This window comes from Somniosus microcephalus, chromosome 1 (assembly GCF_052327205.1).
Source record: "Somniosus microcephalus isolate GS21.2 chromosome 1, FLI_Smic_1.0, whole genome shotgun sequence".
NCBI classification, from domain to species: Eukaryota; Metazoa; Chordata; class Chondrichthyes; order Squaliformes; family Somniosidae; genus Somniosus; species Somniosus microcephalus.
This window is the reverse complement of record NC_140987.1, coordinates 100,364,085-100,508,263: the sequence shown is the minus strand read 5'-3', so window position 1 is coordinate 100,508,263 and position 144,179 is coordinate 100,364,085. Positions and strand designations below refer to the sequence as shown.

At 44.5% G+C, this 144,179-nt stretch overlaps 2 protein-coding genes across 3 annotated transcripts; one reads left to right on the top strand and one right to left on the bottom strand.

Moving 5' to 3' along the window:
- Positions 1–23,925: 23,925 nt before the first annotated feature.
- Positions 23,926–24,975, top strand: foxd5 (forkhead box D5). Its single transcript, XM_085985953.1, has one exon. It carries the CDS (start codon positions 23,926–23,928, stop codon positions 24,973–24,975), a length of 1,050 nt encoding a protein of 349 aa, XP_085842079.1.
- Positions 24,976–32,043: 7,068 nt separating this feature from the next.
- On the bottom strand, positions 32,044–136,563 carry zng1a (Zn regulated GTPase metalloprotein activator 1A). Of its 2 annotated transcripts, none has more exons than XM_085984365.1 (16): positions 136,155–136,563; positions 124,908–125,030; positions 118,693–118,779; positions 118,126–118,222; positions 109,734–109,825; positions 91,743–91,802; positions 87,485–87,522; positions 81,092–81,138; positions 79,275–79,361; positions 68,305–68,349; positions 58,553–58,609; positions 47,548–47,599; positions 46,053–46,121; positions 44,616–44,681; positions 42,262–42,391; positions 32,044–33,740 (listed from the first exon to the last, which is right to left on the bottom strand). In XM_085984365.1, the coding sequence occupies exons 2-16, from the start codon at positions 125,023–125,025 to the stop codon at positions 33,649–33,651; spliced, it is 1,137 nt and encodes a 378-aa protein (XP_085840491.1). In that variant the 5' UTR covers positions 125,026–125,030; positions 136,155–136,563; the 3' UTR covers positions 32,044–33,648. The 2 variants fall into 2 exon arrangements, with proteins under 2 accessions (XP_085840491.1, XP_085840496.1); XM_085984370.1 differs by lacking the exon at positions 32,044–33,740 and adding an exon at positions 40,047–40,534 and having other exon boundaries at positions 136,155–136,561.
- Positions 136,564–144,179: the final 7,616 nt, after the last annotated feature.

Sequence of the window (144,179 nt, the reverse complement as noted above, 5' to 3'; positions counted from 1 at the left end):
AGAATTAGCACGAGTACTTTATTAACAACTGTGTAGCAAACAAAACAGACCTGCATCCTGCATCCTGGCATTCCACCTTTGCTGACCTTGACAGGAAGCAACCCCCTGACCTTAACTAGTGGCAGCACTGGCTACAGCACCACCTGGTGGAAAACCTTAATCATAACATCCCAGATTACTATAATCATCCTCTTCCTTGTCATAATCGACCAGGAAGAAATGTCTTTCCTGCTGCTTATCCTTCTCTAGAACAAAGGGACATAGATATAAGATTAAATGTACCAGGTTCAGGACAGAGAGCAGTAGAAGCTTTGTTTATACAAAGGCTTCTGAGACTGTGGAATGCACAACCAGAGTTATGGTGTGAAGCAGAGACCATGTCAACATTTAAGAATAAGATAGATAGGTAGTTGAAGTAAAGGGGAATAAAGGGATATGGGAACAGAGCAGGCACAGGGGATTAGGATTACTGCTCTTTAGGAGGATGAACACCAACGTGGACTGATTCAGCCCAACAGCCAGTTTTCATGTTGCAATTTCTATGTCATTCTATGACTTTGAACACCTCATGGTCGTATCTGCCTCTTTACTAGTATTTTCTTGTACCTCCATTATATTCACTTCCTGTACCCCACTGACTGTCATGACCATATTTATTTTGTTTTTGAACATGTCCTCTGGTTGCATTTCTTCTGCAGCTAGTTTGGCGGCTAGATCTGCATACCTATTCCCTGTAGGGGCCTGGTCCTGGGGTTCCTGTGAGTCCATATCCTCTATCTTTGTGTGGGCTTTTATTTTAATTACCATTGTCTCTAAAGGTGCTTGTGCAGCCTTATCTAACCTTTCTATTAGTTTCCCATGTTTTACTACCTCTCCCGTAGAGGTCATGTACCCCCTTCTGGCCCATAGTGTCATATAATTATGCACCACTCCGAAGGCATAACGGCTGTCGGTATAAACATTTATCCATTTGTTTTTTGCTATTTCCAACACTTTTATTAAAGCCACTAGTTCCACTACCTGTGCTGACTTATCCCCATAAAGGGCTCCTTTTAACAGGGTCTTTCCTTCTTGATTTACTACTGCCCACCCTGTTCTGGGTTCTCCGTTGATATACTTTCGGGATCCATCTACATAGATTATCATATCGGGATTTTCTAGTGGGTCTTCCTTTATTCCTTCTTCTTCTTAGGCAGTCCCTCAGAACTGAGGATGACTTGCTTCCACATTAAAAATGAGTTCTCAGGTGACTGATGAGTCCAATGCGGGACCTACAGTCTCTTTGTCCATAAGGGTCCTGACGTTCCAGGTCCCGACCTTCATTTTAAAGGGTGGAAGATGCCTGTGCGTGAATTCTTTGAACGTGGGGTGGCTGTTGCACACCAGCTACCACACGGGCTTGACAGAGCAAGGTCTTGGTCCAATGGCAAGGGGATCCAAGACAATTGGAGACCAGGCTCTGCTACAACGGCCTAGCACACACACACACACAAACATACTCCTACTGTCCTCCTCCCTCCTTCCCGCAGGTCCTCTCTGCCTGGGTTTCGTAGGATGCATTGTGGTCCTCCCGACCTTGCTGTTGGCCCGTGCCGCACCTTCCCTGGGCACCGACCCCGCTGCTGGTCCATGCTGCACCGCTCCTGGGCCTTGACCTCGCTGTTGGGCTTGTCCTCGCTCCTAGGTCCCAGCCTCAGACATGAATGATGTTGTCTCTCACAGGATCAAATTAGCACTGATATTCTCGTGATCCCTGGCCCCGAACTCCACTCGCGATCCACTAGTCACTAGATCACTAGTCTAGTGGAGAAGCGTAGTCTTCACGGCAGAAAGGTCTGGGAAATTGGGAGCTAAGTTTAAGTGAAGAGCCAGTGCTCACGGAGAACAAAGAACAAAGAGTGAAGCCAGAAACTGAAGAACATGAGGTACCAACCTGGCTCTATATCTCACTTTCCTTTTGATGTCCAAACTGGTACAAAGCCATCCTTGGCCATCCGTTGCCATCCTTTCCTCTTTTTCCCCCCAGTCTCCTCTCTTCTGCTGTTTAAGTTCCCCTGGCTCTAAGAGTGGGTGCATTTTATCCCTAACTGCAAGTTCAAGCTGCAAGGTTAAAGTTACCTGAGACTACTGCCCATCCTTTATTCCACTACCTATTTCTTCCTCCATTTTCATCTGACAACTGCGCTCTTCTCCTTCCATTACTATGCCCGTGGCTGGATTAACCCCGGTATGTTTTTGTATTATCACAGTTCCATCCCGGGGGAGTAAAATAGCTTCCCATTTAGCCTTCCTGCTATCCGATATAGTCCGCAATTTTCCTGTGCTGAGTAGTTCCACTAATGTGTGTTGAGTATGCAAAATTACCTTTCCCATCATCACTATTGGTTCGCTTACTCGCACCGCCCAGGTGGCGCAATCTAGTGCAGCCACACATCGTGGCATCGTCTTTGCTACTGGGTCTTTTTTTTGCGGAGTAATACGCAACGGGTCTCTGTTTCCCTCTGTGATCTTGCATTACCACGGCTGAATAACTCTCATGATCTAAATCACAATAAAGGTGGAAGGGTCAAGTGGGATCTGATAATCCTAGGGCAGGGGCTGTTATTAATTCCTGTTTAAGGGCCCTATATGCTTCCTCCTGCTCCGTCTCTCATTCTATCTTATCAGTGGCGGGTCTCCCCCCTTTAACTAACCATTGAATCGGCTCCGCTTTCTCTGCAAAGTCTGATATAAAATTCCTGCAGTAATTAAATAGTCCCAACACTTTCCTCACTCCCCAGACGGTCACTGGCCTTGGCTTGTCTTTAATGGCTGCCTTTCGTTCCTGCGGGGGTGCCTTATACCCCTGGCTAATTTCGTGCCCTAGATACTTTACTTTGGACAGTCCAACCTGTGCCTTTTTGGGTTCAATTTAAAGCCAGCTTTCTTAATGTCTGGAGGGTGGCTAGTAATGCTCCCATGTGTCCTTTGGCATCCTCTGATGCAATCATTATGTCATCGACATATTGAAGTATGGCGCGCTGGTACTTTGATAGGTCTAACTCGTCTAAGGCTTGACTCAGTACACGGTGGAATATATTTGGACTATTGTGGAACCCCTGTGGGAACCTGGTCCATGTATACTGTCTATTCCTGACAGTAAAGGCGAATTTCCCTTGTGATTCCTCTGCCAATGATATGGACCAGAACCTGTTCACTATATCCAAGACTGTAAATATTTTAAAGTCTGGTTTCAGACCATTAAATATTTTATTCAATACGGTCTACACAAATTTACACCAACCAGAATTTCACCGTGGCCACAATGAAAGTCTGGTTTTAATAGGTTAATTAACCTCATAACTCCAATCCAATCCAGATCAAAAAAAATTTTAACTAACCAGTATCACTTGGAAAAGAAAGAAACCATAGCCACATTAACAGAGAAACAATTACCCATGCCTTGTAAACATTCAAATTCATTTTCTTCCAGGCACATTGGCAACTGTGACTTCAAGGCTGAAGCTTATCTTTTGTAAAACAATTAACAAACTTAAAACAACACACGCTTGTCCATCCTTCAAGACAAGTCTTCAAAGGGTTAAACAGCTTTTAGCTCTCTGTACAAAAGAGTGGGTGGAGCTAAAACACACAACAGACACATTTTTTTTTAAGAACAGACTTTCAGACAAAAGGAATACTGTAACTTCTTAAGCATCCATAGTCAGGAAAACTTTCACACTTTAACACACACTTTCACACAAACTGAGATTCCAGCATTTTTTTAAGGTTCCTTTCACTCAGCAATCGTGTTTTATTTGTTTCAGCACAGACGTTAATAACTTCCGTGTCGGTAAAACTTTAGGTTTCTCTTTCTGAACCAGCCCAATCAATCTCCTCACTGTCATTCCTTCCACTATGCACTGACCTTGTCTTCATTACAGCGGCACACTTGGCACCTACCTTTTTTAACTGTTCCACTAACTCCTCTTTTTCCCTCTCCTGTGTGGCCCCAATCTTACAAATTTTTCAGGTGGCCCTGACAAAGAACCACTACAGTTTTCTCCTCCTTATTCTTGCTCTCTTTACTCCATCATTCTTTCTGTCGGTCGGGAACCCATTCAGGATCCCACCTTCCTTTCCCATTCTTTTTATTACCTTGTCATCATATCCCTTTTTTTTACCATCTTTTCCTTAACTTTCTCATACTTATCGCGCACAAATTCATACAGCAAGTTACGTTATGCTGTCCTATTTGTCCGTCGCTTTCTTTCCCAGCCATTTTCTAGCTGCTCGGGAATTTCCGTGAGGTTTTCTCACTTCCCCGGGGTCTTTTTACCCCGTCCCTTTTGGAATTTCCATTATCCGATACTATCGCGTACAAACTAGTACAGGCGTTTAGATCTTTTGGCGTCCTTTTTTTTTGCCATCCTTTTAGGGTGGATTTGCTAGTTCCCCCCTCGTTTGCTACCTCCGGGACTCCCCCAGACCTTCAGGGACCTTTCCCTGCTTACGCGGCTTTAACTGTGCCTAGATTGGGTTTTCCCTATATCCAATCCTATATAACCCAAACTCCTCAACTTATTCAGACATTTTCATTTCTACAATGTCCTAGCATGCACCTAAGTTGCTTTCTCACATATCCAGACTCCGCCTCAGATTCGTTGGATCTCCGGCCCTGGGCTTCGATGCGAGGAGACAATGCCTCTACTTAGCCCATCCAATAGATCCTGCTGACTATGCCAAGTTGTAAGGGTAAACTGGGAGAGCTTCTTCTCCCCGAGACGGCCCCTCTGATATAAAGGGTCGACGTCCGCCTTATTCCCAATCAATCACTCGGAGTCCGGAGGTTCGTTCAGTAAAGCAACTTTATTTACAAGTCAACAGGGAAGACACCCATCCTGGGATGAATGCTCCCCAATCGCTGAAATTCTCCTGCCTTATATACAGGTTTTGTTCTGAGTCGTGGCTACTGTTTGCAATTAGGTGCATTACACATATACATTTCTTTCATCATACAGTTGGCTTCAGGTGCAAATTCTTGTGACCTGTGTGCATTGGGCTTGTGACCCCATACGTTATCTCTCAATACATTCCTCAGTTAGTGATTCACGGTTTGTGCACTTTGGCCACATTACACCAGACATCCCCTCTGTTCACAACCATTCCTTATATGGTTGGAGATATGCTCTGTTCCTTAATCCCCTCATCTTAGCCCTTTTTTAGCCCTTTCAGGGGGAAAGCAAGAGGTGCATATTTACACCATCTGCAGCTTGTAAGTCAGAGGGATTGTGAGATGAGGGGGAAGTGGGATGTGACAAGGATTAGGTATGAGCATACTGTCATCTTCACTGGCTTCAACACTGTCGCTGGCCACGGCCTCAGTCACAGCCACTCCAATTATGGTGAGTACCGTCTCCTCGAGTGGGGTCGGGATATGGAGGCGTGCCTGTCCCCCTCTAGTTAGCTGCAGCTGCCTACGATTGTGCGCCATCTTGTCCTGCAAGAGAGAGGGAAGTGTGTCAGTGAGTGTGGTTCACTGTGTTTGGCTGATGTGGCTATCATGATTGAATAGCTGGCATTGTGTGCAAGCTGTGAGATGTGGGTGTGAGGCTTGCAGCAGTGGTAAGTGTGTGAGGGTGAGATGGAGCACATGAATGAGATATGAGTCCTGATTGATAGAGATTATTGGTAGGTGAGTAATGGGGGTTTAGTGAATTGAGCAGTGTGTGAGGCTAGTGGTGCAGTTTGTGGGATATGGCATTTGAAGATAAATTCACTGACTTTGACCACTCATGTAAGGTCCTTAAACTTCTTCCTGCATTGCATCCAGGTCCTTGGGGCTATATTGCTTGCATTGACAGTGACGGCTATCTGCTCCCATTCCCTTCTCAGTCTCTGTCTGGAGTGCCTCCTGCCCCCCTGTGGATACAGGATATCTCTCCTCCTGCGCCAGGGCCTTAAGTGCTGCATCCGAAAATCTGGAAGTCCTCTCTCTGCCATGTTGCACCATCTTCACCCTTCCTGTGGGTCAGACACTCCTCGACAATGACTTCCTGTACCTGCAGCAGCCAGAATGCACCTCCCCTTTAAGAGATGCAGGCTGGCTTTAAGAAGTGCAGGCTAACTTTAATTGGTGCTAGCCTTGCATGAACTTGGACCTGTTGCTAAGCGTGCAGCCACTCAGCAGCGCTGGGCTGCATGCCACTATCATTATAATTAGCAGGCAGCACGAAGTTTGCGTGCTGCCGGCATTCCATTGAATGGGCACGGGTTAATCACGCATCATGACCTTTGCACCTGTTTTCGGGCATTATCCATTTGTAGCCCCTAATTCTTCAAATTTTATTGATTAACGCGGCTACAAATTGGCACGAGACCTGTCCAATATTTATTACTGCAGTCACCTCCTGAACATTTGTCGGTTGCCAGAATTATCTACAGAAGACTATTGTGGGGTTGGACGGAGCAGTCTGTGCAGAGGTACAGAGCTGGATCAGTGGTGGGAAATATCGAACTCTCTAAAATGTACACATTATGCAACAAAGGAATTAAAACAGAAAAATGGTTTCTCCAGGGGAATTCAAAATTCAGGAAAGACAGGCATAAAGGAAAAGGAGGTGGGGTAGTATTGCTGGTTAAAGAAGAGATTAACACAATTGTAAGGAAGGATATTAGCTCTGACGATGTGGAATCTGTACGGGTAGAGCTGAGAAATACCAAGGGGCAGAAAACATTAGTGGGAGTTGTATACAGACCCCCAAACAGTAATGCGGAGGTTGGGGATGGCATTAAATGGGAAATTAGAGACGTGTGCAATAAGGGCACTGTAGTTATCATGGGTGACTTTAATCTACATATAGATTGGGCTAACCAAATTAGTAACAATACTGTGGAGGAGGAATTCCTGGAGTGTATACGGGATGGTTTACTGGACCAATATGTCAAGGAACAAACTAGAGATCAGGCCATCTTAGACTGGGTATTATGTAATGAGAAAGGAATAATTAGCAATCTTGTTGTGCGAGGCCCCTTGGGGCAGAGCGGTCATAATATGATAGAATTCTTCATTAAGATGGACAGTGAAGTAGTTGACTCAGAGACTAGAATCCTGAATTTAAATAAAGGAAACTACAATGGTAGTTGGGTAGGATTGATTGGGGAATGTTACTCAAAGGGTTGACGGTGGATAGGCAATGGCAAACATTTAAAGATCGCATGGATGAACTACAGAATTTGTTCATCCCTGTTTGGCATAAAAATAAAACAATAAAGGTGACTCAACCGTGGCTAATGAGGGAAATTAGGGATAGCATAAGATCCAAGGAGAGGACATATAAATTGGCCAGAAAAAGCAGTAAACCTGAGGATTGGTAGCAGTTTCGAATTCAGCAAAGGAGGACAAAGGGATTAATTAAGAGGGGGAAAATAGAGTATGAGAGTAAGCTTGCTGGGAACATAAAAACTGACTGTAAAAGCTTCTATAGATATGTGAAGAGAAAAAGATTGGTGAAGTCAAGCATAGGTCCCTTGCAGTCAGAATCAGGGGAATTTATAATGCGGAACAAAGAAATGGCAGACCAATTAAATACATGTTCTGTCTTCACAAAGGAGAACACAAATAACCTCCCAGAGATGTTGGGGAATATAGGCCTAGAAATTCAGTTGGTTGCGCCAGCCGGTAGCGCCTTAGGAGGAGTAGATGTCGGGCGCTAGGCGGCTAGCGGCTGGGTGCAGCGCGATCTGCGCCTCGCCCCAACTTCACTCAAGATTTAGCGGCGGCGCAAAGTCTTTGCGCGCGCTCAGCTGCGCGCGCAGATCATGACGTCATTTCCTCGTGCAACGCCCTTTGTGCGCCCCCAACCGGAAATTCAGTCGCGACGCCCCATTGTGCGCCTGGCGCCCCTAGCGACTGCTAGAGTGGAACGGTGCTCAGTCGATGCGGGGCGCGGGGGGCGCAAATTAAAGGGCACTCCTCCTGCACTATAAAAGGCTGCCATTTCGCAGCACTCCTTCTTGAGAGACGGATCTTTGCAGAGAGACCAAGGTAGAGAGCTTTCTGCTTTGGCCCAACACTCGGACAGGTACTTGTGGCTTCAGGCCACAGCTTTCCACTTGTCTTTGCCTTCATTGACATCTCATTGTTTGCCAGCATATTATGGGGGCTGCAATGGGTGTAAACGCTGGTTTTCTCAATTACATCCAAAGGGCTCACAGACGCCGTGAGAGAGTGGCAGCCCTGGCTAGACGGAGAGGGGGCAACAGGCGTCGGGAAAGGAGGCCTTACCCACCCAGGGTATACCGCCAGCAGTTCTCCTATCTCAACATGTCTGAGGAGCAGTGTGTTCGGAGGCTGCGATTCAGAAGGGAGGTGGTCACAGAGATCTGCCACCTGCTTGGCGGTGATCTGCAGCCACAACTGAGGAGCAGGACGTCTCTTTCGGTGGCAGTGAAGGTGACGGTGGCTCTCAACTTCTATGCCACCGGCTCCTTCTAATCCACTGCTGGGGACATTGCCAACATCTCCCAGTTCGCCATGCATTGCTGCATCCGCCAGGTGACCAATGCCCTTTTCACAAGGAGACGTCAGTTCATCTCCTTCTCCATGGCCCTTGCCAAGCAGCAACAGCGTGCAATGGGCTTTGCAGCATTCGCGGGCTTCCCCATGGTGCAGGGCGCCATTGACTGCACGCATGTGGCTTTGTGGGCACCTCTGGAGAATGCCGAGGATTACCGCAACCGGAAGGGCTACCATTCGCTCAACGTCCAGCTGGTGTGTGACCACAGCCAGCTCATCCTAGCTGTCAATGCCCGCTTTCCAGGCAGCAGCCATGATGCCTTCATCCTGCGACAGACTTCTGTGGCAGACATGTTCCAGGCCCAGCCTCACCCACGAGGATGGCTTATCGGGGACAAAGGCTATCCTTTGTGTACCTGGCTGATGACCCCGCTCCGTGCGCCCAGCACCCCTGCTGAAGAGGGATACAACAATAGCCATCAAGTGACCAGGAACATCATCTAACAAACAATCGGCGTCCTGAAGCAACAGTTCCGCTGTCTGGATCGTTCCGGTGGAGCCCTACAATATTCGCCGGAGCGAGTCTCCCATTTCGTGGTCGTTTGCTGCATGCTGCACAACCTGGCTATCCGCAGGACTCAGCCACTGCCACCAGAGATTGGAGGACCACCTGAGGAGGAGGAGGAGGAGGAGGAGGACCAGCACAGGAGGGAGGCAGAAAGTGCAAGGGCCGCCCGTCGCCGGCTTATTGAACGTCGGTTCTAGGCCCCCTCTCAGGGAATGGCTTGTGCCAATGTCAGCAGATGAATCTAGCCGCTCCACAAGCCCTCAGCCGAGCAGGGCAACCAGGACTTAACCAAAAAACCATGCACAGTGCAATTTAACAACAATAATTTATTGAAAACCTCTGCCCTTCCCACATTACATCCTCATGTGGAGAAGTCCCCTCCAAAAACACAAAACTACCAGTCTCGGCCTTACAAAAAGAAAGAAAGACACCAGTCTTGGCCTTACAAAAACGCAACTACACCAGTCTCGGCCTTACAAAAAGCACCAGGCATTTGTGCATACCTTCTACTTTTTGCCCTGCGAGGGCGATGCCTTTCGCATCCTTGCCTGGCCCCTGCCCGCCCTGCAGCTCCTCCTCAATGGGAGCCCAGTGGCTGCAGCAAGGCTGGGGGAAGGCTGCTGAGGGGCAGATGGCGAGACGGCAGATGCCCTTGGGGGTCGGCCTGCACCAGCTCTGGCCTTGGAGTGGCCGGCTGCTGACTGCTCCAACTCTGGCTGGGCGGCAGCAGTCTGTCCAGCGGCTCGTGGCAGCTGCAATGGCGGAGTGGCAGTGTCGGCTGCAGGAATGGTGCCAACCTGGCAGATCGCAGGTGCTCGCTGGTCGCCTGAGACATTGGCACTCGCACGGGCCAGCACTGCAGCATGCGCAGCAAACAGCTGAAGAACAGACTGCTGGGCTGCTGCTGCGCGGCGAGTGCCCTGGCGATGCCTGGCTGATCCAGCGAGGGTGGCAGCAGTTAGTGCCCGTGTGGCCCTGGTCTGTGTCCGCATGACAACAGCCAGTGAATGGACGGCACGACTGAGCACTTGGCTCGACGCCGCCTGTGCTGCCGCGAAGTCCTGTAGACTCCTGGCCTGTGCTGCACTGAATTGATCCAGACTCCTGGCCTGTGCTGCTCCAAATTGCTGCACACTCCTTGACAAAGACTCAATGGAGTCAGGCATCCTTGCCACTGCAGCCATGAGCTCATTGTGCCTGCGCTCAGCCTGGACAGCCATTTCCTCCAGGAGCCGCACCTCCTCTGCGCTGACCGTCGCAGGACTGGAGGCCACACTCACCCTCTGGGGAGAAGTCCGCCGAGCTTCCCCACCCCTCCCACATTGCTGCAGGCCGCTGGGCCCCGGAGCTTCACTCTCCTCCGACCCTTCCCCCCGGCTCCCCTCCAGGGAAGACGTGTCCCCTACATCGCCATGGGCTGGCGCGGCTGAGGGTGGCACTGATGGGCCGGCTTCCTCTTCCTCCTCCTCGTATTCCGAAGCGCTGACAGTGGCAGCTTGAGGGCCCGCCTCCTCGCCTGGCGATTCACCATCTGAAAGCAGGAAGGCACAAGAGTAGCTTTAGAGTGAGGACAGGGCGGCAGCGAGGGAGGCATGAGTGGTGCCATTCACTGCATTGGTCGGACAGTGGCAAAGGATGCAGATCTGAGGCGCAAGTGTAACGAGAGAGAGGTCAAAAAGGTGATGCCCTTACCATTGGTGCCCAGAACAGGGTCGGCATCTCCACTGGCGACGGGGCCAATCAGCCGGCCTGCCATAATGCGCTCCACACGCTGGTTGAGGTCGGCGAGCTTTTTGACGTCAGGACAGCCTCCCCCGGTCTCAGTTCGTTTCCGCCGGTTGTACGCCACCTTGGCCTGCAAGAGAAAGGACGGCCTCTAAGTACAGTGTGAAGCCCTGATCTTGTCTGCAATGCCTCCCATGGTGGACTGGCCCTGACAGTGTGAAGCCCTGATCTTGTCTGCAATGCCTCCCATGGTCGAATAGCTTGTACAGTGTGTAAAGTGCTGAATGTGCAAGTGATTTTCATGACAGTCCCATAGCTGCTGGATGAGGGCTGGCCATTAGGGCTTTCAGGTCCCTTTGCCCATAAAGTGAGGTACACATGCAGGGATGAGGAGGACACTGGAAAGGGTACTCACCCTGACAACCCGAGTGAGGTCGTTGAACTTCTTCCGGCATTGCACAGGAGTCCTGGCAACCACGCTGTTGGAAGACACCCTGTTTGAGACCTCCCTCCAGGCTTTCCGGTAGGCGCTGGGCAGCGGCCTCTTGCCACCTTCTGGGAACAGAACATGGCGCCTGCACTCCACTCCGCCAACCAGCAGCCTCAGGTCACCGTCGCTGAAGCACTGCGCTCTCTCCCTGGCCTTCTCCATAGCCCTGGGCGTTGTGCAGGTGAAGCTGAAGTGGTCAGGCCTAGGTTGAGGGCTGCAGTGTGCAGGGCGTGGCAGGCAAACAAATCCACCCTCCCCCTTTAAGAGCTGACCGGCGCCAGAGTGTCTGCCGTCAATCAGCAACTCGCCGCACCGGCGCTGCGCCCGGCCTCGGGGGTATCGCTCAGCACCGCCGGCTTAGCGCCTAAAGATAGTCGTGCATCGCCTGTTTTAGCGCAGCAGCAACCTCTTGGGGCGATGCGACTGAATATCGGTGAAGGGGGCGCGACTTTGCGCCGGGCGCAAACTTTAGCGGCCGCCCGACTTTAACGCCCCAAAAGTGGCTATACTGAATTTCTAGGCCATAAGGTCTAATGAGAGGGAGGAACTGAATGAAATCAGCATTTGTAGAGAAATGGTGTTAGGGAAATTGACGGGCTTGAAGGCCGATAAATCCCCAGGGCCTGATAATCTACATCCTAGGGTACTTAAGGAAGTGGCCCTAGAAATAGTAGATGCATTGCTGGTCATCTTCCAAAATCTATAGACTCTGGAACAGTTCCCATGGATTGGAGGGTAGCTAATGTTACCCCACTATTCAAAAAAGGTGGTAGATAGAAAACAGGGAATTATAGATCGGTAAGCCTGACATCGTTAGTGGGGAAAATGCTAGAGTCCATTATAAAAGATGTAATAGCAGAGCACTTGGAAAACAGTGACAGGATCGGACAAAGTCAACATGGATTTACAAAAGGTAAATTGTGCTTGACTAATCTACTGGAATTTTTTGTGGATGTAACTGGTAGAGTAGATAAGGGAGAACCAGTGGATGTGGTGTATTTGGACTTTCAGAAGGCTTTCAATAAGGTCCCGCATAAGAGATTAGCATGTCAAGTTAAGGCACATGGGGGCAAGGTACTGACTTGGATAGAGAACTGGTTGGCAGACAGGAAGCAAAGAGTTGGAATAAACAGGTCTTTTTCCAAGTGGCAGGCAGTGACTAGTGGGGTACCGCAGGGATCGGTCCTATGAACCCAGCTATTCACAATATATCTTAATGATCTAGACGAGGGAACTAGATGTAATATCTCCAAGTTTGCAGATGACACAAAGCTGGGTGGGCGTGTGTGCTGTGAGGGGGATGCCGAGAAACTCCAGTATGATTTGGACAGGTTGGGTGATTGGGCAGATGCATGGCAGATGCAGTATAATGTGGATAAATGCGAGGTTATCCAGTTTGGAGGCAAAAACAGGAAGGCAGATTATTATCTGAACGGCAATAGATTGGGGGAAGGGGAAGTGCAACGAGACCTGGGTGTCCTTGTGCACCAGTCGCTGAAGGTAAGCATGCAGGTGCAGCAGGCAAATGGTATGTTGGCCTTCATAACAAGAGGGTTCGAGTACAGGAACAAGGGTGTCTTGCTGCAGTTGTACAGGGCCTTGGTGAGGCCACACCTTGAGTATTGTGTGCAGTTTTGGTTGCCTTATCTGAGGAAGGATGTTCTTGCCATGGAGGAAGTGCAGCAAAGATTCACCAGACTGATACCTGGGATGGCAGGAATGATGTATGAGGAGAGATTGGGTCGATTGGGTTTACACTCGCTGGAGTTTAGAAGAATGAGTGGGGATCTCATTGAAACTTATAAAATTCTAACAGGACTAGACAGACTAGATGCAGGAAGGCTGTTCCCAATGGCGGGGGAGTCCAGAATCAGGGGTCACAGTCTAAGGATAAGGGGTAGGCCATTTAGGACAGAGATGAGGAGGAATTTCTTCACCCAGAGAGTGGTGAACCTGTGGAATTCTCTACCACAGAAGGCAGTTGAGGCCAATTCATTAAATATAGTCAAGAAGGAGTTAGATATATTTCTTAAGGCTAAAGGGATCAAGGGATATGGGGAGAAGGCAGGGACAGGGTACTGAGTTTGGATGATCAACCATGATCTCATTGAATGGTGGAGCAGGCTCGAGGGGCCGAATGGCCTACTCCTGCTCCTATCTTCTATGTTTCTATATTTCCCCCGTCAAAGCGGATTGTTTATTTGCAGCATTTTTTGTTTCTATTTTAGATTTCCAGTATTTGCTATCGTTGTTTCTTTTTGTCTCTTTTAATTTATTAAAAATGAATTCAAATCGACAAGTAAAGCTATTGAAATGATACGGTCTATTTAAGTGGCACATGTTGAAATATCCACAAGTCAATCGCCACCTCTGCAGCGGTGCACTCGGCCTGATCTTGACCATTAGCGCAATACAATGTTGCAGTTATATTTGTGCAGCTGGAGCCAAGAGCTCTCGTCTTCTGCATAGAAGTTTGAAAGCAATGTGAAAATAAAACACTTTTTTTTAATTTTTCAATTCATTTATTACACGGTCACATGCCTCAACATTCAGCTGACACGATACGTGAAACCAGTAAAAACTAAAACTTCTGACTGCCATTTGTAATGATTCAGACAAATGGGGGAAGTTCTTGAGGTTCTTGAGGCCAAACTTTATTGCAAACCTTTACAAAAAAAAACTATTAACAAAGTTCTGTCGATGTCTCTATTCGTTTCAAATACTCTTCATTCCATGGGATTAGTTCCATAGGACCCAAAGCGGATTACTTCTAATAAAAGAATCACTGGTGATGCATCCTCCTTAATTATTGGATGACCCATTGTTGTAACATGTATCTTGTGATTGGGGAACAGTGTATTCTGACCCATCTTTTACTAGGAATATTGAACTTGGAAACTAGCGGGATGAAAACACTGGGATATAACATAAGAAGTAGGAGCAGGAGTAGGCCATACGGCCCCTCGGGCCTGCTCCGCCATTCAATAGGATCATGTTAACTTACACCCCCTCCTGTTTTGCTTTTTCAAGTAGTGTGAGTTTAGGTGTCCCTTTGTCTTGAATTTAATTTTCAACAAAATCTTGGTTGTAATTAATTGTGACTCTATAATATCCATAACTGATTACATAGAATCTAGAGCACAGAAACAGGCCATTCGGCCCAACTGGTCCATGCCGGAGTTAATGTTCCACAGAGCCTCCTCCCACCTTACTTCATCAACCTCCTAACTTTGCACTCTACTAACACTCATCAATTAATATTAAATATAATACCTTATTTTGTGTAACATGAATTAAAAATAAAACTGCTGGAAATACACCAAAAGTTTTTAAAATGTGTCAACTCCCCAAAAGTTGGCTTGTTTCCACCCCCCCCCCCCCTTTACTTATGCTGCCGGACCTGCTGTGCATTGAGCTCTGATTTCAGATTTCCAACATTTATATTTTTATAACTTGAATTTCAATCTTTCTGTCACTTGTACAAGAAAACGATCTGTGCTAACACCTGGCAGATGTTATTCCATTGTGAAATCGTTTCGTTGCAGGCTGTTACACCAACATTATACAAGAGGGAGTTAATTAGTGAACTTTCATATAGTATATTTAAATATTAAACATTTCAAAGGGTCCAGTCACCGGCTGTGGCCTGGCCATTGGTTTTAAAATCCCAACCATCTGATAACCCGATTTATGATTTATCATCCAGACCCCTGTAAACACACGCACCATTTGGCAGAATTAAGTCGAAAAATAAAACGACGTAGTGTGTCGTAAATGATCAGATTGCTACCTGATTTTGACAGACGGCTGAAAATCTTGAGCTTGGAGCAGGGTTTTAAATTCTATCATCAAATCGTATCAAGTCGTGATGAAGAAAGGTATTATTAAAGTTTGTCTGTTCAGTTCAACACACTTTAAAATCCAACGTTTGAAAAAGAAAACCTTTATAATTATGGTGTTTTTTTGCACACCCTGAAATAAAGTTGCATTAATTGACTCGAAAGGATGAAGCATTAGGACAAGATTAGGATAGTTGAGTCTATCCTAATACTCAGTATTAATCCTAATACTGTTGTGTATACCGACTCCCTATTAAACTATATCTAGTTTTAAAATCCATGCAATCGTGACATTTGGTCGATGTATTTGCCTGGTTTGGAACTGCAGTTTTAAAACGTTTATATTATGACCATTTAGAGCAGTGTTGTGTCCTGTCACGTCCAGGCCGGCAAGTTGCCCCAAGTTTATTCTGTTATAACATCAGGCATTAAAATGCAACACGCTACCATTTTGTTGATGTTAAAACAAGCAGATGGATTTGAATGGCTTTGCATTCTTATTCAGGAAGTCCTGGAAGTGCTTAAGTTTTAAGTTTAGCATTAAGGTAATTGTTGATGGAGATGTTAATGGCTGCCCCGGGACGGGTGAATGGTTGATAACACCTTTAAAGTTAAATGAAGAAAGGTGAATAGATATGTAGATCACTTTTGTTGGAAAAAGTCATTATTGTTAGAAAAAAGAGTGCAAGGAAGTTAGATTTTTTTTAAACCAGCAAATAGCTTTGAATGGACAACCACGATGAGTAAATATTTGTGAGCTGGATGTTCCGAACAGTAATGACTAAACTATTTGAATTTAAATGATTCCGATCGTTATTTCATGCATTTTACTGTGTGTTGTTTTGAATAAAATAAACTATTTGTTCATTTTCTGAAGGAATTATACGTTTAAGAAAACCTAGAATCACAACAATTTATAATGTTAACGACGATGTAATTTACAACCCATCGTGTTTATTGCATTGGCACGTTCACAGCAATGCACTGTTCCGGCAAATTACAGAGGAGAAAGTCCATTCAGACCACCTTAATTCAGAGATCCAGAAAGATCATAAGACCACGCCCCGCCCCGCACCCCCCAAACTGTCCCTTCTCAACTGCAGCATCTATTGTTTCTTAAATGATTGCAAAGTGTTTGCCTCCACTACTTTATGTAGAAGCATTTTCAAGATACTGAGCACACTATGTCTGAAGAATTCCCTGATGCAGTCTCAACATTACATTTTATTGGTTTGAACCTGCGTCCCCGAGCTCTACTCCGGCAGTTTAAAGCAATATTCCGCGTGAACTTTGTCAATACCATTAACAATTTAAAATACCTCCATAAGATCACCTCTCAGATATCTCCTTTACAGGCTGACGAACCCAAGTCCTGCCAGTCTTGGTTCATAACTTAAGACCTTTAACACTGAGAGATTGTACATCTGTAATATTACTGCAGGCTCTAATTAAAGGAGTGTAGTTCTTAAATTATATTGTTAGCAGTAACATTTCGAATACCTAGATTCTATAATCTGTAAAATAAATGCTGCTTTTACACGAAGGTAGAATGAATATTACATTTCCTTCATTTCTCTCCTATCTCCCCTGATGCCTTCTCTGAGGTCATCTTGTCCATGAGACCCACTTCCTGCTCTCTCTAACGGAATGCTGCATGGTCGGATGAGATGTTAAACTCTCAAGTGGACACAAAAGATCCCATGGCACTATTTAAAGAAGTGTAGGGGAGTTGCCCCAGTGTCCTGGCCAATATTTATCCCTCAACCAACCTCACTAAAGCAGATTATCTGGTTATTACCTCATTGCTGCCTTGTGTGGCCTTGCTGTGCGCAAATTGGCTTCTGCATTACTCTTTGTGACTACACTGTGAAGTGCTTTGGGAGGTCCTGAAGTCATAAAGGCACTACATAAATGCAAGATCTGACTTAAAATCCACCCCTTTGACTGAGCTTTTAGTCACCCCTATTAATATCTCTTTTGTTGAATTGGCAGATTATGTCTCTGTGAAGCACCATGGGATATTTTGCTATGTTAAAGTTGCGGTATAAATGAATGTTAATGGCTCATAATTTGCAGTCAGCATCGACGCTAAGGCGTTTGCCGCTGGCCCCGAGAAAAGCTTTCCACAAAGACCTTGCGATCTCTGTGGCGAGAAGTTCAGCTTTTCCGACGTTCAATTGAGATCAGTGCAGTTTAGTGGGAATTCCATAGTATGAGCTGCTGTGATGTCAACAAGCTGTCTAAGCAGCCAATCACAGTGCAGAATTCTCAGACAGGGAACCAGGAAGTGAAAAGCTGCTTTTATTCTGATTTTTTTTAAATGCTACAGAGAGCAAAATAAAGATTGGAGCTCTCACATGGGGAGAAGGTCAACCTGAAATAAGTATGAACAAATTTTTAAAAAGTAAGTTTTTTAAAGTTTCTTAAAAATTGTAATTTTTATTAAAATGGAGAAATTTGACACTTCAGAAAATTTTAATTAGTTTATTAGGGCCATAACATTTGTTTAACAGTCAAAACCTCAGGTACACCTAATCCAACAAGGTCTCATTTTTAATGGGGCATTTAACAGCAATATTACTGGTGGCATAGTGGTTAGCACTGTTGCCTCACAGCACCAGGGACCTGGGTTCAAATCCGGCCTCGGGTGACTGTCTGTGTGGAGTTTGCACATTCTCCCTGTGTTTGCGTGGGTTTTCTCCGGGTGCTCTGGTTTCCTCCCACAGTCCAAAGATGTGTGGGTTAGGTTGATTGGCTATGATAAATTGACCCTTAGTGTTAGGGGGATTAAATACATGGGGTTACAGGGATAGGGTGGGATATGTGTTGGTGTAGGGGTTACGGGAATCGGGTGGGATATGTGTCGGTGCAGACTCGATGGGCCGAAATGGCCTCTATCTGCACTGTGGGGTTTCTGTGATTACCATAGGAAAGTCAACGTTTTCTTCAGTTTCACTGAATTCCCTGATTACACTGATTGCCGGCTATTGAGGGGGGTGGGCGACATGGGCCACAACACAGCCAGTGTCGGAGCAGTGAATGACTGACCACAACTTCAGTATTTCCACGTTACGATGCACATGCGCTATATCCTGAATTTGCAGTAAGTTTCAAAGGGGTAATAACAGCGAACGCTGTTCGTTCACTGTTTTTACCCACCGCAAATTCCAGGCCATTATTTTTGATGATGATGATGTTAAAATAGTGCAGTAGTCCTCTCTCACTAGAGTTAGTATTTGATTGTGAGACTGCTGTTTCTGCCCACCTATGGCCTAATGTCATTACCCATGCAGAATGTGCTTGTGGAAGACAAAGATAGGGCCATTATTGCATCTATCATGACCAAAAGACGGATTGACTAATCAAGCATGTGAGAGAAAAAAGATAAACCTGTATTTTTAAAAGTGCACAATGATATTTTATTATACAATCCATGCCAATATGTATTCTCAGATTGCTGGTGGCAAGAATTGCAAATTTAATGATGCCACTAACAACAATTCCATTTAAGGGTCATAGTGCCTTTAAATATTTGGTTCTGTTCCATTTTATTATTTGGTGAATGAGAACTCCTGAAAGTTATTCCACCAGATGGCCCAGCTGAGCATAGTTTTTTCCAGTTCTTTTTAATAAATCTTGCAATGCCTAGATATTTTGTAGATACATGTTAAAGGGGAGGAACAACAGCAACTTGAAGATCACAATTAGCTTTCAGATGATCTTATCTTCTTTAATGGTACCTGTAAAAATATGGTAATAAAGCATTTTTGTAAGACTATGTAAGGTGCAAAACCTGAACTTTATATTTCAAGGTGTTTGACAAAGTACCACATCATAGACTTGTTACCAAAATGAAAGCCCCTGGGATTAAAGAGACAGCGGCAGTGTGGATATGAAATTGGATAAGGGACAGAACGCAGAGAGTAGTGGTGAATGGTTGTTTTTCAGACTGGAAAGAAGGATACAGTGGTATTTGCCAGGGGTCATTATTGGGATCACTGCTCTTTTTGATACATATTAATGGGTATACAGGGCATAATTTCAAAGTCTGCACATGACACAAAACTCAGAAATGTAGTAAATAATGAGGAGGATAGTAATAAACTTCAGGAGGACATAGACAGACTGGTGAAATGGGCAGACACATGGCAGATGAAATTTAAAGCAGAGAAGTGTGAAGTCACACATTTTGGTAAGAAGAATGAGGAGAGGCAATATAAACTAAATGGTACAATTTTAAAGGGGGGTTCAGGAATATAGAGACCTGGGGTGTATGTACACAAATCTTTGAAGGTGGCAGGACAAGTTGAGAAGGCTGTTAAAAAAAATGGGATCCTTGACTTTATTAATAGAGGCATAGAGTACAATAACAAGGAAGTTATTCTAAACCTTTATGAAGCACTGGTTAGGCTGGAGTATTGTGTTCAATTCTGGGCATCACATTTTAGGAAGGATGTCGAGGACTTAGAGAGGGTGCAGAAGACATTTACTAGAATGGTACCAGGGATGAGGGACTTCAGTTATGTGGAGAGACCCGAGAAGCTGGGGTTGGTCTCCTTAGAGAAAAATGGTTAAGAGGAGATTTGATAGAGGTGATAAACATCATTAAGGATTTTGATAGAGTAAATAAAGAGAAACTGTTTTCAGTGGCATAAGGGTCAGTAACGAGAGGACCCAGATTTAAGGTGATTGGCAAAAGAACCAGAGGCGGCATGAGGAAAGATTTTTTTACACATCAAGTTGTTGTGCTCTGGAATGCAGTGCCTGAAAGGGTGGTGGATGCAGATTCAATTGTAACTTTCAAAAGGGAGTTGGATAAATACTTGAAGGGAAAACATTTGTAGGGCTATGGGGAAAGAGCGGGGGAGTGGGACTAATTGGATATCTACCAAAGAGCCAGCAGAGGCACGATGGACTGAATGGTGTGCTGTAGCATTCTATGATTCGACTTGTTAAGATAGGCAGGAGAGGCATATTGTGAGCAAGTTATGCTGATGCTTCTCATCCATGAAATAAAAAATAAATATTGCAGAAATACACATACCCTATACCATATGATGTGAAACATTTCAGCTGTGCTGTTTTGGTATTGCAAGTACTGGAGAAAGTGGGATGTTCTTAAAGTTACTGTGAGACTATAAAGACAAGGTGGGCAGTGAAAAGGTCAGTTTATATTTCACTGGTAAACTTGTTTCACAATCATTAGAGTTAAAACATTCATAAAACCTACAGATTATGGACATCTGAAAGAAAGAATGCTGGAAACACGCCGCAAGTCAGCTACCATCTGCAAAGAGAACAGATAAGTTAATATTTCTGGGTGGACCCTTCATCAGAACTAGAAGATTTAACAGGTGGTCAGCATCTTAAAAGGAACAGAAAATAAAAGGGAAGGGAAGCACAATACACGCACCAATGCACCATATATATACACGTACACACATACATGCACACCAGAAGGAATAGAATGAATTGTAAAGTGCTTGAGTGGAAAATAGGAGATGGTTAAATGGCAGAAGTGATATTAGCATGAAACAATAGGAGGCATAATGAGATAAATCAAATAAATGAAAGACATATCTGATAATGTATGAATAATTCAGAAGGTGGGACATACGGCAGGTAGATATGGAAACACAAAAAACTGTCAAAGGATCAGGCTCCAGCAGCCCAGCAGCCCAGTATAAGAAACAAGCAGGTGGACACAAAGGGTGCAGACTGGCCCACCAGGATGGTGTTCCAACGGAGGATCGCCACCTTCAAACACCAACCCCTCTTGCACGCCCCTAAAAAGCCGTCCCACATTACAACAGTGAGGACTCTTCAAAAAAGGACTGTAAAGCGCTTTGGGGCGTCCCGAGGTCCTGAAAGGCACAATATAAATGCAAGTTATTTCTCTCTGTCACACCATTAACACTTCCTACCAAAAAGTGGGAGCTATAGTTAAGGTCTGTAGTTATTAAAGTCAAATACTAAAAGCAGAGAGCTGCCGAGTGCCTAATAGAAAGACAAGCTGCTGTTCCTCGAGCTTGTGTTGAATTTCATTGGATAATTCGAGTTAAGGTTGCTAAACTCCCCATCAAAAGATTAAGTCCTTGTAAACGTTTGCCTTAAGATAACATTCTGGGCCCGTTACAATTACTCTGTGGATAATAATAAATACCCGCGCTTATGTTTGCCTGATATTCCTCTATTATTTTAGCGAAGAAGCTAACGCGTTTAAAATAAACGAATTGAGATGCTTCCATTACAAACATCAAACTGTCACGGTGTCATTTCAGTGCCCTTATCTTCTGATAGGTTTAGTCAATAGGCATGCAATTTTAACCGCTCTCAGTGTCAATTTATCGCCGTTTCCCTAACTGTGGGTATCAATAAATTACAAGAATGTGTGAAGGCACATTTTAAATGAAGTGAAATTTAATTACATCGAATTATTGGGAATTATCCGGTTGCATTTGATTATATTTCGAAAAATTCCAGAAGTGTCTCAAACTGAACGTGTGCTTATCGTTAATTCTATATACGCAGAAAACATGTATTTTTGTCACATTATAAAAGTAATCCAGAGTTTCATCTGCACGGGAAATTGCGAGATAGTTCTGTTTCACGTATTGTGTTGCAATTATAAGATGTTCAACACCAATCATTCATCTGTATCCTTTTTCCGTTTAAATACTGTCAACCAAGGGAGCCAAAAATGACATTAAAATAACCCAAGGTTAACAGCCTAAGACAATTCAACAATGGTTATTTTCGAGGTATCTGAATCAATAACTGGACTGTAAAATGTGGTAGTACAATTCTACCGCTTCCCTGAGAAGTGGAATTTATGTACAAAGTCACCAGTTCCTTTATTCTGGAATCCTGTGTTTTTTTTAGATCACTGTGGATCATACATCGATACCATTAAAGAGGGAACACAAGTCAGGGTACAGATTTGCAAACAGCGCTTATATTCAAATACATCAAGACAAGTCATTCTGACACAACTAAATATTTAGTACCCCTACATTTCGACGTTTTTATTCTAAATATTTGGTATCTGAGCTCCCATCACTATAGGTTCGTTTCTCCTGGAGATCGCAGTATAACGGTGTTTAAATAAAGCTGGTTAAAGACTTTCTTTATCTTCTCCTTTTCCAAATGATTGCAGGCACATCCTCTGAGGCGTTTGCTACTGTGTCATTTCCTATATGCGATTCATATGCGGAATGGTGGGATTAGGATCTGGTTTAACACCTCTGCTCGCCCAGGCGGGGAGTCTCCGAGAGGCAGTCGCCAGACTAAACTCCCAGCAACTGAGGGCGGTTCGGGGGAACACCTTTTAACAATGAATTTAACATCGACTGGACGAAGTTCCCCCAAATATGTATGCACACTGCAAAATAGTTTGGTTTCGGTAAGTGTGCCGCGCTGAGTTCTTTCAGAGTCCCCACAATAAGTTACAACCCGTGGTCTTATCTCCCTGTGTTTATTTACGTCCGCACAGGCCAAAACACCGACAACCACCAATGTCAGATTGTCCTATAGCTAAACAGAATTGAGTTCTACATTTCAGTGTTTATACCAACTGGGGCCGAATTTCTAAGAAGAATAGAGCTAGATTAATTCCAGTACTTTACATTCACTAATTTACGACTGTTGAACGTAATTGTTAGGCTGTAGATATTAATCTTTGATACAAAATGCACCCGGTTAGAATGCACGGCCAGCTCACACTGGCCCGCGTTGGCTGCAGTGTTATCTCGGTGTTAGAATTTATTGCTCAGATATCCCGCACCCGTTTATGCCGAAGAAATGTTGTCATTTAAAAAAAAAATCGGTTCCCTTTCCCGCTAAACAATCCATGAACAAAAAGTTTCCAGTTCTGTCCGCGTGTTTACTATCATTGCTGCTCGGATTCGCTGGGGTCCATTTGTTTTACAGGATTCGAGGCGTCACCAGTCGGGGACTCGTTCTACAGACAGAAAAAGATGCCGATTTTAATCGGTTTGTCCTTCACCGGTAGAACGTAAAACATTCGGGAAAGTGTTTCAAAGGCACGACAAAGAATGGCGAACGGGAGCAGATCCTGGGATTTACTTCTACCACAGTCTGTCCATCATTGGTGAGCGGCACTGTTCAAAATACATCATTTAAAATGTTTTGTGTTAACAGCAATGGGTGAACATCTGTCAGCATTATTTAAATTATTTTAAGCTAAACAAATGATTTATAAAACACTCCAATTGCATTTAGTCGGAAAGTTAGATTATTATTATTCATCATGTATTGCCTGGACACTTTTCAGTTGGTTTTCTAACGATCTCCCTCTTGCTCCATAAAAATTCTCATTCCCCAGCTCCTTCTCCTTACCCCATTCTCCCAAGCTCCTAAATTCCTTATTCCACGTTCCTCCCAATCCCTTCTTCACATCGAATTCCTTATCCCACGGCGCATGCGCCAAGTCATCCTATAAATCTTCGCCCAAACTCTCCTCTTTGCCAGAAAGAACCAAGAGTCCGCAGATGCACCTCAGTTAAAAGGAGAAAGAGTACCTTCATCTCAGCCGGAAAACGCCCCGGAGCAAATCGCAGCTCAGGACCAAGTGAAGTGTTGCTGCTCTCAGTGAATCATCAGGAGCAGATAGCAGAAGATCAGTCTGCAAAGAGCGAGCCTTTTCTCTTCGCCTCGACCCCGAAGGATCAGGCGAGGCTGGGGAGACAAGTGCCTGTGGATTTTAACTTCTGGAGGCTGAAGCATCCCGCAAGAACTTGTGCTCATGACACTGTGTGGAGACCCGAGCGTTAGGGGCCACCAGAAGATGGTGGGGCCCGAGGAAGCAGAGATCGACATTGTTGGGGATGAAGATGGGGAGGAGGATGAGGAGGAGGAGACCACCCAAAGGCGGGGGCTGTACTTTCTCAGTGCGAGAGGGGACGGAGAAACGCTGACAACAGGAGAAGCGGAGCAATCCGAGACAGACTGCTCTATCGACTCGGAGAGCAGCGAAGTGTGTCCCGACATCAGCGGGAAGCCCAAGGTGAGCCTGGTTAAACCTCCCTATTCCTACATCGCTCTGATCACCATGGCTATCCTCCAGAGCCCTCAGAAGAAACTGACCCTCAGCGCCATCTGCGAGTTCATCAGCAGCCGCTTCCCTTACTACAGGGAGAAATTCCCGGCCTGGCAGAACTCCATCAGGCACAACCTGTCCCTCAATGACTGCTTCATCAAGATCCCCCGGGAGCCTGGGAACCCGGGCAAGGGCAACTACTGGACCTTAGATCCGGCATCGGAGGACATGTTCGACAACGGCAGCTTCCTCCGCAGGAGAAAGCGATTCAAGAGGCACCACCACCATGAGGGCGACTTGGCGAAAGACCGCGGCGGCCTCATGCTCTACCACAACTTCACCTGTTACGGCCGGCCCTACCTCCTCCAGCCGCAGGCATTCGTTCAGCAGGCGCCCTTCAGGTACATGCCCCTCCCCGATGGTGCTGTCATCCCCAGCCCTGCTCACAGCCTCCCCTACCAGCGCCTCGGCAGAAAGCTTGCCCACTCGCAGCCCAGCAGCGCAGCTCTGCAGATACACCTTCAAGCCGTCGCTTCAAAGCCCGGCGCCGCTGGCTCCAGCCGGGCTTCGTTCAGCATCGAAAATATCATTGGAAGTTCAAATGCTCCATCGGGGACGCTGCCGCCCTGTTCAAACTCTCAGATCCAGTCTGATTATTGCAGCCTTCTCCACTCGGCCCCTTGCTTGCTGTCTACGGTTTTAAACATGTCCACAAGAACTGTCTATAGCCCCGGGAACACTCCTCTGCTCGGGACACTCTCAACCAGGCAACAGCTCCCTCTGTGCTACCCACCATAAAAGAAGTCGCATTGCCCTGGTGCCCGCCTCCCTCCTTCCCTCTCTCTCTCCCTTGGAGCTCCCCGTTCTCCCGCGGGACATTGTTCAGCCTCAGCCCGCTTCTCACCCGAGCCCAGGACTGTCCACAAAGTTCACTGAAAGCCGCGCTGGCGTCAATGCAGGACTGGCGGTGCAATTCGTTTTACGATTCAATCTATAATTTCCAGAGTTGTAAATTTTCTTTTACAATAACAACGAATTTGTTGGTTCTTTGACATTTGTGCTGAACGGTGTACATATTAGCGGCTGACCTGTCACACTGAGCTTGAGAGGATCCATAATTCATTAGTAAAATACTGCGGATGCTGGAAATTTGAAATAAAAACAGAAAATGCTGGAAATACTCAACAGGTCAGGCAGCATCTGTGGAGAGAAAAACAAGAGTTAATGTTTCTAACGAAAGGTCATCGACCTGAAACCTTAACTCTGTTTCTGCTTGACCTGCTGAGTACTTCCAGCATTTTCTGTTTTTATTTGATATAAGTCACTGATTGATAGTGGGGGGGGGGGGGGGGGGGACGCGATGGTGTGCATTTACAGTAAATGATTGTTATAATTAACATAGGCATAGACTCGTATTTATATATTTCAAATATAAAACAGACGTGCACGATTCGGCAATTATGCACACGTCCCTCGCAATGGCTCCTCGGGGTTTGGCTTTTGCTTTCTATATTTAGGTGCTGAAAGTTCTTTTCAACACTATTTTATTTGAAGTTACGGACTACCAAACGGGTTACAGTTTCAAGCGAAGATCTCGAACAGGTCATCTCGCCGTCCTATTTATAGATACAAGGTCACCTTTGTGGTGCAACATCCTTTCTTCAGTGTGAAAGGCTAACTCTTGAGATACGAAGTGGTAACTGTGCGTGCGTTAGAATATTGCGAATCTACATGTAAATAAAGTGTGCTTTATGGAGAACTATTTATTCTAAAAAAATCACAAATCTTGTATTTGACAAACTTCTGGTTGTTACCAATCGACCGCAGAAGCAACTTATTCCTGTGCGATAGGTGAAAAGAATTGTGTTCCAGTTTCCTGTAATACTGAGTCTCTTAAGTTGGCGTTTTTTGGCATCCTTTATGAAATCGCTTGGGTTTTTATTGCAACTTTAACCTTGAAAAAAATCCAATAAAATACGTTTGATGTTGCAGTATCAGTTGATTTTACCTTCATAGCATTTTTGTAAAAAAAAGCCCAATTTCAAACGTTCCTTCTATATTTTATCTTTGTTTCTTAAGGTTTGAAGTAAATAAAGGAATATATTATTTCTGTATGAAGGTGTCAGCTGTGGCTCAGTCTGTTGCACTTTTGCCTTTGAATGAGAAAGTCGTGGGTTCCTGGTCCCACTCCAGAGACTTGAGGCTGACATTCCAGTACAGTACTGAGGGAGTGCTGCACTGTCGGAGGTGCCGTCTTTGGGATCCGAAGTTAAACCAGAGGCCCAGCTCCCCTGTCATATGGAGGTACAGGATCCCATGGCACTATTCGAAGATCAGGTGAGTTCTCCCCGTGGCCAATATTTACTCCTCAACTAAAAACAAATGTTATCAAATTGTTGTTGTGGGATTTTATGCGCAAATTGACTGCCGCGTTTCCTACATTAAAACGGAGACTACACGTCAAAAAGTACTTCATTGGCTTTGTAAAGCGCGTGGGGAGGTCCTGAGGTCTATAGTGAATATAAGTACGTGATAGCAAAATTAATTTTGCATACAAGCACTTGATTTAATTCAAGTGTTGCAGCGAAAATATTATTCAAAGTATGCTGCATGATGTAAAACATCGAAAGATTCTAGGAACCTGGTAAATACTTATCGAGAAAGGGAGGTAATCTGCCGAACACAATGATATACATGTAAAGAATAACACAATTATATTTAACGAGGTTTACTGTTCTGCAACTTAAAAAATAAATGACATTAAAGGCCTGCTCACCATAGTTACCATCGGAACTTTTCCTTGACGAAACGAGCGAAAATGGTCTTTAATGAGTAATTACTGTAACTAGAGAGGATCAGGACAACCTAATGAAATTACATTGTCACAAATAAACAGGTCCCACCTCTAAGAGATTGAAGTTAGACAACAAAAAACCTGCGCACACATACAGATCTATGTATTCAAAACAGATTACTTTAGAAAGGAAACGCACTCAATTTGGATCTAAGTCACAATGACAGACAGGTGAAGTGAGAGCGTCAAATAATTAGCTTCAGCTCCGACCTTCCAAGTGTTTATGCTGCAACAGAAAGATCTGTAAAGAAATCGGAGAACACCGCCGCCTTTACACTTCAGAAAGTCAGTATTCCTTTACTGATGTTTGTTTTTAATATCGGAGGCATTCTCTCTCTGAGATGCACCGCTAGTCAATCCGTACCATAGAGAATGCCCATTATTCACAGCAATGTAACGCTGCCTGAGGACGGAAGGATTTGTGTGCGGAAAACATGGGCAGAAGTCTATGATGCGACATCAAGTTTTATAGCCATCTTAAATTGGATAAGATAATAGTGAACATTACTGTTCGAACACCGCCTAGATTCTTATTTGTTAATCTTATTACTTAATCCAATTACCTAGAGAGTGGAGAAAGGAGATATTTGTATATTACAACAACGCCGCGATTAAAATACTTTTCTACCGGTGTCTAGTCAGGTACTCTGAAAACCTTCATTATTTTGAGCAGGGTACAGTAATTGGTTATTTCTTGCAATTTTTATAATGGGATTAAGTAACGCTCTGGAGATCATTGCACACTCGACTCGATAAATGCTTATGGGGCGTATTGTTCCGATTTGTATGTATTGTGAATGATGTACGATTGGTGATCTTCACGGTGGGTGAGACTGTGTGTGGCTGGTAAATAAAAACACAGGCAAGGCCACGGAGCACGGACAAAACTTGCACTTATACAACACCTTTAACATAGAAAACGTCCCAAAGCACTTCACAGACAGGTAATAAGGCAAAAGGAGGATGTGGGCCAGAGATTGAAGTGTTAGGAGTGGTGACCAATAGCTTGGTCTAAGATGTGGGTTTTGAGGTTCTTAAAAACGAGGGGGGAATTCCAGAGGATGGGACCGAGAAGCTGAAAGTAAGGCTACAATAGGTGGGGCAAAGTAGGTGGTCGTTGGGCGGAGGGGGAATGAAATTATGGAGGTGGAAGTAGGTGGTCTTGGTGACGGAGAGGGTCTGGGGTTGCAAGCTTAACTTGTGGTCCTATAGCGCTCCAATGTAGCAAACAGTCTGAACAATTACTGTAATTAGCTATTTGGTTGCAAACTAGCCTGACATAAAAATGTTAAGAGGTAACAAGTACAATCCAACCGATCATCTAAGCATGTCTTGTACATGTTAACGTTGCAAGCTTAGTCAAAACATTCTCATTCATACTGCACTATTACTCAAAATTAAGATAAACTAAGGCTAGCAAACCCCATTAAAGCAATTAGCTGCTGTTTATTATGGTCAGCAGACTTCAACCCAGTTGGTGTTACCGGGACTGTATAGTACCTTCACTGGTATTTGGAAGTCATAGGACATGAGGAATTCAGACTACTCATATTTCCAGAATAGGATGGTAATACTGATAATTTTGCCCTGAATTTTCCCCCTAATTTTTGTCATAAACTCTATTAGCGAATGCCCTGTGGGAACTAATCAAGGTATCATCCTTGATTCGTTCCCACAGGGCATTCGCCAACACTGGTAAGACACTGATCTAATACTGAGCTTTCAATAACAGGTCATCAACTGGAATGTACCTAGTTTGGTAGTGAGCCATTGTCCTATTGTCAGCTACTGAGGGAACCACAAGTCTAGTATTTATATATTGGCCCGTAATTTGCGTAAAAACAGAAGTGCTGGTCCCAGACCCCCAAAAAAGCTGCTCATAGAGATCTTGTGATCTCTGTGGTTAGAAGTTTGCCTTTTTTGACTTCAATTGATTGAATGATAGTGCGATGCTGCAGTGACAGCAACAAGCTGTCTAAGTAGCCAATCACACTGCAGAATTCTCAGACAGGAAACGAGAAGCTGCTTTTATCCGGACTTTTTAAAAATGTTAGAGAGCAAAATAAAGATTGGGACTCTCACATGGGGATAAGGTAGAAGCTGAAATATCATAAACAAACTAAAAAACATTTAAAAATAAGTATAACTTGTCATAATGGAGAAATTTGACACTTCACAAATATAAAAATTAGTTTTTTTCAGGGCCAGAACATTTACCAACCAGTCAACACCAATGTTCCCTTTAAGATGCACAGCTGTGCAGCTGCCTAAAGCTCCCACACAGCCGGCTCACCAGCTTTTAAATGCAAAAACTGCGCATGTGTGGAATTTCGAATGGGCCGCATGGGCTCCCCCCCAAAAAAAAATTAGAGGGAACCTTGGTCAATATGCTGTTAAAACCCCAGTTACACCTATTCAAACAAGGCTAAACATTTAACGGGGTATTTAACAGCAAATATTACCATGGAAAAGCCCAAGTTTTCATCAGTTTCACTGATTACACTGAGTGCCGGCTATTGGAGGGGGAAGGGGTCCAAAGCGCAGCCAGTGCCAGAGCAGTGAATGACTGCTCTAAATCAGGAAATCCTGAAGTTGTGGTCAATGTTCCCTGTAATTTCAATTTTTGGTGCGCGGTCCCGTTATATTTGCTGCATGGCATCTTTTCCAGTGGAAGAGCTGGTGAGCGGCCGGCGTGGGACCTCCTGGTCGATCCACGGCCACATAGCTTAGGGGGAATTTTGGTTTAGATGCATATGCGCTAAATCCTGAATTTGCGGTCACTTTCAGAAGAGTAATAACAGCGAACGCATATTTCAGGCACCAACGCTCTTCTCGATCTTCCTCGGTGCAATGCTCCATCTCACCCTCAGTACGCTCCCCACTGGAGTGGAGCTAATTTACAGAACAAAGGGAAATTGTTCAATCTCCATCGCCTCCAGTCCAGATCCAAGGTCATTCCATCCTCTGTCGTCGAATTACAGTATGCAGATGACGCTTGCGTCTGTGCTCACTCGGAGGTCGAACTCCAAACCATTGTCAGCACCTTCACCAAAGCATACGAGAGCATGGGCCTTACACTAAACATCCGTAAGACAAAGGCCCTCTACCAACCTGCCCCCACCACACAGACTATCAAAATCCATGACAAGGCCTTGGACAACATGGACCACTTTCCATACCTCAGGAGCCTACTATCAACAAGGGCAGATGCCGATGACAAAGTTCAACACCGCCTTCAGTGTGCCAGTGCAGCATTCGGTCACCTGAGGAAGAGTGCGTTTGAAAACCAGGACCTCAAACCCAGCACCAAGCTCATGGTCTACAGAGCAGTAGTAATACCCGCCCTCCTGTAGGCCTCAGAGACATGGACCATGTACAGCAGGCACCTCAAAGCACTGGAGAGGTACCACCAACGCTGAGGCGCACCAACATCAGTGTTCTCACTCAGGCCAACATCCCCAGCTTTGAAGCTTTGACCACACTCGATCAGCTCCGCTGGATGGTCACATTGTCCACATGCCCAATACGAGACTCCCAAAACAAGTGCTCTACTTGGAGATCCGACACGGCAAGAGAGCCCCAGGTGGGCAGGGGAAACGCTTCAAGGACATCCTCAAAGCCTCCTTGAAAAAGTGCAACATCCCCACCGACATCTGGGAATTCCTGGCCCAAGACCGCACAAAATGAAGGAGAAGCATCCGGGAAGGCGCCGAACATCGAGTCTCTTCGCCTGGAGCAAGCGGAAGCCAAGCGGAAGCAGCGCACGTCTACCCAAGCACCCCACCCACCCGCCCCTTCAACCACCATCTGCCGCACCTGTGACAGAGACTGTAGGTCCTGCATTGGACTCAGTCACCTGAGAACTCATGTTTAATTTGGAAGCAAGTCATCCTCAGTTCCGAGGGACTGCCTAAGAGAGAGAAAGATTCCCGGCTCTCATGGCCTAAACTTTCCTGATCAATACCCAGGGGGGAGGGGCAAGGGAGAAGATGGGTAGTACAAGATTAGAAACTTAGAAGATAGGAGCAGGCCATTCGGCCCCTCGAGCCTGTTCTGCCATTTAATGAGATCATGGCTGATCATCCACATTCAGTACCCTGTCCCTGCTTTCTCCCCGTATCCCTTTAGCCTTAAGAAATATATCTAACTCCTTCTTGAATATATTTAATGAATTGGCCTCAACTGCCTTCTGTGGTAGAGAATTCCACAGGTTCACCACTCTCTCGATGAAGAAATCCCTCCTCATCTCTGTCCTAAATGGCTTACCCCTTATCCTTAGACTGTGACTCCTGGTTCTGGACTCCCCCGCCATCGGGAACATCCTTCCTGCATCTAGTCTGTCTAGTCCTGTTAAAATTTTAAAAGTTTCAATGCGATCCCCTCTCATTCTTCTAGACGCTAGCGAGTATAAGCCCAATTGACCCAATCTCTCCTCATGCGTCATTCCTGCCATCCCAGGTATCAGTCTGGTGAATCTTTGCTGCACTCCCTCCATGGCAAGAACATCCTTCCTCAGATAAGGTGACCAAAACTGCACACAATATTCAAGGTGTGGTCTCACCAAGGCCCTGTACACCTGCAGCAAGACATCCTTGCTCCTGTACTCGAATCCTCTCGCTATGAAGGCCAACATACCATTTGCCTTCTTAACCGCCTGCTGCACCTGCATGCTTACCTTCAGCGACTGGTACACAGGGACACCCAGGTCTCGTTGCACTTCCCCTTTTCCCAATCTATTGCCTTTCAGATAATAATCTGTCTTCCTGTTTTTGCCACCAAAGTGGATAACCTCGCATTTATCCACATTATACTGCATCTGCCATGCATCTGCCCAAATAATACTAGATAGAAGCCCTAATTGCAAAATTGGGAACTAGCTGGCATTTTCCATCCACCAAAAGGATAGAAAATAATGAACAGGTTGTGCCCAATTTTGCATTAACAGCTTCTATCCCTCCAAGTTCTTACAGTGTAGAAAATCTAGCATAATAAATGATCTGTGTGCATGAAAGGAAAATCACAATTTGTTTTTATTAAAGAGAACAAATTATATGTGCTTTTATTACAATCAAAAGCATGAGTTAACTCAGATCACCCCCCACAGCCATGTTAGAAACCAATTATACCAACATTTCATATTAAGTACAATGTCAGTTTTACATTACAAAATGTAATTCAGCTTTAAACTTAGCTCAAAGGTTTGTTACTGAAGGTGTGATTTTATTGTCGAGTGGAGGATTAAAAAAAAAACCACATTAAAGTTACTTCAAAATTCTCAGCTATTTTCAGGGGAATAAAACATGTAATACATCTCTATTACCCATAAACTTGGATTCACAACCGAAGCTTGTTACGTACTCCCTGACACTGGTCCTCAATTGCCGGAGGCAGCTCTTCATTCCTTTTAAAGTCACCAATAATTTGCTACTTCCACTAAAGTTCTATTAATAAACAAATTCAAGAGAACTGAAGCTCATTTTCGAAGTAACGTACAAACTGTTTGACAGCATTATTTAAACCTTTTGATTGCATGATGGTATATTTCCTTGCAATTCTTTTCTAACCTTTCTACCAAAGGAAACATTCCGCATGATGTACTTCCTGCTGTGAAGCTAAGGGATTATAGATTAGCTTCATGTCCTAAGACTGACTTCAATGTTTTGGCTTTTGCCATCATGTATTTGCATTTGGTAGGTAGTAGCAGAAAATGGTATGGAGAACAAGGATTAAACAGCACAAAGAAGGTATTGCAGAATATTCTCTCAAAATATGTCAACCAACAATTCGACCTAGCAGCTTCTGGTGGAGACAAGTGTGACACCAGTGTGTTTACCCATTATGTTATTGGGGAGCTTGGTATGTACACTCTTCTGTATAGATCTGTAACTAGAAAATCTACATCCAACCAGAAGCATCTACAGTGCCAGTCTTTCCCTTTCACCTCCCCCATCTTTACAAGGCAGACACCATTCAATGTTAACATTAAAGATTTATAGTTCATAAGAAACCTATTGATGTCATGCTTATGAGCTTAAACCTATGAAAATGTCCAAGAGTATTCTTTTAGCTTGAGCTGCTAAGAGATTGTTATGTGTTTTACAAGAGTTATGCAATCAGTGGTTAATTGCAACATCACAAGCAGATTGCAGCTTCAATACAAGCTAATTTGCAGAGAGACTTTGTTGGGCAAAATGATTGTGCAAGGAGTAGAAAGGTGAAAGGCCATTACTTCAGTTGAAATGCTGCATTAATTACTATATTACATTCAGTAAAGACATAAAATCTCAATTCTAATTTTAATAAGCATTTTTGTGAACACTTAACACAAAGGGCATGAATAAATGACATCAGTTGCTACCATCTATGTTGAAAAATCCTTCAATTTAATTTGAAACAATTTCATTCTAGTCTCTGTTCATCATCTCTTTCTACAAGCCACTATCCAGGTGGCATTTTTTTTCCAGCCAAAAGGGCAAGATAATCGAAGGTCTTCCTATAGCAGACTTCCAGGCACAAAAATGCCCCAAGCGTTGAGCTTGTAATTTTGCCGATGTTTCAGGAGCATAAGTCACATGCTTCTTCCCAGAGAGAATCACAGACCATGACTCCTGGCTGCTTCAATGTAATTCATATAACTGGTTACCGAGACGCATTGATAGAGCCCTGAGAGCACATAGTTTGTTGGAAGAATGGGTCATCGAGTGGAAACCTGAAAATGGAATTTGAGAAAATAAATAACCTTAAATCACCTCTATTCTCAAGCACCCTCCCAAAAAAGGCTTGCTTTCATTTTGCATTCATAGCTAGCAATGATGGATTCCCAAGAAAAAGAAATCTAAGTGACAGGCAGTATACCATACTCTTCGTCTCAACTTAATGGTTGGAAGTCAAGTACTCAACCTGTCTGAAGTACCAGCACAGTTGGAAACTAAGGGGAGATTTCCATCTTGGCACTCCCAGCACATGCCAGAAACACATACTGGGAGCGCCAAAGCAGAACATCTCCCCTTTAAGCTTTTTTAATTAACTATTTTCCCTTCAAGATTTAGTTTAGCAGTCCAATTTCAACATGGATATATTATGTACACCAAAGCTGAGGACTTTTTTGTGGTTTTAAAACCACAAAATCATTAAAATAAAATCCCTAATAAAAGACAGTTATTCAGTACAAAAGACAACATCTTGGATAACTGCACACATTCTCACCTGTACTGTAGGCAAACTGTGCAGAAAACATCTCATTAAACTGCTCGATACATCAGTGATTCTCAAAACACCCCATATGTCTGATGATCAAGAGTGCACTGTGAACAGAATCGATCACTTGAACAGTAAGACAAATTTCATCCAGTCCTGCAGAACTACACTGAACAGCTGCTTGCCAAACACAGCAAATCAGTTGTGCAGATGTGAAGCACTGCATAAATATCCAAGAAGGTGCATCTTGTGCTCAGTTTCTATAGGAAGTTCAATACTTGGATCAGCAGTTTGGAGCAGCAAACTACTAAAGTCTCTAACACTTCAGCAGTTCCCACACCTGTTTTTAAACACGTATCATATAATAAACACACTGTGTTAATTCATTAACATTTAGCCAAGGATCCTGATAAAGCAAAGAATATGTCTCTCATCACTTATGACTGGATATAATGGGTTAGACACCAGCCTTTCAACTCTGGAATTGGAGTATAAATGCAGCTCCCAGGACTGCCTGTTGGGGGTGCGATGATTGGCCTCAGGAACTTGTTGAACTCTTGCTCCTGATCTTTGTTTAGTAACCTGTCAGAACTGAATGGGTTGAAGATGTTGGATGAAGACAGGGCAAAGCTGTAATGCTTACTGTGGTCAAATAGCCCGCTAACACAGTCTCAGGGCTTGTACATGAATAATGACCACCAATGGGAGGTAGAAAAGGTCATCAGCGTCCATGGAACTGTACTTCAGCAAGTATCAGAGATGTTTCATCTTTCAGAGATGTGGGAGGGGAAAAAGTTGGCAAGAAAAATAAACAGGCTAGCCCAGACTGATGGCATGAAAATCTCTTCTGTCTGCTGACTATAATAGCCTTAGGTGAAATAAGTTCAAATAGTCTCAGTACAATTCCTAGTGGGCAAAATAAAACCTGTTCAGATTCAACACTACATTTGCAGTCAGTATCAGTCAATGACCACAGGATGGCTGATGTCAGAAATGGAAAAAAATGTCACAATAGTGCAGTATAGGGCTTTTTTTCCCCCCACAGGCCATTGTTGGGAGCGGTGAGAGCAGAGGTTCGGTGAGTATTTAAACTCACTTTCGCGGGCTTTTCTTAAGAGGCTTACCAATCTTGCAGACCAGCGGTGGCGTTCCAGAGCCACGTCACGATTCAAAACGTGACACGGGCAGGAGGAAGCACCTGATTGGGTGAGTACTTACACTGCTCTGTAGTTTGACAGTTAAGGTTCTTAGTTTATAAAGTTTAGGTCTTAATTTTGTGGTTATAGTTTCTAAGGTCTCTGTTGTGTAACGGTGAGTGCTAGGAAACAAGGGCCCTTGAGTATATCATTTAATTGTAGTATAATTGGTGGTATGGATTTAATTTAAATTAATTAATTAAAGGGTAAGTCAATGCAGCAAAGCTCGGCCCCGTGGCATGCTCCTCCTGCACTATGTGGGAAATCAGGGACACTTCATGTGTCCCTGACGACCATGTGTGCGGGAAGTGTATCCAGCTGTAGCTACTGGCAGACTGCATTCCGGCGCTGGAGCTGCGAAAGGATACATACTGGAGCATTTGCAACGCTGAGGACATCACGTTTAATCAGTTGGTCACACCACAGCTAAAGGCTGTGCAGGCAGGAAGGGAATGGGTGACTGCCAGGCAGAGTAGTAGGCGCAGGCAGGTAGTGCAGGGGTCCCCTGTGGCCATCCCCCTCTCAAACATTTATATCGCTTTGGATATTGTTGGGGAAGATGGCTTATCAGGGGAAGGCAGCAGCAACCAACTTCCTGGCACCATGGGTGGTTCTGCTGCACAGGACAGGAGGATAAAGAGTGGGAGAGCTATAGTGATGGGAGATTCTGTTATAAGGGGGATAGGCGTTTCTGCAGCCGCAAACGAGACTCCAGGATGGTATGTTGCCTCCCTGGTGCAAGGGTCAAGGATGTCTCAGAGTGGCTGCAGGGCATTCTGGAGGGGGAGGGTGAACAGCCAGTTGTCCTGGTGCATATAGGTAAAAAACAGGATGAGGTCCTAAAAGCTGAATATAGGGAGTTAGGAGGTAAATTAAAAAATAGGACCTCAAAAGGTAGTAATCTCAGGATTGCTACCAGTGCCACGTGCTAGTCAGAGTAGAAATAGAAGGATATTTCAGATGAATACGTGGCTAGAAGAATGGTGCAAGGGGGAGGAATTCAAATTCCTGGGACATTGGAACCGGTTCTGGGGGAGGTGGGACCAGTACAAACTGAATGGTTTGCACCTGGGCAGGACCGGGACCGATGTCCTAGGGGGAGTGTTTGCTATTGCTGATGGGGAGGGTTTAAACTAAAATGGCAGGGGTTGGGAACCTGTGCAGGGAGACAGAGGAAAGGGAGGCAAGGATAGAAGCAAAAGACAGGAAGGAGAAAAGCAAAAGTGGAAGTCAGAGAAATCAAGGGTGTAAATCAAACATGGTCACAGTAAGCAATAATTCTAAAAGGTCTAAGAGTGTTAAAAAAAAAGCCCGAGGCTTTGTCTTAATGCGAGCATTCATAATAAGGTGGATGAATTAGCTATGCAAATAGATGTAAACGGATATCACCTTCTTCTTAGGCAGTCCCTCGGAACCAAGGATGACTTGATTCCACATTAAAAATGAGTTCGCAGGTGACTGATTAGTCCAATGCGGGACCTACAATCTCTGTCACAGGTGGGGCAGACGGTGGTTGAAGGGGCGGGTGGGTGGGGTGCTTGGGTTGACGTGCGCTCCTTGCACTGCCTGCGCTTGCTCCCGGATATAATTGGAATTACGAAGACATGGCTCCAGGGTGACCAAGGCTGGGAATTCAACATCCAGGGGTATTCAATATTCAGGAAGGACAGGCAAAAAGGAAAAGGTGGTGGGGTAGCATTGCTGGTTAAAGAGATTAACACAATAGTAAGGAAGGATATTAGCTCTGATGATGTGGCATCTGTATGGGTAGAACTGAGAAATACCAAGGGGCAGAAAACATTAGTGGGAGTTGTATACAGACCCCCAAACAGTAATGCTGAGGTTGGGGATGGCATTAAACGGGAAATTAGACATGTGTGCAATAAGGGCACAGCAGTTATCATGGGTGACTTTAATTTACATATAGATTGGTCTAACCAAATTAGTAACAATAGTGTGGAAGAGGAATTCCTAGAGTGTATACGGGATGGTTTCCTGGACCAATATGTCGAGGAACCAACTAGAGATCAGGCCGTCTTAGACTGGGTATTATGTAATGAGAAAGGATTAATTAGCAATCTTGTTGTGTGAGGTCCCTTGGGGAGGAGCGATCATAATATGATAGAATTCTTCATTAAGATGGAGAATGAAGTAGTTGACTCAGAGACTTGGGAACTGAATTTAAATAAAGGAAATGATTGTATGAGGCGCGAGTTGGCTAGGATGGATTGGGAAATGTTACTTAAAGGGTTGACGGTGAATAGGCAATGGCAAACATTTAAAGATCGCATGAACTACAGAATTTGTTCATCCCTGTTTGGCATAAAAAAAGAACAAAAAGGTGATTCAACATTGGCTAACAAGGGAAATTAGGGATAGCATAAGATCCAAGGAGAGGACATATAAATTGTCCAGAAAAAGCAGCAAACCTGAGGACAAAGGGAGAAAATAGAGTATGAGAGTAAGCTTGCAGGGAACATAAAAACTGACTGTAAATGCTTCTATAGATATGTGAAGAGAAAAACATTGGTAAAGTCAAGTGTAGGTCCCTTGCAGTCAGAATCAGGGGAATTTATAATGGGGAACAAAGACACGGCAGACCAATTAAATACATACTTTGGTTCTGTCTTCACAAAGGAGGACACAAATAAACTCGCAGAGATGTCGAGGAACATAGGGTCTAATGAGGGGGAGGAACTGAATGAAATCAGTATTTGTAGGGAAATGGCGTTAGGGAAATTGACGGGATTGAAGGCCGATAAATCCCCAGGGCCTGATAATCTACATCCTAGAGTACTTAAGGAAGTGGCCCTAGAAATAGTAGATGCATTGCTGGTCATCTTCCAAAATTCTATAGACTCTGGAACAGTTCCCATGGATTGGAGGGTAGCTAATGTAACCACACTATTTAAAAAAGGTGGTAGAGAAAAAACAGGGATGCCGGACATCGTTAGTGGGGAAAATGCTAGAGTCCATCATAAAAGATGCAATAGCAGAGCACTTGGAAAACAGTGACAGGATCGGACAAAGTCAACATGGATTTACAAAAGGTAAATCATGCTTGACTAATCTACTGGAATTTTTTGAGGATGTAACTGGTAGAATAGATAAGGGAGAACCAGTGGATGTGGTGTATTTGGACTTTCAGAAGGCTTTCGATAATGTACCGCGTAAGAGATTAGCGTGCAAAGTTAAAGCACATGGGACTGGGGGTAAGGTACTGACTTGGATAGAAAACTGGTTGGCAGACATGAAGCAAAGAGTTGGAATAAACGGCTCTTTTTCCGAGTGGCAGGCAGTGACTAGTGGGGTACCGCAGGGATCGGTGCTGGGACCCCAGTTATTCACAATATATATATATGATCTAGACGAGGGAACTAGATGTAATATCTCCAAGTTTGCAGACGACACAAAGCTGGGTGGGCGTGTGTGCTGTGAGGAGGATGTAGAGAAACTCCAGTACGATTTGGGCAGGTTGGGCGATTGAGCAGATGCAGTATAATGTGGATAAATGTGAGATTATCCACTTTGGTGGCAAAAACAGGAAGGCAGATTATTATCTGAACAGCAATAGATTGGAAAAAGGGGAAGTGCAACGAGACCTGGGTGTCCTTGTGCACCAGTCGCTGAAGGTAAGCATGCAGGTGCAGCAGGCGGTTAAGGCGGCAAATGGTATGTTGGCCTTCATAGCGAGGATTCAAGTACAGGAGCAAGGATGTCTTGCTGCAGTTGTACTGGGCCTTGGTGAGACCATACCTTGAGTATTGTGTGCAGTTTTGGTCGCCTTATCTGAGGAAGGATGTTCTTGCCATGGAGGGAGTGCAGCGAAGATTCACCAGACTGATACCTGGGATGGCAGGAATGATGTATGAAGAGAGATTGGGTCGATTGGGCTTATATTTGCTAGAGTGTAGAAGAATGAGAGGGGATCTCATTGAAACTTATAAAATTCTAACAGGACTAGGCAGACTAGATGCAGGAAGGCTGTTCCCGATGGCGGGGGAGTCCAGAACCAGGGGTCACAGTCTAAGGATAAGGGGTAAGCCATTTAGGACAGAGATGAGGAGGGATTTCTTCACCCAGAGAGTGGTGAACCTGTGGAATTCTCTATCACAGAAGACAGTTGAGGCCAATTCATTAAGTATATTCAAGAAGGAGTTAGATATATTTCTTAAGGCTAAGGGTATCAAGGGATATGGGGAGAAAGCAGGGACAGGGTACTGAATTCGGATGATCATCCATGATTGCATTGAATGGCGGAGCAGGCTTGAGGGGTCGAATTGCCTACTCCTGCTCCTATCTTCTATGTTTCTATGCTTCAAGATTGGGGCTGATGCACATTGCTGGGATTCTGGAACTTGGGTTTAGAATCCAGTTCACGGGGCTCCTTGATGAGGTGTTATGATTGAACACAGTGCCTCTGGACTCAGGAATGGAAAATTGTCTGAGTTTTTGTTAAAGCAGAGGGAACTTTACTCTGTAGGCACTACACCTGACCTGGGAGTGCTTAATGCTGACAATGGAAGCTCAAAACAAAAAAAATGTTCCATTACCCATTACTAACATCCCTCATTGATGAAAACAAAAAATTCACAAAAAAGTCATTAAAACAATTCTACAAATACAATTGGCATAAGAATGCAATTTATACCACTCAACCAGCAGCTCATAGACCAGGGTACAAGGGCTTCACATCACTCAGGTCTGCTCGTTTCTCAGGTAACTTCATCAGTTTACAAACAGACTAACAAATACAATGGCATGTGTTCTCTTTCTATTTTGATAGGGATGCTGAGGAAATACGTTAGTGTGTTGCTCGCTCCTTCTGCTGGAAGGTCAGTGAGGTGATATTAACTGTGGAACTGGTCGTAAATTCGAGCCAGATCATTCTTCCCCAACAGCTGGAGAAGGACTTATGCAAATTAACAGATTGCAAGGAGAGCCCGGAAAGAAAAAAGAAAAAAAAATTCCTCCAGTTTGTAAACAGTGATCTCCAATTGAATTATATGTCTGTCTTTAATATTTCTATTAAAATTTCAGCTGGATTCTTCTAGCTTCATTACAGTGGTAGAAAACAGTTCTTCTAGAATTTCTTTATCCAAGTTTCTACCTGTAGAAAAAAAAACAAAATCTCGAATATAAGTCAATTATAATGACATATTAATTGCTACATATTAATCACATATCAGTTAATTGAAAAGCAATGTTGACTAACAGGAGGCAATACTGAGAGGGTACAAATTTATAGCAGGATCAAACTGGTATTTAATTAATGCATTATGCAGCTTACATAATGCAAAATGCAGCATTTGTCATTTAAAATTACAGGAACACGTACAGAATTAGGCATGGTCAGGAGTGAGTTATCAAAGTTGTACACAAACTATGCAGGAGGGAGTGGCTGCCCCATTTGTGGTCATACAATTTTAAAAAGGTTTCATAGACTGCATTCTGGCCTTTTGCACGGACCTGATTTTAATTACACCACCGTTGGCAGATGTACCTTCAGCAGCCAAGGCCCTAAGCTCTGGAATTCCCCCGCCTCTCTATCTCGCTCTCCTCCTTTAAGATGCTTCTTAAAACCTACCTCTTTGACCTGTTCTAATATCGCCTTATGTTCTTGGTATCAAATTTTGTTTGACAACGGTCCTGTGAAGCACCTTGGGACGTTTTACTACATTAAGGTGCTACAGGAAACTTTCGTTTAACCGGAGGTTAAATGTCCGGAAAGCTCTAGCTACCGGCAAAATTCAGGAGCCGTTTCCTGTAAGTTTTTTTACTTCTCGTTGCTTTTTTTTTTCCAGTCAGGCTCTGCAAGGTCTAGCTGAAGCTGTTGCTTAGCTACAGAGATGCTTTTAAGCTGCGGCCGACTATTTTGAAGCTGTTGCTAAGCAACAGAGTTTGTTGAATCACACGGAGCTCAAAAGCTCCGTATGTTTTAACATTAGCGCTGGTTTCTACGGCAGTTTTGATGGTACGGCACCAGCTCGGTCCAGTCAGTGCTGGATACCAGAAAGTTTCCTGTATATAAATGCAAGATGTTGTATCAGCTGATCTACCAAATATTCATTAAGACTTACCTTATATGCATGATGACACACATTAGCTTTTGTTGGGTGACATTAAATTGGGTAATGGGCTATGCAGGTAATTGACCAATAATAACTTGCATTTATATAGCACCTTTAACGTAGAAAAAAATCCCAATGCATATTCAGACAAAATTGCACACAGTGACCAACAGATTGATCAAAACAAGGTGGGTTTTAAGGAGGGCCTTAAAAAGAGAGGGAAGTGGATAAGCAGAGGGGTTTAGGCAGGAAATTCCAGAGTTTTGGGCCTAGGCAGCTGAAGGCATGGCTGCCAATGGTGGAGCAAAAATGGAGCATTACACAATAGGCTGGAGTAAAAGGAGCAGAGTTCTGGATAAGGTGGGCTTTAGCAATAGAGGAGGTTAAGGAGATAAAGACGAGTGAGGCCATGGAGATTTAAACACAAAGATGAGAATTTTAAATTTGAAGCATTTGGGGATTAGGAACCAACAATATAAAAGTCAGCAAGGACAGTGGTGATGGCTGAGTGGGACTTGGTACGGGATAGGATACGGGCAGAAGAGATTAAAATCAAACACATAGTTCAGCTTGGAAGGAAGCTAGGTGTACTTTGGTTACTATGTAAAATTTTGTTCTTTTAAATTCAATTGGAAAAATTAGCCTTTTTCAAATTGAAAAATCTGGGTGATCCTTGTAACTCATAGTACATTGCCACAGAAGTTAAACCTGCCCAAAACATCAAAAGGAAACAAAAGGCATATAGGATGCCACTTTTCTTGGTTACCTATAAACACAAATCTGTTGATTCTTTCACTGTCTGCATTCCAGTTAACAGAAGTTTCTTCTATCTCATACAGCTCGTGAACACCTTGGACAATCATCTGCTGTGGTTTTTCCTTTATTGACACAATGGCCTGCCAAACAATAAATGTAGCAACAATAAGCTTGTTTGTCTGAGGCTGAAAGTCAAAAAACCACAACACTTTCTATTGTGTCAGACAAAAAAAGGGTTTATTACCAAATCTACAAATAATCCAAATGGACAGAAGTATAAAACCTGGATCCATCTGGAAATTATCAGTTGTTTTCAGCATCAGAATTGGATGTTTTGCAATCATATTTAACTCTGCTTCCAAAAATCTAATGAAAATATATTGGTCCCAAATTTTCTGGGGACCTGGAGCAGAATGCTGGGATAAAAGGGGACAAAGGGGCTTGGCGGGGACAGAAAATCAGGCATGACCTGGAGACATTGGGTCTCTCAAGAAAAGAATCCAAAGGAAATTCCCACCGGGGTAGGCGGGAGTTCTGCCTGTCCCACAGAAAGCCATGATGTCAAATGGAGGCGGGTTTGGCAAGATGGGGTTCATCCACCAGCATTGTTATGGCTCCCACTTCCTCAGTACCCAGCATCTGGATGCTAGAAATAAACTGGTACATGGAGATCTGCAAGTGGGGATGGCGGAGGTAACTGGGGTACACGCATACATACTGGACCGAACATACTGGAGGACTACCAACAGAATCAGGAAAATCAGCCTTCTTGTAACACCGCATCTTGCGCCCAACCCCCAAGCAGATGCTCGAGTTGTGTTTATACCTATGTTTGCTTAGTTGACCCCTGACCCTGGATCCTCTGCTGGGGTCAAGAATGGAAGTCATAGTAAGAGGAATAGTGGAATTACCACTCTGTTGACTCAGTGGTGGCGTGGATCTGATCATTTATGGCCCCAATATTTCATGTTCTTATAAAAGGGATTTTTTTTTTTTTTTTTTTTTTTTTTTTTAAAAAGCACCAAATAAAAATGTTGGTAATCCAGAGACACCTGGCAGTCCCTAGACTACACAAACTAGTAAACACATTTAAACCTCATTGTAACAAACTCTGTTATAATCCTCCCCAGTGCTCATGGAACCTCCACGGCTCAGAAGATCTCAGCTTCAAACAGCTGAACCCATAAGCAAAACTTACTGGTTTCTCCATGATCTGTAAAAATGAGATTTAATAACTATAATACACACATTCTACAAGATGGACTTTGTAAGGAGGGAAATTTCCTGCAAGTACTGATTTTTGGAAGCAGAGTTAAATATGATTGTCGGTCAATAAGAACCAATTTTCTGGAATGCACTATTTACATGGAAGATAGCATTTCAGTTGCTTCCAAACACTGCAATAGACAAACCATCCTTAACTGAAGCAAAATACTGTGGATGCTAGAAATCTGCAGTATTTCCAGCATCCTTAACTGAACTCACACTGGTAATCATTAGAAAATGCAAGTCATTTTGTGAAGCCCACTTGCCTGTAAGAAAATAGAAGGTCGCTAAAATGTTGGTCTGGAAATTGCTGAAAGTTTTGAAATTCTATGCAATATAATCAGCTATGAAAAACAAAATTAGCATGACATGATCAACACAATTCACCTGCATTTCTTTAAATGCAGATTAAGGTGAACTGTTGGTGCAGGACCAGAGGTAGAGGATCTGAACAGTACTTGACCCTACAGTACTTACCATCAGGATCCTCTAGTACCTCACCCATGAGAGCATTCTTTACGTGTAAGTTTAGAGAGTTAGTGCAAGTAGCGTGCTCAACCAAGGGGAGATCACAACCAAATCTGAGCCTGTACCATTTCATAGCACATGCTTTCCAACAGGAGTCACTTGATAGTAAGAGCAGGAGACCAAGAATCCTTACTCATTTTTCTGCATTCGAGCCCAGGCGGCTGAATGCTAACTGTAGCACCCCAGCAGAGATCAGCTAATTAAGCACAGACCAGGGATCAAATCTGAACCTTCCTGGGTCATGTGGCTCCGTACCGTACCTGGTGGTGCAATTACTCACAAAGCTAATCAGAAAGTCCCATCGGAACTAATTTTCAATAAAAAGTAAAAAAGTTTAAAAACGATGATTAACTTCCTTTTGTTCTGTCATTTTCACTTCATTTAGGTTTCTGTGTTAATTTTTTTCTAAAAAGTGAATGCCGTTTGATTGAGAGAGGTGCTGGTGTTCAAATTCCTTTATTAATACCATGATTGAAAGTAATATGACAAAACTATTCCAAAATGTATCATTCCTGAGCATGGTCATTCCTCACATTAGGCACTATAACCAAACAGTAAATTAATAATTACCTTTAATCGTATTATATCCATTGGATTGCCTGAGTTATTCTTTAAATCTTTTTCCCACAACAGATTCTAAAAGAAGACAAGCTTGCATTCATATCACATCATATCACATTCCAATGTGCTGCAAATAAAATGTATTATTTGTGAGGTGTAGTCACTGCTGTTATGTAGGTAAACATAGCAACCATTTTCCACACATCAAGATCCCACAAACAGCAAAGGGAGGAATAAGAACATAAGCAGCCAATATATTCTTAATAACAACAGAAAATGCTGGAAAAAACTCAGCAGGTCAGGCAACATCCGTGGAAAGAAATTTGAGTTGACGTTGGCCAAGACATTAGAAACTCCTTGATCTTCTTTAAATAGTGCCATGGGATCTCTAATGTCAACCCAAACCATCGGAGCAGGTACACAGGGCCTCGGTTTAACATCTAATCTGAAGGTTAGCACCTCTGAGAATGGAAAGAATAGAGGCTTCAGCTTCAATTACGTGCTGAAAGGAGGTTTGAATCCACAACCTTCTAATTCAGGTGAGAATGTGACCAATTAAATTAGCTGGCACTATCAAGGGTCATAGAAGAGAAGCCGTATGATCTCTCACAAAGAAAATCAGAAATCCCATCTCTGGGTCACTCTTGCAAATTTTAAATTACTGGTTTTGTAGAGGTATTAGTGATGGCCTAGTCAAAGGTTAATTACCACAAACCCAACTTGACAAAATAGACTTAAAATCATCTCAAGATACCAAAGAAATACAAAGTAAATTAACGACTTTATAATAAAGGAGTCAATCCACACACACACACCTCCAATCTGACTAGCATATATGCCTCATCACTGCAATGTAGAATGATGGCCAGAGCTACTGAGGAATTTGGGGTATTTTTCACAACTCATGCTATTTGTAACACTACTAGATGTTACCTCACATTGAAGCTCACACTCACTGCAATATGTTGAGATGCAAGGACCATGTTTATTTTCATTTTAATCAAAGCTAAGGAAGGACACTGTGAATAACTTAACATGGTGCAATGTGTTACTGTACCAACATGTTAAGCCATGGACTGATGCAGTATAGATTCACACCTAAATCACCCACACAATGCAACCCATCTAAAAGACCACAAAAACAATGTCAGAGGCACCATCATAGCCAAACTTGACAACACTCACCCATCTAGAATGAAATTCACTCACTTTGCTTTAACTGGCTTTTTAATCTGTTACTCTTTTGACTTTAAAACTCACTTCTAAAAAGTGATCACAATGCTGACTGCTCGGCACGCCATAGCCCAGTGAGTAAAACACACGAACGGAATAAAAAGCTAAACATAAAAAAGCCATGTGTTGATAATGTAAGTGGTTTACAGTTAGCCACAAGTGTTTTATGCAAGAAAGATTGTGCTAAGTTTAAAAAGTATTTAAAAAACATACCTGAAGGTATATGTTTAAGTCTTCTTCAAGAATGGTGCCAGGAATTTCAAATGTAACTGTAATGATACTCTGTAATAAATAAAAAGAAACTTGCATCAAACTTGTAAGAGCTTCACACAATGGTTAACATGTGGTGTATTAGTCAGTAATGAAATCTGATCTACGATTTGCAATACTTTTCAGCAAATCATTGTTGCGCTAAATGAAAACCTCCTTGGGAAGTAGTTTCATCTCCATACTGATTTAGATCAGTTGTGTACGATATATATAAAAAATACGATTTAATAGAATCTCCCACCAGTTATATTAATCTTGTGCACATCTGGAGACAATGCCACAACAATATTTTCATTAAGCAAGCTCCAAAGTACAGTATAGTGCCCATGGTACCACCCTGACCCGAAATGCAATTAAATAAATAAAGCCACTTTCAAGCAGTGGCCTTGCTATGATTTTTCTTTGTATACGCAGCAACGTAACTGTAGCTAACACCTCTACATTACTAGAGCAACCATAATCTTCGGGAAAAATTTAATACTTAAGCGGCATGTCTGAAAATTCGTAACTCATTTTTATCAAGTCAACTCTGAAATGTCACTGCAGACATAATTCGGTTCAGTATCACTGTATTGTGTCTGCAGATCCTCCCAACTGCACTCTATAAATGTAGCCAAGAACCTCTGAACGGATCAGCAAAATTGCAATAAAATATAATTTCTTGGACCCATATAGATGTCAGATGCAATCCTACTTTATCCCACAATCCTGAGAACACGCATTTCACACATCACAACAATCAAGAGCTCTATACTGTATGCCATGTGTGCACTGAAGCATGCATGGGCAGTGTTACAAGATCACTGCTCCCAGTTGTACAAGAGGCTGATATAAACGGGCACCTGCTGAACATCTACTTTTGCAAAAGCAACAGTTGCAGCCAGTATGAAACTGGCACAGTAATTGTAACAGCAGCATTTCAAAGTTGACAGTCTCCGCAAAAACTTACGTAATGATTTGAGGCTATCTATTCTTAAAACCTGAGACTTACAAATGTGCTCTTTTTAAACCACACTGAAAATAGCAATCTGTACGTAATGATGTCGCCACATATGATGCGATGAACAATTAATTTACGTACAATAAGAAAAATGAGCATGATTACCCAGTTGTGCAAAGACAGATCAAGATTTACTGTAGTTTTATGCTGATATACACACAATGGATTGATTCACAATATACAAAGTCTGAAAAATTAAGACCATCTTGAAAAGGTTTATAAAATGTTTTGTTTCTATTAATATTTTCCAACTACAGCTTATATAAAAATCTACAATTGCTGCAGGTAAGACTACCTCGTTCAAATTCTTGCAGCTACATTCCCAACATTGTAATTACGGATTTTTAAATGTTAAACAAAACACTTAAATCAATAAAGTAACCGTATTTGGTTGCAAAAAGTCAAATGCACAATGTGCACTTCACAAAATCGAGTTACCTTATCAAGGTGAGGTTTGGCTGTCTGCACAAGGCATAACTTTTCCTGCAAACTAAACAAAATAGCTCGTATAAATTTATTTAATTCTTTCTTTCAAGGATGCATTCAACTGTGGCTACAGTAAATGCACAGATACATAAAAAAGAGAAAAAGTAACAAGCAGACAAGGGTACATTATTGTCTACTCCTGTCCTCCCATTCCGACAAGGTAGGAGGTGAGCATTCTTTCTCCTATGTGATTGCTTCATAAAATGGCCTAGTATAAATAGGACATTATTCCAAAGCCAAGAAAATGGACATTGGATTCACATGCAAATTCCACAGAATCCAACATCTGTTTGCCATACTATATAAGACATAAAAAGATGATTATGTCTCGTACTGATTAAAAGAACAGTGAAGCACAGTAAAACACATGGCCTGGATTGCTCTTCTAAAATAAGCTTTTAAAGACAGACATTCAGTTGCAGATGTGACATCAGTTGAAAGAAGCACCAAACTCACTGATGGTGGCTGAATAATGATCAAAATGAATACATTTATTGTTAGGTTGTGTTAAATAAATGTTTAAGATTTTTTTTATTAGAGATATAATTTTGACATCTTTATTAAATTACATCAAATCTGAGTCATTTGGTCACAATGGAAATGTTTATAGTGAAATTCATTAAAATACTTAGTTACTTGAATGTTACCTTAAATCTATTTGTAGATGAGGCCTATTGAAGGCAATTTTCTGGTTGGCAAACGGTAACTAGTAGGGTGCCAACAGGATTGGTGCTGGGGCCTCAACTATTTACAATCTACATTAATGACTTGGATGAAGGGACCGAGTGCAATGTAGCCAAGTTTGCAGATGATACAAAGATGGGTGGGAAAGCAGGTTGTGCAGAGGACTCGAAGAACCTGCAAAGGGATATAGACAGGCTAAGTGAGTGGGCAAACATTTGGCAGATGGAGTATAATGTGGGAAAGTGCGTGTTATCCACTTTGGCAGGAAAAATAAAAAAGCAAATTATTATTTAAATGGAGAGAGATTACAAAATGCTACAGTTCAGAGGGACCTGGGGGTCCTTGCGCATGAAACATAAAAAGTTAGCATGCAGGTACAGCAAGTAATCAAAAAGGCAAATAGAACGTTGGCCTTTATTGCAAGGGGGTTGGAGTATAAAAGCAGGGAAGTCCTGCTACAACTGTACTTCTTCTTAGGCAGTCCCTCGGAACCGAGGATGACTTGCAGGGTATTGGTGAGACCACACCTCGAGTACTGCGTAGTTTTGGTCTCCTTATTTAAGGAAGGATACACTTGCATTGGAGGCAGTTCAGAGACGATTCACTAGGTTAATTCCAGAGATAAGGGGGTTGACTTATGAAGAAAGGTTGAGCAGGTTGGGCCTATACTTATTGGAATTTAGAAGAATGAGAGGTGATCTTATTGAAACATATATGATACTGAGGGGGCTCAACAAGGTAGATGCAGAGAGGATGTTTCCCCTCGTGGGGAAATCTAGAACTCAGGGGCATAGTTTCAGAATAAAGGGTCGCCCTTTTAGAACTGAGATGAGGAGGAATTTCTTCTGAGTGTCGTAAATCTGTGGAATTCTCTGCCCCAGAGAGCTGTGGAGGCTGGGTCATTCAATACATTTAAGGTGGAGATGGACAGAATTTTGCAAGATAAGGGAGTGAAGGGTTATGGGGAGCGGGCTGGGAAGTGGATTTAAGCCCAAGACCAGCCATGATCTTATTGAATGGCAGAGCAGGCTCGAGGGGTCAAGTGGCCTATTCCTGCTCCTATTTCTTATGTTCTTATAAACTGAGGTGATGTTGCTGACATCAGGAGTGATGCAAACTACCAAAAGAGTTCGTTCCTGCCCCCACCATATCTAGCCACACGTCTAGCCAAGCTGATCCAGTACAGCTACAACACTGGCATCTACCCAACAATGTGGAAAATTGCCCAGGTATGCCCTGTCCAGAAAAAGCAGGACAAATCCAATCCAGCCAGTTACCGCCCCATCAGTCTACTCTCAATCATCAGCAAAGTGATGGAAGGTGTCATCGACAGTGCTATCAACCAGCACTTACTCACCAATAACCTGCTCACCGATGCTTAGTTTGGGTTCCGCCAGTACCACTCGGCTCCAGACCTCATTACAGCCCTGGTCCAAACATGGACAAAAGTGCTAAATTCCAGAGGTAAGAGTGAATGCCCTTGACATCAAGGCAACATTTGACCAAGTGTGGCATCAAGGATCCCTAGTAAAACTGAAGCCAATGGGCATGAGGGGGAAAACTCTCCACTGGCTGGAATCATACCTAGCACAAAGGAAGGTGGTTGTGGTTGTTGGAGGCCAATCATCTCAGCCCCAGGACATTGCTGCAGGAGTTCCTCAGAGCAGTGTCCTAGGCCCAAACATCTTCAGCTGCTTCATCAATGACCTTCCCTCCTCCCATAAGGTCAGAAATGGGGATGTTTGCTGATGATTGCACAGTGTTCCGCACCATTCACAACTCCTTCGATAATGAAGCAGTCGATAGAAACATAGAAGATAGGAGCAGGAGTAGGCCATTCGGCCCTTCGAGCCTGCTCCGCCATTCAATGAGATCATGGCTGATCATCCAAATTCAGTACCCTGTCCCTGCCTTCTCCCCATATCCCTTGATCCCTTTAGCCTCAAGAAATATATCCAACTTGTTGTATCCGTGTGTTAATGGAGACACAGAATGCAGGAGTTGGTTTAACAGGTGTTTACTGAACAAAGTCTGGAGGTGAACTAAAAGATACAAGACACTATACAGGCTTATATAGCCCGAGTGGCCACTACCGGCATTACAGTACACAGGGGCTCTTAAAGGCACATACACCACACAACTCTTTCTTGAATATATTTAATGAACTGGCCTCCACCGCCTTCTGTGGTAGACAATTCCACAGGTTCACCACTCTCTGGGTGAAGAAATTCCTCCTCATCTCACTCCAAAATGGCTTACCCCTTATCCTTAGACTATAACCCCTGGTTCTGGACTTGCCGGCCATCAGAAACATCCTTCCTGCATCTAGTCTGTCCAGACTTGACAGAATTTTATAGGTTTCGATGAGATCCCCTCTCAATCTTCTAAACTCCAGTAAGTATAAGCCCAATCGACACAATCTCTCCTCATACGTCATTCCTGCCATCCCAGGTATCAGCCTGGTGAATCTTCGCTGTACTCCCTCCATGGCAAGAACGTCCTTCCTCAGGTAAGGTGACCAAAACTGCACACAATACTCAAGGTGTGGTCTCACCAAGGCCCTGTACAACTGCAGCAAGACATCCTTGTTCCTGTACTCGAACCCTCTTGCTACGAAGGCCAACATACCATTTGCCTTCTTAACCGCCTGCTGCACCTGCATGCTTATCTTCAGCGACTGGTGCACAAGGACACCCAGGTCTCTTTGCACTTCCCCTTCTCCCAATCTATTGCCATTCAAATAATAATCTGCCTTCCTGTTTTTGCCACCAAAGTGGATAACCTCACATTTATCCACATTATAGTGCATTTGCCATGTTTCTGCCCAATCACCCAACCTGTCCAAATCGTACTGAGTTTCACGACATCCTCCTCACAGCTTACCCTCCCACCCAGCTTTGTGTCGTCTGCAAATTTGGAGATATTACATCCAATTCCCTCGTCCAGATCATTAATATATATAGTGAACAGCTGGGGTCCTAGGACCGATCCTTGCGGTACCCCACTAGTCACTGCCTGCCACTCGGAAAACGACCCGTTCATTCCAACTCTTTGCTTTCTGTCCGCCAACCAGTTCTTTATCCAAGTCAATACCTTGCCCCCAATCCCATGTGCCTTAATTTTGCACGCTAATCTCTTATGCGGGACCTTATCGAAAGCCTTCTGAAAGTCCAAATACACCACATCCACTGGTTCTCCCTTATCTATTTTACCAGTTACATCCTCAAAAAATTCCAGTAGATTAGTCAAGCATGATTTACCTTTTGTAAATTCATGTTGACTTTGTCCAATCCTGTCACTGCTTTCCAAGTGCTCTGCTATTACATCTTTTATAATAGACTCTAGCATTTTCCCCACTACCGATGTCAGGCTTACTGGTCTATAATTCCCCACTCTTTCTCTACCACCTTTTTTGAATAGTGGGGTAACATTAGCTACCCTCCAATCCATGGGTACCGTTCCAGATTCAATCGAGTTCTGGAAGATGACCAGCAATGCATCTACTATCTCTAGGGCCACTTCCTTAAGTACCCTGGGATGTAGACCATCAGGCCCTGGGGATTTATCGGCCTTTTGTCCCATCAATTTTCCTAACACCATTTCCCTACAAATACTGATTTCTTTCAGTTCCTCCCTTTCATCAGACCCTATGTTCCCCGGCATCTCTGGGAGGTTATTTGTGTCCTCCTTTGTGAAGACAGAACCAAAGTATGTATTTAGTTGGTCTGCCATTTCCTTGTTTCCCATTATAAATTCCCCTGATTCTGACTGTAAGGGACCTACGCTTGACTTCACCAATCTTTTTCTCTTCACATATCTATAAAAGCTTTTACAGTCAGTTTTTATGTTCCCTGCAAGCTTACTCTCATATTCTATTTTCCCTTTCTTAATTATTCCGTTTGTCCTCCTTTGTTGACTCCTAAACTGCTCCCAATCCTCAGGATTATTGCTTTTTCTAGCCAATTTATATGTCCTCTCCTTGGATCTTATGCTATCCCTAATTTCCCTTGTTAGCCACGGTTGAGTCACCTTTTTTGTTTTATTTTTATGCCAAACTGGGATGAACAAATTCTGTAGCTCATCCATTCGGTCTTTGAATGTTTGCCATTGCCTATCCACCGTCAACCCTTTGCGTGCCATTCCCCAATCAATCCTACCCAACTCGCTCCTCAGACCATCGTAGTTTCCTTTATTTAAATTGAGGACCCTTGTCTCTGAGTCAACTACTTCATTCTCCATCTTAATGAAGAATTCGATCATATTATGATCGCTCTGACCCAAGGGGCCTCGTACAACAAGATTGCTAATTAATCCTCTCGTGTTACATAATACCCAGTTTAAGATGGCCTGATCTCTGGTTGGTTCCTCGACATATTGGTCCAGGAAACCATCCCGTAAACACTCCAGGAATTCCTCCTCCACAGTATTGTTACTAATTTGGTAGGCCCAATCTATATGTAGATTAAAGTCACCCATGATGACTGCTGTGCCCTTATTGCATGCTTCTTTAATTTCCCTTTTAATGCCATCCCCAACCTCCGCCTTACTGTTTGGAGGTCTATATACACCACTTCCACTAATGTTTTTTTCCCCTTAGTATTTCTCAATTCTACCCATACAGATTCCACATCATCAGAGCTAATATCCTTCTTTAACCAGTAATGCTACCCCACCTCCCTTTCCTTTTTGCCTATCTTTCCTGAATATCGAATACCCCTGGATGTTGCGTTCCCAGTCTTGGCCATCCTTGAGCCACGTTTCCGTAATCCCAACCAAATCATATTCGTTTACCTCTATTTGCGCAGCCAATTCATCCACCTTATTACAAATGCTCCTCGCATTAAGACACAAAGCCTTCAGGCTTGTTTTTTCAACGCTCTTAGACCTATTAGAATTATTATTTACTGTGGCCACGTTTGATTTAAACCGTTGATTTCTCTGACTGCCACTTTTGTTTTTCTCCTTCCTATCTTTTGCTTTTATCCCTGTTTTCCTTTCCTCTGTCTCCCTGCTCAGGTTCCCAACCCCCTGCCATTTTAGTTGGGTCCACAACCCATCCATCCGCAGCTCCAGCGCCTCAATACGGCTCGTTAGCAGCTGCAGCTGGATGCATTTCTGGCACACGTGGTCGTCAGGGACACTGGCAGCGTCCCTGAATTCCCACACAGAGCAAGAGGAGCATAACACGGGGCTGGGCTCCCACATGCAGCAAAACCTGGACAAAATTCAGGCTTGGGCTGATAAGTGGCAAGTAACATTCGCACCACACAAGTGCCAGGCAATGACTATCTCCAACAAGAGAGAGTCTAACCGCCTCCCCTTGACATTCAATGGCATTACCATCGCCGAATCCCCCACCATCAATATCCGGTGTGGGGGGGGGGGGGGGGGGGGTGTCACCATTGATCAGAAACTTAACTGGACCAGCCACATAAATACTGTGGCTACAAGAGCAGGTCAGAGACTGGGTACTCTGCGGCGAGTGTCTAACTGTAAAGGAATAGCCATATTTCAGAAAAATACACCATCCTATGAACAGAATTCTGACTTTATTAAAACATGATAAACTGGGTTTAAAAATCTAAAAAGCCTCAACGAAACAAGCTGTGACTACAGGCTTCTGAGATAAGATGGTTTGTTAACACAAAAGTTGTAAACACCATACAAGCTTTTGAATTGGGAATCGGTTGTTAATACTAAGACAATAGCCCTGTTGAAACAGCAGGTTGGAGGTTCCTCGATGTCTGAACATTGGAAGAAACACAATAGCAATGCCCAAGTTAAGTGTCATAAACTAACACTCAGAACAGAAACACAGAACATTAAAAAAACATGTGCCTTTGAAAAAATGACATCAAGTAAAAGAAATACCGGCCGTAAAATAGTTTTATGTTTAACTTAGAACAAGGAGACAGAAGTCTGCTTACAACCAATTGAAGTGAATAGGAAAACAATCAAGTACTCGGTTGAAGTGTTTTTGATTTACATATTGTAAAAGGTACAAACAGAAGACTTTGTAAATATGATATCAATAGATGACACCAAGCAATCACACGGTTTTTGTATTGAAAATGGAAGAGAGTTAGGAGACATAAAGTCTGCTTATAACCAGTTAAGGTAATATTAAGAATTGAATTGAAGACCTTCGTAAGAATGGCATCAAAGAGATAAATCTGTTATAACCATTTTATATTATAAGTTTTTGAACACCTATACAGCAGACAGGATTCTGAAAGTTAACAGCTGAATCGACAGCAAGAATAGAAAAGAATTCAACAGAAGATAACTAGAGATAATTAGCTTACATCAGTAGAAAACGTCAAAGGATTTACCACTGAAAAAAGGGTATAAAATATGGAACTTTCAGATAGGAAGTCAGAAGTCGCTGGAACGGGCAAGCGATTCTCAACTTCAGAGGCAGGCTCTAAGTTTTTAAACTCTGAGTCTTGGGGATCAAAAGGTACTCTTATTTGATTTTGGTGGATATTCTGGATTAGAAATAAGACTTAGAAATGTAAAAATGTAACAAAGTTAATATTTGAGAATAAGGACCTCTGAGAAGAATTGTAAGCTATTTGTATTTTGAACTGTTAAAGTTGCGATTGACTCACCAGCTGTTAACTGCATGTTGGTTCTTTAATAAATTTATATATTTTTAGAATTGTCTCAAATAGTATTTCTGTATCAAACTTGTGAACTCAATCTCTGTAGACTCTTTTGTGAGGCGTTGCAGAATTCTGGGGGGGCGGGGTTTCCGGACCCTCATAATATCTGGAAGGTTACAGTCTAGTTAAACTTATTAAAAGTGCTATCTGGAAGACGGTAACATCTTCAAGTCGTTCCTTTCCTTTAGAGAGAGATAGCCTGGACCTTTAGACCCAATTACGCGTCTTATAGAATTTGGATGTCTCTAACTTTAGTTGAAGGTGAACATCTGGGGAATACGCCTGATCTGGGGTAGCCCGAAAAGGGCTAGGACTAGTAATTATCCCTTCATCACCTCCTGACTCCCCAAAGCCTTTCCACCATCTGCAAGGCACAAGTCAGGAGTGTGATGAAATACTCTCCACTTGCCTGGAGGAGTGCAGCTCCAACAACATTCAAGAAGCTCAACACCATCCAAGACAAAGCAGCCCGCTTGATTGGCATCCATCCGCCACCTTAAACATTCACTCCCTCCACCACTGGCACACAGTGGCTGCAGCTTGTACCATCTACATGATGCACTGCAGCAACTCACCAAGGCTTCTTTGGCAGCATCTCCCAAACCCGCAGCCTCTACCACCTAGAAGGACAATGGCAGCAGGCGCATGAGAACACCACTACCTCCAAGTTCCTCTCCAGGTCACTGGGTCAAAATCCTGGAACTCCCTCCCTAACAGCACTATGGGAGTACCTTGACCACACGGACTGCAGCGGTTCAAGAAGGTGGCTCACCACCACCTTCTTAAGGGTAAATAGGGATGGGAAATAAATGCTGGTCTTGTCAGCGACGCCCACATCCCAGGAATGAATTTTTAAAAAGTAGGATTGTCATCAAGGCCAAGGCAGTCTGGGCATTGGTAGGTTAAGCAGTTGAAGCATTCTCGCCAGCCCTCTACAAACCAAACAATGTGGTTTTGTGATCAGTGGCCTGTACAAACATTCCTAAGCTTTTGGGGAAGTGATTACCGCCAGCTAAATGCACACACACAGTTCTCTTAACGTGAAATCAGGAGCCGCATATATAACTGCCTCAAATAGAACGATCCATCCGTAAGTAATCCATCTGAAGAACTGATGATTCCTTATGTTACTATGGAATGATACAGTCCTTTTGTATCAAGGTACAGGTATTAATGCACATGAAAAAGTAGGCAGTATCAACACAAGATAAAGCAATTAGAATGAACTTGGTAAGTGTTTAGAATGAACACTTTTAATGGAACCTTGAAATCGGGTGCAATCCCCACAACCCGCTTCCTATTCACAGATATTTTGGTTTTGATGTCTACAAGTAAAATTCAACATATAGCAATATTCCCCAACTACACTGCTGGGACCACTTAAAAAAAGGAAAACATACTCCAGAAAAAATGCACTTTGTGACAGTTAGCAGTATCGCTCTGGCCTGCTGAGTGATACCATGCAGGCAAAATTGTCGGACAGATTACACCATTTGCAACAAAGAAGTATAGTCAGACACAAGTGGGAGTGGCTTCAAATAAAGCGTCCCAGTAGTCTCCAAATACTCTTGGAGGTAAATTGGTGACCCTGGGCTTGGAGACAGGGAGGGAAGGTGTATGTGTAGACGAGCTGTGGAGGGGAGCCGAGCTGATTGGGTCTCAGTAGGGGAAGTCAATTCCTTGCAAGAGCTAAAGCTGATGAAATAAATTTTTTAAAATCCTTTCTTAATTACCCATTTATAGAAAACAGGCTTTCAGACAGTTTCACTCTGCCTTTTTTCTACTGCAAGTCCACATCCGGAAGGAACTAAAATAACACTCATTAAATATGTTGGGGTAGATTTTCAATTTGCTGCCAATAAAAACCGGGTGGCATCTATAATGAGCAGCTGATCCACAATGCCTACAACAACAACTTGCATTTATATAGCGCCTTTAACATAGTCAAATGTCCCAAGGTGCTTCACAGGAGCATTATCAAATAAAATTTGACACTGAGCCACATAAGGAGATATTTGGACAGATGACCAAAAGCTTGGTCAAAGAGGTAGGTTTTAAGAAGCGTTTTAAAGGAGGAGAGGTGTGCAGAGAGGTTTAGGGCGGGACTCGAGAGTTTAGGGCCTAGGAAGCTGAAAGCCCTGCCACCAATGGTGGAGCAATCAAAATAGAGGCTGTGCAAGAGGCCAGAATTCGAGGAGCGCAGAGATCTCGGAGGGTTGTGGGGATGGAGGAGGTTACAGAGATAGAGGGGGGGGCGAGGCCATGGAGGGATTTGAAAACACGGATGAGAATTTTAAAATTGAGGTGTTGCTGGACCAGGGGCCAGTGTAGATCAGCGAGCACAAGGGGTGACAGGGGAAATGGGACTTGGTGCGAGTTAGGATACAGACAGCAGAGTTTTGGATGAGCTCAAGCTTATGGAAGGTAGAAAATGGGAGGCCGACCAGCAAAGTGTTGGAAGTGTCAAGTTTAAAAGGTCTAGGTGGCAAGTTGAAAATCTACCACAATAGTAAAATACTGCGGATGCTGGAAATCTGAAATAACGATAGAAAATGCTGGAAATACTCAGCAGGCCAGGCAGCATCCGTGGAGAGAGAAACAGAGTTAACGTTTCAGGTCTGGGACCCTTCATCAGAACCTGAACCGTTAACTCTGTCTCGCTCTCCACGGATGCTGCCTGGCCTGCTGAGTGTTCCCAGTGTTTTCTGTTATTATTGAAAATCTACCACACTGTCATTACTTAGAAGTGTTTTTTTAAGCAACCGAGTCCTGTTCATAAACATCTCCAAAGTTAATTGTGATGCTTGTGCATAATTATGATTTTTGGACTTTGTTTTTTCTTGAATTCACGATGAAATCATTTGCGAACAAAATTTGGGTCAATTTTTTAAAAAATGAATCAGAAAACCTCTGGTTTAAACAACAGTACAATGCTTTAAGTAAATAATAAATAATTACAACTGTCCTCAAAGTAAACTGGCAAAAATAATTGATGTGCATCATTAGCTGCATTCTCAGTGTCTCCTTCTTGCTGTCTGTCTATACAGGACAGACAACTTAAGGTGCCTCTATGTTGATTCTATCTGTGATAGAGAATATAGGTGTCCCAACCACGACACATCTGGGAGGCTCTTTGCAGAGAAAACCCCCCACAGGGTTTCTCTTCACCTGCTCAATACGGTGCCGTGTTAGTTCTCCTCCCCCGCCTAAAAAGGGGCACTCTTCCATCCAACAGGGTGTATTATACTTTCCTGTAGAAGGAATGAGCTATAATGGACCAAATGGCCAGTTATCGTTTCATGCTTTCTCATGTTAACTGTTGGGAAGTAAAGATTTGTGAGTGGACATAAAATGCATTAGCTAGTGGTCAACAGGAACATAAGAAATTACAAGTAAATATCAGCTACATTTTTGCAACTACTCAGTCAATGAGCAGAAAATCTATACAACTCTTTAGTGCGATAACAAATTTCCAACCATCAAGCGACATTATTTATCTCACTATTCTAGAATTCATTTTTTGAAAAGGAACTTTTCATTATATAAATTAGCTATAAGGAAAAGATGACAAATACAGACCACAGTATATGTGTAGACTCAAAATGTACCTTTCATAGTCTTGGCTATCGAAAGCATGCAAATCAAGAACATCTGCGAGTTCAACCCTGAAAGGCAATAAACAAAAGAAGCTTTGAGACCTAAATACAGGATAATATACAGTCTATAGTATGTTAAAAAGCACCAACAGTAGTTTGGATGACACATAATCTACAAGAATAAGTCACACTTCAAATTTTACAATATATACAGGTACAGGAAACTTTGGTTTATCCGGAGGTTGTATGTCCGGAAACCTCGATCTACCGGCAGAAATCAGGAGCCGTTTTGTTAGGTTTTTTTTCTTCTCGTGGCTTTGTTTTCAACAGTCGGGCTCTGGAAAGTCTCTCTGAAGTGGTTGCTAAGGTACAGAGACGCGTCCAAGGTACGGGCCAACTGTTTAGAAGCTGTTGCTAAGCAACAGTGTTTGTTGTCAGATACGGAGATGAAAACCTCCGTATGCTTCAACATTAACTTTGTATGTCCGGCAGTTTTGATAGATCGGCAACAGCTCGGTCCCGTCGGTGCCGGATATCACAAAGTTTCCTGTATTTAGCTTTTGGCAAATTTATTTTTGAGCCAGCATCAGGCGTCATACATCTGGGCTCATGCAATCAACAAATCATGCGCTTTTATCCGAAGTGCTATTGTATCACTTGACAGAAATGTAGCAATGGCGACTTTTATTTTGCTGCGGGACCAAGGAAATTATATATATATATATATCGCGAGAGAGAGAGATTATATTCAAAAATTAACTGCTACACATAGAAGTGAGTCTGAGATGCATATTTATCTCAGGAATAGATACAAAGAAACTCAATTGGTAGTGCTATCAATAAATACCACCATGTTCCTTCACAATTCAACTTGATAAAACATGTTAGTATTATTACTTTGAATTTTCAAAAAAATATATCCCTTTATTTAAAAAATTATTTTTATGTTTTTCCACACATGTTCAGGCTTCCTTTTGACTCTGTGCGGGGATACAAAAACACAGGTGCCATCAAGAGGCCAATTTTTATGCTTGAGCTGAAACAGTGAGTGCTGGGGTTTTTTTTTTTAAAACCATGGAGGGCATCACCATGGAGCCTGATCTCCTCACCCGAAATATACAAGTGTGCACTTTCCAACACCTGCTTGTTGACATCACAAATTAGAGTGCACATCTATGCAAGAGTTCACCAAAATGGCTGTACTTACACCTATTTAGCCCAAATCTATCTCAAATTAATATAGACTGCAATTTTCTGGCTTTAAGGAGAAAAATATTCAAATCTCAACAAAGTGACTTGAAAATGCAGTAATACCCTTCTCAAAAAATAAATGCACTATTGCCCTAAATGGCAGTTCAGTGTGCATGCATCACAGACGCCAAAAAATGGACAACATTACAGAACATTTCTTCTGAGTTAATTAAATCATGGGCAGATTAACCTCTGCATTTCCAGATCTGAATTAAAAAAAACACAAATTAGCCAGACAAGTAGTTATTTTAATGTCTACTAAAGCACCTTAATAGCCATACTGCTGAAAATCAGGCTGATATATTAAACGGTCAATATTAAAACTCCACGACATGCTGAAATTCTCAGGACCTTGTTTGCTGACAATCTAATAGCTTTGCTTAAAAAAAATCCCAAGGCATTACTTATTAACTATGAATCAAAAAGAAAACCCATACAGGAAGGTTAACCGCAGGGCTTTACCATGTCGTGTATTATTCCAAAATAACTCATACTTTAAGATTTTTTACCCACACTATTTCTGCAGCATGTTTGCTTCACACCAGTGAGATTGTGAGTTTGGTGAAGTGTTAATATATGGCATTTAGTTCAAATCAGGAAGAAAATATTCTTCCAGAATCTATGGGCTGGATTTTAGCCTGGAGGCAAGTTCCGTACAGGGACGCTGTTGTGAGGTCGGGAAACATGGCAGAATGATGGTGGTCAGGAGGGAGCAGAAGGTGGTCGTTGGGAGGGTCACAAAATGGTGGTCGGGGGGGGGGGGTGGAGCAGATGACGGTCGGGTATCTGATGGTTGGGGGGGGGGGGGAAAAAGAGGAAAAGAGGGGAAGCAGACAGATCACAGGGGCGGGGGGGGGGAAGCAGACAGATCACAAGGGTGGGATAGGGCGGGGGTTTTACTGGGTAGCTTGTTGGGCCTGGAGGAAACACTCCTGCTCTTCCTGGCCCACAAGCAGTGCTATAAAGGCACTTAGCTCATGGATTCGGCCCTTCTTGCCTCCTTCCAACTGCTGAGTTTCCCAAGGCCAGGGAAACCTGGCCGAAATGAGTTAAAAATAGAATGACTGCTAAAACGAAGGCATTTTAAATGACCAACCCGCTTCCCGCGAGCAGGTTGGTCACCCACCACTCGTCCTGCCTCTGTTAAAACTGGAAGTGGGCGGGTTCAAGGCACTTTGGGTTCCTGTTTCAGATTTTTTGCATTAACCTTTGACATGACCCCTACCCACCTGTTTTGGGGAATTAAGATTCATCCCCATGTGCCACATACTCCAATTCAATGTCACTATTGATGCGCATCCTAATTATTTTTCAGCACAACAGAAAAAACAATTTAAATAACGGTCTATACTAAAATATGCAATACAAATAAGTGAGAGTTTAACCGTGACCTATACAGTAGGATGCAACAATAAAGAGGATGTTGTTGTTAAGACTGGTCATGCATTCACAATAAATAGCAATTTTCAGCCCTCTTATACACTTAAGGCTCCAGTACCATGCTTAATATCTTCCCCCTAATTTTCTCCTCTCCTAAAGCTCAAGCATGTGATACAGCTCCAGTAGCATTAGGTGCTCTCCTGGACCTTGCTCATGCAGTTGTATGTAATGTGCGAGTCTAAGCATGACGTGGTGCCAAGCTTGATTCTGCTCTCACTCAACATCTGCACTGGCACACTATTCAGCAAAGGTCAGTGGATGATGATCGAGTGGAAATTGTGGTAGATTTTACCACTCCCTCACTGTGCGCAACTGTAGTTGTCCCACCAGAGTTCAGTCAACTAAGAACAAACTTTTTAGTTAATAATTGTGTGCACAGGATTAATTCCTGCATCTAACATTCCTAAAGAAAAGTGGCCACCATTATGTGTGCCTTCTGCTTTCCACAGCTACTGCTCAGGAACCAGCTGAAGAAATGTTTTTTTTTTTTAAAAACACTTCACACTTGAATGCTCACAAACAGCGTTTACACAGGCATTAAATTTTCCACCCTACTTTTAAATTTTTTTTGTGTGAACATCAAATTTCTTTACTCAGTCCTTCATGACACAAGGACCACAAGTGTAAAGGAGGCAGCAGTGAATTGCTCATAAAATTACTTCCTCATAAAACTACTTCCAGGTATTTAAATAGAGTGATTTAGCAAGTCAGCAGGAATCCAAATGTCAGATTCATATACAAATTTGGTCAAATCGCATTTTGTTTAAATGCTAAACACAGTATCAAGTGGCTATCATTTCGATGCAAGTCCATTACATGATTTATCTAATCAACAATTAGCAGTGCCATCAGATCTTTGAGCCGGCAGTCACGTAAAATGGACAAGAATTTAAAGTAAAGAGGAAAAAGGAGAAAACAGGAGAGCAATAAGGTTTGAAGACTTGTTCATAATAAGAAAACAGCTATTGTTTCATGTCTGCTTTATACCTGAAGGCTCCAGCTTCACTAGTAACAGAAGATGGGTTGACTTTTTTTTAATTTTAAATTCATGGTCGCCAGGCAAACGAAATGAGTCTATGACAGATACCAGCAGAACTGCTGCTACGGTACCCTGCCAGATACAGTCCTCTCCATGATAAAAACAATATTATATTGACTGCAGTGTTTGTTATGAATCCTTTCGTGAGATGAAAGCCTACTACTACAGTGCATAAGCATACAAATAAAACCATAGCTTTGTTCTGGCTGGGCCTGGATTATATGCTCTCCACAGGGCTTACAAAACTCATATTTAGTGTTCATTTAGATTGAGAATGGGAAGACCTTGTGAATGATAATGGTGTTACAACAAACCCAATAAAACTCTCAGTTCAAAAAGATGATCACATTCACAGAACATTGAACAAGTGAATTCCAAAAACGATTCCAAAACCTAACAAGTGCTGATAATCAGATTCAGAAAAAAAAGGGAATGGTTTTAAATTGGAATTCCTAAATGCTGAAAATAATTCCTTCTCAACCTTGCCAAGTGTCCTCAGTGCCTGAACTGTTTAAATTCACAATAACTGGCTGCAACAAAAATCTATTTGAATGGTGAAACAGCAAGATCGCATTTTACCCAATATAAAAGCAACAGAATGAGGCTCGCTTTACCTGATAACACTTGTACAACAAAATGGGCATTTTTAAAAAGCAAATGTGTGCTCTTGCACAGCCGTCACAACTCACGCAGCTGTCTACCTGTTCATTCTCCCCACTTTCTGACCTTCCAAAACATACAATAGCTTCCTTTCTTTCTTTATGCATTTTTTTCCAAAACAGCTCAGCAGCCACCACCCCTGTGCAATCCCATCATCTTATCAGAGTAAACCAAATTAAAATGTTGAATTCATAGTTCAAAATCCCACACTTTGATTTGTGATTTATTGATGCAATCAATTAAATAAAGTATGAATGTGTGGATATTAGACAAGGACAGGATTGGGCTTTTACGTGAGGTAGGGTAGACTATCAGCATCATGTAAGTTCACACAGGAGGAATGGCATTTGGGCAAGTTAATGGAGGGTTTCCAGCTGCTGTGGAGCCCAGCACGAGTTAACAGCTTCAGGAGAGGCAGTGAGAAAATGGAAAAATTATTAAGGCAGCTCCAGAAGAAATGTGAGCAGCAACCCCATGATATAGTGATCAGCAGAATTTGCACATCGGAATGCACAGACCAAGAACATTTTCAAATAGGTTGAAAATGGCTGAATAAAAGAAACTGGTTTGGCAGCATGTGAAAACAATTTATATATTTTCTCAATCACAATATCTGAATATTAGGTTGTCAGTTTAAAAAAAAAACTAGCAGTATCTTTTCATCAAGTCTCCACATTGTGATGAGCTCCTCACATTTGAGGTAGGTTTAAAAGATTAATAATGAAGGATTTTCTTCAGATAAATTCTTAAATCTAGTAAGCACATTTAACTTCTGCCACATGAACAAAGAAAAATAAACATGACATTAATCCATAAAAGTTGATATGACAGTAACTGACTGGGAGACTTTTCAGTGAGGAGTTCCTTCACTCCAAGGAACTGGGGACTTCCAGCAAGGAGCAGAATGCCTGAGGAATTTCAAGTAAATTAAATCAGTCAACCTTTAACAAGATTAACATTTTTTTAAATTTTTTATAGAAGATAGTAAAAAATTCTGTTACAATATTCAGTTCTTTTCATTGGAAGGTTCACATTTTTCCACCAAACACTTTTCCTGTTATATTGTGCAGGTATATTTTTGAAAATGAAATAGTCCATAAAGAATACTCCACATATAAACGCTTTGTTTGAAGCATGCAGATTACCATTTGTTTCAACTTATTCTTACCCTGCAACGAATGTATAAACAGAATGTTATGCAGACATAAACCGTAGAGACCCATTACTATAAAACAATGGGTCAGTAACTTGCAAAAATATACCTACATTTTTATAGTGTCATCACGTTGAAAAATCTCAAAAAACTTCTTCACATAATGAATTACTTTTGAAGTGTAATGGCTGTTGTCATGTAAGCAAAAATGTATATACACACACACACTTGTTGGCGATTTATAAAAAGCTTTCACAAGAAACCGCTTGTATGCACAGAGTACAGCGCACTGTCTGTGAATACAAATCTGCCAGAAAGTAGATATTACTGCAACCATCATTGGTGCATTGCCAACGGTACTGTTCTCAGTCTAGGGATAAGTGTTGATTTAGACCCTTGCATCAAGAGTGAGAAAGGAAACAACTGATTTTCATTACTGGATACAGCTGCATTTTAGAATCTTAAATACTGCAGTATAGTGAAAATGCTTCAACTGCTTTGCTGACCTCTTCTTCCCCTCTCCAACTAAAAAAATAATAAATCAGTAACATGATTGGTAAGGGTTTTGTGTCCCAACAAGACAGTCATGGGTCCTAACCCCAGAGACTCTTGCAACTATTGAGAACAATTTTACTATTTCTATGCAGTGCCGCTAGATGGAGCACCATGCCACAAACAGGAGTGGAAAAACTGGCAATCCACTTGTTCAAGTAGCAAGTGCACCGAGGGTTGCCAATTCCGTTTGGATGTATTCTTGGAGGTTTCATCACGTGACCTCATGCCCAACAAAACAGGCTTTTTCACATCTCCAATATTTTTATAACTAATAAATGGAAGTGTTAAAAGAAAATAATAAAAATACAATTTTTTATGCCATAACTTTTCTCCTGGGTTGCTTGTAGCAGTATCTAGGAGCTTAATCTTTAATTCCTGGAGACTCCAGGGCAATCCCGGAAGGTTAGCAACCGTAAGTGCACCCTTTGTAAGCATTAGCACCAGCTGAAGGTAGTCTGGTTGTACCCATTATTCCATGTCCATGGTCTTGGGATGGCGAAGAGCAGTGTTCTACAAGCAAAATAAAGAGTGCAGCCGTAGATTTTTAAAGAAGGAACTTCCAATTATATTTCTGCCTTTCGTGTTTACTGGACATCTCGAAGCGTTTCACAGTCGATGAATTGCTTTTGAAGTGTCGTCTCTGTTGGTTTGGAAGCAAATGTGGCAGCCAATTTGTGCACAGCAAGGCCTCACAACAGCAGGGAGATGAGTGGCCAGTTAATCGGTTTTGGTGAAGTTGGATGAGGAATGAATGTTAGCCAAGGCAGCAGAACTCCCTGCTCTTCCTCAGATCGTAACAAGAATATCTTTTATTCCAGATGCAGTCATACTTGCAAGGTAGGCATGATATTAGTAGTTTTGTATTTAACTGTCTGAGCTATGCACCCCGACACCCCGTTTGCTTTCCCTATGTCCTCGCAACATATTTGTGAACTAAAACTGCCAGGGTCCTCTCCCTTCCTGCAGCTCCAAGTGGGTAATCCTGCATGGTTCACACGTGCCTGGAATTACACTGCATTTATCCAATATAAATCAACAAACCGGTTTATTTTACAAATTTAAGTACACAGTAACATTTCTAGTAAATCTCATATTACTTCAACTTAATTCACCAAACCTCCTCAGTGTAGAAAATAACAAGACATGCCACATGTAACATTTTGAACCTGTAGGTTTCTTCTGGACCAGACCGGCTTTATCTTAAAAAGGGCTACTCATTTTCGGTCTCCCTCAACCGATCCTCTCAACTCTCCGAGACCAGGGCCAGAATTTTCCCCATAAATAACGGGTGGTTTTGGAGCATGGGGCTGTTAAATTATTAAAAATGGGATTCCCGACCTGATCCCGCATCAAACCCACCCACTTCCGGTTTTGACGGAGGCTGGGGGGGGGGGGGGGGGGGGGGGGGGGGGACCAACCTGCTCCCAAGGGGCAGTACCTTAATGTAAACATTTAAACATTGTAAAGAACTGGCAGCCTCTTTTTGTCACCTCCATTTTGAATTTAGCTGCATGTGGATGGGTTTCACACAATTCGGGAAACCCGGCAGTTAAACTAAGACGGGGACTGCTGCATCCAGGAGGTACGTGCCTTTATACCTACCTCCTGGATCCAGAGTCCCTGCCTAACCCATCCCCCACGATTGGAGACCCCACCATGAGGCCTCTGATCACCTTCCCAGGCCTTTCCCCCCACCCCTCCGATCCCCATTAATGAGGCCCCCCCACATCCCCAACCCACCGATGAAACTGAGGCTGGCCACAATCCTCCGGTGACTGGCCCTGATCCTCTCCTCCCTCGAGCCTACACCCCCCAATCCAGCCCCCCCGGCCAACCCCCCTCCCGACCCTCCGACCCCCTACTATGCTCCCCCCCCCGCAAACGATCCCTGGCAATGCCGATCCCGCGATCCCTCCCAACACCCCCCATGATCCCCGACCATGCCAACCCCCGGATCTCCGACCATACGATCCTCTCCAACTGATCCCCTACCATCCCTCCCCCCATGATCCCCGGCCATACCGACCCCGCGATCCCTCCCCCAACGATCCCTGACCAAACCGACCCCGCGATCCCTCCCCCCATGATCCCCGGCCATGCTGACCCCGCGATCCCTCCCCCCCCACGATCCCCGACCATACCGACCCGCGATCCCTCCCCCCACGATCCCCGACCATACCGATCCCTCCCCCCACAATCCCCGACCATACCGACGCCGCGATCCCTCCCCCCAACGATCCACGACCATACCGATCCCTCCCCCCACGATCCCCGACCATACCGACGCCGCGATCCCTCCCCCCAACGATCCCCGACCATGCGATCTCTCCCCCCACGATCCCCGACCATACCGACCCCGCGATCTCTCCCCCCACGATCCCCGACCATGCGATCCCTCCCCACCACGATCCCCGACCATACCGACCCCGCGATCCCTCCCCCCCCCACGATCCCCGACCATACCGACCCCGCGATCCCTCCCCCCCCACGATCCCTGACCATACCGACCCCGCGATCCCTCGCCCCCCCCCCACAATTCCCGACCATACCGACCCCGCGATCCCTCGCCCCCCACGGTTCCCGACCATACCGACCCAGAGATCCCTCGCCCCCCCCACGATTCCCGACCATGCGATTCCTCCCCCCCCACGGTCCCCGACCATACCGACCCCGCAATCCCTCCCCCCCCCCGGACGATCCCCGACCATACCGACCCCACGATCCCTCGCCCCCCCCACACCGACCGAGATCCCTCGCCCCCCCGACGATCCCCGACCATGCGATCCCTCCCCCCCACGATCCCCGACCATACCGACCTCACGATCCCTCGCCCCCCCACGATTCCCGACCATACCAACCCCACGATCCCTCGTCCCCCCACGATTCCCGACCATACCGACCCCGAGATCCCTCGCCCCTCCCCCCACGATCCCTGACCATACTGACCCCGCGATCCCTCCCCCAGACCGATCCCTTACATCTGAGGCCTATCCATCCACAGCCAACCATCCTCTCAATCAGAGGCCTCACATTCAAATCAGGCCCTGCCATTAAAGTCGGCAGGGCCTGCGGGAAACCCGGCTTCCCACCCGGTTCAGAGGTCCCCCCGCCCCCAACCTGCCTCCCTTGAGAAAATTCCAGCCCGTGTTTTTTTTGTTTCCTAGATGGACAGGAAGTTAGCAGCTTGACCACCGTCTAGGATTTAGCAAGTAGGGCTGCCAATTAAACTGGCTACCATTCCCCCACATGGGGTTACTTGAAACTAATCCCTGCTGAGCTCAACTGGATGGACCATTCCAATCCCTAATATGGGAAAGTTTGCTGGGATGTGATTTTATGAGTTACGCTGCCTCAAGTCAGAGTGGAATGCAAGAGGCACCATTCTGGAAAGATGCTGTGTCTGAATTCTAATCCACATTTCACAGCACTGTTGTTTGGAGAATTTAACACTCATGAACAAAATTTTACTTAAAAGCAACATTTGAATGGAAATCATACCAAGATTATTCCGTAGCACAAGTCAGAAATCCTGAAACCTCACAGTACGCATTTTAGTTGAAAGCGTAACAAAAATCAAATCAAAATGAAACTTTATTTTGCCAAGCACTGAGGGAAAAAATGCAAATATTTGAGTTCCATGTGTGAAAAAAGACATAATTTGCTCACCTTGATCTTTGTGTTTCAATTAGTTTAGCAAGTCCATTAATTGACCTGAAATACAAATACTCAGATTGTCATACTCTGATAAACACTCCTGAAGATATTAAGCAGAAAAAATATGAATTTAAAGCCCTCCTGATTTTTTGTTGTTGTTTTAGAAAGTGGGGGAATGGGGTCTTAAGTGAAATGAGCTTGGGTAGTATCAACCTAGCTCCCAGTCAAGATAAAGACATGATTCCAGGTTGCCATTAATTTGATACCAAATCAGTGATCTCACTTTCAGGGTCCAACGCATGACTGTTGTTGGAAATGCAAATACCAAGATGGGACATTAGCAAGGACAATTCTGTGGCATTTTCCCTGCTGCAATGGTACAAATTCTATTTTCTCCAACAATACATGATTTTCCATTTCGTTTTCAGCTGCACTAAGTTGAGTGTCGTACTTCATTTTTCCACTCGAATCTAGAGTTCGTGTTGGCTGGTGTGATGTTAAGACTGGCTTATGTTAATGAAAACTATTTAGGGGGTGTAACTAAGCCAAGTGCAAACTATTTAGCTTTTAAGATTGAGGGTAAAAGTTTATGATTTTTTTCTGAAGTAAAACAAAGTCACTGTACAAAATCTTGTAACTGCAAACTGCACAAGAAGGGAATGGAAAATGAAAGTGTTGCAGCAACTAGTGTCATTACATAATGGGGACTTTACTCCACCTAATCTATACTCTACCTGATTTGCAAGTGTTTGGATGAGAGGGAAAAAAATGTCCATATGGAAAATGCTAAACTTTGTAGCCTCCATGGACAGAGAAAAAGAGTTTCCCCCCTTCGACCACACCTCCCTCCCCAGAAGAAATCTAGCTCCGGATTACAGGAAACTTTCTGGTATCCGGCACGGATGGGACCGACCTGGTGCCGGTCCATCAACAATGCCGGATAACCGAACGCTGTAGTTAAAACATACGGAGCTCAGAGCTCCGTCTAAAGCAACAAACCCTGTTGCTTCAAAACAATCAGCACAACTTGCAAGCATCTCTGTAGCTTAGCAACAGCTTCAGCTGCACGCTTGCACAGCCACAAATGAGTAAAAAAAGTTATCTGAACCGACTCCTGAATTTTGCCGGTGGACAGAGCGTTCCGGTTATTTAGTGGCCGGTTAATCGAAAGTTTCCTGTACATCTAAATCAGCCCACTATCAGTCCTTAGAAAAGGTCTGCTAAGCATCACAGGTGATTTGGCTCTCATTTTACATTTGGTGCTATTTTAGACTTCAATTTTGTTCCTGACTAAACATACAAAGTAAACAAAACTGTTACTAAATTAGGTTTATTTACCAAGAACCAACAGAAAGGATTAGTTTCATTTATGAAATCATCAAATTTGTGGCCCAGTTTCTTGTATATTTATGGACACATTAGTTTCTAATAAATTTACACAGCCCCCTCTCTGCACGTGTTCACCTTTCCTACATTACACAGCGATTTTACACTTCAAAAGTATTTCACTGGCTGTAAAGCACTTTGGGACGTCCTGAGACTGTGAAAAGTGCCATATAAACACAAGTTCTTTCTTTCACATATTGCAAACAGTACTTTTAGAACTGCTATTAAATTCTGGGATGTGGGTACCTGATTCTAAAGTATAAAAAACAAAATTTTGAAAATTGAAAACTATTTGTGGAAAGGAAACTTTGGGTACGGTACATAACGGGCTGCCGATTCGTTACCACTTGTTTTGCAGCACAATTAGCGAAAAACTGGTGATCAGATAAAGAAAGACTCGCACTTGGTGTTGTCACAACCTCAGGACGTCCTAAAGCGTTTACAGCCAATTAAGTACTTAAAAAAAAAAAAAAAAAAAAATTTAGTCACAGTTGTAATACAGCGTATAGGATTATCCGCTGATTCTATATCTTAACTATTTGGTTTTCCACACTGAACTAAAAATGGTTTATGCCATTGTGTTAATTTTTTTTGTTAAATTTACATCCATTGTGGCAAACATTTGGCTTGAAAACCATAGAAACAGCAACTGAACTTCATTACAATTTGGCTGCAATCGGGTTACAATTCAGGCTTCTCCCCAATGGTTTTTACTCAAGCTCAATGAAAAAATACATTTCCACAGGCAAGCCCACACATCCCATAACTGAAACATGACCTTCTGCTTGCAGTGTATAAGACATGGTGCTAGTGAACAAATAATGAATCATTGGCCCAGAAATTCGGGTCGGGGGCTTCCCGCGGGTGTAAGCCCCCGACCTGCACTTACCTTGCGCGCCGGCCGTTGAGCTGTGGGCCCGCGTGGGATTCCGATCCTGGGCCTGCTCCAACTGCCGGCATGCAGTGCATGCGTATCCGAGGGGCGCAGTTAATTCGATGCATCCCCTGGGATCACGTGGGCCATGGAGAGCCAATCGGAGCAGGGAATGCTCCATTCAGAAGTGGAGACCCGAATTTCTGGGCCATTATACTATTAGCGTAAGTACTGGAAACTGTATGGCCTACCCACAGTGTCCTCCAAATCTTTGCAAACCTCCCGAAAACATCACAGACAGATTATGTAGCTCGGGCTAAGTAATGTTTATTCAGAAGTCAAATCTTCCAGAAGAACTCCGGTAGATTTGCAAATAAAAATAGAAATAGAGTGCTTAACTTTCACTGATACTTTTAAGGCTGTTGACTGAGGCCAAGAGAAGATTTTCTCGAAGCCTGAAAGTCTCTTTCTAGCAAGTGACAAGCGACCGGAAGCTTGAGGTCACCCTTCCCACTGTCCAGGGCCCCAAACACTCCTTCCAGATGAAACAGCAATTTACTTGTACTTCTTGCAATTTAGTATATTGTATTCGCTGCTCACGATGCAGTCTCCTCTACATTGGGGAGAACAAACGCAGATTGGGTGACCGCTTTGCACAACACCGCTGTTCAGTCCGTAAGGGTGACCCTGAGCTTCCGGTCGCCTGTCACTTTAATTCTTCGCTCCCACTCTGACCTCGGTCTCTTACACTGTTCCAATGCAGCTCAACGTAAGCTCGAGGAACAGCACCTCATTTTTCTATTAGGCACTTTACAGCCTTCCAGACTCAACATTGAGTTCAACAATTTCAGACCATAACTTCTGCCCCTATTTATTCAGGCAGCAGGTGTTGATGATTCTGTCATCCCCATTTGCAATATTTAACTGCTCCTGCCTTCCACCCTATCACAGACCGTCCCTTTTGTTCTTTCCTTCCCTCCCCCCTTTCCCTGCCTCTGCACCTGCTTAAAATCTGTTACATCTCTAACTTTTTCCAATTCTGGCGCAGGGTCACAGACCTGAAACGTTAACTGTTTCTCTCTCCACGGATGCTGCCTGGCCTGCTGAGTGTTTCCAGCATTTTCTGTTGTTATTTCAAATGCATAAGGGCTGCCACTAAATTATTGACTTCAAGGAGATATTTACTTGACAGGACAAACCAAACCTGTCTCAACAGGCAAGAGTCTCACTCATGTAACGCCAGCAGTGGGACAGCTCCGTTACAAATAACAGCTGACTCTCTGCAGCACTAGCAAACTCTCATAAATCATCGGAGGAAATAGTCAAAACATTTTTCCTGTCAGAGGAGCATCTACAAGCAATCCCTTTGAAGTGGACACCTACACTCTAGACAGGGTTTCTGTATTTCTTGCTTCTCCTGACAAACAAAGACATGTTGCTAATAGAAGCACAGTTTCAAACTTATTACACAATTTGACCAAATACAAATTCATAGAAAAATATAGAATTTCTTCTAAGAACATAAGAAATAGGATCAGGAGTAGGCCATACGGCCCCTCAAGCCTGCTCCGCCATTCAATAAGATCATGACTGATCATCGACCTCAACTCCACTTTCCCGCCCGATCTCCATGGCCCTTGATTCCCCTAGAGTCCAAAAATCTATCTATCTCAGCCTTGAATACACTCAAAGACTCAGCATGCACAGCCCTCTGGGGCAAAGAATTCCAAATATTCACAACCCTCGGAGTGAAGAAATTCCTCCTCATCTCAGTCTTAAATGGCCGACCCCTTATCCTGAGACTATGCCCCCTAGTTCTAGACACTCCAGCCAGGGGAAACAGCCTCTCAGCATCTACCCTGTCAATCCCCTTCAGAATCTTGTATGTTTCAATGAGATCACCTCTCATTCTTCTAAACTCCAGAGAGTATAGGCCCAATCTACACAATCTCTCATCATAGGACAGCCCTCTCATCCCAGGAATCAATCTAGTGAACCTTTGTTGCACCGCCTCCAAGGAAAGTATATCCTTCCTTAGATAAGGAGACCAAAACGGTGCACAGTACTCCAGGTGTGGTCTCACCAAGGCCCTGTACAATTGTAGCAAGACTTCCTTACTCTTATACTCCAAACCCCTTGCAATAAAGGCCAACATGCCATTTGCCTTCATTATTGCTTGCTCTACCTGCATGCTAGCTTTCTGTGTTTCTTGCATGAGGACACCCAAATCTCTCTCAACACTAACATTTGAAAGTTTCTCACCATTTAAAAAATATTCTGTTTTTCTATTCTTCCTACCAAAGTGAATAACCTCACATTTCCCTACATTATACTCCATCTGCCACCTTACTGCCACTTACACACTTAGTCTATCGATATCCCTTTGCACTCTCTTTGGGCTGGATTTTATGAATGGAGATGTGTTGGAGGCGGGACTGCTGCTTGCCTGGTTTCAGTCCCGCCTCCATCAGCCTCTGGCCAACCAGCGGGATCGTCCCCTGATTGACCTCGTTAAGCCCGCCCGGCAGGCTCAGCAGGCCAATTAGAGGGAAGTCAGTGACAGAGCACGTCAACGTATGACGTGTTATCTGTCAAGATATTTGAAAGAAGAAATGTCATTTAACAGCTCTGTGAAGCTGTCAAACACTGACATTCTGTGTAGTTTGATGAGTCCTTGTGTTCAGGACTCGTCAAACCTTTCTACTTTGCAAAAATCAGATGACTGTTGGATCAGAGGATGCAACAGCCAGTCTGTGATCTCTATAATGGAGATGTCAGGACTCCGGCTCCACAGCGGCTGAAGGCTGTAGGCAGAAAATGTTAACTTACCTTTGTTTCTAACACTTTACACTTAGCTCACATACTTACCACTCCACACTTGCACCCATCACTCACCTCTACATCACACTTTCAGACCTCTCCGACCCCCGCAGACCTCCTACTCAGCTCCTACACCCTGGCGGGGTTCCCCCAGGTCGGGAAGCCCGCACTTCGGAACGAAAAATGGGGATAATCCTATTTTCTGCCTGCTAACTACCTGTTAACAGGCAGTTAATAGGCTTTAATCCCTTCCCGCCTCCAAGGAGACAGGACCCGGGGCAGGGCGGCTTCCCGCCTTCTGGCAAGAGGGCACGGAGGCGGGTTGGGGGCGGGTTTGCCACCTGCCCCCAAATTCTGCAACTTTCCCAGCAGTTCCACCTCCATGGGGCTGAGAAAATCCAGCCCTTTATGTTCTCCTCACAGCTTACTGTCCCACCTAGCTTTGTATCATCAGCAAACTTGGATACATTACACTCGGCCCCTTCATCTAGGTGATGAATATAGATTGTAAATAACGGAGGCCCCAACACTGATCCTTGCAGCACCCCACTAGTTACAGCCTGCCAGCCTGAAAAAGATCTGTTTATCCCTACTCTGTTTTCTGTCCATTAACCAATCCTCTATCCATGCTACATTAGAATATAAGAAATAGGAGCAGTAGGCCATTCGGCCCCTCGAGCCTGCCCCGCCATTCAATAAGATCAAGGCTGATCTGATCTTGGCCTCAACATTCCCACCCGCTCCCCATAACCCTCAACTCCCCTGTAGCTCAAATATCTGTCTATCTCCGCCTTGAATATATTCAATGACTCCACCTCCACAGGTCTCTGGGGTAGAGAATTCCAAAGATTCACAACCCTCAAAGAACAAATTCCTTCTCATCTGTTTTAAATGGGCGACCCCTATCCTGAAACTGTGCCCAGTAGTTCTAGATTCCCCCATCCTCCCTGCATCTACCCTGTCAAGCCCCCTCAGAATCTTATATGTTTCAATAAGATCACCTCTCATTCTTCTAAACTCCAATGAGTATAGGCCCAAACTTCCTTCATAAAACAACCCTTTCATCTCAGGAATTAACCTAGTGAACCTTCTCTGAACTGCCTCCAATGCAAGTATATACCTCCTTAAATAAGGAGACCAAAGCTGCACACGGTACTCCAGGTGTGGTCCCACCAGCGCCCTGCAGAGTTTTAACAAGACTTCCCTACTTTTATACTCCATTCCCCTTGCAATAAAGTCCAACATTCCATTTGCCTTCCTAATTACTTGCTGTACCTGCATGATAACTTTTTGTGTTTCATGTACGAGGACCCCCAGATCCCTCTGTACCGCAGCATTATGTAGTCTCTCTCCATTTAAATAATCATTTGCTTTTCTTTTTTTCCTACCAAAGTGGATAACCTCACATTTTCCCACATTATACTCCATCTGCTAGATTTTTGCCCATTCACTTAACCTATCTATGTCCCTATGCAGGCTCTGTGTCCTCAACACAACTTGCTTTCCCACCTATCTTTGTATCATCAGCAAATTTGGCTACAGTACACACGGTCCCTTCATCCAAGTCATTAATATAGATTGTAAATAGTTGAGGCCCCAGCACTGTGGCACCCCACTAGTTACAGTTTGCCAACTGGAAAATTAACCATTTATCCCAGCTCTTTGTTTTCTGTTAGTTAGCCAATCCTCTATCCATGCTAATTTTTTTTTTTTTTTTTAAATTTTTAAAAAAAATTCGTTTATGGGATCTATGTTACCCCCAACCCCGTGAGCTCTTATCTTGTGCAGTAACCTTTTATGTGGCACCTTATCGAATGCCTTCTGGAAATCCAAATACACTACATCTACTGGTTTCCCTTTATCCACCCTGCTTGTTACATCCTCAAAGAACTCTAGTAAATTTGTCAAACACAATTTCCCTTTCATAAAACCATGTCGACTCTGCTTGATTGTATTATGATTTTCTAAATGTCCTGCTATTACTTCCTTAATAATGACAGATGTTAGGCTAACTGGCCTATAGTTTCCTGCTTTTTTCCTCCCTCCTTTCTTGAATAGGGGCATTACATTGGCGGTTTTCCAATCCGCTGGGACCTCGCCAGGGAATTTTGGTAGATTACAACCAACGCATCATCTATCTCCGCAGCCATTTCTTTTACGACACTAGGATGTAGGCCATCAGGTCCAGGGGACTTGTCAGACTTTAGTTCCATTAGTTTGCCTAGTACTTTTTCTCTAGTGATGGTCATGGTTTTAAGTTCCTCTCTCCCTATAGCCCCTTGATTATCAATTATTATTGGGATGCTTTTAGTGTCTTCTACCGTGAAGACCGATACAAAATATTTGTTCAAAGTCTCTGCCATTTCCCTGTTTCCCCATTATTAATTCCCCAGTCCCATTCTCTAAGGGACCAACGTTTGCTTTAGCTACTCTCTTCCCTTTTATATACTTGTAGAAGCTCTTACTCTCTGTTTTATATTTTTTGCTAGTTTACTTTCATAATCTATCTTCTCCCTCTATTTTTTTTGTGTCATCCTTTGCTGGTTTCTAAAATTTTCCCAATCCTCTAGCCTACCACTAATCTTCGCAACATTGTATGCCTTTTCTTTCAATTTGGTACCATCCTTAACTTCCTTAGTTAACCACGGATGGTTCATTCTTCTCGTAGTCTTTCTTTCTCACTGGAATAAACCTTTACTGAGAGTTATGAAATAGCTCCTTAAATGTCTGCCACTGCTTATCTACCATCTTACCCTTTAATCTATTTTCCCAGTCTACTTTAGCCAACTCTGTCTTCATACCTTTGTAATTGCCTTTATTTAAGTTTAGGACACTAGTTTCAGACCCAAGTTTCTCACGCTCAAACTGAATTTGAAATTCTATCATACTATAATCACTCTTCCCTAGAGGATCCTTTACTATGAGATCATTAATTAATCCTGTCTCATTACACATTACCAGATCCAAAATAGCCTTCTCCCTGGTTGGTTCCACAATGTATTGTTCTAAGAAACCATCCCAAATACATTCTATGAACTCGTCCTCAAGGCTACCCTTGCCAATTTCATTTGTCCAATCAATATGAAGATTAAAATCGCTCATGATTATCGCAGTACCTTTCTTACAAGCCCCTATTATTTCTTGATTTATATTCTGTCCTACAGTGTAGCTACTGTTAGGGGGCCTATAGACTACTCCCACTAGTGACTTCTTTCCCTTACTATTTCTTATCTCCACCCAAACTGATTCTACATCTTACAATAGCAAAATAAAGCAGATGCTGGAAATCCGAAATAACAACAGAAAACGCTGGAAAAGCTCAGCAGGCCAGGCAACGTCCGTAGAGAGAGAGAAACAGAGTTAACGTTTCAGGTCGAAGACCCTTCGTCAGACGAAGGGTCTTCACCCTGAAACGTTAACTCTGTTTCTCTCTCCACGGATGTTGCCTGGCCTGCTGAGTTTTTCCAGCGTTTTCTATGATTCTACATCTTGATCTTCTGAGCCAATATTATTTCTCACCACTACACTGATCTCATCCTTTGTTAACAGAGCTAACCCACCTCCTTTTCCTTTCTGCCTATCCTTCCAAAATGTCAAATACCCCTGAATATTCAGTTCCCAGCCTTGGTCACCTTGCAACCACGTCTCTTTAATGGCTGTCAGAGCATACCCATTTATTTCTATTTGTGCCGTCAACTCATCTATCTTGTTATGAATGCTGCGTGCATTCAGAGAAAGAGCTTTAAATTTTTTCTTTATACTGTACCATTTTTACCTACTCTGAACCTATTTGCTGGTGCACGCTTATGTTCATACGCTCTGTCTCCTCCTGTCACACTCTGGTTATCATTACCCCTATCGCTACCCTTCACTATTACCTTCTCCTTTCTCTTTGACGACTATATTGCCCCCAACCCCATGAGCCCTAATCTTGTGTAATAACCTTTTATGTGGCACCTTATTGAATGCCTTTTGGAAATCCAAATATACTACATCCACTGGTTCCCCTTTATCTACCCTGCTAGTTACATCCTCAAAAAACTCAATAAATTTGTCAAACACGCTCTCCCTTTCATAAAACCATGTTGACTCTGCCTAATCATGTTATGATTTTCTAAGTGCCCTGATGCCACTTCCTTAACAATGGATTCCAGCATTTTCCAGACGACTGATGTCAGGCCCGTTGTTCCCTGTTTTCTCCCTCCCTCCTTTCTTGAATAGCGGTGTTACATTTGCGACCTTACAATCCGCTGGGACCATTCTAGAATCTGGGGAAATTTGGAAGATCAAAACCAATGCATCCACTATCTCTGCAGCCACCTCTTTTAGCACCCTAGGATGTAGGCCGTCAGGTCCAGGGGATTTGTCGGCTTTTAGTCCCATAGTTTCTCAGTTGGATTCCCATTAGATTCTGAATTGAATCGTGGGATTCATCACAGAATGCAGCAAGAACAATCTCAAGACAGTGGTTTGCCAGTAAAGAGACACTACATCAGCTGCAATACAACAGCTGGAGCCAACATAATACCCAAGAATCCAACAAATATCATGACGTCATAAGGAATACTCCAGAATCCAATGCGTATCAGGGCAATATGAGGGACACTAAAACTGTTCTATATCTACCTCCCAACTAAATCTAACCCCTTCATCCAGTACATTCATGCTAGTAATTTAGGTATAATGCATGTGACCCTGTTTCACTCCCATCTCACAAGAGGTTCGGATTTGACCTGAAACTCAGACCACCACTGTACATACATGTGCATGGTGCACAACATAGGGCATACATATCAATGGACATGGAATGGCAGTCTCAAAACATAATGCGTGACAAGTACAACTTAGCCAAGAGTGAGCCAGAAACTCTTGTGGCTCATTCTCATTAGTCAGATAAGGGATGTAGCTCATCAATCAGATGAAAGTGAAATTACCAAGTAGCAGGAAAAAAAAAACTGGTGTACACTGATGGACATCTTACATTACCATCACATATTTGAACAAATTTGGTTGCAAAAAGAATTTCGTTGAGTTCAAACTTCTTTTCAGATTTATAAGGGCAAGAAGTTTTTCTTTTTTTTTTTTTAAAATGGCCCAAAACATATTGGCCCAGAAATTTGGGTCGGGGGCTTCCCGCGGGTGTAAGCCCCCGATCTGCACTTACCTTGCGCGCCGGCCGTTGAGCTGTGAGCCCCCGTGGAATTCCGATCCTGGGCCTGCTCCAGCTGCCGGCGCGCAGTGCTTGCATATCCCAGGGGCGCAGTTAGTTCGATGCGTCCCCTGGGATCACGTGGGCCATGGGAAGCCAATGATTCATTCGTAAGAAAAGTTATAAATACTACGGGCCCCAAAACAGCACTAAATCTTCAAATAAATTTTTAAAAAACCATCACATTTTTTAAATAAACTATAAATTACATGAAATAACTATTTTAAACAATAATTTAAATTTTGGACAAAAATAATGTTATTTTCTAACGGGGCTAAAAATAAACTTACCTTGCTTTAAAGTATTTAAAAATAATAAACCTGTGGAAAAAATGTTTTAATTTTAATTAATTCACCACTTACCTTGTAAAAAGCAGGCCTTACGCCTGCTTTTTACATGTCTAACTTCTGGAGACTTACAGGAAAACCTGTAAAAAAAAAAACCTGTAAAAAAAAAGTTCGATGCGCACGCGCAGCCTCTCCTGCGCACGCGTTCGACCTCTGAACCTCTTCGTTCAGGGGAACGGAAGTGCCTGTTTCCCGCGCATGCGCAGTGCATGCAGGAAACCGGCATTTCCATTGGGCCTACGGGTGAGTACCCCGTGCGTACTCACCCGTGGAGACCCGAATTTCTGGGCCATGAATATGTAAAGTAGCAGGTCTTGAAATTTTAACAGAATATCAGCTTCCTTACCTTACAGCACTTTTCAAATTATCCAGCTCCTCAAGTTGAACCAGGTCAGTTTTATTAATGATAATGAGGTCACCAAGGGCAATCTGCCTAAATACAATAAAACAGTAGATTAATCAAACCCCAAAAGCATCAGGAAACTAACATTCTATGAAATCCACTGATCTATATAGATTTCCAAGATTTTTCCCAGACAGATGTTATATTTGGAGGGGGAGGTGGAAGGAAAATAAGCTGCCATTATTAAATAAAATATTTTAAACATGGAGATAAATAGAAACAAAGGCCTAGAAATTCAGTATAGCCACGTTTGGGGCGCTACAGCCGGGCGGCCGCTAAAGTTTGCGCCCAGCACAACTTCGCGCCACCTTCGCCGATATTCAGTGGCATCGCCCCAAGATGTTGCTGCTGCGCTAAAGCAGGCGATGCACGACTATCATTAGGCGCTAAGCCGGCGATCCGGGGCGCTAACACCGAGGACGGGCGCAGCACAGGTGCGGCGAGTTGCTCAATGAAGGCAGACACGCTGGCGCCGGTCAGCTCTTAAAGGGGAAGTGTCGACTTGTTTGGCTGCCATGCCCTGCACACTGCAGCCCTGAAGCAAGGCCTGACCATTGCTGGTTCATCAGTTCTACGCCCTCATCCATGGGGAAGCCCGCTATTCTTCCAAAGCCGATTGCACGCTCTTGCTGCTTGTCCAGGGTCATGGGGAAGGAGATGTACTGACGTCTCCTTCTGAAAAGGGCATTGTTCACCTGGCGTATGCAGCAATGTACCGCGAACTGGGAGATGTTGGCAATGTCCCCAGTAGCGGATTGGCATGAGCCAGTGGCATCGAAGTTGAGAGACACCGTCACCTTCACTGCCACTGACAGAGACGTCTTGCTCCTCAGCTGTGGCTGCAGATCTCTGCGAAGCAGGTGGCAGATCTCAGTGACCACCTCCCTTCTGAATCGCATCCTCTGAACACACTGCTCCTCAGACATGTTCAGATATGAGAACTGCTGGCGGTATACCCTGGGTGGGTAAGGCCTCCTGTGCCGACGCCTGTTGGCCAATCTCCGTCTGGCCATGACTGGCACTCTCTCACGGCGTCTCTGATCCCTTTGAATGCAATGCAGAAAGCCAATGTCTCCACCCATTGCAGCCCCCATTATATGTGGCGACTCAAGGCTATGGCACTGAAAGTGAAATCCAAGTGCAAAGCTCTGGCCTGAAGCCACAAGTACCTGTGCAAGCGCGGAGTCAAAGCAGAAAGCTCTCTGCCTTTGTCTCTCTCCAAATATCCGTCTCTCACACAGAGGGATTGGCACAAAATGGCTGCCACTTATACTGCAGGAGGAGTCCCCTTTAAATAGCGCCCCCCCGCGGCGACTGGGAACCGTTCCCCTCTACCAGTCGCTGGGGGCGCCAGGCGCAAAGAAGGGCGGCGCCACTGAATTTCCGGTTCGGGGCGCACAAAGGGCGTTGCACGATGAAATGACGTCAGGATCTGCGCGCGCAGCTGAGCGCGCGCAAAGGCTTTGCGCCGCCGCTAAATCTTTACTGAAGTTGGGGAGAGGCGCAGATCGCGCTGCGCCCGGCCGCTAGCCGCCTAGCGCCCCACATCTCCTCCTCCTAAGGCGCTAGCGGCTGGCGCAAACAACTGAATTTCTAGGCCAAACACTCCGCAGGCAATCTTTTAACAAATTAAAATCAAAAATACTCCCAGCATACCATGGCTTCTTAAAACTGCTATACAATGGGTATAGCGGTCATCTTTTTAAGAATTTTGGTATAAGTCTCCAACAAGCTGATATTTAAACAAGTAAATAAAATACCTGGCTGCTTCATTAACCAGGCCTTCAGGTTTCTCTTCTGTCAGATGCTGTAGGAAACACAACGTAATTTATTAACTCAATATGCAAGACAGCACTGACTAGTTCTTCTGTGTTATAGGTGGTGTTATCGGTTATATTCAATAAAACTCAATTTTCTTTTCCACCAAAATCCATGCATCTTCAGTAAGTTTTCCTATAAAACTGAAGAATGACTCACCCTGGGCCACTTCATTTCCTTCCTGGTGCCTCGACTGAGGCCTGGAAGCAGGCTACCTAACCGCATTCTTAGCTGGGCAGCAGTGCAGGGAAATATGAGAAAGAATAAGGGAGGGGTGAGGAACTTATTCCACCACAGAATGCTAGGAAGCTGGTTCACACTCTCAAGTCTTCACATTCTGAATTTCTGAAATGCACAGCGGGTCAATCTGAAAAGAGAAAGATGGGTAAATGTTCTGGGCGAGATCCTTCATCATAACTTGGAAGGTCAGGGGAAGAGCCTCTGACCATGCCAATTCTGATAAAGGGTCACATCCAAAAACATTAACGCACCTTTCTCTTTCAGATGCTGACTAACCCGCTGTCTATTTCTACCATTTTATGTTTCTCCCCCACCCAGGATTCAGATTATCTCTTCTGTTGAGTTTCTGATTTCAGTCATCCAGTTACAAGGAGGCACAGGCAGAGGCCATATGCTTTCCCAAAGAGGGGTAATGAAAAAATAATTCGAGGTGAATCACCACAGGGTGCTTACAAACATTCTTAGCTACAACTTATACAGCTTGCATAGGCCTGGAACAATTCCTACCTACCCTTTTGTCCAGACTACCATAATAACATGACCCAATGTGAAATGGGGGAATAGAGAAAATATATAAGCTTACAAAAAAAGGTTATTCAATCCCCACTTGGAGGACTTTCAACACAATATGGAACATGAAACCAGTCTTCGCCCTTCTCATGATCCCCACTCAAGTAAAATTAATAGAAGAGTAAACACAAAGACAGACATGCTCCACTGCAGAGGAGGACCTATAATCCTCCGCACCTTGAGTTAACAATCTCAGCAGTGCCACTGTGTTAAGGTGCCAAATAGAGGCCAGCACTTTGGTAAAAAAACAGGAAGGTGTGCTCCTGGGGTCCACTTCCCTCATCTCTTAGCAGCAAATTTCAAAGTCATGTCCACAAATGTCTTGGAATATGTCTTAAAGAAAGACAAAGGGAGGGCAAGCGTTGGAAAAACACAATTCTTTCCTTCCCATTGAGAATAAAATTAGACACCTGTATAAAAGGAATACACAGTACAGAAGAGCGGAATTTGTAAGAATGCCAATCATAACTCACTTACAACTTCATCACTAATGTGTCAGCCATGGCTCAGTTGGTGGGCTGGAAGAACCACGCTCACACAGGTGCACTGTGCAGTCTAGGTCAGTGGCGAGAATTTTACTGACTAGGAGCTGATGGGACAGATAGTTCTTTTTTACCCGATAGTCACAGAACGACGATGAACAAGCCGCCTCGGATTTAAAACATTTCTTTTGCAAATAAAATAACAGCAACAGACGTACCAAAAATTGTGATGCAGCACCCATGTCAAGGGTGCTGTACACCAGCAGTATTATTGCAGGGTGAAGATATTTAGTTTGACAACTAAACAAAAACCTTTCATGATGGAGGATACAACAAAGATAGCAAAATGTGTAGAATCAGGTTACCTATTTTGTTTTTAAGTCACCTAACCTAACCAGAAAAGAAGAAAATCGCAAATTGATTACATTAGTCTTAACATTTTTTTAATGAATTCTTGCTGATAAGATCAGCAAACTATAATGACAGAAACTTTCCCCAGCCATTTGACCCTTGAATATAACCTCATTGACTTTCTATTATGTAGCAATTCAAGTGGTAATTCAATTCATGCCCTTTTCCACGGTAAATAATCAAAAGCAACTTGTGCAATATCAATACAGAAAATAAAAAAACACCTTTCCCTGACCTTTTTATAATTCCCTGTTCATTAATTCCTTTCAATTGAATGTTGCCAAGTTTTTTAAAGCCAAATCACAAAGAACTGTGGCTCTGGCCTAAATGTCAGGCCCTTGGAGTCAAAAGCTGCCATTTGCGCTTGTCCAATCATTTGTCCATGATTAGGAAATTAATATTTTAGATCGCTAGGTGACAATCCCATTACCGTGATAGGCCCTGATTTCAATTACCACTTCAGTTTCAATTTAACTGGCTGACCACACAGCAGCTCTCCCAGCTTCAGTTGTGATGGGTCCAGGCCGTGAAGCATGACACATTCCAATTGCTGCCTATTACCGATGTGTCATCACTTGTTGTGACATCAAAACTACTTAAACGGTAGGTAACTGGCAGAGGTCAAGCATCAAGAGTTAGAGGTCAAGCATCAGGAGTTACAGAAGTGGACACGTTGCCAAATTTTCATCCCCAAATGAGAAGAAAACAAAAGCTCAGATATTTCAAGCCATAATTGAAAATGCAGCAGCTTTCTGTAAATCTGTCAATGTGTCATTTTTTCAACCTGGCTTATGCATTGTATGAAATAACTTCATCTGGTCTACATGTGTATTTAACAATTGCTTTTCAAATAAATAAAGGAACTGTCAATGTGCCTTTGAAAGAATTTCTTCAATAAAAAGACCGTGACTGTATCGTTACCAAACAAAACAAGCCTGCATAGCCTTTTAGTAGAATCAGGTAACTAGGAAATACCTACATGCACAACGCAACATTTAACCAGGAGCCCAATAAGACAAGTTTCTAATGAACGGTAACTGAAACTTGCACAGTAACAAATAAGCATTTAGTCAGATATTTTCATTTCTTTCTGCTCCCCACCCAACTCTTACCTTTCTCAATGCATTCACTCTTGCAAGGACGACTCCACAAGCACTGGCAGCTCTACTTTGCCAACTGGCCATTCTTCATGCTCTCATCACTTGCTGCCCATACACATTCACTTCCCGGATAGCAATCAGAAATGGGAATCATGGCTTATTTTCCCTCCACCTACCTGCCTGCCACGAGATCAGCAAACAGGCCATGCAGGAAACTTTTTTATTTTATTTTTTTTTTTTTAAATTCGCTCCTGCGTTGCAGGCATTGCTGGCAAGGCCAGCATTTATTGCCCATCCCTAATTGCCCTCGAGAAGGTGGTGGTGAGCCGCCTTCTTGAACCGCTACAGTCCATGAGGCGAAGGTACTCCCGCAGTGCTGTTAGGAAGGGAGTTTGAGGATTTTGACCCAGCGACGATGAAGGAATGGCGGTATACTTCCAAGTCAGGATGGTGTGTGACTTGGAGGGGAACTTGCAGGTGATGGAGTTCTCATGCGTCTGCTGCCCTTGTCCTAGGTGGTAGAGGTTGTGGGTTTGGGAGGTGCTGCCAAAGAAGCCTTGGTGAGTTGCTGCAGTGCATCGTGTAGATGGTACACACTGCAGCCACGGTACACCGGTGGTGGAGGGAGTGAATGTTGAAGGTGGTATATGGGGTGCCAATCAAGCAGGCTGCTTTGTCCTGGATGGTGTCGAGCTTCTTGAGTGTTGTTGGAGCTGCACTCATCCAGGCAAGTGGAGAGGATTCCATCACACTCCTTACTTGTGCCTTGTAGATGGTGGAAAGGCTTTAGGGAGTCAGGAGGCGAGACACTCACTGCAGAATACCTAACCTCTGACCTGCTCCTGTAGCCACAGTATTCATGCAGGAAACTGATGAGGGGCTTATAGATAATGAATAGAGAATGCAGCAGGGAGAGTGTCATGGGCGGGGGAGAAATAAAAAGAATGGGTGGGGGGGGGGGGGGGGGGGGAAGAGAGAGAGTCGGGGAGGGGGGGGGGGGGGAAGGGAACGAGGGGAAGTGGGGAATGAGAGGAAAGGCAAACTTCAGCAGCAGGGGTATTAAGCCAGGGGAAATACCCCAGTGGAGAGAGGGGGAACTGCAGCAAGAACAGTGAAAGGACAGACAGTTTTACAAACCTGCTCTGATAGTCCGTGAGAACAGGCTTAGCTGCATAATTTATCCACAGCAGACATCTGCAGAGTAATGTGCACTTGCAAAGAACAATATAGGAACATAGGAATTGATAGACGAAAAACGACCAAGGTCCACCTAATTTGCCTTCTACCATCCTGGTAGTTATGCGATACAACTTGACTGTGTTTTATAATATTTTATAAAAGGGAGTCCAAGTTTCCAAGACAAAGTTTTGCATTCCCTTCATTGAAACACCTTGGATTAGAGCTCCCAGCATGTGGTGCAGCACGACACCCGGTCAGACAAACCAGGGGACGTGGTCAGGGCATCAGGCTGGGGACCTATCTCACCACTTGGACACAAAAGATCAGTGCACGCAGTCATGGCGGATTTCTCAGGGACAGTACCGATGGCCCTATTCCACATTCAGTGAGAGACTGTGGGGCTAATCGCTGAGCTACATAACACCACAGTAACTCCAGGCTAGGTACGAGTGCAGAACCAGGAGTCCAATGGAGGAGGGGAAGCTAGCCAACAGGAATGCAAGATCTGGACAAGCCATGGGAAGCTTATTTCAGGTTGGGCGTTGCCCACTATGGGATATATTATGACATAATTAAAAATGTTCAAGTTCAAGGAAAGAATTGCAGTACCAAAAAAGACTCCAATCTCATCTTTATCAAGATGCCCACCAGAGAATTTTGGGGAGGCAGAATTGCTGCAGAGCCACCCAGTGGCCAGAGCATGCAACTGCAGGCAGACTCAAACCCAGCATTTTAACAGGAAATTACACAGCGTGACAAAGGGGTAACATGCTAAGCAGGAAAAGCCTATTAGGCCACCATGCCCAGGCATCACAGGCAACTACAAATATAATGGGTGTAGGGTTTCAGTTTAGACTGAAATTCCATAACTAAGGTAAACAGGTCGTACCAATTTTCATATATTTCTGTTTAAAAAAAGGCACAAAAGGCAAGGATTTTGTTCTCACCAATGTTTTCCACTGACCTCCTCTGTGGAAGACATGGACTCTTTGTTGGGATATATTTGCACAAGCACCAACGAGCATAATTCATGTGTGAGCCAAACTAGGGGAGGCATCATCAGCTGAATATGATCCTGACGTGCATACAGACACACACACGCACATCAGGGTGTCACTGGATAGTGATCATGAATGCGAACCACAGACGATTCTCCACTCCAGAAGTTTAGGAACAAGAGTTCCGGAGTGCAAGGATGTGGTGACTGAAGACTCTGCTAATGATGATGGAGCAACAGGGGCCTAAAGAATAGACCAGAGTCGGAAAAGCAGAGGGTATGCGCCGAGGACAAAAACCTGAAGAAAAGCTGTAGCCATGCCTGCAAGAATTTGCATATGGATATTTACATTTAAAGCCAAAGTCCTGATGGATGGGAGCCAAAGCAGTTTTGAATGAGTTGGGAGTTTATGTATAGTGGAGCCAGGAAGCCAGCAGGGAGCACGTTGGAGAAGTAAAGCCTTGAGATGAAGAAGATATGCATGAGGGTTTCATAGAAACACAGAAGATAGGAGCAGGAGTAGGTCATTCGGCCCCTCGAGCCTGCTCCGCCATTTAATGAGATCATGGCTGATGATCCAAATTCAGTACCCTGTCCCTGCTTTCTCCCCATATCCCTTGATCCCTTTAGCCTTAAGAAATATATCTAACTCCTTCTTCAATATATTTAATAAGTTGGCCTCGTTGGCCTCAACTGCCTTCTGTGGTAGAGAATTCCACAGGTTCACCACTCTCTGGGTGAAGAAATTCCTCCTCATCTCAGTCCTAAATGGCTTACCCCTTATCCTGTGACCCCTGGTTCTGGACTCTCCCGCCATCAGTTTCAGTGCCAATGGGAGTGAGATAGTGACACAGGTGGGCCATGTTATAGATGTGTAAGTATGTGATATTGGCAGCACATCGCAGGTGGAGTTTAAAGCTCAACTTGGGGTCTGAAGTCACGCTCCAAGTTCAGCTTGAATAAGCAGCCAGAAAGGGTAGCGGAACTAGCACACAATGTGCATAGTTTCTGATGGCCTTGTTTCCCCAAAGAGACCAATTGTAGTATCGCAACCACTACTCTGGCTGTGATCAGCTAACCCAGCACAGACTGGCGATCAAACATCAGACCTTCCTGGTCTCTATGGCTCAATTACTCACCGGATAAGTTCACCATCAGGGAGCACCTGTTTGTTGCGAGCTGTAAACTGGATTTTACCATAGGCATCATCATAACAATATTTTGGAAGCGTTAAGTTGCACACTTGTAAGTCTGCAATCTTCGGAAAAAAACATGATGGTTGGGAGCAAGACAGATAAACATTTCTGAATTTCCCATGACCCGGAAAGTTCAACCAATTTAAAAAAAAAGTATTACCTGCATTCCATACTTCGCATCAACAACAGAAATAATACCTGTAGGAAGGAAACAAATACAGTATTTTGAATTCTTTTCATGCCAGTATCTGATGGTGTATTTATATAATGGGAAATGCATTTCATTTCAAAACAGAAAAGTTTTTTTTTTTTTTTTTTTTGCACAGGAACATTTTACTTGTATAATCTCTGAATCTCTTTTGAGTAATGCTATTTTCTGATCCCCATACATCCCATATGAGGAAAAAGAACAATATTTGCTGTTGCAATACATTCAACAAAGTGCTTTGTAATAACCAGAAATGTAACCATAAAGCAGAGTTGATTTAAATCTCAGAGCATTAATCTCAGCCATTTCCCTTGGCACAGTAGTAGCACTCTCAGCCTCGAGTCAGGAGGTTGTGGGTTCAAGCCCCACTCCAGAGACTTGAGCACATAGTCTCAGGTGACACTTCACTGCACTAGGGACAGGGTCACTGGCAAGGCTTGGAAGCGAAGCAGAGCCAGGCCTGGTTAGTACCTGGAGGGGTGACCATCAGGGAAGACCAGGTGCAGAAGGTCACGGAAGGAGCCCCGAGGAGGGGCGGTTGGTGAGGTGGTCACGGAAGGAGCCCCGGGAGGGGCGGCTGGTGAGCAGGCCCGGGCGTTGGGCTGAAGATTGTCGGACAGGAGGAATGGTGGAAATGGAATGGCGGCACGCACAGACGCAGCGGCTTTGCTTCTCCCAGGACGGTGCTATTTACGTTTAATGTTAATGTTATTTGTACTGGACTCATGGAAGCTTGCAAGATCACATTTCGTTGTTCATGTACTTGTGCATTGTACAATGACAATAAAGTTGAATTATTATTATTACTGAGTGTGTGCTGCACTGTGGGAAGTGCCATCTTCCGGATGAGACGTTAAACCAAGGTCCTTTCAAGTGGAGGTAAAAGATTCCATTCTACTATTCGAAGAAGAGCAGGAATGTCCTCCTGGTGGCCTGCCCAACATTTATCCCTCAACCAACACCACAAACAGATTATATGCTCATTTATCTCACTGCTGTTTGCATACCAAATACAACTACCAATTTGTGCACAATGGTGTGTGACTTGGAGGTGATGGCATTCCCATGTACCGGCTAACCTTGTCCTTCTAGGTGTTGGAGGTCGTGGGTTTGAGGAGCTGATGAAGTCTTTGCAAGTTGCTGCAGTACATCCTGTAGATAGTACACACTGCAGCCACGGTATGTCGGTAGTGGATGTTGAAGGCGATGGATAGGCTGCTGATCAAGCGGGCTGCTCTGTCCTGGATGCTGTCGAGCTTCTTGAGTGCTGTCACACTTGCACCCATCCAGGCAAATGGAGAATATTCCATCGCCCTCCTGACTTGTGCCTTGTCGGTGGTGTGAATGGATAAGCCACATTAGAGAGACTTTGGGGAGTCAGGAGGTGACCCACTCACAGCAGATTACCTAGGCTTTCGGAGCTATCAGACCACACATCTTTGCCATCCAATATCTGCACTGCTTTTAGATGCCTCAACACAAAAAGCAAGATGAAGCCCACCCAGCAAACACCTTCCATCCTTGTGCATCTCAGTCCATTATCAATTCCACATCCATCTGCTAGTCCCAAGGTATAATCAACTACGATATAATAATTTGCACACTCAACGGAGACCTGCTCATCAGAGTGCTGATTAATAACCTCAGATCAACCTTCATCATCCAGTCACAAGGCCTTTTTGGTATCTACTCAATCTGCCAGATTTTAACTTTGCTTTTCCCTCATATTGGCTCAACCAGCTGTTGTTTGCAGTCATTCTACCCAGTGGTTTGCCAAAGGCTTAAAAAAATTCACAACAGCATGTATGTATCCCATGGAACAAACTGGCTGAACATGTGCACACAATAAGCTAGAATATTATAAAGGAGGCAATTTTAACCCCCATAAACAGGTGGGTTTGGGTCGGGTGAAAAGTTAACATTTTGACAATTTCAAATCTGACTTGAACACGCCTCGAACCTGCCCACTTTCGGTTTTACGGAGGCGGGACGGGGGTGTGGGAGCAGACAACCAATCTGCTCTCAGGAGGCAGGTTGGTCGGTAACAGCTTTTAAAGAGCCTGCGTGCCTCCATTTTTAGAAACTTTTTATTTTTAAACTAACTCATTTCACTGCTCTGCTCCACCTTACTGATGGCATTATGATATTGCTTGAGGTTCTTGAACACCCAAAGCCTCGGTCATTCTCAGTAGCTGTAAATTCTCTTTTCCTCATTTGCTGCTTCTCTTGGCAATGTTTTTTGCAGTGTCAGTTACTTTCTGCTGGTTATTGCCCCTACAATCTCCTCTTCCACAGTCAAACCTTGCTCAACAGCAATACACAATGGGGCAGAAATTCCTCCCCAAACACGTGAGTACGGAAGGGGTACTCACACGTCTGGCCGGAGGAAATGCCGGTTTTCAGCATGCACAGCGCATGCGCTGAAAACCGGCATTTCCTCTCCTCTAACCCAAGAGGTGAAGAGGCTAGCGCGTGCGCTGTAGGGGGCAGCGCGTGAGTCTTGGATTTCCTCTGTTTTGGGGGATTTGCGCATGTGTAAAGGCCTCCGGTCTTTACGCTTGTAAAAAGCACACGTAAGTATTTATTTTTTACAGGTAAGTGGTGTTTTAGTGTAATTTAGAATTTTTTTTTTTTTTTTTCCACAGGTTTATTATTTTAAAGAATCTACAATAAGGTAAGTTTAGTTTTAGACCCTTTTTTATTAAAAATTTATTTTTTTCAAAAAAAAAAATTAAATTATTTTTTTTAAAACTTATTTATACTTAATTTAATGATTGGGATGTTTTTTAAATTTTTATTTAAAGTTTAAATAGTGTTTTGGGCCCCCGTAGTTTTCATGAGTTTGACAGTTTTTACACTCAATCTCATGAATGAACCTTCCCCTCCCCTGATTGGTTGCACAGTGCTCACCTGATCCCAACCGGCACATCGCACTAACTACGCCACTGGATCAGGTAAGCACAGCGCGCAGACAGCTGAACCGGGCCTGTGACAGGAAATGAAAGCTGGCCCGGGCTTCAGATGCCAGCGCGCAGGGCGAGTGCAGATCGGGGGCTTGCACGCGCGGCAAGCCCCCGACACCAAGTTCTGGGCCAATATGACTGATGGAAGTGAGTTTCTGCTCAACAAGACCTTTTAGGACGTAACTAATTTACCGAGTAACGCTGATAAGCCCAACTTTTCTCCTTTTCCACAGTTGATGATCATCTGATTCTCTACCTGACACTGGCTGCCAAAGGCTGTTAACCTGGCAGTTAAAAATCCCAAATGCATATATGGTTAGCCCCGGGCTTTGAAGTGCTTAGCTGGCTTGTGCTCCACTGTGCGGCATTGGTCCTGGTCAACAGGTTTGCAATCATTTTTGATTTGGTGAATCTTCATTCTTTTCTGGTTTAAAAAATCTCTGCCACAAATATACAAGAAACCATATGGGGTATGATTTCTTCTGTACATTACGTACAACAAAAATGTAAACCTGTTTATAGAAAATGTGATGATGATTTCGCCCTGATTTTTCCACATTGAGCTACTCCAGAGTTCCAAACTCATTGTCCATTTTTATTGCAAGATCCAAATTTGTGCAGCAATGGTGACTCGAATTCTCCTTGCAATTTTGAAGTCACTGATGTCTTGCATCACTTTGGTCTTCAGCAGTAATTGACAAGAGTTTTCTCACAGGACCAGATGTTGAGGGCAGGTGCTGCTCTGCATGCCCCAAGTGCCAGCCTTCCTGGCAATCAATGAGAAAGTCAACCAAATTTAAACACCTTACACCAGCAGTTTGCATCATCAAATAAGCACCAACCAGTACTGGAGGTTTTGACCCGAACCTCACTACCGGCCTCTCCAGGTGATGGGTCGATGGTATGTGGCCTCAAATAATGTCACTACCAGAATTAGCTGCAGAGTACTGAAACATACTATTCATTATTCTACAAGTAAATATTTTTTTTTAAGTTAGTAAGCCAAAATCAGTGATAATGCGAAGAGCTTTAGAAATGTTTTTTTTTAACATCTTAGAAGTTTAATGATGACTAACAGAATGGCAATCAAAAGAAGAATCCTTATGGAATGGGCTCACTGAACTAACACAGGGGCTTAACTATTAAGTTATCGAGGCATTTTTGCAGCCTTCACTACTCAGGATAAAACTTACAGTATTTCAGTTTTATTTACAATAAACGAGTATAGAAATCAAGTAAAACCCTACCATCAAGGTAAACGTCACTGCCTAATTCTGCATCAACCCAAAACATGGTGGAAACGGCACCTGTAGGAAGAAGGAGGAATTAAGCTACAACAGAAAATTATGACTTTTCCCCCAATTATAAAAGTGCAGTTGCATTGTAACAAAATGTTTCTACATTAGGTCAATGATTTTTTTTTTCATCTCCGGTCTCATTTTGAACATTATTATTTTTTGCTATTTTGGTTCACATGACTCAGCCAATGCAGCTCTAGAGGCACACAAGAGTGGCACTATTTATGCGACCCTTTCATTTTCTATTTTTCTCCCACAGATAAATACCTCATCTCTTTACACATTAGGGATAATTTTACAAGGCACATTACAGCCTTCTGGGCTCAACATTGAGTTCAACAAGTTCAGACTATAACCTCGGCCCCTATTTTTCCACATGGCAGCTGTTGATGATTCTGCCATCCCCATTTCCAACATTTAATCACTCCTGCCTTCCACCCTATCACAGACCGTTCCTTTTGTTCTTTCTTCCCCTCCCCCCCCTTTCCCTGCCTCTGCACCCGCTTAAAACCTGTTACATCTCTAACTTTTTCCAGTCCTGACGAAGGGTCACAGACCTGAAACGTTAACTCTGTTTCTCTCTCCATGGATGCTGCCTCGCCTGCTGAGTGTTTCCAGCATTTTCTGTTATTTCAGATTTCCAGCATCCGCAGTCATTTGCTATTGCGTTTTATCATTTTACAAGGCTCTGCTGCCAGTGCAGAGGCTTTGATCGACTCAAGTACAGGTTGGAAATAGGGACACTAACAGAAAAGCCCAGACTCTCTGACCCCTGCTTGCATTTGCGAGGCTCCACAATGGCAGGAAAGCCTGTAAAATTATGAGTCAACTGTTCAAGTTTCCAATATTGAAATCCTCTGCACTGACAGCAGAGCCTTGTGAAATGATCCCTAATGTGTAAAGAGATGAGGTATTTATCTCTGGGAGAAAGAGAAAATTAAAGAGGCACATCAATAAATAGGTATCAGTGCTTTATCCATAAATAAACCATCAAATGATGTAACATGCATAATTAACAAGCTGGAGGGATAAGTGAATTGTGCAGTCCCCACCTAACTTGCTAGGTGGTTTATTTTTATATAAATCATAGAGTCCTATTATTTATCTTGCATGTCCCATATCTTGACTAATTCTTTAAGTTAACTTTCAAAACTTGTGACAACGCACTTTTCGGAATTTACCGTGGCAGGGCGTCATTAAATTGCAGGTACCCGGAGAGTGGCACACACAATTAACAGGCACAAGCTACACTGCTAGCACCGACATTGCAGTCTACTGATGAAAAAGGAGCTGTGTGCATGTGGGGAAGCAAGTTCTGTTCACCAGACAGTTAAATTTTAGTGTTGGCAAAACATGGACTGTAGCAAAAGTTCTCGGTCAACACTAAAGCATTGAAAAGTTAAGTGTGAAGAGTTCCATGGGTCACCTGGGCAATTTCTTAAAAACATGGTTTGGTACCAAGTTGAAATTAAACTGCACCTGGTGCAATGAGTAATATAAGATTATCCCGGAGCTTCAATGCCTCAACGAGGTTTCAGATCGCCTGCCGACTTCGAAGTCGGACAACCAGTTTCACACGGATATACATCTGAGACCACTTTATAATCAATGCTAAGGTTAAGTGAATAAGTGTACAATGCTTTTCACTGGGTTATCTTGCAACACTTGAATTTTTCTGTTTCACCCAGAGAACAATGATTTTTGTGCTTGTGTCATAGGAACATAAGAACATAAGAAATAGGAGCAGGAGTAGGCCATTTGGCTCTTCGACACAGACGAGTCTTGTAAGCGAGTCCATACAAGCCAAAGTATGACCATAGAACATACAAAATCTAGTAACATGATACAGTCTAGGGTCAAAAACAGGCCACCCTTGTTACTGTAATTTGTTCACTGGAAGTGACTCAAGTCCTCTCACATTCTCTTAGCCTCTGAATAACAAAAACCAAAGAATCAGGTTTTGCTGAAGCAAGAAATGAAGTAGTAACAAAAGAGTAACATAGCAGCTTTCACAAACATTTAATTTGCACCTCCTTGTAATACTACTGAACTTGAACCACCATCCATAACTCAAAAAAATTGTACCTGAGGTTTAGTCTACACTCCCAGAGCCGTCACTGCCATCTTCACACTGGGAGATAGTTGCTGAATATATTTCTCCGCCTGGGCATGGGGCTGTCAATTAACCCCCACCTCCAGAGATCCTCCAAGAAGCTTGTTATTGGAGTTTGGGGCAGGCAATTAGGTAAAGGTGTAATGACACTTGGCTGGCTTTTGTACAGAACAAAGCCAACTCTGCCAGCCCAGACATTAGGAATGACAATATATAACCTCTAGGTCTGCATCACTCTGCCATTTGCTTTAAGTGATTGATTGAATAAACTATTAGACAGAATTCTATCCATCACAAATGAACCATTCATTATTTTAATTTTTTTTTTTTTTTTAAACTGATTTTTCCCTGAATTCAACTGACAATTACCCATATGTAAAAAATGACAAACCAAAGAATTGTATATATCCTCCACACAGTTTAACAAATGTTTCATGAACACTTTAGAATATTCTATCCCTACATACAGCTCACATACAATTTTTCACCTCTACAGTTTCGACTGACACAGCTGCTCGATGCTACAGCTGACAGGATCTCTTTGACATTAGACGCTATCCTAACTCTTAACCCCCACAGGATGGATGCTCCATCTAGCAACCCAGTTGAGAACTAATGAAACTGATCAGCATTTCATTTAACAGACTTCAAAATGTCAGCCACCTTAGGGGCGGGAACACAGCAGTCAAATGGAGCACCCGAACTCTAACAAAATGTTCACTAGATAAAAATGGGAATTCCAACTAAATTCTGGAGATGGGCAACATTTCTGAACATTTTATACAGTCTTCAGCCATAAAATACTCAGCATTAGCAATTTCATTAAATGTTCATTTTTGATAGTTGTCTTTAAACTCATGGCGTTTCATACTGGCCTGCTTGCTTCTATTTGAGATATCTAACTTTCATGTCAGTATTGAAACTGGTTAAGCAGTTTCTACGATTAAGAAAAATTATGTTTGTACCAGTGTTGTTTCCTCACATGAAACCGCTGTACTATACTCCAAAGGATTCAAGGACAACGCACAGTTGCAAAAAAAATTTGGCATTTTTTCCCCCAACTAAAATGAGTAAATGGTACAATAAATAAAAACTAAAAGAATCAAGAGTGAACAATATAAAATGTTTTTGATTATAAAATTAAATGGACTATATGCAGACCAAAGGAATTACACAGCTTTTTTTAAAAAGTTGACATTAGGAATCATAATTTTCTGACATGTCCTGAGGTGACAGCTGTTGGTAAAGAGCAGACGATAAATGAAAAGTATTTTTATTTTTCGAAGAATAATGACATGTCCGGCTGACAGAATGAAATACTTGTGGGAAATAAAACAATGATAACTGAACTCATTTTGTTAATGTCCAAACCTTTCTACCTGAACTGACAAGACACTGACCTGGCACGTCATTCCCTGTCGACAACGAAAGATCTGTCAGTTCTTTACAATGCTTGCTCATCCGAGATAGAACACAGCTCAAAGGCTCTAATGACTGCCTGATCTGTATTGATTTTTTTCCAAAAGCTTAATAGTTTTCCTATTTTGTGAAATAGGATTTGCAAGCTATGGGATCCAAATCAATGTGCTTTATTTTAAGGGAACTTACCATAGCATGACAATTACTCACTGAATCTTCACTTGCCAGGTTCTAGGTGAGGAATAACCAAGGTGGCAATAAAATCTCAAAATATATTTCTTATTTAAAATTAACTCAGACCTTTGTTTTACTAGAATAAAGTTCCCCCCCCCTCAACAAAAAAAAAGCGTGAAAAATAATTTCCTCCAGTGATTTCATAGATTTCTAGATGAGGCTCACCTAATTTTTATTCCCTCTCCCATCTCCCAGAGTAAAAGGTGCAAGTTTCAAGTTTGTAACCATTACAAGCTATTACTGAGGCAGGTGGCATTGTGGGTTGGAGCACTAATATAAAGCAAGATTGAGAACCTGAAAGTTTGATTCTCTCTGTTCCTAATTAGAACTATGCCAAATAGGGAGTGCCCATTAGGAACTGCAGATTGGAGCGCAATACTGATCGTGGCTTCCAGACCATGGCCACTCCAGTGTCTCAGGGCTGGACCGATACATAAGAAGTAGAAGCAGGAGTAGGCCGTACGGCCCCTTGGGCCTGCTCCGCCATTCAATAGGATCATGGCTGATCCGAACCTAGACTCACGTCCACTTCCCTGCCCTCTCCCCGTAACCCCTTATTCCCTTATCAGCTAGGAAACTGTATCTCCGTTTTAAATTTATTTAATTTCGCAGCTTCCACAACTCTCTGAGGTAGCAAATTCCATCGATTTACTACCCTGAGTGAAGAAGTTTCTCCTCATCTCAGTTTTGAAAGGGCAGCCCCTTATTCTAAGATTATGCCCCCTAGTTCTAGTCTCACCCATCAGTGGAAACATCCTCACCGCATCCACCCGATCAAGCCCCCTCACAATCTTATATGTTTTGATAAGATCGCCTCTCATTCTTCTGAATTCCAATGAGTAGAGGCCCAACCTACTCAATCTTTCCGCATAAGTCAACCCCCTCATCTTCGGAATCAACCAAGTGAACCTTCTCTGAACTGCCTCGAGTGCAAGTATATCTTTTCTTAAATATGGAAACCAAAACTGTAAGCAGTATTCCAGGTGTGGCCTCACCAGTACCTTGTATAACTGCAGCAAGACTTCCCTGTTTTTATACTCCATCCCCCTTGCAATAAAAGCCAAGATTCCATTGGCCTTCCTGATCACCTGCTGTACCTGCATAGTAACCTTCTGTGTTTCATGCACCAGGACCCCCAGATCCCTTTGTACTGTAACACTTTGCAGTTGCTCTCCATTTAGATAATAACTTGCTCTTTGATTTTCTCTGCCAAAGTGCATAACCTCACACTTTCCAACATTATATTCCATCTGCCAAATTTTTGCCCACTCACCCAGCCTGTATGTCCTTTTGCAGGTTTTTTATGTCCTCCTCACTCACTGCTTTCCCTCCTATCTTTGTATCGTCAGCAAACTTGGATACGTTGCACTCGGTCCCTTCCTCCAAATTGTTAACATAGATTGTAAAGAGTTGGGGTCCCAGCACCGACCCCTGCGGAACACCACCAGTTACTGATTGCCAACCCGAGAATGAACCATTTATCCCAACTCTCTGTTTTCTGTTAGATAGCCAATCTTCCACCCATGCCAGTATATTGCCCCCAATCCCGTGATTTTTTATCTTGTGCAGTAATCTTGTGTGGCACCTTGTCAAATGCCTTTTGGAAGTCCAAATACACCACATCCACTGGTTCCCCTTTATCCACCCCGTTTGTTACGTCCTCAAAGAATTCGAGCAAATTTGTCAAACATGACTTCCCCTTCGTAAAACCATGCTGACTCTGTCCGATTAAATTATGCTTATCCAAATGTCCTGTTACTGCTTCCTTAATAATGGACTCCAACATTTTACCAACCACAGATGTTAGGCTAACTGGTCTATAGTTTCCAGCCTTTTGTCTGCCTCCCTTTATAAATAAGGGCGTTACATTAGCAGTTTTCCAATCTGCTGGGACCTTTCCTGAATCCAGGGAGTTTTGGAAAATTACCACCAATGCATCCACAATCCCTACCGCTACTTCGCTCAAGACCCTAGGATGTAAGCCAGGGGATTTATCCGCCTTTAGTCCCATTATCTTACCGAGTACCACCTCCTTAGTGATTTTAATCGTGTTTAGCTCCTCCCCCCCCATAGCCCCCGGTTTGTCCAGTGTTGGGATATTTTTAGCGTCCTCTACTGTAAATACTGATACAAAATATTTGTTCAGCGTTTCTGCCATCTCCATGCTCCCCACCACTAATTTCCCGGTCTCGTCCTCTAAGGGACCAACATTCACTTTAGCCACCCTTTTTCTTTTTATATAACTGTAGAAACTCTTGCTATCTGTTTTTATATTTTTTGCTAGCTTACTTTCATAATCCAGCTTCCCTTTCTTAATTAATCTTTTAGTTATTCTTTGCTGGCTTTTAAATGCTTCCCAATCTGCTATCCTCCCACTAGATTTGGCTACTTTATGTGCCCTTGTTTTCAGTCGGATACTATCCTTTATTACTTTACTTAGCCACGGATGGCTGTCTTTTCTTTTACGCCCCTTTTTCCTCACTGGAATATATTTTTCTTGAAAGTTGTGAAATATCTCCTTGAATGTACACCACTGCTCATGTACCGTCTTACACTTTAATCTATTTTCCCAGTCCACTTTAGTCACCTCTGCTCTCATACCTTCATAGACTCCTTTATTTAAGCTTAGTACGCTGGTTTGAGATCCAACTCTCTCACCCTCCAACTGAATTTGGAATTCAACCATGTTATGGTCACTCATTCCAAGGGGATCCTTTACTAGGACATTTTTTTATTAATCCTGTCTCATTACACAGGACCAGATCTGGTTGGTTCAGTAACAGACTGCTCAAGGAACCCGTCCGTAATGCACTCTATGAACTCTTCCTCAAGGCTGCCCTGCCCAATTTGATTTGTCCAGTCAATATGAAAGTTAAAATCCCCCATGATTATAGCTGTTCCCTTATTACAAGCCCCAACTATTTCCTGATTTATACTCCGACCAACAGATTTGCAACTGTTAGGAGGCCTATAGACTACGCCCACTAGTGACTTTTTCCCCTTATTATTCCTTATCTCCACCCAAACTGTTTCACTATCCTGATCCTTTGACCCAATATCATTTCTCACTATTGCAGTGATTCCATCCTTTATTAACATAGCCACCCCACCTCCCTTTCCTTCCTGTCTGTCCTTCCTAATTGTCAAATACCCCTGGATGTTTAGTTCCCAGTCATGGTCACCTTGCAGCCATGTTTCTGTAATGGCCACCAGATCATACTCATGTGTAGTTATTTGTACCATCAACTCGTCTATTTTGTTACGAATGCTGCGTGCATTCAGATAAAGAACTTTTAAATATGTTTTGTGACAATTTATTCCTGTTTTTACCTCCTTTACTACTCTACCTTTATTATCTTTATACATTCTGTCCCTTCCTGACATGGTCTGGTTATTAATTCCCCCACTGCGACCTTGCTCTATTGCCTTCGCCACTGCCATTTTTATTTTTCGCTCTCTTGAAACCTCCCCCCCACTAATTAGTTTAAAGCCCTCTCTACAGCCCTAGTTATTCGATTCGCCAGGATTCTAGTCCCAGCACTGGTCAAGTGAAGTCCGTCCCAACGGAACAGCTCTCTCCCGTCCCAGTACTGGTGCCAGTGTCCCAAGAAGCAAAACCCATTTCTCCCACACCAGTCTTTGAGCCACGCATTTAACTTTCTGATTTTATTTACCCTAGCCAAATTTGCTCGTGGCTCAGGTAGTAATCCAGAGATTATTACCGTTGTGGTTCTGCTTTTTAATTTGGCCCCAAGCTGCTCATACTCCCTCAGCAGAACCTCTTTCCTTGTCCTATCTATGTCGTTGGTACCAACATGGACCACGACAACTGGATCCTCCCCCTCCCACTCCCACTCCCAAGTTTCTCTCCAGCCCAGAGGAGATGTCCTTAACCTTGGCACCGGGCAGGCAACACAGCCTTCGGGACTTTCAGTCTCGGCTACAAAGAACCCTATCTATCCCCCTAATGATACTATCCCCTACTACTACAACATTTCTTTTTACTCCCCCCACTTGAATGGCCCCTCGTTCCACAGTGCTGTGGCCAGGTTGCTCATCCTCCCTGCAGTCCCTATTCCCGTCCTCACAGGGAGTAAGAGCCTCGAACCTGTTGGACAAGATCTAATAGCTCCCATTAGACCAGCCATCCAGTGGGGCTGCAGTGATCCAAGGCCCTGTGGATTCGTGATGGCTGGACTCCTTGTGCCCGATACTGCGGTCCCAGGTAGCAGCATATGCTAGGACTCTGGCAGTCCTGCTCAGAGTACGATGTCTGTGTCTGGTTGTGGGCGAGACCAAACTGTCCAGGAGCAGCCTCCAGACGGTGCTAGCCATCACAAGTTAAGGACCACATCAGTCTCAAGACCCTTTTGTACAGCTTGAGGAGCCAACAACCTCTCTTGGTACAGGCCCTCAGGGAGCACTTTAACTGTAGTACTAGGATGGGAGAATGATGGACACAGTTAAGCATGAAGGGGAAGCATTATGCTAAAAAGAGAGTAGGAACAAATTTTTGTCTGTAAATAAAAGAAATGTTTTACTTGGAACACAGTTATCTTGTCCTTTTTTACTTACAGACCACCGGCTAATCCACTCTGTCATCCCCATCAATGTAGCCCCAAAAACAGCAGCGGCAACAGAAACAATGCAACAGGAAAATCAACACTGGAGCACTCAAAGACCCTGCTAAGAAAGCTCTATTCAGCCTGCGTATCACAACCAACCTGACAACTCCCAGTGATGGAGACAGAGTCCACAGCACCTGCACTCAAGGCCTCCATAATCAGCACCTGTGAAAAGACACTCGGTCAGTCGACCAGGAAACACCAAGACTGATTCGACGAGAACGACCAGGAGATCCAGGGGCTAATAAGCCGCAAGCGCAAGGCATTCCCGATCTGGAAACAGCAACAGAACTCGAGAGCAAGAAAGCAGCTCTACAGACGCCTGAGAGCCGAGGTCCAACAAAAAACTTGCGACCTAAAGAACAGATGATGGGTGGAGAAAGCGCAGGAGATCCAGCAGCTAGCCAACAACTACGACGTGCATGGATTCTTTAGCGCAGTCAAGACCACCTACGGCCCAAGCATCCAAGGCCCTACCCCACTGCGGACCAAGAATGGAGAGGTACTCATCAAGGACAGGGAGGCAGTCAGTGCCCGCTGGAAGGAGCACTTCGAAGATCTCCCTAACCGAGACACTGTCTTCGGCACGAGTGTCCTCAACTCCATCCCGCAGCATGCTACCCGGCACCACCTCAGCACAGCCCCAGCCAGGCATGAGGTTGAAAAGGCCATCCGACAACTGAAGAACAACAAGGCCTCAGGAGCAGATGGAATCCGTGCCGAGGCACTAAAGCATGGCAGAGAAGCACTACTGGCGCAAATTCATGAACTCATTTCTCTTATCTGGAAGGTGGAGAGCATGCCAGGGGATCTCAGACGCCGTAATTGTGACCATCTTCAAGAAAGGTGACAAGTCCGATTGTGGTAATTACAGAGGAGTTTCCCTGCTGTCTGCCACAGGGAAAGAAATCACAAGAATTCTCCTCAATCGCCTTCTCCCAGTGGCTGAAGAGCTCCTCCCAGAGTCGCAATGCGGATTCCGCCCACTAAGGGGCACAATGGACATGATCTTCACCGTGCAAGGAACAACACCAACCGCTGTACATGGCCTTCTTTGACCTCACAAAGGCCTTCGCCACTGTCAACCGTGAGGTGTTATGGAGTGTGCTCCTCAAATTCGGCTGCCCTCAAAAGTTTGTCACCATCCTCCGCCTGCTTCACGACAACATGTAAACCATGATCCGGACTAACGGTTCAACCACAGACCCAATTCACGTACGGTCAAACAAGGCTGCATCATCGCACCACCGCTCTTCTCGATCTTCCTTGCTACAATGCTCCATCTCACCCTCAGCAAGCTCCCCACTGGAGTGGAGCTAATTTACAAAACAAACGGGAAACTATCTCCAAGTTTGCAGATGACACAAAGCTGGGTGGGCGTGTGTGCTGCGAGGAGGATGCAGAGAAACTCCAGTATGGTTTGGACAGGTTGGGTGATTGGGCAGATGCAGTATATAATGTGGATCAATGCAAGGTTATCCACTTTGGTGGCAAAAACAGGAAGGCAGATTATTATCTGAACGGCAATAGATTGGGAAAAGGTGAAGTGCAATGAGACCTGGGTGTCCTTGTGCACCAGTCGCTGAAGGTAAGCATGCAGGTGGTTAAGAAGTCAAATGGTATGTTGGCCTTCATAGCGAGAGGATTAGAATACAGGAGCAAGGATGTCTTGTTGCAGTTGTACAGGGCCTTGGCGAGACCACACCCTCGAGTATTGTGTGCAGTTTTGGTTGCCTTATCGGAGGAAGGATGTTCTCGCCATGGAGGGGGTGCAGTGAAGATTCACCAGGCTGATACCTGGGATGGCAGGAATGACGTATGGAGAGAGATTGGGTCGATTGGGCTTGTATTCGCTAGAGTTTAGAAAAATGATGAGAAGGGATCTCATTAAAACTTATAAAATTCTAACAGGACTAGACAGACTAGATGCAGGATGGATGTTCCCGATGGCGGGGGAGTCCAGAACCAGGGGTCACAGTCTAAGGATAAGGGGTAAGCCATTTAGGACTGAGATGAGGAGGAATTTCTTCACCCAGAGAGTGGTGACCCTGTGGAATTCTCTACCACAGAAGGCAGTCGAGGCCAATTCATTAAATATATTCAAGGAGTTAGATATATTTCTTAAGGCTAAAGGGATCAAGGGATATGGGGAGAAAGCAGGGACAGGGTACTGAATTTGGATGATCAGCCATGATCTCATTAAATGGCGGAACAGGCTCAAGGAGCCGAATGGCCTACTCCTGCTCCTATCTTCTATGTTTCTATGTTTCAACCTGCCTCATCTCCAGTCCCGATCCAAGGTCGTCCCATCCTCTGTCGTTGAATTACAGTATGCAGACGACGCTTGCGTCTGCGCACTCCAAACCATCGTCAACACCTTCACCGAAGCGTACGAGAGCATGGGCCTTACACTAAACATCCTTAAGACAAAGGTCCTCTACCAACCTACCCCCGCCACACAGTACTGCCCCCCCGACTATCAAAATTCACGACAAGGTCTTGGACAAAGTGGACCACTTTCCATACTGCGGGAGCTTACCGTCAACAAGGACAGACGTCGATGACGAAGTCCAACACCGCCTTCAGTGTGCCAGTGCAACCTTCGGTGGCCTGAGGAAGAGCGTGTTTGCAGACCAGGACCTCAAACCCGCCAGCAGGCTCATGGTCTACAGACCAGTAGTGATACCCACCCTCCTGTATGCCTCAGAGACGTGGACCATGTACAGCAGGCACCTCAAAGCACTGGAGAGGTACCACCAATGCTTCCTCCACAAGATCCTGCAAATCCAGTGGCAGGATAGGCACACCAACGTCAGTATTCTCACTCAGGCCAACATCCCCAGCATCGAAGCTTTGACCACGCTCGATAAGCTCCGATGGATGGGTCACATCGTCCGCATGCCCAATACGAGACTCCCAAAACAAGCGCTCTACTCAGAGCTCCGACATGGCAAGAGAGCTCCAGGTGGGCAGAGGAAACGCTTCAAGGACACCCTCAAAGCCTCCTTGGAAAAAGTGCAATGTCCCCACCGACACTTGGGAATCCCTGGCCCAAAACCGCACAAAGTGGAGGAGAAGCACCCGGGAAGATGCCGAACACAAAGTCTCTTCACCGGGAGCAAGTGGAAGCCAAGCGCAAGCAACACACGTCAACCCAAGCATCTCACCCACCTGCCCCTTCAACCACCGTCTGCCCCACCTGTGACAGAGACTGTAGGTCCCACATTGGACTCATCAGTCGCCTGAGAACTCATTTTTAATGTGGAAGCAAGTCATCCTCGGTTCCGCCTAAGAACTTATGGTTACGATAATATTTCTGGAAAGGAAGCAGTTAATTGAGGTGGATACCTTCACTCAAGTGATGCCTCATGGCAAAGTCCTACTGAGTGAGTGAAAGAGGTCTGCTGTGGTATCCTTTGCTGGGTGGGCAGAAGAAGATAAAGCAGATTTGCTGCTGCTGCAGTCAATGAAAACATACAGCAGAATCTGCACTCTGATGCCTCGAGTAAGAACATGGCCTGGTTTGCATCACAGACAAGCTGGACGACTTAGAAATGGCATCCATTCCTATTTACAGGTCAGTAGCTGCTCAGTTGGAGTCTTCAGTGCCATGTGCATGCCGTGGCACCCATGGGAATCCAGGTATCCTGTATAAGTCCCTAGCTCTGTGCCTGTGCTGCTCAGGGGTGATGCCGAAGTGGATGAATTTGGCTGCTCGATGAAAGAGGGTGGCCCGACACCTGCAAGTTACATGCCCTGACAGCTCCAAAACAATAAAAGTTGAGAGCTATTGTCACTTTAATTGCCACAGACAGAGCAGTTGCGGCAGTGGAGCAAGTTTGCAAATTGCGTGATGGAGAGGCACAGCCATCAAATGCACAACTCTTCGGACAGGTCCTTGTAGGACCAGTGCGGCCTCTACTGGGTGGGTTTCTGTCCTCTGCCATGTTGTTTGATTCTCCTCTCGAGACTCTGCCGCTGCAACTTCTCTATTATGATGGCATAGAGCGATCTGCCCATGGAAAAAGTCACTCCTTGTCCAAAGTCGATCTAAATGTGAATTTGGGGATTGGGAAAGTCAGGGATCCCAAATTAGTTTTCAGGGAAGAAAGGAATGCAAAATGAACTGCAGGCGTCAGTGATTATAAAATATGAAGGAAGAACAACTTGTATTTATATAGCGCCTTTAACGTAGTAAAACATACCAAGTCACTTCACACGAGTGTTACAAGACAAAAAATTTGACACCGAGCCTCGAAGGAGAAATTAGGGCAGGTGACCAAAAGCTTGGTCAAAGAGAGCGTCTTAAAAGGAGGAAAGAGAGGCGGAGAGGATTAGGCAGAGAATTCCAGAGCTTAGGGCCTAGGCAACAGAAGGCACGGCCACCAATGGTTGAGCGATTATAAATCAGGGATGCTCAAGAGGGCAGATTTAGAGGAGCACAGATATCTTGGGGGGGGTGTGGGCGGTTGTGGGGCTGGAGGAGATTAGAGATAGGGAGGGGCGAGGCCATGGAGGGATTTGAAAACAAGGATAAGAATTCTGAAATTGAGGCGCTGCTTAACCGCAAGCTAACCGAGAGCCAATGTAGGTCAGTGAGCACAGGGGCGATGGGTGAATGGGACTTGGTGAGAGTTAGGACACGGGCAGACAAGTTTTAGATGCCCTCAAGTTTACGTAGGGTAGAATGTGGGAGGCCAGCCAGGAGTGCGTTGGAATAGTAAAGTCTAGGAGGTAACAAAGGCATGGGTGAGGGTTTCAGCAATGGATGAGCGGAGACAAGGGCGGAGACAGGCGATGTTACGGAGGTTGAAATAGGCAGTCTTAGTTATGCCGCGGATATGTGGTCGGAAGCTCATTTCTGGGTCAAGTATGACACCAAGGTTGCGAACAGTGTGGTTCAGCCTCAGACAGATGTTCGGGAGAGGGATGGAGTCAGTGGCTAGGGAACGGAGTTTGTGGCGGGGACCGAAAACAATGGCTTCGGTCTTCCCAATATTTCATTGGTGAAAATTCCTGCCCATCCAGAACTGGAGGTTGGACAAGCAGTCAGACAATTTAGAGACCGTGGAGGGGTTGAGAGAAGTGGTGTTGAGGTAAAGCTGGGTGTCGTCAGCGTACATGTGGTGGCGCTGTGTTTTCGGATGATGTCGCCAAGGAGCAGCATGTAGATGAGAGATAGGAGTGGCAAAGGATAGATCCTTGGGGGACCCAAGAGGTAACGATGCAGGAGCGGGAAGAGATTGCAGGTGATTCTCTGGCTACGATTAGATAAATAAGAATGGAACCAGGCGAGTGCTGTCCCACCCAACTGGACGACGGTGGAGAGGCATTGAAGGATGATCAACCATGTCAAATGCAGCAGAGAAGGCAAGAAGGACGAGGAGGGACAGTTTACCTTTGTCACAGTTACAAAAATGTCATCTGTGACTTTGATGAGAACCGTTTCGGTACTGCGATAGGGGCGGAAACCTGATTGGAAGGATTCAAACATGGAATTGCGGGAAAGATGGGCATGGATTTGGGAGGCGACAACACGTTCAAGGACTTGAGAGGGAAGGGAGTTTGGAGATGGGGTGGTAGTTTGCAAGGACTTGGGGGTCAAGGATTGTTTTTTTGAGGCGAGGGGTGATGACGGCAGATTTGAGGGAGAGGGGGACAGTACCTGAGGAGAGAGAACTGTTAATGTCAGCTAACATGGGAGCCAGTAAAGGAAGTTGGGTAGTCAGCAGTTTGGTGGGAATAGGGTCGAGGGAGCAGGAAGTGGGTCTCATGGACAAGATGAGCGCGGAGAGGTCACGAAGGGAGATCAGAGAGAAACTGGAGAAAGATGCAAGTTCAGGGCTAGGGCAGGGGGGGAACCTTAGAAGAAGTTTGGCCTGGTGGGCTAGGGGAAGAAGGGAAGTGGCAGAGGTAGCTGAATGGATGGTCTCGATCTTAGAGACAAAGAAGTCCATGAGCTCCTCACACAGAGGCGAGGGTGGAGGAGGCAGGGGAGAAGGGTTTAAGAAGACAGTTAGCAGTTTGAGAATAGAAGCCGGGGTTTATCTTTGCATTCCAGAATGATTCTGGAATAGTGAGCAATTTTGGCAGACGAGAGCAGGACCCGATAATGCTTTATATGGTTCAGCCAGATCTGGCGGTGAATGGCTAAACCAGTTGTCCGTCATATCCGTTGGACTTAAGTGAGCAAAGACGAGGGCCGTACCAGGGGGAACAGCCAGGGTGAGAGAGTGTAATTGTTTTAATAGGGACTAGAACATCAAAGGTGGTGGTGAGGGTGTGGTTGAGCAGATCGGTAGCTGAAGAAATGTGGTGAATGGAGGACCAGAGGCTGGATAGCTGAGATTTCATAAGTGCAGTTGTAAGAGAGTTGAGAGAGAGTTTTTCCAGGGGCGGACACAGAAGGAAGTAGGGGTGGGTGAAAGGGGGATGTGGGTGGAGAACGATACGAGGAAGTGGTCAGAGATGGCCTTATCTGCGATTGACACGATGGGAGTAGCGAGGCCACGAGAGATGGCAAGGTTCAGGGGATGGCCGTGAATATGGGTTGGGGAGTTTACATGGAGGGAGAGATTAAGGGAGGATAGGAGGCGAGTGAACTTAGTCGAGAGAGAGCATGATGAATTGAGATGGAGGTTGAAATCATCGAGGATGAGAAGTCACTCAGTGCAGAGACTGAGGGAGGAAAGCAGTGAAGATATCTTGGTAATAAAAATTTCATGGTACTTGGGTGGGTGGTAGAGAAGGAGAATTTTAAATGAGAGATGAGAGGGGTGGAATAAGGGGAGATGCTCAAAGGAGGAAAAAGTGCCGGAGGAGTAGGGGGATAGACCATGGTGTGATTTGGTGATAGACCATGGTGTGATTTGGTGATGAGCGCCCCACCGCCACCACAGTGGTCTGAGCAGGGCAAGTGGTGGAATGTATAGCCAGGTGGGGAGGCTTCATTTAAGGCTAAGGTGTCATCACCCCTCAACCAAGTTTCCGTCAGGGCCATGATGTCGATGCAAACATCCATGATAAGCTCATGGATGGCAAGGGCCTTGTTCACAAGTGAACGGAAAAGTATCCTTGGAAGTCTGTAATCAATAAGTGAAGTCGATGCCCTCTTCAACTGACCAACTCCTCGCTGTTGGTTTGTCTGTTTGTCCGCTATACACTCAAAAGTTATAGAGCGTACCTACACACGTTATATCAAAAGAAAGGTTATGATCAGGGGAGTGTCATAGGCGTATTTACTTTTTGGTCAGACAAAAATTGTTCGGACAGTATACAAAAAACGGACAAAATCCGCTCATTAGCGTTGAGTGACGTGATGGTTGACCAATCGGTGCGTCACGGGGGCGTTTCATTCCTTGTGGGCGGGCCTAATCCGGCAGCCTCCCGAAACTTCGCCGCCATTTTTTTCATCCCCACAGCGACAGCACCAGCCAAACAAACCCCCACATTGCGGCTCCGGGAGCAGGAGGTGAGTTAGGATCACTCGGGCCAGGCCTCACAACCGCTCGGCCCGAGACACAGAGCGGGCGGGGGAGCGTCAGCGGCCGGCCGTAAACCGCGCGACCCGGTGGCCGCACGCACCGGGAGCTCAGCTGGGGTCCGTCTCGGCCAGAGAGCCCGGCCGGGCCTTCAGCACTAGGCCCCACACAATTTTCAATGCCCTTCCCCGGGTGCCAAAAGAGGGGGAGGGAGGGAGAGGAGAGAGAGAGATGGAGAAGTGAAATCCCTGTTCTATGCGGACGACCTGGTTCTGCTGTCTCCCACAGAACAGGGATTACAGCAACAACTAGACCTACTCGACAAATACTGCCAAAATTGGGCTCTAACAGTAAATCTAAAGAAAACCAACATCATGATTTTTCAAAAAAGGCCCAGATGTCAGGAAAACAAATACCAGTTTACCCTCAGTGATACCACTATAGGACACACTATGAGCTACACCTACCTTGGTCTAACTATTACAGCATCAGGGAGCTTCAGCATAGCAGTGAATGCACTAAAAGAAAAAGCCCGAAGAGCCCCATATGCAATAAAAAGAAAATTCTACAACATCCAAATCCCAATCAAAATCTGGCTCAAAATATTTGACAGCATAATCCTGCCCATTGCACTGTACGGTAGTGAAGTATGGGGCCCGCTAAATCACCAAAGCTACACTAAATGGGAAAAACACACAATAGAAGCCCTACATGCAGAATTCTGCCGAAGCATCCTTCGCACCCAAAGAAAAACGCCAACAAATGCATGCAGAGCCGAACTAGGCAGATACCCACTGATAATAAACATCCAAAAACGAGCACTAAACTTCCTAAATCACCTCAAATCTAGCTCCCCAGACACCCTTCATTTCAAAGCCTTTCAGACCCAAGAGCTAAACCCAGAAAAGAGTCCCCCGAGTCAGCTGCTACTGAAACTAAGTACTCAGCCGGACCCTGACCAGCCCCAGACCAACACAGCCGTCCAAACACCAATCCGAGTGAACCAAATCATTAAACAATGCAAAGAAACCTACCTGGAACATTGGAACAAAATAACCGAAAGCCAAAGCAGATTAGAATGTTACCGGGCCCTAAAAAGAGAATATAAACTGGCAGACTATCTCACGACCATCAGAGACACAAAACAGAGACAGACCCTCACCAGGTACAGACTAAGCGACCACCAACTGGAAATTGAAAAAGGCAGATACAAGAAATCCTGGCAGCCTAGAGAGAATAGAATATGCGATCAATGTCTGGCCGGCGAGGTTGAAACAGAAATGCATTTCCTCCTAAAATGCGAAAAACTCAACACATCAAGAAACATATTATTCAACAAGCTAAGCCAAACAACCCCAGATTTCAAGGAATTGGATGACCTGTCAAAATTGAGATTAGTCCTAGGAGAAGGAGACAGACCATACCTTGAGGCCAAATATGTAACAACATGTCACAACCTGAGGACTGTTTAAAATTAATATTGAACGTACCAAATGAAGTAGAAAGACTGTTTAAAATTAATATTGTTTAAAAGTAATATTGTATGTACCCAACAAATGTCAAATCGATTGACACCTACAGAATGTTGGAAAACTGTACCTTTTTGCTATGTAAGCTTTGGCAATATGGTTCTCTGTAAACTTTCATGCCAATAAAGCATTTGAATTGGAATTGGAGAGAGAGAGAGAGAGAGAGAGAGAGAGGGGGAGAGAGAGAGAGAGAGAGAGAGAGAGAGAGAGAAAGAAAGAGAGTACAGAGAGGGGGTCAGGGAGGGAAAGAGTGACACAGAGCACGGGAGCGGCAGCGCCCAGCCGTAAATCGCGCGGCCCAAAAAGTCCTGGCAACGCCAGGGCCGCCCCCCCCCCCCAGCTAGTATTTAATAATTAGATAAACAGGCCATAAATTTTTAACGCCACTTAAAAAAACACATTTCCATAGCAAATAATTTATTTCACCCAACTATTAACTGTGCGATTTTGGGAGTGAATCAGTGGTCATGGTTCCAACAGAAGATGTAATAACAAAATCAGACATTGTCTTCTATATCCTTGTTTCAATGCGCCATTACCTGGATCAGCCAATCCAGTAGTTTCCAGTAGAATGTAGTCAAACTTGCCCTTTTTCTGCATGAGGTTTTCGATCGCCTTCAAACCATTGTCTCTATGTGGAACAATATATTTTAAAAATCTTAGCATCCAGGACTGACCAAGGCTCTTTAAATAACTTCATAAATGATGCGCTATCAATTACTCATAAAAGACTGAGAGTTAAGAGAGTAACAAGGCTTTTATTAACAAAAGAATGAAGGTCTGCCTCGAGTGGTCGACCGGTCCAGAGTACAAAGGGGCTGGGGAGCAGTCACCTTTATACTAGGACTTGTGGGAGGAGTCAGCCGAGGCATGTACACAGTGGAATACAAACAGTGGTTTACCACATTAAACACATCCAATTTGAGCACAGTGGATTCAATCATACACTTTATGACAGGATTGTTTGCTTGCTGCATTATCTTCAAATACTTTCACACACTCAAAGAATATTTACTATCAAGCCACAAAAAAACCCCACAGCTGATACTAATCTACCAGACTGTGGCAGTGTCCTTCACATCTCTATTGCATCATGGAACGTTGGTTTGCGTCCCAGACTGGTTTGCCTGAAACCTCGGCCCCGATTTTAACTGCCCCACCTGGTGGAAACCAGGCTGGGAGGTGGCAGTTAAAGTAATGGGTGTCAGTTACCCCCACCAGTCCTGCTTGCTTCCCGGCCTGTCCCCATGTTAACCTGCTCTTTTGAGCAGGCAAGCAGGACACCTGCACGAAGGAAGTGGGGTCCTGTTTTAAATATGCAGATTGGGTCTGATGATTCCGGTCAGAGGCAACTCAACAATATTCTAACGAACCTCGACGACCTCCATGTCTCCAGCCTTGCTGGATTCCTCAATTACGCACTCCCCCCGCACCATTTCCAGTTCCCCGGTGATACAGCACAGAAGGAGGCCATTCGGGCCATCGCACCTGTGCCAGCTCTTCGGTAGAGCTATCCAATTAGTCACACTGCCCTGTTCTTTCTCCAGAGGCCTGCAATTTTTTTCCCTTTAATAACTTTCAAAAGGGAATTGGATAAATATTGTTGAATCTGCTTCCGCCACCACCCTTTCAGGCAGTGCATTCCAGATGCATTAAAAAAAATCCTCACGTCGCCTCTGGTTCTTTTGCAAAGCACCTAAAATCTGTGTACTCTGGTTAACGACCCTTCTGCCACTGGAAACAGTTTCTCCTTATCAAAACTCTTCATGATTTTGAGCACCTCTATCAAATCTCCTCTTAAACTTTGCTGCTCTAAGGAGAGCAACCCCAGCTTCTCGGGTCTCTCCGCATAACTGAAGTCCCTCATCCCTGGTACCATTCTAATAAATCTCTTGTGCACCCTCTCTAAGGCCTTGACATACTTCCTAAAGTGTGATGCTCAGAATTGAACACAATACTCCAGTTGAGGTCTAACCAATGTTTTATAAAGGTTTAGCATAACTTCCTTGCTCTTGTACTCTATGCCTCTATTAATAAAGCCAAAGATTCCATTAAAAAAGCAACTTGATCTGCCACCTTCAAAGATGTGTGTACATACATCCTCAGGTCTCTCTGTTCTTGCACCCCCTTCAAAATTGTACCATTTATTTTATATTCTTCCCACCAAAATGTATTAGTTCCCACTGCTCTGCTTTAAATTTCATTTGCCATAGATATACCCATTTCACCAGTTTGTTTGTGTCCTCCTGAAGTTCTAAGTGTCATGTCATCTGCAAACTTTGAAATGATGCCCTGTATACCCAAGTCCACATCATTAATATATAATCAAAATATCAAGATATCTCTAATCTAATATTGTAAACCTTCAGTAATTGCTCTCTTTTCTTTCAAGTGGTTGACTGTACGCCCCTGGCTAAAACCAGTAAATGATATTTAAGAGAGTCAAAAACAGTGACTACTCCTCCTGAATAGGTGTTGATTTTCAATATGTATACACACCACACAAAATAGGATGCATCAATGGGTAATGTAGTGTACAGCTGTACAGACAAAGGCAGTGTAATTGGACACCAGTCACTCAGCATTCTGCCTGGAAAGTGTAATTTGATCCAATCAGTGGCAGTCAGGCTCGAGGCCTGCAGTGCAGAAGCTCTGCTCAACAATGCAGGGATAGTTACTAATGTATAGTGGCACTGCAAGCATAACCCTTCAGAGTTCAGACAACGCACAGCGCTAACACATCCCAAGTTCAGACAACGCACAGCACTAGCATGCCCTACAATTCAGACAATGCACAGCACCACTCTAAACTAACTAGTCCTGCAAAAACTAGAAGCTACTCCAAAGCACCGAGGCATATGGTGTGGCCCATCAGCCAAGATGACCCAAGTACACCAAACCTGAGGTTCCCTGTGACTGAACACAACATGCTTCATCAGATGACTGATACTGTGGCTAGAACAACCCAGGTTTCTAAGCAGAAGTCACAGCAACATGTTAAAAGCACAGGAGACAGCTGGAAAATCTCATGTGGGCTACTACCCACACTCAGGCCTGCCTACAAATGAATCTCGTCTCATTCAATGTGGTTGACTGGTCATGCCCTCTGGACTGGCCTAGCAAGCTATCAGCTGTAAACCAATGATCCCTTTAAGCTGTGCAACTGGTCCCCTGCAGCTGGCTCTCCGGCTTTTGAATGGAAAAACCACACGTGCAGAAATTTGAATGGGCCGCACAGCCCATGAAAGGGATCGCGCACCCAAAACAAAATTAAAGGGGAACACTCTCTCTCCTCCACCTTTGATGTCTTGTTCCCACAAACAGTTCCCAGCTAGCATTCTGCTAATTCACCCTGCTATGGCCTCCACCTTCACTTCTTCAAGCCCAAGGGACCAGATCTGCATACAACAGGTTTAACCATCTATCACCATATCAAGCTGGACTACATCAAGCACTACCAGGCCTCATCCTGGTCAAAAAAGTGATGAACAACCTGGAATCTGACAAGAGGAGGAGGTTCCATGAACCTCCCACATTCTGAAACGGGGTGGAGCCCTATATTAGGGTTCCGAAGACTTCTGTATTTGCTGACTTTTTTTTTCTTCCACCAGATTCCTGGGCCACTGGAGCCAGGTTTTCATGCTGCACCTCTAACAACTTAACCTGCTCTAACTATTCACACATCCTCAGCATCTTGTCTAGGTCTTTTATTTCTTCAATTTCTCTCATCATGCCTCCTTTTGTCTCATGTTATCACTTGTCAGTCAACCATGTCCTGTTCTGCGCCCAATTAAATTGCAGCATCTTTTAATAAACTTCAAAGTTGATATTTTTATTCAATAGAGCAATGATGGCTCTAGCGATTAATGATGGAAAATAATATTACAATTATTCTATATGCCGGTCATCTTTTCAGTAGTGATTTTGAGAAGATGTCTTTCACTCAACTGATTTCATGTTGTGTTCCACTTTGTCATATCCTAAATCAGTAAGTATATAGATTTACATTTTCCATATATTAGTACTGCTGCTTACCAATGGTTTCAAGATCACTTCTAAACTTTTCACACTCTAAAACCAACGGCATGACTCACCCAGATTTGTTGTCCCTTCCCGCCTTGTTATTTCACCTAATTAATACACTTTGGCCGATGTTCAGGCTCAATGCTCCCATTCTCTCCCGCTCTTCAGATTCACTGTCCAGAGTCTTCACATGTAACCTCACTTCATGACATTCAGCCTCACTGCTCCCATTCTATTAGACGTTGGCTGATTATATTTTATAAGCCATAGGCACATCATTTTTATTTTGCAGGCACAACAGTTTGAAAGGTCTGTTCTGTGTTGCTCCCTCATGGGGATATTTAGGATTTCTCTCTCAAGGATGGAGTAGTACCGAGCGCAGACATTTCCAAACTATCAGCCTGTGAAAATAAAAAAGAACCCAACATTATGTGAAGTATAAGTGAAAATAGAAAATAAAGTTCTGTAGGCTGCATATAACCTGCGGGCCATAGCGAGGACACTCTAGGACTAGTTAGCTTTTCAGAATCAATTTAATCCCAGGGTTCAAACATAGCTCTTGCCGAAGCACCATACAGCATTTGCAATGTATTTAAAAAAGAAAAAAAACTTTTATTTATATAGCACCTTTCACATCCTCAGGACGCCCAAAGTGCTTCACAGCCAATGAAGTGCAATCACTGTTTTAATGTAGATAAACGCAGCAGCCTATTTGCGCACAGATCCCACAAAGGGCACCGAGGGCTCCAGATTAACTGTTTGTGTTAGTTCAGGAGTTAGTCAGAACACTGGGAGAACTCACCTGCTCTTCTTTGGATTGCGCCATTTGGTCTTTTATGCCCACCGAGGTCAGACAAGGCCTCAATTTAACGTTTCAGTACTGCACTAGAGTGTCAACCTAGATTATGTGCTCAGTTCTCTGGAGTGGGACATGAACCCATAACTTTCCAAGAGGTGAGAATGCTACCACTACTCACTATCATGGGAACAGCGAGCTTTTTTTTGGAATTCTGTTGCTTTAATAAAGGATCACTATTCTACAGGACCTGTAGGGTAAGGTGGAAAAGAATAAATTATGTCACAACTGTTTTTGCTTCCTTTCCTATAAATGACACCAAAGGAAACAAGTGCACAAGGGAGGATGGGGCAGCTCTATTACCCAAAACTACTTGCTAAATTTTTCCTCTTACAAGAGCAAGAGTAGCATGGACCAGCGTTACTTTAGGAGGCAAATAGAGCACAAGAACATAAAAACATAAGAAATAGGAGCAGGAGTAGGCCATTTGGCCCCTCGAGCCTGCTCCGCCATTCAATAAGATCATGGCTAATCTTCTACCTCAACTCCACTATCTCCATATCCCTTGATTCCCTTAATATTCAAAAATCTATCGATCTCTGTCTTGAATATACTCAATGACGGAGCCTCCACAGCCCTCTGAGGTAGAGAATTCCAAAGATTCACCACCCTCTGGGTGAAGAAATTTCTCCTTATCTCAGTCCTAAATGGCCGACCCCTTGTTGTGAGACTGTGACCCCTGGTTCTAGACTCCCCACCCATCTACCCTGTTAAGACCTGTAAGAATTTTATATGTTTCAATGAGATCACCTCTCATTCTTCTAAACTCTAGAGAATATAGGCCTAGTCTACTCAATCTCTCCTCATAGGACAATCCCCCCATCCCAGGAACCAGTCTGGTGAATCTTTGTTGCATTCCCTCTATGGCAAGTATATCCTTACTGAAGTAAGGAGACCAAAACTGTACACAATACTCCAGGTGTGGTCTCACCAGGGCCCTATATAACTGCAGTAAGACATCTTTACTCTTATACTGAAATCCTCTTGTAATAAAGGCCAACATACCATTTGCTTTCTTAATTGCTTGCTGTACCTGCATGTTAACTTTCAGTGATTCATGTACAAGGACACCCAGGTCCCTCTGAACACCAACATTTCCCAATCTCTCACCATTTAAAAAATACTCTGCTTTTCTATTTTTCCTACCAAAGTGGATAACTTCACATTTCTCCACATTTTATTCCATTTGCCATGTTCTTGCCCACTCACTTAGCCTGTCTATAGCCCCTTGAAGCCTCCTTGCACCCTCCTCACAACTACATTCCCACCCAGCTTTGTATCATCAGCAAACTTGTATATATTACATTTGGTCCCCTCATCCAAATCATGGATGTAGATTGTGAATAGCTGAGGCCTAAGCACTGATCATTGCAGTACCCCCACTAGTTACAGCCTGCCAACCCGAAAATGACCCGTTTACTCCTACTGTTTTCTGTCTGTTAACCAATCCTCAATCCATGCTAGTATATTACCCCCAATCCCACGAGCCCTAATTTTGTTCAATAACCTCTTGTGTGGCACCTTATCGAATGCCTTCTGAAAGTCCAAATACACCACATCCACTAGTTCCCCCTTATCTATTCTGCTAGTTACAGCACTCTAACAGATTTGTCAAACACAATTTCCCTTTCATAAATCTGTGTTGATTCTGACCAATCCTATTATTATTTTCTAAGTGCCCTGTTACCACGTCCTTAATAATAGATTCTAGCATTTCCCCTACTACTGATGTCAGGCTAACTGGTCTGTAGTTCCCCGTTTTTCTCTCTCCCTCCTTTCTTAAAATAGCCACCTTCCAATCCGCGGGAACAATTCTAGAATCTATGGAAAAATGCAAAATGACAATCAATGCATCCATTATCTCTATCGCCACCTCTTTCAAAACCCTAGGATGTAGGCCATCAGGTCCAGGGGATTTATCGGCTTTCAGCTCCATTAATTTCTCCAGTACTACTTTTTTTTATTAATACTAATTTCTTTCAGTTCCTCATTCTCACTAGACCCTTGGTTCTCCACTATTTCCGGGAAGTTTTTTGCGTCATCTTCCGTGAAGATAGACACAAAGTATTTGTTTAATTTCTCTGCCATTTCCTTATTCCACATTATAATTCCTCCCAATCCTCAGGCTTACTTTTCTTTATGGCAACATTATAAGCCTCTTCCTTTGAACTATTACTATCTTTAACATCTCGTTAGCTACGGTTGGGCCACTTTTCCTGTGGGGTTTTTGTGCCTGAAAAGGAATGTATATTTGTTGTAAATTATGTATTAATTCTGTAAATGCCAGCCAGAGCAGGTAGGAAAGAGAAATTCTAATGCATACTAGAAGTGGAGTGGAGAATATAATATGGGAAGGGAGAACATGAGATACATGAAGCAGAGATGAAATAGTAGGGGAATGGTACTTTGCCATCAAGCTCTACTTCAAACATGCTTTGTGCGCTCAAATACCTTCTGGGTATCTGCTAGAGTGAGAAACTGGCATTATAAAACATCCTATGAAAATGCTTACATTGTTTTAATAAGTTGTTTAATTTACCTTCAAGCTGTAGATAAATGAACAGTGTAGGTGATGGAATAATGCGACAAATTAAATGGGTGGAAATCTATTTCAGCAAATTCCATTTTTTGGAAGCCATACAGAATACTGCATGTACAAGATTTCAGAAACATTATTACAACTTTTAAAGCATTTTAAACAGTCGAAAGACACAGAATGAAATCTTGCTACATGCAGCAGTTCAAGACAGGTGAAAGATTTTTTTAATAGTCATCAGACTATAAGTTTAACAACTTACATGCATCAAGACATTGCCAAAAGTTACTGTCATCTGAATATCATGTACCCCATAATAAAATCTATATAAAAGGACGTAATAAAATTCAGGGACGATGTTTCATAACGCCCATTAAGACCATCAAAGCTCGTACCTCTAACATATTAACTCACCTGTTAGGAGATCTTTTTGCGTTTTAAATAACCCCACTTCTTTTCTCTATTACTTTCTTGGGATATTATTCAAAAGTTTTATCATCCTTTAAAGGAAAGAGGTTTCTCAGATACCATTTCCAAATAAATTTTCCACCAAATTGCAATCAAGTTTCAAATGCTGTTTAGTAAAGATCCTGTATGAGTAAGTAAATTGTGCCTTCCTATATTTAGGGGATTTGTGTGTGTCAAAAAAGTGGCTTACACACTACAAACAAAATACAGCAGACGGAAATTTGAAATAAAAACAGAAAACGCTGGAAATACTCAGCAGCTCAGCTAGCATCGGAACAAAAAATGTTGTTTCCTTCCTTTCAGGTGTCGAGGATCACAAGCTTGAACAACTCTTTACCGATGCTGCCTGACCTGCTGACTATTTTCAGCATTTCCTGTTTTTATTTTGGCTTACACACTATGCTTTCTTGTGTGTATTTGACTGCAATCGTGTTTCAATTAAATTCCTCACAATGCCTTAAACGTATCTAATCATTATGAAATGACCCAATTTTGCTCTTTACATAGTCAGGAAGGTGTAGGCAAACCTGGTTTGGCTCCCTACATAGCAATAAAATGGTATAGTTTGCCTACATAACAATAGTGACTACGCTTCAAAAGCAATTGGCTGTGAAGTGCTTTGGGATGCCAGGAGGACGTGAAAGGCACTATATAAACGCAAGTTCTTTCTTCTTCTTTCATATTAAGCACAAGTGATTTGTTGCAGCAATGGATTTGTCAACACTCAGATTGGCTCAGAAACCAGCATTTTCACTTGTCTCCAAGACTTCTTATGCAAAATTGCACCACTTGGGCAAAAAAAAATCATACTACATGCAATGTGCAGAAATTCAACAGATTTGTTGTGGGATGTCCCTTTAAATTACAGTCAGCCCTGTTGAATGCAAATTTGAAATGTATTTTTTTAAAAAATCTGTTTGCCAATTGCATATTATAGGATCCTACTCTTATACAGTTAGGGCATCGTGAACATCAACGGAAAACCTCTGTTTTTCTATGAAGATTAAAAAGGTACACACTGTATGTCAAAGAACGTAAAAAATCTTACTTCACTGAACAGCAAAGGCATCCATTCCGCAGCTCCAACCATTCCTCATAAAGTTCTCCTGCATGGCTCACCGCCAATGATTTCTCTAGTGCACTCCCTACAACACAAGATTTGGAATTCTCTTGTAGGTACAGTATTACAAATTGTACTATTATTAATCAAGCTGCAAAGGCAATGCAAGTTGTTAAATAAATAATCACTCCATGATTGAATGACAAACTATAATCTTTTACTCTTCACCATTAACCTGCTCAGGAATTGAGAGTTTTGGGACACATACTGACAATCAAGGCATTTTTCAAAGCCCATTGACTATTTGTCTTCTTCCTCCTAACATATTTTCCTTTAACCCTATTCACCTACTTCCTGCCTAAGATTATGTCAAAAGGCATATTCATTGTCTCCTCATAGACTACCAATATTCCTTGTGAATGCCAAGCATGATGTAGGAGAACAACATGCTATTAGCTGGTGCAAATATCCTCACCACCTTTTATCCACAAGTCTAAAATCATACATTAGTTCGCTCAGATGCCATCTTGTCCACTTATTCAGAACATCTCTTACCTTCACCAAATTCATTAAGGATTACTGCAATCCTCTTATTGTGTTGTTCTGTTAGAATGTAATTCAGAAGAGTTGTTTTACCAGCACCTGCCAAAATACAAATAAATACTAAAGGTATTTACTCTTAAAAGAACAAAAATGTTTTAATAGGATTCTTGGCCACATATACATATACATCTAGCAATGTATACGCTGTTCCACATTATATTAACAATGAATTCTGAAGACTTAAAGGCCATTTTTGCATAGCGATATATTCCAGGTTTATAGTTTATACTTAGCCTCACACAGATCCAATATAGTTTACTTTTTTATTCCATTAGTTGCTCCAAAATTCTTACCAACAGAGAAGTGGATGCTCTGGAACATCCAGGGCAAAGAGAATCCAATCCGTGACTATCACTTAATAGTATAAGGGACAACAGTTTTGTTATGTGGGACAAAGACTGAGAAAAAGCAACGGAATACATTTCACACAAAAAGAATTAGTTATACTATAATCTATTTTATTTTAGTTCTATAGTTAAAAACTTAGGGGGAAAAATTCAGTTGGTTAGCGCCTTCAGTTAGCGCCTGGCGGTGGCGCTAATGGGGCACTGATACAGTAGCGTTGGGGCGAGGCAAATCTCCAAATCCGGCCCCCCTGTAGCGTCGCCACTACGAGTTACCGTTGGGGACCTCAGCGCCAGGCAGATCATGATGTCAGTGAGCGTGCAAAGCACACTGGGCACCCGATCTGCAAAATTTATTGTGGCCCCCTGCCTTAGCGCCTCGCCCCGACAGCGACAGGGAGGAGGAGGAGTCAAGCAGGCGGATGCTGGTTCCAGGGACGCTACTTAAAGGGATCATGAGTAATGAGTGGCAGCTGTCATGTTAGTGCTGTTTCACTGCTTCCTTGTCAGTCTGACATTAAATTACTGCGCAACAGTTTAATTCAAAGGTTGTTTAGTATCAGGAGTGTTGTGGCTACTAACAATTAGTTACATTTATTCTCACAACATATTAAAGTGCTACACTTGGTTACATTAATGGGGGCTGTACTGGCAGTCGACCTTGCCCTCCAGGATCTATGGCGGAGGGAGCGGAGGCAGCGAGAAAGAATGGATCATATGTCCAGAGGGACGAGAAGGGCCACAAGGGCTCTCAACAGGAGGCCTTACCCTCCAAGGGTATACCGAGAGCACTTCTCCTACCTCCAATTAAGTGAGGAGCAGCGTTTTAGAAGGCTCCATTTCAGCAAGGAGCTGATCACAGAACTCTGCCACCTCCTGCAGCCAGACCACGAGCCTCAGATCAGGACGACCACGGCTCTCCCAGTGGCAGTCAAGGTCACCGTCGCCCTTAATTTCTTCACCAGAGGATCCTTCCAGTCTGCAACAGTAGATACAGCAAACATCTTGCAATTCGCAATCCATCACTGCACCCAGGAGGTCACCGAGGCTCTCTACAGTAGGAGATGGTACTACATTTCCTTCCCCATCACCAGAGAGAAGCAGGACGAACGTGCATGTGGCTTGGCCAGGATAGCGGGGCACCATTGACTGCATCCACGTGGCTTTGTGGGCATCGCATAACAATCCTGAGACCTTCCATAACCGCAAAGGCTACCACTCACTTAATGTGCAGTTGGTGTGCGACCACAGGCAGCGAATCCTTAATGTGAATGCCCGCTATCCTGGAAGCAGCCATGAGGTCTTCATCCTGCGCCAGACTGGTGTGCCAGCAATCTTCCAGCCACCATGTCAAGCTTGCGGCTGGCCGGTCAGAGACAAGGGTTAGCCACTCTCCACCTGGCTCATGGCCCCCCTCCGCAAGCCCAGCACTCATAATAAGAGCCATGCTACCACTAGGAACATCGAGCAGACCATCGGAGTGCTGAAGCAACGGTTCCGCTGCCTTGGCCGCTCGGGAGGAGCCATCCAGTACTCAGCTGAGCGGGTGTCCCATTTCGTCGTGGTGTACTGCATGCTCCACAACTTGGCCATCAGGAGGGCCCAGCCCTTGCCACCAGGGATTGCGAGACCACCTCAGGAGGAGGAAGATGAGGAAGACAAGGAAGAGGAAGACGAGGAGGCAGCCACTTGATCGGCCTTCTGGACGGACGGTCCATGACCACCTCATCAGAATGCGGTTCCAATAAATTAAACCTCAGATCTCCGTTGCTCACCACATCCCCATCATTCTATCCCTATCGCAGGCCATATCACAGCGCAAAGCTGAAATGAGAGACCACAAGATAATCCAAACTGAATTAATAAATTTATTGATAATCAGTGAACACATATTTACAACAACATTATCTATTCACCCTTGTGCAATCCCTTAGTGCCTCTCCCTACTCTAGTGCTCCTATGAAGTGTTGGCCTAGTGGCTGCAGCAGGGCTGGTGGAAGGCTGCCGAGTGTCCATGCGGGAGACTTCAGATGGCCTTGCAGGACGCCCTCGACCAACTCTGGGACTGGAAGGCCTGGCTGTAGACTGCACCATCTCAGCATGGGCAGCAGCAGTCTGGGCTGGCTGGATGATGGGCAGCAACAAGGACAATGGTGGAGTGCCGGTGGTGGAAGCAGGAATGCAGCTTCCTGCTCCACTGACTCACTGCCACTCTCCCGGGGCAGCACCTCAGCATCTCTAGCAATCTGTTGGAGCACAGTTTGCTGGCCTGCTGTGACACCGTGAAAGCCCCGGTCGACGGTGGTAGACCCAGCCACGATGGCAGCAGTCAGAGTTTGTGTTGCATAAAGCTGAGACTGCGTGAGAGCAGTCTGAGATTGAATGCCACCAAGCATAGACTGCATTACAGCACTAAGATGTTGCGTCGCTTCCACCTGTGCTGCAATGAAAGCTGCCAAAGCGCCCATCACACGTGGCATCAGGTCTGGGTCGCCACGGTCTCTCTGGGAGTCTACCATCCTTTGCAGACTGGAAATGATGGGCTCCATGGTGTGCACAGAGTTCTGTGCAATGTTGGAGGTGGACTCCTCCACACTCCTCATCATTGTCGACAGGCTCTTGGGCACCCTTGCCATTGCACCCATCATCTCCATGCGCATGCCCATCACCCTTTTTCTAAAGGACTCCCCATCGAGGTCCTCATCCAAGTCCTGTGCAGCAGAACTCACGCGCGAACTCGCCCTCCAGGGAGCTGGCTCCCGAGCTACCCTTTCCCCCGGCCTTGCTGCAGCCCACTTGTCCCTGCTGCATCACCCTGTGCAGATCCCACTACTATCCCAGCCTCTAAAGAACGCGTAGTGCCAGTATCTGAGCTGGTGCCTGCGGGTGAGACAGGCAGTGACGTGGTGTCTTATTCCGCCTCGCTCTCTACGGTGCCCTCAGGGACAGGCTGCTCAAGTGCTTGCTCATTATCTGAAAGTATAAAGGCACAAGAGTCGGGTTAAGGTGAAGGGAGGGGGCAGGAAGGGAGAAATGCATGCATACAGCATGATTAGCTGGAAAGTGCGAAAGGCTTGTGGGGCGAGGGGGAAGTGGGATGTGAGAAGGAGGAGTAGGGATGAGCATACCGTTGTTGTCCCCAAGGGGATCAACATCACTGGTGGCCATGGCGCCCACCACCTGGCGCCCAATAATCTGCAGCACTCGAGTCTCTAGCTCAGACAGTGGTTGGGTGTTGGCTTGTCCTCCGCCTGTGCGCTCCTGCTCCCTCCTGTTGTGAGCCACCTTGGTTGCAAGAGAAAGTGTGAGTGAGTGTGGAGCAATGTGTTTGGGTGATGTGCCGGCCATAGTTCAATAGTGGTCATTGTGTGCAAGGTGTGAGATGTGAGTGTGAGTGTGGGTAAGTAGAGATTGTTGGTGGGTGAGCGCTGGGGTGTGGTGCTTTGGGCAGTGTGAAGATTGTGGTTCAGATGATGGTATGAAACATTTGTTGAAGCACTGACTCACCCTCACCACCCGAGTGAGGTTGTTAAATTTCTTCCTGCACAATGCGTGGGTCATGGGGACCAGAGTGCTGCCCAAGATATGCTGGGCTACCTCCCTCCACATGGTGCAGAAGACTTGCGGCGAGGGCCTCCTGCCACTTGCCGGGTAGAGCACCATCCTCCGTCTTTCCACTGCGAACACCAACGCCTCCAATGCATGGTCGCAGAATCTGTGGGCTCTCTCCCTGGGGCATGGCTCTGTCTTCATTACAGCTGATTGAGTTCTCCAGCTCGTTCTCCTTGACCTGCTGCTGCTGCTGGCTGAGATGGCTGCACAGCCAGCAATGATGAGAATGAGGTTCTGCAGCATCAATGAACCTCCCCTTTAAGAACTGGAAAGAGCCTGTGGCAATGATGACTTGTGATTAGACTGCGCCGGATATAGGTCAGCACTTCAAGCTTAACGCCTCACGCCTCTGAGCTAGGCCATTAGCGCTTGATTTAGCGCTCCAATCCTTTCTTTGTGCAATGAGGCTGAATTTTGCGTGCAGCCTGAAGCATTAGCGCCTGGCACTAATTCTCAAACTTTTCAAAAGTTACCATCCATTCCTGGGCTATAATGAATTTCTCCCACTTAGAATCAAAAGCAGCTGACAATATCTGTACAGAGGTTAGCTACAGCCTGTTAACATTTAGATTCGGTTTATCACTTCAAATTGGAGACTCAGTTTTCCCTTGCTAACCCTAAACACTGATGTTTTCTGTGCACTTTCTGGGTCATAAGATGTCACAATAGAGATAAATGTTTAGCTGGCCTGGAACATCTTGATAGAGACTTAGTACTGAGAATGCGTGTGTAAAGGGTTATGTAATGCAGAGGCCTATGGGTTAATGCAGCAAGAAATAGTACAAATGAGGTGAAATCATAGCCATAGGTTGGAAGACATCGAAAAAAGAGACAGTTGAGCTGAACTGGCTGTAACGTGCTGTTTTTCTGTGGCAACAACTTGTATAATCTTGGTGTTGGCTGTGAGTATATCTGTTCATTTAACACTTAATAAACCTCCAAGTGATTGACTGTGCTTCAAACTGATTATTGGCACATAGACAGGACTGCAGCCTTTGTCTACATTATTACAAAAATACATTCCCAACAATGGCAATAGCCTGGTCTAAAGCTGTTGAGTTTTATTGTTTGTTTTCTTCTCACCGAGTATTCCCTGCATCGCAGCAAAGAAAGTTTCCAATATAATATTCGCCTATATAATTTGCAGACGACACAAAGCTGGGTGGGAGGGTAAGCTGTGAGGAGGATGTCGTGAAACTCCAGTACGATTTGGACAGGTTGGGTGATTGGGCAGTAACATGGCAAATGCACTATAATGTGGATAAATGTGAGGTTATCCACTTTGGTGGCAAAAACAGGAAGGCAGATTATTATTTGAATGGCAATAGATTGGGAGAAGGGGAAGTGCAAAGAGGCCTGGGTGTTCTTGTGCACCAGTCGCTGAAGGTAAGCATGCAGGTGCAGCAGGCAGTTAAGGCGGCAAATGGTATGTTGGCCTTCGTAGCAAGAGGGTTCGAGTACAGGAACAAGGATGTCTTGCTACAGTTGTACAGGGCCTTGGTGAGACCACACCTTGAGTATTGTGTGCCGTTTTGGTCGCCTTACCTGAGGAAGGACGTTCTTGCCATGGAAGGAGTGCAGCGAAGATTCACCAGGCTGATACCTGGGATGGCAGGAATGACGTATGAGGAGAGATTGTGTCGATTGGGCTTATACTCACTGGAGTTTAGAAGATTGAGCGGGGATCTCATCGAAACCTATAAAATTCTGTCAGGTCTGGACAGACTAGATGCAGGAAGGATGTTTCTGATGGCTGGGGAGTCCAGAACATGGGGTCATAGTCTAAGGATAAGGGGTAAGCCATTTAGGACTGAAATGAGGAGGAATTTCTTCACCCAGAGAGTGGGGAACCTGTGGAATTCACTGCCACAGAGGGCGGTGGAGGCCAGTTCATTAAATATATTCAAGAAAGAGTTGGATATATTTCTTAAGGCTAAAGGGATCAAGGGATATGGGGAGAAGGCAGGGACAGGGTTCTGAATTTGGATGATCAGCCATGATCTCATTGAATGGCGGAGCAGGCTCGAAGGGCCGAATGGCCTACTCCTGCTCCTATCTTCTATGTTTCTATGTTTTACATGATTATTATTACTGTTTCCTTTCTTATGTTATTTGGTACTTCCATTTTTTTTTATTTTAATTTCCTTGGATTTTAACATGTAGTAGCTGTACAATTGAGATAATCTACTGATTTACATAAACAATACTTGCCTAAATATCCTGTTATGATTGTTACCGGGATCCGTGCACGCCCCGTATTCAGATCGGTTTCAATTGGAACCAGATTGGGACATTCTTCTTCATCTTCTTCCAAAAGGACATCTGCCATGTCTTCTACAGTTAAGAAATAAGAAAGAATCAATAAAGAAAATTACCCTGAGGTCCTTCAGCACAATTGTGAAATAAAGATTATACAATTCAGATTTTTAATTGTGATGAACTAAGAAAGTTGAAATCTACGTATTCTAGGTTTGCCTTCATGTTTTCAAAACATCAAGAAAACAAAGCTAGTTTCCCCCCCCGCCCCCTCTTTTCAATGCACTAATTGTACTGTGTCAGCTGTGCCTCAGTGGGTAGCACACTCGCCTGAGTCAGAAGGTTGTGGGTTCAAGTCCCACAGGGACTTGAGCACATCAAGCTAGGCTGACACTCCAGTGCAGTACTGAGGGAGTTTTTCGGATGAGACGTTAAACCAAGGTCCCGTCTGCTCTCTTCAACAGGCTGATACCTGGGATGGCAGGAATGACGTATGAGGAGAGATTGGGCTTACACTCGCTGGAGTTTAGAAGAATGAGAGGGGATCTCATTGAAACTTATAAAATTCTAACAGGACTAGACAGACTAGATGCAGGAAGGATGTTTCCGATGGTCGGGGAGTCCAGAACCAGGGGTCACAGTCTAAGGATAAGGGGTAAGCCGTTTAGGACTGAGATGAGTAGGAATTTCTTCACCCAGAGAGTGGTGAACCTGTGGAATTCTCAACCACAGAAGGCAGTAGAGGCCAATTCATTAAATATATTCAAGAAGGAGTTGGATATATTTCTCAAGGCTAAAGGGATCAAGGGGTATGGGGAGAAAGCAGGGACAGGGTACTGAATTTGGATGATCAGCCATGATCGCATTGAATGGCGGAGCAGGCTCGAGGGGCCGAATGGCCTACTCCTGCTCCTATCTTCTATGTTTCTCAGTTGGACGCAAAAGATCCCATGGCACTATTTTGAAGAAGGGCAGGGGAGTTATCCCCGGTCTCCGGGCCAATATTTATCCCTCAACCAACATAACAAAAACAGATTATCTGGTCATTATCACATTGCTGTTTCTGGGAGCTACTGTGCACAAATTGGTTGCTGCATTTCCCACATTACAACAGTGATTACACACCAGGCACTATGTAAATGCAAGTCTTTTTTTTGGGCAATAGGTGCTGGACACCTTCCAATACATAAAAAGCAACGCAGATATTAATTGGTAGTAGGAGAGATGTTAGGGAAATGACTGAAAGTATGTTTGAAGAGGTAGGTATTGAGGAGGCTATTGGAGAAGTGTGAAGAGCTGGCAAGGTGAAAAGGTTTGGGAAAAGAAAGATCAGAGTGCAAGAATGTGGTGGCAGAACCTGCAGCAGTGTAGGGCAAGGAGATTGAAGTTGGAAGAGTAAAGGGAGTATTCTGAGTCACAAGGTTGGAGCAGTGCGCAGAGAAAGACTGGAGTGAGGTTATGGTGGGATTTGAAATTGATGATGAGGATTCTGAAGTTGACTTTGAGGGACAGGGAGTGAGTGGAGGTAACCAAGGACAGGGGTAATGGGTATGTGAAAGGTTAACAGGTGTCGAATTCTTACTGAGTTAAAATGTGTGTAAGGTGGAAGACACTCGGGTTGTGTACTGTTCAACATAGTACAAGAAATTAGTTGGGGAGGAGAAACAGAATCAAAATCCCAAAATGTGAAGTTTCTGGTGGGACTTGAACTGAATAGCTTTGGTTTTGCCAATGTCAAACTGAGGAAAGTTAAGACACATCTAGGTTTTGATGTCTGTCAGGCAGTTGACTACACTGTAGCAATCAAGAAATCAAGGAGGTGGCAATGAGGCAGAGTTGGATGTTATTGACATACATTTGGAAACTAGCCCTATTTTGACAGTGATGCGCTATTAATTACTCATAAAAGACGGAGAGTAACTAAAGGCTTTTATTAGCAAAGAACAGAGCATGCCTCTCGTGGTTGACTGGGTTCCAAGAAGGCAGGGGGCTGCAGGGCAATCACCTTTGTACCTGGGCCTGTGGGTGGAGCCAGGGGCGGAGCCAGCAGAGACATGCATAGGTACAACAGTGTGCAGCAACAACAACGAGTGAACAATAACAGTGGTTTACCACATTCACCCCTTGTTTAAAATTGAGTCCGGCGGGGTGAAGTGTACTAAAGGTTCGTGTAAGTAAGTCTATCAGGTGGCCTTGTATGCCGTCCTGATCGTCGTGGTGGCGGCGGCGATGGTGCAGCATCCAATGTTGAATCTGGCGTCTCGAGTGGTTGGGTGGTCAATGACGGGTCCTGGGGCTGCGGCATGCCGTCTAGCGGGGTTGGGTTGTGGGTAGTGGTGGATGGCAATGGTAGTGTTTCAGGGGCACCCAAAGGTGCGAGATCTCGTGTGGGGGCTGTGTCCTCCCGCCCGTCCGGGTACGCTACGTAAGCGTACTGGGGCTAGGCGTGAGTAGTGGTGGGTGGCGAGGGAGGTGTTTCGGGAGCACCCGAAGGTGCGAGGTCTCGTATGGAGACTGTGTCCTCCCGCCCGTCCGGGTACACCACGTAAGCATACTGAGGGTTGGCATGGAGGAGGCTCACCCTCTCGACCAGGGGGTCCGTCTTATGGGACCTCACGTGCTTCCGCAGTAGGATGGGTCCTGGAGAAGTCAGCCATGTCGGTAACGAGATCCCCGATGTGGACTTCCTGGGGGAAGGAGAACATTCTCTCGTGAGGGGTAGCATTGGTGGCTGTACAGAGCAGTGACCGAATGGAATGGAGCGCCGCAGGGAGGACTTCCTGCCAGCGAGAGGTCGGAAGGCCCTTAGATTTCAAGTTTAAAAGGACTGCCTTCCAGACCGTCGCATTCTCCCTTTCCACCTGGCCATTCCCCCAGGGGTTGTAGCTGATGGTCCTGCTTGTAGCGATACCTCTCGAGAGCAGGTACTGCCGGAGTTCGTCGCGCATAAAGGATGAGCCCCTGTCGCTATGAATATAGCTAGGGAAACCGAACAAGGCGAAGAGGTCATTCAGACATTTAATGACCGTGGTACTGGTCATGTCTGAGCAAGGGATGGCAAACGGGAAACGGGAGTACTCATCAATTATGTTGAGGAAGTACACATTGCGGTCGGAGGAGGGGAGGGGCCCTTTAAAATCGACGCTCAGCCGTTCAAAGGGGCGCGTGGCTTTGATCAGGCTTGCTCTGTCTGGCCTATAAAAATGCGGTTTGCACTCGGCACAGATTTGGCAGTTCCTGGTCATGGTCCTGACCTCGATGGAGTAGGGCAGGTTACGGGATTTGAAGAAGTGAAAAAACCTGGTGACCCCCGGGTGGCAGAGGTCATTGTGGAGGGTCTTCAGTCTATCGACCTGCGCGTTGGCGCATGTACCACGTGATAGGGCATCTGGGGGCTCATTTGAGTTTCCTGGGCCGGTACAAGATATCGTAATTGTAGGTGGAGAGTTCGATTCTCCACCTCAAGATCTTGTCGTTCTTGATTCTGCCCCTCTGCTTATTATTAAACATAAAAGCTACTGAACGCTGGTCAGTGAGCAGGGTAAATCGTTTTCCGGCCAGGTAATGCCTCCAATGTCGCACGGCTTCCACAATGGCCTGGGCCTCCTTTTCGACAGAGGAGTGTCGAATCTCGGGGCCCTGGAGGGTCCTTGAGAAAAAGGCCACGGGTCTCCCCGCCTGGTTAAGGGTTGCAGCTAGGGCAAAGTCGGATGCGTCGCTCTCCACTTGGAAAGGGATGGACTCATCCACTGCGTGCATTGTGGCCTTCGCAATATCTCCTTTTATGAGAGTGAAGGCTGCACAGGCCTCTGCTGTCAGGGGGAAAGAGGTGGACTTGATGAGGGGTCTGGCTTTGTCCGCATAGTTGGGCACCCACTGAGCATAGTACGAGAAAAACCCTAGGCATCTCTTCAGTGCTTTTTGGCAGTGGGGGAGGGGGAGCTCCATAAGGGGGCCCATCCTGTCAGGGTCGGGGCTGATGACTCCGTTCTCCACTACACAGCCAAGAATGGCAAGGCGCTTGGTACGAAACATACATTTGTCCTTGTTGTATGTTAGGTTCAGCCGCTGGGCCGTACGGAGGAATTTCTCTAGATTAACATCATGGTCCTGCTGGTCGCGGCCGCAGATGGTGACGTTATCTAGATAGGGGAAAGTGGCCTGGAGCGCGTTCTGGTCAACCATCCGTTCCATCTCCCGTTGGAAGACTGAAACCCCGTTGGTGACGCCGAAGGGAACTCTGAGGAAGTGGTAGAGACGACCTTCAAAAGCGGTGTACTGGCGGTCCTCAGCCCTGATGGGGAGCTGGTGGCATGCCGACTTCAGATCAATCGTCGAGAACACCCGGTATTGTGCTATCTGATTGACCATGTCAGATATGCGGGGGAGTGGGTATGCATCTAGCTGGGTGTAGCGATTGATCGTCTGGCTGTAGTCAATAACTAGGCGCTGTTTTTCGCCAGTCTTCACTACCACCGCTTGTGCTCGCCATGGGCTGGTGCTACTTTCAATAATCCCTTCCTTCAGGAGTCTTGCTACCTCGGATTTAATGAAGCTCCTATCCCCGGCACTATAACGCCTGCTTTTGGTAGCGATGGGCTTACAGTCGCGGGTGAGGTTAGCGAAGGGGGGGGGGGGGGGGAGACTTTAAGGGTGGAGAGGCTGCAAATGGTGCGCAGCGGGCGATTTAAAAGCTGCTGGCTGCAGACTGTGAGTGGGGGGGAGGGGTCCGTCGTACGCTAATGTGACACTCTTAAGGTGGCACTGAAAATCCAACCCCAGTAGAACAGCAGCGCAAAGATGGGGCAGGACCAGGAGTTTAAAATTTTTGTATTCTGTGCCCCTTACTGAAAGGGTCACTACACAGTAGCCACCGACGTCCGCTGACTGGGCTTTGGAAGCCAAAGAGATCCGATGTCGCGTCGGCAGGACCGGGAGAGAGTAACTGCGCACCGTGTCGGGGTGGATAAAGCTTTCCATGCTCCCGCTGTCAAAAAGGCAGGTAGTGGCGCGGCCGTTTACCGTAATGTCCTGGGACTAGGGACAGGGTCACTGGCAAGGCTTGGAAGCTAAGCAGAGCCAGGCCTGGTTAGTACCTGGAGGGGTGACCATCAGGGAAGACCAGGTGCAGAAGATCACGGAAGGAGCCCCGAGGAGGGGTGGTTGGTGAGAAGGTCACGGAAGGAGGAGCGGCTGGTGAGCAGGCCCGGGCGTTGGGCTGAAGATTGTCGGACAGGAGGAATGGTGGAAATGGAATGGCGGCGCGCACCGACGCAGCGGCTTTGCTTCTCCCAGTCATGGGAGCTTGCAAGATCACATTTCGTTGTTCATGTACTTGTGCAATGACAATAAAGTTGAATTATTATTATTATTATGGACAGTTGATGAGGGAGAGATTGGTCCAGCGTCACGGAGGCCAGCGTATGGTCGAGCGAGTCGATGTGGTCGTCAGATGAGGCGGTGGTCGAGTCCGGGTCCCCCGTGGTTGAAGTTGGAGACGTCCGAGATGGCGGACAAAATGGCGGCGCCCATGGTCCCGATCCCCACGCGGCTGGGGGAGCCCAAGATGGCGGACAAGATGGCTGCCCCCACGGTTCGCACGCGGCGCTGCTGGCGTTAGCGGTTTTACCTTTGCAGGCGCTGACATAGTGTCCTTTCTTCCCGCAGCCGGAGCAGGTAGCGTTTCTCGCCGGGCAGCGTGCTCTGGGGTGTTTTGCCTGGCCACAAAAATAACATTTCTGTGCCTTGGACATCGCAGCAGCTGAAGGTGGCGGTCCCATGACCCAAGGTTGTGGCGTCCACGTTGCGGAGCGGTTAGGGGAGAAGGCGTCCATATTCCTGTGGGCTGCGTCGAGCGAGAGCGCGAGGGACACTGCCTCTCTCAGGTCCATTTCTCCCTTTTCCAACAGTCTCTGCCGGAAGTAGTCGGACCTTAGACCCGCAACGAAAGCATCTCGGATCAGTCCCTCCGTGTGTGCTGCGGCTGATGCTTCTTTGCAATCGCAGTCTCGGCCAAGTATCCGTAGTGCCCGTAGGAAGGCCTCCACCGATTCCCCGGGCTGCTGTCTGCGGGATCTTAAGAGGTGTCTGGCATAGACCGTGTTTACCGGGCGTGCGTATTGCCCTTTTAGCAGATCGATAGCCGCCACGTAGGTCGTCGCGTCCTGGATTATTGTATAAACTTGGTGGCTCACCTTTGAGGCCAGGATTTCCAACTTGTTTTCGTCCAGGGTCACAGTTGAGGCTTGCAGGTAGGCCTCGAAGCAACGCAGCCAATGTGCGAATTTGGTAGCCGAACCCGCTTCTTGGGGGTCTAGGTCCAGGCATGTTGGTCTGAGGGCTCGCAGCAGCTCCTGCTGCTCAGCGTTTGGTGCAGCAGCCTGCTGCTCAGCGTTTGTCGACATTTTGTTTTTGCTAATAAAATTGATGCGCTATCAATTACTCATAAAAGACGGAGAGTTAGGAGAGTAACTAAAGGCTTTTATTAGCAAAGAACAGAGCATGCCTCTCGTGGTTGACTGGGTTCCAAGAAGGCAGGGGGCTGCAGGGCAATCACCTTTGTACCTGGGCCTGTGGGTGGAGCCAGGGGCGGAGCCAGCAGAGACATGCTGAGGCATGCATAGGTACAACAGTGTGCAACAACAACAACAGTGAACAACAATAACAGTGGTTTACCACAGACAGAAAGTTGTGTCATGGGGCAGTTCATAGATAATCAAAGCAAGAGCGCCATGCATTCACACTTTGTAGTAGGAATCACCAGTTAGCAGCCAAGAACAGGAACTCTTACTGATTTTTCCCCCTCCTAGCCCAGAGACACTCAAGCCAGCTGTAGCTCCCATACCATCAGCCCAACTGAGGCAAGCTAGCTCAGCACTGACCAGGGATTGAATCTGTTCTTTATGGCACACTGGCCAACTAAGTCAATAGGGATCTCAAAGCTCCTCGTCTCAAAAATATAAACAGGACCGATCTTCACTCCATTTACAATAATGTAAATACTTTGATAGGAGAGATAAACCAGTCAATCAAATCTGGTCTGAATGGGAAAGACTACAAACATGAAGTGGAAAATGACAACATTCTTGGCTAACCAGCACCTTTATCATTCTCAGACATCAGATTCAACTTATCACAATACTAAGAGTATTGAAAAGTGAGAATTAATTTAAACTTAATTTCTTTTAAATTTTATAGTGCAGTATTTTCTTCACATAAATTGCTTTTTAAATTGTAAATTCTGATCGCAGTAGCAATGTAATAAACCCATCAAGAGAGTCTCTTCCGGAAAGTGCTGTATGTCATTTACAATACTCATTCAGGATAAATCTATCAGAAAATATTTCCCTTGGTGTGCTTCTAATATTATTTTGCACTTACATCAACATTTGTCAATTTGTGCGACTAGATCCATAGTAATGTATTGTCAAGTATTAGACTCATTCTAGAGGCAACAGTAGAACTTTCTTAGTATATTGTTAGCTAAAAAATATTAACATTCCTTTAATGTTAGAATCAATCAATCAATCAATCAATCATCACAGAAACTTATGGCACAGAAGGAGGTCTTTCAGCCCATCGTGTCTGTGCCAGCCAAAAAAAAGCTATCCAGCCTAATCCCACTTTCCAGCTCTTGGTCCGTAGCCCTGTAGGTTACGGCACTTCAAGTGCATTTCCAAGTACTTTTTAAAATGTGATGAGGGTTTCTGCCTCTACCACCCTTTCCGGCAGCGAGTTCCAGACCCCCCACCACCCTCTCGGTGAAAAAAATTCTCCTCAACTCCCCTCTAATCCTTCTACCATTTACTTTAAATCTATGCCCCCGGTTATTGACCTCTATGCTAAGAGAAATAGGTCCTTCCTATCCACTCTATCTAGGCCCCTCATAATTTTATACACCTCAATTAAGTCACCCCTCAGCCTCCTCTGCTCCAAAGAAAACATCCCCAGCCTATCCAATCTTTTCTCAGATAAAATTCTCCAGTCCTGACAACATCCTTGTAAATCTCCTCTGTACCCTTTCTAGTGCAATCAACTTGATCCAGAAACTCGTCGGATCCACATGGGGAGCAGACGCTCAAACCCTCTGTACAGCAGCACTCGCCCTGGTGTACTCTACAGCGGAGTACTGATCTCCGGCATGACTATCAAATCCGCATGTCAAATCCGTTGATGTCCAGCTGAATTCTACCATGAGAATTATCACCGGTACACTTATATCAACACCAACACCTTGGCTGCCCTTGCTTGCAAACATCGCACCACCACACCTACGCCGCGAATATGCAGTCTCCAGAGAATACAACCGCTGCACCAGCAAAGACATGCCGATCCAGGCCGATTTGAACAACCTACCACCAACCCGTCTCAAATCTAGAAGGCCATTTTAGACCGTCGCCGAAGCCCTTCAGCGATCTCCCCCTCAGCCTTGATGGCCGATGGCAAAATGCTTGGAAAAACTTCGACATACAGAATGGATTCCTTATAGAGGACCGCACAGTACAACCTGAAGGATCAAACCTTCCTTGCAAACAGTGGAGAACCATCAACCACCTCAGAACTGGCCATGGTAGATGCTGCCACCTTCTCCAGAGATGGAAGATTAAAGCATCCCCATCATGCGACTGGAGCTCCTAATCAGACCCTGGAGCACATCATTGGGCGCTGCCCTCAGAGGAAATTCGCAGGCAACCTACAAGATATCCACACTGTTACACCAGAAGCTTTGGCCTGGATATCCAACTTAGATATTGACATTTGATTTGCTTTACTACTACCATACGAAAGAATATGTAATCACATCTTTCCTGTAATGTGGTGACCAGAACTGCATGCAGTACTCTAGCTATGGCATTTCAAATGCATATCCAAGTACTTTTTAATGTGAAGAGGGTTTCTGCCTCTACCACCCTTCCAGGCACTGACTTCCAGATGCCCACCACCCTCTGGGTGAAAGAAATTCTCAACTCCCCTCTACCAATTACGTTAAATCTATGCCCCCTGCTTATTGACCTCTCTGCTAAGGGTGGTAGAGGCAGAAACCTTCATCACATTTAAAAAGTACTTGGATATGCACTTGAAGCGCCATAGCTGGAGTACAGCTGGGTGGGACTGCACTCGCCTGGTTCCATTCTTATCTATCTAATCGTAGCCAGAGAATCACCTGCAACGGCTTCTCTTCTCGCTCCCACATCATTACCTCTGGTGTCCCCCAAGGATCTATCCTTGGCCCCCTCCTATGTCTCATCTACATGTTGCCCCTTGCCGACATCATCCGAAAACACAGCATCAGTTTCCACATGTACGCCGACGACACCCAACTCTACTTCACTACCACTTCTCTCGACCACTCCATGGTCTCTAAATTGTCACACTGCTTGTCCAACATCCAGTTCTGGATGAACAGAAATTTTCTCCAATTAAATATTGGGAAGACCGAAGCCATTGTTTTCAGTCCCCGCCACAAACTCCGTTCCCTGGCCACTGACTCCATCCCTCTCCCGAACATCTGTCTGAGGCTGAACCACACTGTTCGCAACCTTGGTGTCATATTTGACCCTGAAATGAGCTTCCGACCACATATCTGCAGCATAACAAAGACGGCCTACTTCCACCTCCGTAACTTCGCCCATCTCTGTGCTTGCTTCAGCTCATCCACTGTTGAAACCCTCATCCATGCTTTGTTACCTCTAGACTTGACTATTCCAACACACTCCTGGCTGGCCTCCCACATTCCACCTTACGTAAACTTGAAGTGATGCAAAACTCAGCTGCCCGTGTCCTAACTCACACCAAGTCCCTTTCACCCATCACCCCTGTGCTCGCTGACCTACATTAGCTTGCGGTTAAGCAACACCTTGATTTAAAAATCCAAATCCTTGTTTTTAAATCCCTCCATGGCTTTGCCCCTCCCTATCCCTGTAATCTCAAGCCCCACAACCGCAACCCCAAAACCCCCGAGATATCTGCACTCCTCTAATTCTGCCCTCCTGAGCATCCCTGATTATAATCGCTCAACCATTGGTAGCTGTGCTTTTCTTGCCTAAGCCCGAAGCTCGTTACCTCTCTTTCCTCCTTTAAGACACTCCTTAAAACCTACCTCTGTGACCAAGCTTTTGGTCACCTGCCCTAATTTCTCCTTATGTGGCTCAGTGTCAAATTTTTTTTTTTGTCTTTCAATACTCCTGTGAAGCGCCTTGGGATGTTTTACTACGTTGTTGTTGTTGTTGTTAGGGCCTAACTAGTGTTTTATACAGTTCAAGCATAACCTCCCTGTTCTTATATTCTATGCCTCAGCTAATAAAGAAAAAAAGACTTGCATTTATATAGCGCTTTTCACAACTACTGGACGTCCTAAAGCGCTTTACAGCCAATGAAGTACTTTTGAAATGTAGTCACTGCCGTAATGTAGGAGATAATAAAAGGAAAATATCCCATGTGCCTTCTTAACTACCTTATCTACCTGTCCTGCTACCTTCAGGGATTTGTGGAAATGCACTCAAAGGTCCCTCTGATCCTCTACACTTCTCAGTATCCTACCATTTATTGTGTATTCTCTTGCCTTGTTAGCCCTCCCCAAATGCATTACTTCACACTTCTCCAGACTGAATTGCATTTGCCACTGTTTTGCCCACCTGATCAGTCCATTGATACCTTCCTCACGATCAACGACACGGCCAATTTTTGTATCATCTGCAAACTTCTTAATCATACCCACTACATTGAAGTCTAAATCATGGCTATGTTGGCATATGCTGAATGGCAGTCCAGAAGTTGGTTCAACACACCATCTTCATTTCTATAAATGCAGCGAATTGGTCAGCATGGACCATGTTTTGTAATATATTCCATTGGAAACCAGGCTCACTAAGCAGTCAGCACGCCAGAGCTCTGCCATGTACATACTGGTAACTTATTAACCACCTTCTGCGCTATCTGTTCACCACCAACTATTCAATTAGATCACTCTTTAAATGTCCCACATCCCAAGCTTATTTTATATACATACATTATATATATAATTCGCCTGCCATTTTTCTTAATCAACATGGTAAAGTAACGAATTTGTTAGAAACGAATCTGCAACAGCAGCGGATGCAAATCCGAGCTCGTCCCAATAAAGCGCCAGCCATTATTCTAGCTTTCCTATAACTATCCTGTAAACATAAATAAAACGTCTGTAAGTTCTGCGGAATCCCTCACCGTCTCAGTGCAAGGCGCCTGGCTAGGCTTGTCACTCACTGATTTCTCTCTCTCTCTGCAGCTGCTTCCGGTGTCACACGGGCCCCGGCTCGTGCACACGGCGAGCGGCGCCGAGCGTTCCAGGCCCCGCAGTCTCGAGCCGTAGAACCTGGTGTCGGCGGCTCAATGTTACATTTGTTGCTGCTGTATAAATACATGCCGCACCCGTATTTGGTTGCATTTGTCTCCCAACTGCAGTACTGCCAGCCCCCAGTTCTGAAAAATGCACTGACGACTTCACTCGATCCGTTCAGTTGGCCTTCAATCCACCTGATTTCATCTTTCCATATTTTTTTTCCATTCGCTATCAAACTCCCGAAATAAAGTTTGGGGCCTGTTCCAAGACTGCCACTCCTCAGTTCACTGCACAGAAACAAGTCCAACTGGTCTATGCCGTTATTAATGCTCCACACAAGCTTCTATGCTGATTTCCGGTTAGATGGGGACAACAACAACTTGTATTTATATAGCGCCTTTAATGTAGTAAAACGTCCCATGGTGCTTAACAGGAGTATTATAAATCAAAATTTGACACCAAACCACATAAGATATTAGGGCAGATGACCAAAAGCTTGGTCAAAGAGGTAGGTTTTAAGGAGCATCTTAAAGGAGGAAAGAGGTAGAGAGGTGGAAAGGTTTACATAGATACATAGAAGATAGGAGTAGGCCATTCGGCCCTTCGAGCCTGCTCCGCCATTCAATGAGATCATGGCTGATCATCCAAATTCAGTACCCGGTCCCTGCCTTCTCCCCATATCCCTTGATCCCTTTAGCCTTAAGAAATATATCCAACTCTTTCTTGAATATACTTAATGAACTGGCCTCCACCGCCCTCTGTGGCAGAGAATTCCACAGGTTCACCACTCTCTGGGTGAAGAAATTCCTCCTCATTTCAGTCCTAAATGGCTTACCCCTTATCCTTAGACTATGACCCCTGGTTCTGGACTCCCCGGCCATCGGTAACATCCTTCCTGCATCTAGTCTGTCCAGGCCTGACAGAATTTTATAGGTTTCGATTTGATCCCCTCTCAATCTTCTAAACTCCAGTGAGTATAAGCCCAATCGACCCAATCTCTCCTCATACGTCATTCCTGCCATCCCAGGTATCAGCCTGGTGAATCTTCGCTGCACTCCTTCCATGGCAAGAACGTCCTTCCTCAGGTAAGGCGGCCAAAACTGCACACAATACTCAATGTGTGGTCTCACCAAGGCCCTGTACAACTGCAGCAAGACATCCTTGTTCCTGTACTCGAACCCTCTTGCTACGAAGGCCAACATACCATTTGCCTTCTTAACCGCCTGCTGCACCTGCATGCTTACCTTCAGCGACTGGTGTACAAGAACACCCAGGTCTCTTTGCACTTCCCCTTCTCCCAATCTATTACCATTCAAATAATAATCTGCCTTCCTGTTTTTGCCACCAAAGTGGATAACCTCACATTTATCCACATTAGCCATGTTTCTGCCCAATCACCCAACCTGTCCAAATCGTGTTGGAGTTTCATGACATCCTCCTCACAGCATACCCTCCCCCCCAGCTTTGTGTCATCTGCAAATTTGGAGATATTCACAGAAATCACAGAAACCCCACAGTGCAGATAGAGGCCATTTCGGCCCATCGAGCCTGCACCGACACATATCCCACCCGATCCCCGTAACCCCTACACCAACACATATCCCACCCTATCCTCGTAACCCCACGTATTTAATCCCCCTAACATTAAGGGTCAAAATTTTTTTTATCATAGCCAATCAACCTAACCCGCACACCTTTGGACTGTGGGAGGAAACCGGAGCACCCAGAGGAAACCCACGCAAACACGGGGAGAATGTGCAAACTCCACACAGACAGTCACCTGAGGCCGGATTCGAACCCGGGTCCCTGGCGCTGTGAGGCAACAGTGCTAACCACTATGCCACCGTGCTGCCCACATATTACATCCAATTCCCTCGTCCAGATCATTAATATATATTGTGAACAACTGGGGTCCTAGGACCGATCCTTGCGGTACCCCACTAGTCACTGCCTGCCACTCGGAAAACGACCCGTTTATTCCAACTCTTTGCTTTCTGTCCGCCAACCAGTTCTCTATCCAAGTCAATACCTTGCCCCCAATCCCACGTGCCTTAATTTTGCACGCTAATCTCTTATGCGGGACCTTATCGAAAGCCTTCTGAAAGTCCAAATACACCACATCCACTGGTTCTCCCTTATCTATTTTACCAGTTACATCCTCAAAAAATTCCAGTAGATTAGTCAAGCATGATTTACCTTTTGTAAATCCATGTTGACTTTGTCCGATCCAGTCACTGCTTTCCAAGTGCTCTGCTATTACATCTTTTATAATGGACTCGAGCATTTTCCCCACTACCGATGTCAAGCTTACCGGTCTATAATTCCCCGCCTTTTCTCTACCACCTTTTTTGAATAGTGGGGTAACATTAGCTACCCGCCAATCCATGGGTACCGTTCCAGAGTCTATCGAGTTCTGGAAGATGACCAGCAATGCATCTACTATTTCTAGGGCCACTTTTAGGGGGGGAATTCCAGAGCTTTGGGCCTTGGCAGCTAAAGGTTCGTCCACCAATGGTGGAGCAGTTAAAATTGAGGATGCTCAAGAGGCCAGAATTGTAGGAGTGCAGAAATCTCGGTGTGTGTGGGGCTAGAGGAGATTACAGAGATAGGGAGGAGAAAGGCCATGGGTGAGAATTTTAAAATCGAGGCGTTGCTTAACCGAGAGCCAATGTAGGTAAGCGAGCTAAGGGGCAATGTGTGAATGGGACTTGGTGCAAGTTAGAACATGGGCAACAGAGTTTTGGATGACCTCAAGTATACAGAGGGTAAACGCGGTAGGCCAGCCAGCAGTGTGTTAGAATAGTCAAGTCTAGGGGTAACAAAGACATGTATGAGGGTTTCAGCAGCAGATGAGCTGAGGCAGGGGAATGTTAAGGAGGTGGAAATAGGCGATCTTAGTGATGGCGCGGATATGTAGACAGAGTCTCATTTCGGGGTCAAATATGACACCAAGGTTGCAAACAGTCTGGTTCAGCCTCAGACAGTTGCCAAGGAGAGAGATGGAGTCGGTGGCTAGGGAACGGAGTTTGCGGCAGAGACTGAAGACAATGCCTTCAGTCTTCCCAATATTTAGTTGGAGGTAAATTCTGCTCATCCAGTACTGGATGTTGGACAGGCAGTCTGACGATTTAGAGACAGTAGCGGGGGGGGGGTTGAGAGAGGTGGTGGTGAGGTAGAGCTGGGTGTTGTCAGCGTACATGTGGAAACTGACACTGTGTTTTCGAATGATGTCGCCAAAGGGCAGCATGTAGATGAGAAATAGGAGGGAACCAAGGATAGATCCTTGGGGAACACACAAGGTAATGGTGCGGGAGAGGGAAGAGAAGCCGTTGCAGGTGATTCTCTGGCTATGATTAAATAGATAAGAATGGAACCAGGTGAGTGCAGCCCCAACCAACTGGGCGATGGTGGAGAGGCATTGGAGGAGGATAATGTGGTCAACCATGTCAAAGGCTGCAGACAGGTTGAGAAGGACGAGGAGGAATGGTTTACCTTCGTCACAGTCACATTGGATGTCATTTGTGATTTTGATAAGAGCCATTTTGGTACTGTGGCAGGGGTGGAAACCTGATTGGAGGGATTCAAACATGGACTTCCGGGAAAGATGGGCACGGATTTGGGAGGTGAGAACACGTTCAAGGACTTTGGAGAGGAAAGGGAGGTTGGAGGTGGGGCGGTAGTTTGCAAGGATGGAGGGTTCAAGGGCTGTTTTTTTGAGGAGGTGGTGATGACGGCAGATTTGAAGGAGAAGGGGACAGTACCTGAGGAGAGAGAACCATTAACAATATCAGCTAACATGGGAGCCAGGAAGGGAAGTTGGGTGGTCAGCTGTTTAGTGGGATTAGGATCGAGGGAGCAGGAAGTGGGTCTAAGGAGAAGATGAACTTGGAGAGGGCTGAGAGGAGATCGGAGTGAAACTGGAGAAAGATGCAATTTCAGGGCTAGGGGCAAAGTCCTTAGAGAACGTTTGGCCCAGTGGGTTGGGTTAGGTGCGCTGTGACTAAGTATTTGTGTGTATATTTACATGACGTAAATGCAGGAAACTCGTGCTCGCTGGTATTTTGCATGTGGGCGGAGCTATGTTCATGCACTAAGTAGCGTTTCGCTGGATGTAACTTGGGAGTGGTGCAAATGATAGAGGAAATTCACACATAAAACCAGCATAAGTCACATGCAAATTTCTTCTGAGAAAACCTGCACAACCCAGCTTTTAGGCTGTTGCGATGAAAATTATGAAGAAAATCTGGCCATAATGTTATAGCGCCATCTGTTGATAACCATATAAGATTTGTATACAAATTCTAAAAATAAAAAGCATCACATGTTAAATCAGGAAAATTTCAGTAAATTGATTAATCTGCACCGCCCTAAATATATAGTTAATTTTCAGCAGGCATTTCACAGTAATAATTTTTAAGGTAAATATTTATTCAGTTACTTCAAGAGGATGCCACTATGCAATGCTGCAGAAAAAGAGCACCACTAACAACCAATACAAAATGCCAAGGCAATTGGGCTGCATGTAGAGTATGTAACCAGTGGAGTCAAATGTAAAAGTCAAAGTTTTAAAAAGAAGTCTATACATTGACTTGTGATGCTTATCAGTACATTATCCCTATCCAGTGATTCCTGCTGGAAAGCATATATGCGTGGACATCGGGGAAATACGGGATTTCCCTGGCTGTGACATCAACCATGTTTTAATAGCCTGCCAGCACTTTCTGCCTAGGCTGAACACGAAGATGACCATTTGGTTGCGATAAGAGGAACTGGTAACCAGGGAACCGAATCCCAGAGTTTACGCTGAAGATAAATTAAGGCTACAGTTTATTATATAATAATGGTAGGTGGGTCATAATATTTAACTTCAAAATGCATTGAGAACTCCTACATCAACCTGGTCCTGTGGATAATCCAATTCTATAAGTGTTTGCATTTACCTGCAATATCTGCTATGCCTGTAGGTGGTACTGAGATAGGGGTTTACACTGTTAAACCGAGTTAGTTATACCATAAGTTTTACACCATAATGTTTATCTCAGGAACAAACCTCGGGAAATTGGTTCTACGTTTAGAAATGAAGAAATTTTTGCCAGTACCAGGTAGGCATTTTAAATCTAGATCTCTTCAAATTTGAAATATCAGAGCCTAATCACTGTTTGCAAAATCGGGGCCAATTATCTAATTTCTTAAAAATTGAGGTTTAGTAAAGTTAATAAAATCAACACCAGTAGTTTTTTTTAAGTATCAGAACCTCTTCAATGTTGGAAAAATTGGGGCCTCTTCATTTCCTGAATAATCTAAGACTACATTATTTTGGAAATCAGGGTATGCCACTCCCCTACACCCCCTCCACCACCCACCCGCCAACCGTGAGCTATTTTCCAAACCATTGCTCCACTAAAATACATCCCCAACAGCCGACCCGCCTCCACTGATGTCGTTACCTCCTCCCCTCCTAGCCACTCCCGCACTTCACTTCCCTACTGTCCTCACCCCCTCTCCTGCCATCTCTCTGCTGTTGCCCTAGCCCTTTCTTCATAGAATCATAGAAATTTATGGCACAGAAGGAGGCCATTCAGCCCATTGTGACTGCGCCGGTCAAAAAAGCGCTATTCAGCCTAATCCCACTTTCTAGCTCTTGGTCCGTAGCCTTGCAGGTTACGGCGCTTCAAGTGCGTATCCAAGTACTTTTTAAATGTGATGAGGGTTTCTGCCTTATCACCCTTTCAGGCAGTGTGTTCCAGACCCCCACCGCCCTCTGGGTGAAAAAAATTCTCCTCAATTCCTCTCTAATCCTTCTACCAATTACTTTAAATCTATGTCCCCTGGTTATTGACCTCTCTTCTAAGGGAAATAGGTCCTTACTATCCACTCAATCAGGCCCCTCATAATTTTATACACCTCAATTAAGCCTCCCCTCAGCCACCACCGTTCCAAAGAAAACAACCCCAGCCTATTCAATCTTTACTCACAGCAACAATTCTCCAGTCCTGGCAACATCCTCGTAAATCTCCTCTGTACCCTCGCTAGTGCAACCACATCTTTCCTGTAATGTGGTGACCAGAACAATACGCACTACTCTAGCTGTGGCCTAACTAGTGTTTTATACAGTTCTAGCATAACCTCTCTGCTCTTATACTCTATGCCTCGGCTAATAAATGAAAGTATCTCGTATGCCTTCTTAACCACGTTATCGATCTGTCCTGCTATCTTCAGGGATCTGTGGACATGCACTCGAAGGTCCCTCTGTTCGTCTACATTTCTCAGTATCCTACCATTTATTTTGTATTCCCTTGCCTTGTTAGCCCTCCCCAAATGCAATACCGCACACTTCTCTGGATTGAATTCCATTTGCCACTTTTCTGCCCACCTGACCAGTCCATTGATATCTTCCTGCAGTCTACAGCTATCTTTCTCACTATCAATCACATGGCCAATTTTTGTATCATCTGCAAACTTCTTCTCCTCCTACCCCTTACCCTCTCCTCCCCTCCCCCTTCCATTTTCTTTCCCTCCTCCTACTTTCTTGCTGCCTCCCTCACCCCTTCTCCATCCTTCCACTTCCGTGGTGGAATTATACCCCTGCCCTCGAACTGTGCCTAACCTGAAAACAGCACTTGGTCTTTACCTAGAGGCCAGTCATGAAAGCTATTTATATATGCAGGGCTCAATGGTTACATTTGATTAAGTGGAGCTGCTGATGAGATGCGATGCCATACATCAACCAGAGGGTGCTGTTATATGCCCATACTATAGTCAGGAAGATGCTGACAATGCACTCACACAATTTAAGATGAGTTGTGGTAACAGGGAATGGTAGCGTCGTGGTAATGTCAACTGGACTAGTGGATTACTGATCACAGAGATGTGAGTTCAAATCCCACCATGGCAGCTGGGGAGTTTAAATTCAGTTAAATAAATAAATCTGGTATAAAAAGCTGGTATAAAAAGCTAGTATCAGTAATGGTAACTGTGAAACTATTGGATTGTCATAAAACCCCATCTGGTTCACTAATCCCTTTAGAGAAGGAAATCTACTGTCCTTACCTGGTCTGGCCTATATATGACTCCAGACCCACAGCAATGTGGTTGACTCTTAACTGCCCTCTGAAATGGCTGAGCAAGCTACGAAACATGATAATAAGAATGAAACCAGACGGACCACCCAGCATTGACCTTGACCTCTGCACCGGCTGTGGACATGGCAACAGCACACCCAGCCCAGTTGACCCTGCAAAGTCCTCCTCACCAACATCTAGGGACTTGTGTCAAAATTGGGAGAGCTGTCCCACAGATTAGTCAAACAGCAGCCTGACATAGTCATACTCACAGAATCCTACCTTTCAGCCAAATGTCCCAATCTCCTTCAACACCATCCCTGGACCGGCAGGACAGACCCACCAGGGGTGGCGGTACAGTGGGGAAGAAGTGGCCCTGGGAGTCCTCAACATTGACACCATGAAGTCTCATGCCTTCAGATCAAGCATGAGCAAGGAAACCTCCTGCTGATTACCGCCCTCCCTCTGCTAATGAATCAATACTCCTCCATGTGGAACACCACTTTGAAGAAGAAGCTCTGAGGGCACAGATTGTACTTTGGGTGGGGGATGTCAATGTCCATCACCAAGAGTGGCTTGGTAGCACCACTACTGGCTGAGTCCTGAAGGATATAACTGCAAGTCTGGGCCTGCAACAGGTGGTGAGGGAAAAACCTACTGACCTTGTCTTTACCTGTCGCAGTTGCATCTGTCCATGACCGTGCGGTGGTCACTGCTACCAATACTGTCATTGTGGAGTCAAAGTCCCGTCTTCACACTGAGGACACCCTCCATCGTGTTGTGTGGCACCAGCACTGTGCTAAATCAGAACAGATCTAGCAACTCAAAACTGAGCATCCATGAGGCGCT

What these genes read in the sequence shown, in the direction of transcription:
- foxd5 (XM_085985953.1), top strand. Translation starts at nt 23,926, where the DNA reads ATGGTGGGGCCCGAGGAAGCAGAGATCGACATTGTTGGGGATGAAGAT.
- zng1a (XM_085984365.1), bottom strand. Translation starts at nt 125,025, where the DNA reads ATGGCAGATGTCCTTTTGGAAGAAGATGAAGAAGAATGTCCCAATCTG. An exon ending in ATTGAAACACAAAGATCAAG is followed by an intron (nt 58,610 to 68,304) that starts GTGAGCAAATTA and finishes ATTGCCTTTCAG; the next exon opens with GGTTGAACTCGCAGATGTTC. An exon ending in CCAAACCTCACCTTGATAAG is followed by an intron (nt 46,122 to 47,547) that starts GTAACTCGATTT and finishes TATTTATTACAG; the next exon opens with AGTATCATTACAGTTACATT.